The sequence below is a fragment of the Colias philodice genome, chromosome 22 (assembly GCF_061535455.1).
Source record: "Colias philodice isolate Cphi_HAF_F1 chromosome 22, ilColPhil1 Martin Lab GWU primary, whole genome shotgun sequence".
Classification (NCBI taxonomy): Eukaryota; Metazoa; Arthropoda; class Insecta; order Lepidoptera; family Pieridae; genus Colias; species Colias philodice.
In genome coordinates, this window is record NC_143107.1 from 6562439 (window position 1) to 6706617 (window position 144179).

The window sequence follows — 144179 nt, forward strand, 5'->3', positions numbered from 1 at the left end:
GTAAATTATGTATGTGTGCAGCTGCAACATTACACTTTAGTCGATAACAGCTTCTTAGAAGTTGGTAATTGTACGATAAAATCAATCAAATACATTTTGCATTAACTAGTAAATGTTTGCGACTTTGTACTGGTTATTTGATAATAATAGATATAACACTTAATATTATGATGGTAAGAACCCCTCTATCATATTATGAAAGTAGGATTTAAATAGGTTCAGCCCTTCAGGTTATAACGTTTTTTCAGCGAATTAAAATAGTTCAGAAAATATGGCAGAATGCAGAATATATATACGGAATACCGCTTAATGATAGTTTTTAAAGAAAATGCAATCACTACGCTTAATCTGAAAAACTTTCTTTATAAAAGAGTTTAAACTTTTAATTTTTTATGATAGTAACTAACTAACTTATTTAAATATTTCACAATTTTAAAAAGAAAGGAAAAGAAAAAGTGTAATCGAGGCTTATATCGAACATAACACACGTATTCAACAGAATTTATTGGAAACTTTAATGTATAAGAGCTTTTTAACGATACCTTTCTCAACGTAACGCTTTAAAGTTTTCTTACTACATATTTTATTTACATGTTAACATGTATAATTGTATAATACTAATAAAACTAAATTGCCTTTAAATAAAAAAAAATGAAAATCTTTACTATATTTTTAAGTTTTGTTAAAATTGTTAACATATTACATACTAACTTAATTTAAAGAAAACACGGTAAACCACGAATGTAAGAGTTACCTATCTTGGATGTACGCCAAACTTGCTGTTAAAATTTAAATTGATTTTATCGCGAAAGATAGTACAGTTTGATTAAACAATTTCTATTTATAAACAAATTTTTTTTTGCTCTTTTTGTCATTTCTTAGTACTTATAAATTTATAATGCTTCAAAAATAACATGTATACTAAGTTTTTATAACCGTACAAAAAATCTATTACCAAACGTTAATTTATTTTGAAACAATGTTGGTGTTATGGCTACATATCCGATAAGGGTCCTCAGCTCACACTGATTGAAATTTTCAATTAAACCAAACCTGTATTAAAACGGAATTATCTTTTAACTTACCGAATAACCGTATACAAAACTACGCCATTACGAAAATAACGGCCTCAAAGCAACATTAGGGTTGAACATTTCCCGAATTCAGTATTCCTGATGGTTTTCCTTCCGCTCACAAATTACGACGTCCACATCAGATTGCCCGAATACTGACACCCCTATTATGTTCATGCGATTATAATCCTTATTGTGTTGGCGCACACTCCAATCTGGATCGTGTTTCCTCTGATTCCATATTGGGAATGAAAATGTTTGGAAAGTCGACTGATATCTCGGGATATGGCTATGTAGGGAATTTCAAAATCAGTACGATTCGAGGTGTGGAACGAGGAGGTTGTGTTTGTCGCTCCACGAAGTTCGCGCGCGTTTTCGAAATTTGAATTCGGTTTGTGAAATGTTGTTTGTGGTCTTGTGGATTTTAAGAGGTGGGTTATTGATGGATTATTAATAATGATAGACCGTAGTGTTATTGTAGTAATTTATGAACTGGTTGTTTATAAAATATTATTTATTGAATGTTATCATTCATGTAAACTTGAATTTTATAAAATTATATGAAACTTCTTTGTACGGAACAAAAACGTTTAAGTTATATTTTTCCATACATAATATATCATAATTATTAATTATTATTCTTCGATTAAAAATTACATACATTATAATAGCTCTTTCTATTGTTGTGTGCGTTATAATTAAGCTTAGTTATAATTTTATTTCATTACATACACTATGTAAAATGTAAATCGTGTTGGAAAATTATTTAAATTTGGAATGTGTTTCTAGAACATACAACAATAAAGTCCATCTAGTTTTTATAATTAAATTTTATAAAAAAAATATTAATTTCACAAATCCGCTGCTTTTAAATAATTTCTTTGTACTTTTGCTTTTTTATCAATAATGTTTATAGAGACGATAATGTATGGATGTAACATGTATTGTAACATTTTTACGCTTCATAATATTATGCTTGAACTTATTTTAAATTTCGAATTCACTTATAAATTCTTATCTAGTTTAAAACCATTGTTAACCTTTATTTATATCCTACTAGCTCTCCGCCCGCGGCTTCGCCCGCGTTTTCAGAGAAAAACCCGTTCCCGTAGGATTTCCGGGATAAAACCTATCCTATGTCCTTTCTCGGGTATCAAAATATCTCTATACCAAATTTCATGCAAATTGGTTCAGTAGTTAAGGCGTGATTGAGTAACAGACAGACAGACAGAGTTACTTTCGCATTTATAATATTAGTATGGATTAGACTACTTTTATGTTGATTCCCATTAGTTAGATTTTACCGAACCTTTTAAAGGTAAATATGTTAATAGACCCACAGTCCTAGTTGAAAGCTCTATGTTATATCTATTGTAAAACACTATTTAAGTAAAGTTTTTTTTCTACTCTTGTCAATGATTACATTTTATTTTAATTAATTTTACTAAAAGTTTAAAACATCTGACGATAGCGATGATTACCTACACTCATCATTGAGGTAGACTTATTTATGAAGAGCTTTTGAATTGTCATAATATTAGAAACCAATATGCTAGCTGTGCCCCGCAGTTTTATTCACGAATAAAAACGCATCAGTCCATAATATTATGTTCTATATATGCCCAACATAAGCTGGTAACACTGTAAAATTTCATCAGTTTTTTTTCATTCTCTTTCAATTTCAGTGGATTTGGCGTGATCGTAAGCATCGATGCAAACATTCGAACTTTTGCATTTATCGTATAAAATTATAAATATAGATGAAATAACAAAACAAAGGTACCATCAGAAGCAGTTTCTTCATAAAATAGCTGGCGAGAACTAGTTTTTACCGATAAGTAAAAAATATTAAAATATTCTCCTATACAAATTTGCAGAATTATTCAACACAAGTAAAAAGTAATAAACATTCGTTAAAATAATTGTAGTGCTCATTAACACTCGAACACGTGATTAAAGCAAATTAATAGGATTACAGCTATTCATTATTTGCAATGCAATTTCGTTAATTGGCGCCAACTTGTCAAGTGGTTTGATTTTTTATTCCGATTTTATAACTTTTGTGATAAAAGTTTTATACACTTTTGAGGGGAAACTTTCTTTGGTGTGAATAATATGCTAAGGGAATTTGTTGATTGCAAATGTTTAGTAGAGGCAATCACGATAGTATAGGCCTAAATGTCTATAATCGGCCGTCATTGTATTTTTTTTTCATAATCGCCATAATGGCAAACATCGACGATCATTTGTTGGGCCAACGCTGCCCATGGTTGTGAAGGCCCATCAGACTAGACTAAAACGACAGCAAACGTATTTTTCTCGGCGAAGCTACATGGCTGATGGCTGCTTCACGCAGCAGCTGCTTCCTGAGGCTGCTAGCTCTGTGTGAACCTGGCAAAAATATAAATTCATTAATTGTAAATTCAACAAAGTTAAGCTCAAGAGAACAAACATAACTATCTATAAGAATTATAAGTCCTTGCTTATGGAAATAAGATAACGAAAATTTCTCCTTCTCGAACCCTTACAATCCTATCCCATACAAAAAATAAAACTACATTTTCTTTGACTGTTTAATTTCTCATTGAAAACTCTTAATGAGATGCAATTAATTAATTGAATATGGACAGTTGACTGTTGACATGTGAAGTGTTTGGTTTATCGATAATTATTAATTTGAATTTATTAATTAGTTATTTTACATAATAGACCAATATCTAGTTTATGTGGGAAATTAAAAAAATAGGGAAACTATGAGCATATTGAATCATGATTTTGCGCTTAAAATACATTTTTTTTAAACTGCATCATATTATTCGTTGTGTAGTTTTAAAGATTCAAACATACACAGGGACTTAGGGACAGAGAAAGTGACTATGTTTTATATTATTACTGAGGAAGGTTGAAGTATCTATATCATTTTTTAGGTTTCAGACTAAGCGAGCGAAGCTACGGGCGGATAGCTACTTTTGTATATCACTACATAATAATATTATACCTAAAAAATTAAAAAATGATAAAATGATGAAACGTAAAAAATGATATACTTCAACCTTCCTCTAAAAAAACATCAAGATCGATATTACTAGAAGTTTAACTATAGTTTCAAAGATAATATGTATATTCAATATTGTATAGGGACAGAGAAAGCGACTTTGTTTTATACTACCCAGACCCAAAACAGTAAAAACTTACGAGCCATTCAGCCCACTCTTTAAACCTCGTTTAATCCCAAAATTTCACGATATATATAAGCTTTACAGATATAAATTAAACCACCATCTGGAGTCTAATTAGCAGCATAACAAGCACGATGCGACATCTACCGTCGGCAGCAGATGGAATTTACAATTTAAATTAGGGACTTAAATAACGTAGACCGTCTGGTTGATATTTGATTTAAACAGGTTAATAGTACTAGTGGGCCTACTGCTCATTTGCTATTCTATACTATAGAATTAGATGGATTAGTGCGTTGCATCAGTTTGTGAGTTTTTGCTACGGTAAAATTGTTGTTTGAATAGAGATAAGTTTAGAAGCTTTTTAAACGACGATCTTAACGTTACATGAAAATAATATATTTATTCGTTCACTCTTTATTACAATATAGATTTAGTGAAACAATTTATCAATAAAATTTTATAAAAAGACGTAATAAACAAGACTGTTCGTTATTTTTTGGTACCCCTAGGAATTTCGTGAAATTTCTGATACCCTCACTTCCTTGCGACATTCGAATACATCTACGAAGTACATAAATACTAAGAAAATTGTTTGCTTACTTGTTCCGATAACTATGATTTATTGTTCTAGTTCTTATCTCGAAAAATCAACGAAGAAAATCAATCGGAATTGTATAATCTGTTTATTTTTCGACCAATATTCAACCAAGTTATGTCAACCGATTTAGACCACGTTACAGGCTAAAAAAATTACTTTTTCACAGTATAATGGGACGTTCATAATAACACAATATATGCAACCAGGTAACAAAGATGAAAATCATCATAAATGGTACATAAAGAGAGGAAATTAGACGTCCGTTTCACTGCGTATTATAAGGGCATAATACGCATTATTGTATGCATTATGCAGCGGCAGAATAGATTTCAGTATAATTTGTATGAAAAACTCGTATGTGAGGATAAAAATGTGCTTATTTTTTGGTTTAGAATACTCATGTTTGTATATTATCTGAACGGTTTGTTATAAATTAAATAATTATTTGTATAACATGTTTTTTACTGTCGTAATTTAAAAAACTGTAAAAAAGTTCAACGAAGGTAAATAATAAATATTAAACATTAATAAATAAGTTTCTGAAAAAAAAATTAAGTTCGACGTCTCAGATTGATATGGGTGATTATACAAAAATGGGGTAACTCGATGTCATCAGCCAATTTAAACAAAGTCTTATTATATTTTATTCAAATAACAATCTATTTTAAAACAATGAAGCGTCCTTTATTTGGTCACTCAATTTCACTTCTTTATTTAAAATACAAATGAATAAAAAAAATAAATTAATACCTCAAATGTCAGTACTTTGGCATGTCACAACTCCGAAAACAAACAATCAAGTGACTATCGTTTAAACATTATCATCGATTTAAGAAAACTTACAAAAACACTACAATCTTTGATGTACATAGTATTATATACTACAAATTTCATAACGCAATGTTTTCCATTTTATTTAAAAAATAAAATTAAACTTTGTCATCGTTTTCACTAGTCAGTCCGTTGTGTGTTTTTTAAATTCGAAATTCTCGCTAAATATCACCAAGTCGAGGTCAAATCCCTGTCTAAGTATTAATGTTGGTAATGAAGTTACTTGTGCACCGCATATTTTGACGGCCGTCATAACTGTACCAGCGCTAGGGTTGTGTTTGTCCTCTAAAATCTTGCTGCGCCAGTCAACATTTCAGTCCTATGGTGAGTCGTTATTTTATTGTTAATCCGATTTTTATTTTCATTTATAAATGGTTAACTATGATTTGTAAAAATATAGTTTGTTGATATTAGAAATTAGGCAAAAAAACATAATTTGTGATTATAACCTCATATTAAGTCCCTTTTCATCAATCCGCTGGCATCAGTCCTTTGTCAGATATCGTGCCAGAGGACTGACGCGACCCCATAGTACTGATGATTCTGTCGTTTTTGAGAACTTTTATCTTGATTGCTATTGGTATAAGCATTTCTATTTTATATTTCAGTTTAAAACATCATGCGCCACGCTAAAAGAACCTGAATTTGACTAGGGAAGAAACATTTAAGAAAGAGTAGCAAAGAAAAGAGCTATTGAAACAAACTACTAATAATTTTATTAAATAAGATCTTATTTTATTTTAATTATTGATTTTGATGCTTTCAGGGCATAGCTTTTTATATTTATCAGATAAATACGTATACGTATATTACTGTGAAGTAAAATTACCTCAAAATAACATAAAAGTTAATTAATATACTTAATAACATTATAAAAATGTCAAGGGGCTCTTATGAAAACTCAGATGAGACTTTCATTCGAGACTTTGGTTTTTAATTTTACTATAATTAGTACTTTTAACATAAATATTGGTAGATTTTTAGGGCTCCGAACCTCAAAAGGAAAAAACAGAACCCTTATAGGATCACTTTGTTGTCCGTTTGTCTGTTAAGACGTTTTTTTTGGAACGCGTGGAGGTATCAATCTGAAATTTATATTGGATACTCAAGATTAAGAACCCTTGGGGCTGTAAAAAAATCAAACTTATAACGCAACGCAATCAAAAGATACCTACATCCGTTAATACTGCAAATTTCCGCAAAATTAAATATTCGCAAGGGAATAAAAAACACACAGGATGCTTGCAGTGTATACAGTCTACTATAAACTGCTATATAGTTTACTTCTACTTGGTAAATAGCAACGTCTTTATAACACAGATAAGGAAAAATTGCTAAAAGTGTAAATTTTTAGTTACAAACATAATAAAAAATAGGTTTTTTAGGACTCCAACTCGCACTTGGCCGTTTTTTTGTTTCTATTGTTTGTGAATTACTTGAAATATCAAGTAAAACTAAGTCAAAGTAGAAAAAGTTAAGTAAGAGAGTAAGAATATTCACGTAGCGTTAAATGTCAGAAGGCTGTTTTGAAACTTGAGACATTGTTTTTTCCCAGTATCACATATTATTAATTATCATTTTTAAACGTAACTAAGTGATTTTAATACTTAAAAGACATGTGCCATTATTAAAACTGAGAGATTTGTAGTAATTTTCATTCAATTTCTTTAAGAATATTACAAAATTGTGTTTTTTATCAGTACCATGTTAGCCTCGTCAGTCCCCTGGAGGCCAATTTCAGAAAATTTAAAATATCTCACAATCTACTTAAAAAACTGGCTGGCCCGATTTGGAACAATATATTCATTAGATTAGCTATCATATACACCCTAATTTGTAACAATCTGATATAAAAAATATAGTAAACAAAATATCCTCAAAAGTTACCCCATTTTTGTATAATCACCCATATACCATTTTTTCTAGAAATACAACACATATTTGTATATGAATATTAGTTTACACTTGGTTCACACAAACTTTTTGTTCGAAAAGAACGGCAAAAATTGAACGCAAAAAATCAATATCTTTCTTACCAATACCAATACAAATAATATTCGCAGAATAAAATATATTCTCAAAGTCCAGTATGCAAAGTTAAACTATATCATGCAATGAAAGCTTTGCAAAGAAAAAAGTCTTTGCAAACAAACTTGGGGGAAATTCACAACTTTGCCAATGGAGTACTGTACAAAGTTTCCATCATTATCCTTTTATTTAATATCGAATAAAGAGTTATGAAGAAAACGTATTAACTGATCGTAGTTATAGTTATTTGGTTTGGGCTCATATTTTTTATTACCAGATGTGTTTGTCTTCTTTCAAATATAGTTTAATAGTATATTACTTATTTTGCAATAAACATATAACTAACACATATTATAAAGGACAAATACAAAGTATTCCGCCACGGTTGTTTGTGTGTCTTTTAATAACGAACTAAAAAATCACTGCTTTATTCTGTTTTCACCAAGGTTATCAAGGTTTTATTACGTAATTTGTTAAGACAAAGCAAACAAAGTCACGGGTAGTAATCTAGTTTTGCATTTTGCATATTCACATTCAAATTATATTCAACGTTTTATGAGAAGTGTATTCATTACACGCAATTTATGTAATCTCTGTATAAGTTCAGACTTCAATAAAATTGCGGTTTCAACTATTTAAAAAGGCTTAAATTCATATTCTCAAACTTTAAAGTTTTGTGAAACGTTTGAAGCAGTATTTTCCTCTTATTAATTCTTCGGAATAAGTTTACAGTTGACTCGATAATGAAATCGTTAAATATTTGTTTGTTGTTTGAAAACTTACCAAGACTAGACTATACTACAGTAATAATAATATATTATATGATACTCTTTCCAAGGACTATTAATATTATTATAACATCAACGAAAGTATTTTTTAAATTTTTGCTTACCTCAAAAACGATTTAATGTGTTGATTGTAATCAAGCCTTACGTATCTAATGCGTTAGATATAGGTACTATCTTAAAGCCCGTATAATTCTATCATCATCATCTTCAGCCCATATTTGTTCCCACTGCAGGGACACAGCAAAGAGAATACAATTACTACGTGGACACAGTTGATCCACCACGCTGTGTCGAATTGACAGATGACAATGACATTAATTGCGTCAATGTCATAAAATTTGTAGTTCTTGGTGCTATCAATTTCCTTACTGTGTGCTTACAATGTTCCTATAAAAAGCAGTACTAGTGATGTTGATAATTAACAGATAATTAAAAATCTATTTAATTATTGCACATTATTTTTGAAACCACTAACTTTAGTAGGTACACAAAAACTTTAACAATGTGTAAAATTGAATAGAAAGTATACTTTGCTGAAAACGCGATAATTATCCGTTTGCACTATAAATAAACACAAACTTTTAACACACACACACAAAAACTATGCAGCAATGACAAAACCCCATAGAGAACAAAATAAACAATCCCTTGAAAGTTAAAAACAGTAAGTTTGTAAAGACCCTTTGTTAAAAAACAAACTTTTGTATTATCCCCCGTATTTGCGATGAAGTTGCCTAATTAGGAAACTTTGTATCACAATATATTCCCTCTGAATATTTTACTTTATTAACCACGGATCGATATATACAGAGTACTAGCTTTCCGCCCACGGCTTCGCCCATGTTTTCAAAGAAAAACCCGAATGGTTCCCGATACCGTGGGATTTCCAGGATAGAACCTATCCTATGTGTTTATCCAAGTTACCCTCTATATGTGTGCTTAATTTCATTGTAATCAGTTGAGTAGTATTTGCGTGACAGAGTAACAAACATACACACCTACACATACACATACTCATACATCCACCCTCATAAACTTTCACATAATATTAGTAGGATAGGATAAAATGCGAGAAACTTTCTAGTTATAAAAAGGATTATGAAGTTAGACGTAGTGTTACAAACAGTCTTTTTTACAATGTGTCTTACTACTTCATTAGTTTAATCTAAGCAGATTTATATGATAAAGGGGATAATAGCTCGGAATTAATTTATTGTACAGGCAGAGAAGCGGCTTTTTACCCGCAGTCTGTACTCGGCTCGTGCTGGTCTTAGCGAGATGATAATATATATAGCCTCTGTTGATGATCTCTCTAACACCGAAAAAATTTTCAAATCGGACCAGTAGTTCCTAAGATTAGCGCGTTCAAACAAACAAACTCTTCAGCTTTATAATATTGGTATAGATTAAACAAACTGTCCAAGGATCTTGCCCTTTCGATTAACACCTTACATTCTTGACAAAACCAACAAAATTCCAGCGATGACTGAAGAAAATTTCACCATATTACTGACAGTAATTAATTCCGCTTCCTTACAAAGTCCTACTATTATATATTTACCGGTAAAAGATTCGCTAAAGCAAAGCTTTTTCAAAGGAAAATCAACGCTTTGTCTAAAATATTTCAGACACTTAAAAAACCTTCAAAGGGAATAAGTTCAACCGCTCAGATATTTTAAATTTTTCATAAAATTTCCACGTTTCTTTGTTAATTTATTATTTGAGCGTGAATTATGGAATTGTTTGTTTGCTTTTCTAGTTTAAACTTATTATACTACCACAGTATTACCATCCTACAGTAGTGCGACGAATGTACTTGTGCAGAGAAACGGAGGGGAACTGGCAGGGGTCGGGCGACGCGGGCCGCGTAAAGCAATCACGCTGAGATTGCTTTACCTATCGCGAAAGGACGACGCAGTCGTATTTTTTGTGTAATAATTTTATTATACAAAGGTACTTACATATTCTATTATGGCGCGCACAAACTGTTCCGTTTACGGATGTAAATCTACATTGAAATCCCAGAAGGAAACAATATTTCAGAAAGATTGTATTACCTAATTGTATCTGTTGAATTAAAATCAAAGCTATGTATATGTTGTCCTCATTATTTTCTAATCAGATTGTACATCCCAATGCGAATGCATTACTTAGTTAAATGTTATAAATTATAATATACAATTAAGAATATCCAAAAATAAAGTGTCCACGTAAATAATATTTAGCAGTGCAATATCTATAATTATATATTTATGAACAAATAATTACATCAGATTTAATAATCGCAATTATTTTGAATGTACATATGAATAAATGATTTCATCATAATATTAATAATCACAATTGTTTTATTTCCCATTTGTTGCAACCCTAGCGTATTTTCGTGTGGCAGCGTAAGTACCTACGCTGGCGGCGGCATCGCGCGACATCAAAGGCGATTCCTTACTGTAGGAAATAATATTGTAATACTGTGATACTACCATTGAAGTGGCCTAAAATTTTCGTGAGAATTTTTATGAAATCTAAGTAGATGCTTAAACCTAATTCAGATTGCAAATTATAATTTGAGTAATCAACTGTGAATAATTTGAAATAGGGTTAACTACTTGAATCGTTTTTACCTTTTAAATAAACTTCATAAAAGCAGGTTAATAAATAAATAGATGAAACAGTCAATGAAGGTGTACTACAGCTGTCTACTATACTGTACATTAACTCAATTCATACACAATATATTATTATATACCTACACTCTTGTTTGTATTTCTTGGTATTCATTGATCAAAATATACCTACCTATGTATACAAATGTATAATGTTGCGTAGTTTTATATGAACACTAACTCACCGCCCGTGACTTCGCTTACGTTATTACGTGGTAAACATAATATTTACAGATATATATTTTCAATATAGTTCTTTTTTTGACAAAAAAGTAGGTAATCCTTTCTATAAGTTTAAGTAATTATCTACCTCTGATCCAAATTTCATAAAAACCAGTTCAGTGGTTTAAGCGTAAAAGCGTGACAAACAGACATTACTTTCACATTCAAAAAGCATACACAAGAAAATACAATGATAGTGTTGTTTGTGATATTTAAAAAGAAACTTCAGCATCTCATAAAAAATGAACGTAGAAAATGTTATTTTTATTATCATATAAGTAAAAATTGTAACTGTATTTTGTAAAACCTTTTAAGAGTCTACGAAGGTTGAATCTATCGTATGAGTAGTTCTTGGAAATAAATATGTATATTTTATGATTCTTATGTAGGAAAAATGTTTCCAAGTTAAAAGGGTTTTCTCAACGTCTTCTTTTATAGTTTATTTTGAAAAATATATGGAATATGCATATGCATGTATATTGTACGTGGGCATATTATCTAAAGTTACGAATATTAAGCTATTGCATAGCTTCTATCGCGGGCCTTGAGCGCGGGGACCGAATCGAGAAATTCCGTAACGAAAAAACCTCACGCTCCCCACTCCGACGGACACGGAGGTGTGGCTTGAAGGCATGCTATGCAATAGCTTTACCGCGGCAGTCCCCGAGTGCCACACGTCTTTTTATGGTTAACTAGCTTCCGCCTGCGTGGTGTTTCGATAAAAGGTAGCCTATAATTAGGGATGTAACGATACATGATTTTGCCGATACGATACCGATACCGATATTTGTAGTAATGTATCGGCGATACCGATACCGATACCGATATTGATGGCTTGGTAGAAAAATAAATAGTGAATTATGCATAAAAAGTTACCAACATTTAACAGAGACAACTGTTAATCGTATTCTTTTAAATAAAAATGCCAAATCAAAAAACAACAAAACCATTTATTTTAGTACATATTATTATTTTACGAAGTCAGTTAAACTTTAAGTAATACACATACAATCAGTACCTAATAAAAGTTTACTATAATTGGTAGAGTTTTTTCAGAAAACAAAGTGCGCACGCGCGGGCGGCCTCCCGCATCGTTCATTGGGCGCGGATTTTTGAATTATTTGATATCAAAAAAATTGGTTGTTTGTAAAGTAGGTTTACGATCGAGATGTTTACGTGATAACATAATGCAGTGGCAGCGCTCGAGATGAAACGGGAGATCGGTCCGTCTCTCTCTCGTTATACCTGCGATCGCGCTCGTGAGGTTTTGGTGTGACACAAGTTTATGAACATGTCACCCGACTAAAACGATTTTAAAAACGTTATCACGTTAAAAATTAAAAAAATTCAAAATTATTTCTTTCTTTCCTTTACATAAACAAATTTGTGATTGGAACACTCCTAGTAAGCAAATAAAATGCTTGTGTCAGGAGGTTCCGCTCTTCCTTAACACTATTACAGAAACAGAAATAAAACAATATGAATGAATACAATGCAAAAACATAAAAGAAAAGAAAGAATTTAATAAAAAATATCGGTATCGGTTGATTTATTATCGGCGATACCGATATATCGGTATCGGTATCGGTATCGTTACATCCCTACCTATAATATTGTTCTTTGTCAGGGTCTAAAGATTGTTTGTGCCAAATTTCATCAAAATGACAGATAGACAGAGTTACTTTCGCATTTATAATATTAGTAGGGAAGTAGGGATTAGATGATTGTATCGTAAATTAACTTAAAACTCGCATAGTTACGTTGTAAGATATAATAATATCTATTACATAAATTTGGTAAACTAGCTCTACAGGCAAACCTTGTTTTTGAAGTTATAGTAAAGCCCACTTACCCAACTACGGGAAAGCAAAAGGAGGGTTATGATTTTGACAGGCTATGTATGTATGTTCATCTGTTCCCTCGTAACTTCTAAACTACTTATCAGAATTCGACAAATAACATATCATTAGAAGCGTCTTAATTGTCCGCTGGTTATAGGCTATATGGGGTTTCATAAAATCTAATGTGGCGCCCTCTAGCGGACAAAACATACAGAGTAAAAAAATAAATTTAAGATAAATATGCCGTGTTTGGTATCATTTCAAAGCGCTTTACTTGTACATTTTGTTTCAGACATAAAGAATATACACTAATAATTCATAATAATTGGTCAAGTTGAGTTTGATTACAAATACAACGAGATTTATAATTAATATCTTTTATATATATAAAATTCTCGTGTCACAATGTTAGTCTGCATACTCCTCCGAAACGGGTGGACCGATTCTCATGAAATTTTCTGTGCATATCGGGTAAGTCTGAGAATCGGCCAACATCTATTTTTCATATGTACCACGGGCGAAGCCGGGGCGGACCGCTAGTAATATGTATATTTCGATGTATTATTCTTCTGTTTTATACGGATTTTATTATATTTTATCTGTTCATTTTATTGTTTACTAATTCAACTATTTACATACACATACCTACACTGAAAAACTAGCTAGAAATCTTACAACACTATTAACGACGGTTGTTAAAAGCAAAACATAAGAAAACTTGACAGATTTGTTTCAAAAAGGGACGGAACATGAAAACCTCTGTAGAGACTTAGCGATGTAAGAGCCACTCTGAGGCTTAAGTCGTTTTTTATATGTTTGTTTACTTTAAGGCTTAAGACCCTCTAAAGCCCTTTGACGGATTACCGGCTATTTTAAGATGAATAAAGTTGAAAATCTCTTATTTCAATGGGTATCAGATTGTAAGAGGTTTCCATTTTTATTATTACACGCTTTATATTAGCTTCACCTGTATGTTTGTATGTTTGTAACCGACTTCTTTGGGCGCGATTTTGACCCACTTTAAACGGCCAGATTTCGTTCAAACTTTGTAGATTTATTGAGGACCGATGACAATACACTAATTTGATAAAATTTTCTATTTTTTAGTTCGGTTTTCTATAAAAAGCGTGTTTTTTAGTTTTTTTAAACTATTATTATTTATTTAAACGCGTTGTACGCGGTAGCGTAAATATTTTAGAAATTTGGTTTTAGGTTCGGTGCTCGATGGTAAATACTCGCTGGTCACTGTTCATGAATGAACACCCTGTATAACAGTGTATATTTCGTGGTCAAAGAAAGCGAAAAATCCTTTGCTTATTAGATACGCTTTTTGAAATTATGAGTGTGAATTTTTTTGTTAGGTAATGAAAGAAGCAATTTTTATTTTAAGGAATGAAAATTTGAATGTGACTTTTTAAAAAGGAAACACGCAGATACGTTACACCTTTACAAAATTTAAAAACAAACACATTATAAAAACTAGCTGTGCCCTGCGGTTTTATCCGCAGTGCTCCAGTCCCTTAGATCAGCGGTTCCCGAATTCTTTTGGCTTCGGAACCCTTTTTGTTTCACCATTTTTCGGCGGAACCCTAGCTTTTAGTAAGAAGTAAACTAAAGACGGAAATACACTTACATCTCGTGGCGTATGGTAGTGCGCCAGAAGCATATCGGTTTCATACATTTAATATGGTTAAAGACATACGTGTATGCCTTGTCGTGTCACGTCCTGTCAAATGTATGAAAACGTATGATCCTGGCGCGCCACGACATGCCACGCCACGTAAGTATATTTCCGCCTTAACAGCAACATTTTTTTTCGTGAAATCACACCATCTGAGGCTTTTTGGATTGGTGTCCGCAAAGTTTGATGTTAAGAGAAAGACTTTTTAAGATAAAAATATTTACTTAGTTAGAAGAAAAGGTAATTACAAAAATTTTAATGTGATGAATGAAATCTCTTCATAGTTTTCCTTAAAATTACATCGAAGTCAGGTTTTATGTCCGACAATTGGATGCGGAGGTCTGGTGCAGCATTCAACCTACTCCTAAACTTATTTTTCGTGTAGGCGTACGCTGAAAACCCAGCCTCGCATCTGTAAGTTGTCACAAATGGGAGTAATGCTATGATAGCTTTTTCAGCAATGCCCGGGTATTCGTTTTTCAGGCCAATCCAAAATTGACTCGGGCTCATGATAGCTTCAGATTCGAAAAGTTGTTGGAGTGTGGATGAATTTTTAATATCAATTAAATTTTCATATTCCAATACAGTCAGTGTTAAAGGTTTGGTACTAATCCTAAATGGATTTCGGACCCATTCGATTTCCCGTAACCGAAGCTTTTCTTCTGGAAAATATTCCTCCAAAGATGTTTTTAGGTTTGTCAAATGTTCACGTATACTTATCTCTACGTCTGTAGCGATTTGAAGATGATTAGGTATATTTTTTGAGAAATTGCTCAAGTAGTGGAAAACACTCATACCTTTTTTACGTCAATTTAATATTATCACAAGTGAAACGATTTACAATATGGAAATCTTGAATTTTCGCGGAACCCCTGAGGGTCTTTCACGGAACCTCAGGGTTCCGCGGAACACCTTTTGGGAACCGCTGCCTTAGATCATTAATGATCTAAGTCCACTCCTATTGGTCTTAGCGGGACGATAAAATAATATAGCTTATAGAACGCGCTAATCTCAGGAACTATTGATCCGATTTGAAACATTCTTTCGGCGTTAGATAGCTCATTTATCGAGGAAGGCGATATGTTATAATATCATCGCATTTATAATAACAGGAGTGGAGCACTGCGGGTAAAACCGCAGGGCACAGCTAGTGTTACTATATAGGGATAGATACGGAACTTTACTATACCTAAAAGAAAAATATCCAAAATAAATGTAAATAATTATATTATTTTGTTACAGAATAAGCATGGCGCTCGGGATTCTCCTTATACTGACTTCGCTATCAATATTAAATGCTGGTAAGTTGTTTCCAGTGTTTTAACATAAATACTCCATTTTGTATAAGTATTTTAGCTTTTGTTCTATGTATTGAATTATTATTGAGCACTTATCGAATGAAAGACGAAAATAGAAAGGTTAAATGAAATATAAATTAGATTTCATTCAATACGATTAGAGTGATAAATTATGGAAATTGGAATTATTGAATTATTTTTGAATTGGTGTGAATGATCAGTATGAATATTGAATAGACATAAAAGGTGGTACTAGGCGAGTTTCACAAGATATTTATTTATATACTTACAGTGCTATATCCTATCCTGCTTCCTTCCTCTAATATTGTAAATGCGAAAGTTTGTGAGGATGGATGTTTATGTGTGTTATCGTATGTATGTTGTTATGTAAAATGTTTACCGATTTTGGAAAAATTTTCACAGTAAACAGTTACGTTATTCCTGTGTAACATCTATACTAATATTATAAAGAGGAAAGGTTTGTAATTATGTAATTATGTATATGTATGGTTTTCACGCATAAACTACTGGACCGATTTCAAAAATTCTTTCACCATTAGAAAGCTGCATCTTCACTGAGCAACATAGGCTAGGTTTTATCCAGGAAATCCCACGGGAACGGGAACTATGCGGGTTTTTCTTTGAAAACGCGGGCGAAGCCGCAGGCGGAAAGCTAGTACGATATATTTTTATTAGGATAATAATAATTAAATGATTCGATATAATGCAAATGCTTTGAAACTTGACAACCACAAAAGTACAATGATTATCACCAGAAAGTTATACATAGAGGTAGGTTCATGTTAATTACATCACCCTTACATACAATTAAATACGGTACATTAAATTCTGGGACAGAAGTTTATAATTAAAGTAATAATATTATCGTTAACTTAGCCTTAATAAGGTTTCCTTATAGACCTTGAAACGTTATTAACAAATTGGTTTCAAATCGATTTATATAATGAAATTATTATGAAAGGAGCAATTGTGTCTTCTTTGGGAAATAAATGACAACATATTATATTTTTGTATAAAACCCAGTTGTTATTATCGAACTATATGTATAACATCTTCTTATATATAAAATTCTCGTGTCACAAGTCTGCATACTCCTCCGAAACGGGTGGACCGATTCTCATGAAATTTTCTGTGCATATCGGGTAAGTCTGAGAATCGGCCAACATCTATTTTTCATATGTACCACGGGCGAAGACGGGGCGGACCGCTAGTAATATTATAAATGCATCCGCCCTATAACTCGCAGGCTATTTTTATAAAAACAATATAAAACGCAAAAAGAGTAATGTCATAAGTTTGTGTCTGCATAATATATACGTACAATAACATAATAGCTACTAAAGGTTTTTTTTTTTTAACTTTAGTTACACACTTGGATATTATCACTATAATATTATAAAAATAAAATAAATAAATAAATATCCAGTAATTAATCAACATTTTCTATACTTACTACACTTAAACAAGCCATTCATGATCCCTACTGGTATTTTTGTAATTATTTTATCACTGTTATTATAATCTTTCTCAATATATCTGTAGGTACTATAAGATGATAGTTACAGGCACGAAATACTTCACTGCATATAAAATTCAAGTTCCACAACTTCTAATTAGATAAATCCAAAAAAACCCAGAGAAAACAGCCATATTCCAAACATAAACATGTATAATAAAACAGTTGGCACGTTATGACGTCACTGCACCGAAAGTTGTAATTACGCAACCAAATTAATTTGGGACTAAGTTTGAGCGCCAATTTGCTGAGTTTGCGTTTTGTTTTCAATATTTCGTTTTATTGTGAGTGTCAATTTATTTTAAGTGCCTCGCTAGTTAATCAGTGATGGCCTTAAATTTAAGGCGACATGAAATTTACAGTTAAATTGCAATTGTGGTAAAGTGATGGCAGTGGTGGCTCAGTGGTGAGACCTCGGACTTCGAATCGATAAGTCCGGGGTTCGAGACTAGACGAGCGCGCAGGAAATAAATTGATTTTTCAATTTACATGTTGTAACATCACCATTGCTCGAACGGTGAAGGAAAACATCGTGAGGAAACCGACATGTCGAACAATCAAAAGTTCTACGACATGTGTCATCCGCCAACCCGCACTTGGCCAACGTGGTGGATTATCGCCTGTAGGTACCCAGCAGTGGTCCCAGCAGTGGGAACGTATATGGGCTGATGATGATCATGATGAAAGTGATGGCAATAGACAACCAATATAATTCTGTCTTTTTGGAATTACCTACTGCTTAAAGACATCTGACGTTGACATGTTTGCCAAACAACACTTGGCCAGCGTGGTGGATGATGGCCTGTACCCTATATAAGGCTTTTTCCGTGCATTAGGAACATATATTTGAGCGGTTGAACTCACATTTGGCTCACATAATATATTAATTATGATATAGGTATTTCGTTTGAATAAAAACCTGCGCCATGTTGTGACGTCATTGCTGTCAAATAGACTATAGTATAGTCTATAGTCACTATACGGTATACTAGATATTAATATTATGTCTGTTTCATTAAAACTTGAAAAAAACTGTTAACAGTTCATTAAAAAACTAAGCAAATATTTATGTTTATCTATAGGTAGTTGATTTATTTTCCAATATTCTCCTGATTTTTCAAATTATTATAACTTCCTACAAGAGCTAGTAAAAATAATTACCTACATTTGGAAAATAGAAAAATTGCGTTTTTTCACTTAACCGCGAGTTCGTGGAAAATAATAAAAGTGAATATTGAAAAATAAAATTATAGAGCCTTTCTTCTTGGAAAATTCTTATTAAATTGGTTTTGATGTTCCTAGCAAAGCAAGTAAATATACTGATTTATATTTCTCAAGGAAGATTTCTAGGATTTATACGCGATTTAAAGCGATTTTGTTTAGTGTAGCAAATAATATAAAATTACCTTATTATTGTAGAATCGAAGATAACATGGATTTGTTTTTAATTTGATTTGAAATCACATAAAAACTACTGAATCGATTACGCTCGAATTTTGTAGATAGATAGGTAGGTATATAAGTCTATGACAAAGTATCAAATGTCAAAAAATATACAAAAAATGCCAATAAAACGAATATTCACAGGACATATCGATGAATAGATATAGAGTATAAAAAGTATATGTAGGTAATAATATTACTATGTTATTTCACACAAATGAATGCATGATAACAGCTATTATACAAATAAATACAATTGTTCAACTTGTTATCTGTGTTATGAGTTATCATTTAAGCAAAATATTTTATTACTTTACCAGGCAAGCACAGCAGTTGAAAATAGATCTAAACTTAAAATTAATAAAAGTGTACTTAACAAAGAAAACAATACTATAATATAATATTATTTGTACCATAATTATCTTTGTAGCGCTAAAAATATTTCAGCTTTGTTTAACGAAACTCGGAGACGCATCGGTCTGTATAAATTTTAATGAGTCCTCCGTTTTTTAGGGTTCCGTGGTTCATTATAAATATCCTTTTGACATAAAATAGTGATATGGAATACATTCTGCAGTAGCTAACGCAACATAAAATGACCTTTTTTTTCGCGAAGTTTTATTAATACCTAGCTAACTTAACAGACGTTGTCCTGTCTGTGAAGCCAACGATTTTCATTTTTTTTTTCTATTTTTAGCGTAAAATTCTTAAGTCTTCAAATTAAAGATTTGAACGGATTTTAAACGCGATTTATTCATTATATTATTATTATCCTGTCGTTTCGCACACTTTGCAGCGAGTGGTCACGGAGAGACTGAATCGCTAAATTTTTAAATCTCTTTTTATTAAAAGCATTACTTGACAAATTTATTAGCAAAATCAGAGCTGATCACGCGTTATGTTGCGATCAATTGCTATTTTTATACAGATATAATAATAAAGCCTTCAATCAAACCCACTCAACTGTCGGCATGGTTACTAATCGTTACATAACGCGGTTGCAAATAGCTTCTATTTATTTTATATATCTGTTAATAGAATATTGAAAAGCCAGATATTTACGTATAACAAAACATAGGTTTCAATTGTTTTAGATTACTTTTTACAACTTGGTGTATATAGTAATATAAATGTTTCATTTTGTGGTTCTAAACAAATATTAAGCAGAAAAAAGCTTAACTTTTTGTTTGTTACGATTACATAATTAACTTAAATACTACGAGACCGATTTTAAAAATTATTTGACCATTAAAATTTCAATTCTTATCAATGAAAATAAGCTATTTAGAAGATTATTTTCAATTGTTTGTAAATAATCTACTACGGAACCCACAACGCAATAAAACTCCTCGATCTTACCCATCTTTTTAATTTTATTTCAACTCTATCTCGAGTCAGTTATTCCAAAAGAAATATGTTTATTTTACTGTGTCGTAACAATTCTTATTTGATTGTTACTTTATATTTAATTATGTTTCATGCTGCTGTTGTAAAAATGTTGAATTATGCATTGTATCAGTAGGAATGTTTTGTATAAGACACTTGAAATGTTATAGTGAATTTTATAGTTACCTAAGATTGTTTGGTTTTTCAATATTTGATACGATTAAATGAAAGGCATAAATTCTTAACTGATGTTGATCACTTTCCATCAACTAGAAGCGTTAGCCCACACACGAAAAAATCCATTAATTAGTTTTAGAATGATTTTTTTTCACACATTTCGTATTTTTACCTCTCTTCCCGTGGTTACCTGGCAGAGATCAGAACATAGTGAAAAGGCCAAATTGCTTTTATTTTTATATCTTATTGTTACCTTAATGTACCTGCTTGTTTTCTCGTACAATTAACTGTGAGATACATAAATATACTTTTTAAACTCCATACTGTTTGTACCAATCATATTAAGAATGACTCTTACCATCTCAAACAAAAACATACCAACATCAACTAGAATCTCAAAATGTCAGATTCAGGTACACACACAGCTAGGGACAAAAATATGGCCGCATTTTCGTCTGTCCGGCTCATGCATTTTAATTAGCGCATCTAGTAACAGCCCACAGCTGAAATTCAGCTATTTTTTCACGAATACTATTATGCAATCGAGGTTTGAACAAACCAACGTTTCGTCATATACGATGACAGGTTTAGAAAATGTTTAGGTATAGGATTTTTATATTTAAATTTGTGATTTCCATTTATTAAAAATATTTGAGTAATATTAGACACTACTGTGCTCCGCGGTTTTGCCCGCAGTGCTTAGCTCCTATTGGTCTAAGCGAAATTATATATAGCCTATAGCCTTCCTCGATAAATGGGCTATATAACAGCGAAAGAATTTTTCAAATTGGTCCAGTAGTTCCCAAGATTAGCGCGTTCAAAGAAACAAACTCTTCAGCTTTATAATATTAGTATAGATTTCAACGCATTTTCGCACCGCACATTTTCCTTGCTCAGCTTTGGTGGAAACACCTACCCATTTTCACAGCACAGCCCCCCTAGACAAGTGGCTTTGTATTAGCGTAAAGTTCAATAGAATAGATTATGAATGTATGAGATTGACGTTTGATTACGACGACGACGACGATTGATTACGTCAATCTCATACATTAATAATCTATTCTATTGAACTTTACGCTAATAGAAAGCCACTTGTCTAGGGGGGCTGCTCTAGCTGTCTACATACTCGCACTTTAGTCGTGGAAAGGCACCCTTATAAATGCAAAGCTCAGCTTATGCCTCACGGACTGTATTATATTAGTAGATTCAATTAAAATTTTCATATTATAATTTGCAATATCCTAACCTTAACCTGATGCTGAGGCTTCGCTTCTCATCTAACTATGTTATAAGTAGGTCACCTGTTTGGTTTAGTGGTTCTTATAAATAGGTAATTTAATATACTAGCTTTTAGATGTGGTTTCCTCGTGAACAATGTTATTTCGCGGTAGTGCAGGTTCTCCATAATATTAAATTTAATATACATATAAACGTTTTTTTATCAACCGACTTAAACAAAATGAGACGGTACGACTGTAGGTACTTTTTTAATCTCAATTCGACTGTACATACATTTTTGGGTTTGTTACTTCAGAGCGTTCGACTGGATGATCCGATTTTGATGATTCTTTTTTGTTTGAAAGCTGCTGCCTTTCCCATTAGTCCCATTTATTTTTTTCTGATCATTTGAAGGCGGTAATTTTTTTTTTTAATAAATTTTTTGAATCTATGTTTCATAATGATGATACAAAATCTTTAATGTGCCAACTACCCACATTATTTTAATAAAATTGATACATTTACCCAGATTATCTACACTAATATTATAAAGAGGAAAACTTTGTTTGTTTGTTTGATTGTAATGAATAGGCTCATAAGCTACTGGACCGCTTTTAAAATTTCTTTCTCCATTCGAAAGCTACATTATCCACGAGTAATATAGGCTATCATCATGCTAAGACCAGCAGGAGCGAAGTAATGCGGGTGAAACCGCGCAGCACAGCTAGTATAGCATAAATAAAGTGATTTCAAATCCACGTTTCCATACAATTTGTTTATTCTTCCTCTATAAAATATTAACGTTATTTTTCATATTCGAACTAACATGCTATATTTCTTTTCAGATGCTCTAGCGAATTCGGATAGGATTGTTATGCATGAAAATGCGCCGAAAACGTAAGTTGAAATTTGAACTATAATTCCATAGATATAAGGTTTATTTTTGGTATTTTAGAATCGTATTTCACCTAGTTCTCTTTTATAAAAGGATTTAAATAAATAAATAGTAATGAAGATTTATATTAAAGGTGTAAGTTATACGAGGTTCGGATACGTTCGTACGTTTACATGTTTTTATCAAATCAATTCAAATTAAATATGTTTATTTGATTTTAAAGTCTAAAAAACTTCAAACATTATTGTAAAAAACAATCGAAAGGAAATATGAATGCACGTAATGGGATAAATTATACATATTATTATGAAACGGTAAAGGACATCAAATTACACACCTGTTCATTTTTAACCGACTTCAAAAAAGGAGGAGGTTATTAATTCGGCCGGTATGTTTTTTTTTTATGTATATACACCGATTACTCCGAGGTTTCTGAACCGATTTACGTGATTTACCGATTTTTGTTCGATGCGGGATGGTGTCGAATTGGTCCCATAAAAATTTTATTCGGATAAGCCCAGTAGTTTTTATTTTATGAGCATTTTTGTCTGTATTTGTAAATGTTGCTAGTGCAAGTTTGAAGTCGGTTGTTATTAACGCAGTTATCACTTGTTCGATTGAATAATAAATAATAATTATTATTGTTTATTACAATCTTTAAAATGTAAATTAACATCATATTTATATTTTATGTGTCAAGTTACAATAAAATGTTCCTTTTTTAATATCTCGTAGTTTTTAATGAATAGGTAATTACGTGTGAAATTCACACCTATAATAATTACTTTATTCAACTAAGCTTGTATATTATAAAAATAACACTCACGCGTACACTCGTTAACAAACATCCTACACATATAATATGACTCTAATAAAAACATTCAACTATACTCTCTATATTCATAGTTGTAAAGTCTATTATTGCTTGCACTATTTCCGCCGTTAATGAGGAACAAGAGATGCCATGTGAACTGGTGTTCATTATTATGATGGATTTTATAATGAAAATAGAGAGAATAGACTTATATCCCTCATTGCTGCTGTTATATTATTGTTTTAATATTAATTAAGTGTAGTTTTAATAACAGTTGTTTTTCTTTCAAAATTTTGGTTCAAGTGGAAAACATAGGTTAGAATATTCAGCTTTGATTCAATACACATATGAATTTAATACAAGTCTGTCAGTTCCACTTACATTGATAAATTGCTGAACTGATATTGAAATAATTTAGCATGGAGATTTTTTTTAATATTTGCAAAATTATTACGGAAAAGAGAAAGGTGGGGATTTGAATTACGCCTCACGGTCAATTATTTTTACATTTTTAAACATATTTAAAATAAAAATATATGTTATAATGTCGGAGAGATAAAAAACACGAAGAAATAAGCCCTCTACTATGTTATACGTCTAGAGAAAATCAAATTGAGTAATATAAACACAAGCTATTCTACTAATCGAAGTATTAAATAACTACCAATGTTATAATATTAATTCATTCTTTTATTTTTACAGATCCAAAAGTTGCTGTACAGAAGGTAAGATTAATTATTTTAACAAATAAATATTGTTAACAAAAAACACACACTTTTATTGTAACCGTAATTATACATACATTATTGTATTGTTATCGGTCCTTGATAAGTGTACAAAGTTTAATTAAATCAATCCGTTTAAAGTGGGTCAAAATCGAGCCTAAGGGCGTTACCCACAATCTGCAAACAGATAGATCAAAAGAATAAAAACGTTAAAAAAATGAACGAAAAGAAATTGAATTTAAAACGACAACTAAATTCAGAGATAGACAAACATAATTAATCTCAAAGTGAAATTATTAAAACATAAACACGGTATGATTTTAATGAAAAACGAAAAGAATTTCCACTAGATTTTGTGAATAATAAAAATTGAAAGGCAAATCTTTGATAACTTTGATTGCGTAAATTGAACCTTTCTCCCTCGTCTTATATTTAACGAATTTTTATTAAATTCCACAATGTTGAAGGTTCTCTAACTTGAGAATTGCGTTTTTAAAGGCTTGTTTGTTGAACGCCTTTTTTGCTTCTTTTAGACGGGATTTTCGAATTTGTAACATCTTAAGGATATTTTTCATCCTTATTTTGTGTATATTATTCTCTGGCATTGGATTCCTTGAGTAATCAGATACATTAAAACTCTTTATACGCCTTCATATGGAATTGAACTCAGAAATTTTGAGTAATACCTTAACCAGTGCCTGTGTTAATCATTGTGCCTAAGAACATATTAAACATTGTATAAACATACAATCTTTAAGATTTCTTTTTTCCATAGATATATTATATTAAAGATTTTTTATATTTAATTGAAGAAATGTTATATGAATGGAAGAAAATTATGAAAGGATAAGGTGTTAATCTAATTATGACTGAATTAAAATTAGTTTTCATTACAAAATTGTGCTTATAATATTGACAAGAGTGTTTATTAGGTGATATTCATTTTGATATTCTCGCCTATATCAAAATTATAACCAAAAAGAGCGTGTGTGCCGATCACACGTGTTAGAAGTGAAACTTCTTTGGAAATTCAAAGATATCAAAATCGTCGCCTTACTCCATGACGTGACAGTATTGCCATGACGGAACCTTGAAATTTTACACTCAACGCGCCTAATGAAGTTCACTACAAAAATATAGCTAATTACCACAGAAAAGTGACAAATAATTACCAAAATGAAATAGAGCACATAATCCCATACCAACAACGCGCACCATAACAAAGCCTTTCATAGAACCAATAATAATATTATCAATGGAATTTCGATCTTATTGTTCTAATGCATTCAGCGAATAAATCCGAGGCTGTGGCAAATGAGAGCGTAGAATCAACATGGCGATTGTTCGGGTTATCGTCATTTGCATATTAATTTGAGCTAAAATTAAACGTTGTTTTAATTTACTAGTAATTATTGTGTCTATAATAGAATTTAATAGGTATAATAATTGATAAGTTGCAGAGTTTGTTCGGTTGAATGCGCTAATCTCAGGAATAACTGGTTCGATTGAAAACAATTTCTGTATTGAATAGTCCATTAATCAAGGCTATATAAAATCACAACAAAAATATACAATGACAAAAAAAAAAGGTAACATTCAAAGTTAAAAAAAGTAACACGGATAGCGTATAAACTTCTATTTTTGTATGTTTATCACCGAGTAGGTACTCCAAATCAGCTGGAACTATTTCAATCAAATTTGTGCTGTGTATTTACAATTCGAATCCCGAGCGAATTCGTGTGCTATAAGTAGCGTGTAGGTCGAGAGCAACCGTGTGACGTGACCATCGTGCATTTCATACAAAACCATCAAACAAAACTAAAATCATAAGTCCAAACATATTTGGGTTTGAGGTTGATAAATAGAAACGGTACAGGGAACAGATACAGGCCAAAACGATAAATTTGGAGCTCAGACTGTCACAGCGTCAGCTTGTAAACTTAATCCCGGTTTAATGTCGTAGAATTTAATTATTTTAAGTGATAGTGGTTTTATAATTGTATAGAATTATGTTTTATTTTTGTTGGGCATTGTGTCCCGGCTTTGTCCGCTATTTTTAAAGCATGTAAACTTATATATTTTGTGTGCAAAAGTTAATATCCGTGACTATTATATTATGTACTAGCTTCCGCCCGCGACTCCGTCCGCGCGGATGTCGGTCTTCGCGTGGATGGTCTCCATTTTGATTAACTCTGAAAATGACATCTTATAAATATCTATTGGACCCAAATACGGATAGGCCTATAATAATACGCAACGTGTGTTCGCGGTTCTACAAAATAAAATAAATAAAAATCGTTTATTTGTTTCAAAACACAGTTTACAATCATTTTAGAATACACTAGTCCCCACACTAGGATCCCCTGTGTTGTGGGAAACTAGTCTCTTCCTATGTTACAGAAGTATTTTTTAGTTTCTAAAAATTAAAAGCTATACATTGCAGTGTAAGAAATATAACAAAAAACGAAAAACGAAAATAAGTTATTTAACAAACTCCAGTGTATGTGTGAGCGAGTGTGCGTGCATGTGAGTGTGTTTGTGTGTGTGCATGTTTATGTGTGTGTGTGTGAGTGTATGTGTGTGTGTATGTGTGTTTTATTTTTCACTGACAAGCAATGCTTCAGTTTCACTATAATTTAAGTTAAGTAAAAGAACAACGTCTATGGATAAAACTGAAAAATTAAGATTAATTTTTTTTTCTACGTATTTTTCCAGGATAAAAAGTATCCTATTTTACGCCCAGGATAATAAGGTATAATTATACCAAGTTTCATCGAAATCGAACCGTTAGTTTTCACGTGATGTCTTCACATACAGACAGACAGACAGACAGACAGACAGACAAAAAATTTTTTAATCACATATTTGGGTTTGGTATCGATCCAGTAACACCCCCTGCTAAGTATTTATTTTTTCAATATTTTCAATGTACAGAATTGACGCTTCTACAGATTTATTATATGTATAGAAGTGTACATGTTAATATCCTTTACCAGACTCACTTTTAAGTATTCACAACGCACTTTATACAACAATATTAGATAAACAATACGAATACATAAATAAATATTATATTGAAAATGATAGCACCTACTTTATAACTATAGTTTTTCTTACTGAATATGTAAGATCAATACTATATCAATACTACAACATTTCTATACGCTGAGAGCAATTTACACACGTCTACGGAAAATGGGTATGTTTGAGCACTCCCTGTCGTGTAGGTACCTATACTTTTTCATGTTCTATCAACTAAAATAGAAATTAAATGTAAACCAATTATAATTATCCTATAGTTAACATTAGAGATTATCATATTGAAATGTTATTATACTATAATATAAAGTTTGTTAAATACAGTTTATAAAAATTTATTAATTTGTCATATATCTACTACATACCGTAGTATAAATGTAAAAGATATGTTCCACAGCTTTTTCTCTATATTTTATATCTCTAAAATAAGCACAATTTCTGCCATTCAGAACAAGCTAGTAATAAATAGTTATGAAACTATGATTTCACTCCGCCATAGCTTTCAATACACGTATTGCTGAATCTTCATGTATGTAATTCATGGCATGTTAAAGTCAATTCAAATACAAAGTGGATGGGATAAGAGTGTGGTACAAGTTGTAAGCTGTTGCGATTAATTGCCTTAAAATGTATTGCTCAAAGATAGAAAACGCTTGTTGACCAAAAATATTGCTCAGAACGCATTGCACTTAGTCCGGGATACATCGCCCATTTTTGCAAGTGATTACTATCAAGCTAATTTTTCGTGAGTAGCTTTATTTTGATGAGATGCCCAATAATTTCATGTACAAAACTCTCGATTGTGGTAGCTACCAGAGGAAACAAGGATAAAATATTTTGATTTGATGGTTCTCAAATATTAATTACTAACTGAATGTTTTTTTTTTGTTCAATCTCAAGATAATTATCTAAATTATTCGAAAAAATATTTGTCCTACAAAATCTATGGTTTGATCAAAGAGTCCCCCTTTCCAATGTGTATCGATAACGAAGTCATCATAAATGATTACTAACCAGCTGATTTTTTTATTTTCACTTATTTAATACTTATATAATTCAACAGACATATTGTCCTACAAATTGCGTAATAAATATTTGAGAACCGTCAAATCAAAAATTTTTATCCTTGTTACCTCTGTAAGCTACCACAATCGAGAGTTTCGTACATGAAATTATTGGGCATCTCATCAAAATAAAGCTACTCACGAAAAATTAGCTTGATAGTAATCACTTGCAAAAATGGGCGATGTATCCCGGACTAACTATTTAAATAGCCACATAGCGAAAATTTTGCTCTGGATCTAATGAAAACTTTCTCAATGCGTTTTGGCAATGCGGATATGCCATGGCGTCTTCTGAATATTAACTGGTAAATTACTTAATGTACTGCAAAATGTAAATTATTTGATGATAATAAACAGCGTCATCAAAACAATTTTTGTGTCACAATGTTTGTAAACCAAACCATCAAACTCTGTGACACAAATGACTAACACATTTTTTTGAAACATTCTGTATATTTTTGAATTAATAGTTAATAGTTCGTAATCAATTTTCAGACTCCTAGCAGAATAATGATATCTAGATCTGCGTGTTGCTACAAAATATTATAACATGAAACGTTGTTACACTTGTAGCGCTACGAACGTAGAGCCGCTACACCAATAGCTACGTCGTAGATGCAAGCTCTACGATATCTCCGTAGTTACATATAATGCGCAATCTCCGTGGTAGCTAGAGATTATTTTTATCATGCGTAAAAAAAGCTTCAAAACAATTGCTAACATATAACATAACATAGTTTATAGCATCAAAATACAAAACTGCAAAAGCGTGAAATAAACAGCAATGAAGCTAATAAATTTTTATAAAACTCTTGTGTCTTGCACCACACAGTATACATAATTCATGTTCCACGATCTAATGTATTAGAGTCGCTAAATATTTATGATACACTCACAATCTACTAATGATTTCGTTTCTGAGTAATTGGGGTACAGACATACGTAATGTACTTGCTCGTAATTAGTGTTTGCTGTTTGTTTTATTGCTTATTTCGAAATTAGCTTCATAAAGTATGTAGGTGAGGTAGTTACTAATATTAGATGCTAAAATAACATCTATGAAGATAAATATTTAATGTTATTAAGAAAAATGTACATAATTTGCACATTAACAAAGTTATTAATTAGGTAACTTATTTTATTCTTAACACGTTTTTATTAGCTTCACCTGTATGTTTTTACAGTTACATTTAGTAACATTCAAATGCCGTAATCCCGTGGGTTATATTTTGCTTCAATTTATTGAATTATTTGTGTTTTAAATTTCAATGTATTTTACAATTGGTCAGGTACTTGTATGAACGTTTTTAAATTCAACCAGGCGAAATGTATTGCCAATAGGATGAATAACGAATAATTAACTAATTTCTCATTCTTTAAATATAATAAAAAAAAAATATTACAATATCTTCTTTGTCCTAATAATAATAATATAAGATGCACGTGGGTCGAGTTTTTTATGCCACACACTACCGAAGTGCCTTTTAGTCTAAATAAATTTAGTAAATGGGTTCTAGAAAGTCGTTTTTACAATCTTATAGAGGCTTTTGTATTTTCGATTGATTTTACGCGAATATACATTTAAAATTATAATAGTGAATAAATCGTATTTAAAATACGTAAAAGCTTTTTATTTAATTGTTTATATATATCTACATTTTATTCCAGATTTTACAACTGAATTGTATTGAATATGTCAAGATTATTGCTAAAATTTAAACTCTTTTTACACGCTTTATTATTACACGCTTTATATTAGCTTCACCTGTATGTTTGTAACCGACTTCTTTGGGCGCGATTTTGACCAACTTTAAACGGCCAGATTTCGTTCAAACTTTGTAGATTTATTGAGGACCGATGACAATACACTAATTTGATAAAAATTTTCTATTTTTTAGTTCGGTTTTCTATAGAAAGCGTATTTTTTAGTTTTTTTAAACTATTATTATTATTTTGGTTTTGATTAGCGTTTTATTAGATCACTAACTATTTATAACATTTATGAAATGTACTTCAAAATAACAAATCACAACTAAATATTTTAAATATAGATTTTAAATTTCAAATTATTTTTATTTCATTGATTAAATACTATTTAAATTAACAATAAACATCATAATGCAATATGGATATTACGTGTCTGAAATAAAGATTTACTTCAAAACATAAAAACATTCCCCAAATTACCTCTCTCCTCCAATAAAACCCTAACCAATCAGACCTAAAACGAAATACATGTCAAATCAATATAACTCTAATATTATAAGGTAACTATCCCAAATATTTCGCATGGTAATACAACTTTTTGCTCACGAGATGTATGAGACTTGTACGAAAAGTGACAGCTAGTTTGGAAAGGAATAAGAGGAAAGTTTTTGTGTAGGCTTTGGTATAATATAATTATATATATAAAATTCTCGTGTCACAATGTTAGTCTGCATACTCCTCCGAAACGGGTGGACCGATTCTCATGAAATTTTCTGTGCATATCGGGTAAGTCTGAGAATCGGCCAACATCTATTTTTCATATGTACCACGGGCGAAGCCGGGGCAGACCGCTAGTAATTATATATTATGAAGGTTATTGTGTCGTTGTCTGTCTTGCATATCATATCTTCTTATATATAAAAATGAATCGCAAAATGTGTTGGTAAGCGCATAACTCGAGAACGGCTGAACCGATTTCGATAATTCTTTTTTAGGGTTCCGTAGCCAAAATGGCAAAAACGGAACCCTTATAGTTTCGTCATGTCCGTCTGTCCGTCTGTCCGTCTGTCCGTCTGTCACAGCCGATTTACTCGGAAACTATAAGTACTACAGTGATGAAATTTGATGGGAATATGTGTTGTATGAACCGCTACAAAAATATGACACTAAATAGTAAAAAAAAGAATTGGGGGTGGGGCCCCCCATACATGTAACTGAGGGATGAAATTTTTTTTTTCGATGTACATACCCGTGTGGGGTATCAATGGAAAGGTCTTTTAAAATGATATAAAGTTTTCTAAAAAACATTTTTCTTAAAGTGAACGGTTTTTGAGATATCAGCTCTCAAAGTCGTAAAAAGTATGTCCCCCCCCCTCTATTTTTATAACTACGGGGTATAAAATTCTAAAAAAAATAGAGGTGATGCATGCTAATTAACTCTTTCAACGATTTTTGGTTTGATCAAAGTATCTCTTATAGTTTTTGAGATAGGTTGATTTAACTGTAATTTATTATATTTGCTGCTACGGAACCCTTTGTGCGCGAGCCCGACTCGCACTTGGCCGGTTTTTTATTTATTATATTCCTTGAAGTACGAGGATGGTTTTTATGTAGAGAAAACGTAAATATGTACCACGGGCGAAGCCGGGGCGGACCGCTAGTTTATAATATAAATAGATTTCCGCTCGCGGTTTAGCCCGCGTTTTCAAAGAAAAAACCAGCATAGTCCCCGTTCCCGTGGGATTTCTGGGATAAAACCTATCCTCTGTTATATTCAAGTAACCCTCTATATGTGAGCTAAATTTCATTGCAATCGGTTCAGTAGTATTTGAGTGAAAGAGTAATAAACATAAATACATAATTCCATCTTCACAAACTTTCGCATTTATAATATTAGTAGGAATGATAGGATATTCATATAATTAACAATTGAAAACACATCAAGATACATTAAAAAAATTCATTCATTTTAACGATTTTTCTACAGATTTGAATTAAAATTTGAATACGTCACAGGGATAAAAGCAATCTTTTCGTTTTATCCTTACATTAGCATATCAAAGAGTAACCGAATTTCACTCATTTTGAAACTCTGTATTGAATTTATGATTTAGAAACCGATGCAGACGTTTTCATTAGGATATTTTTGTTTTTAATGTATTAATAAATCTTTCTCAGTTTTTAAGTGTTAAAGTTTAGTTTAATTATTATTTGTAGAAACTGATTTCCGAACTGGTTTGGACAACTACCTACATAATATGTATTTGGTGATTCAAATAAAATAAATTTCTTGGAATGGATAAAAATATTAGATTTTATGATTGCTTTGTATTTTATATTGGGAGATCATATTAATAAGTTAAATGCAATATCTAAGTACCTACATATTAATCGATAATTATTCCAAAACCTTCGATTTTATATGTTGTCCAGTTGTCAATATTGTTATACTATTACCCTAAGCTTTTACTATTTTACAACAAAATATTAGATAAGCATAATATTATATCAATCTCAGTTATCAACATAATCTAGTGCAGTATTCGAAACTGGCTTTTGTAGGTACCACACACCTATACACTATATAGTACAAATCACGATATACAAAAACTAGGAAAAATAAAATATTTACGCGTATTTTTTCAGGACGTTTTTTTCCTTAAGGGCCGATTTTTCAATGCTTGGATAAAATTTATTCGTCTATTATTGTATAAAACTGCCATTTTAAAAACGTATTCTAATTGCCCGTATTTGACAGTTTACGTGACATTTTAATATTATCGTGAAATACTATATTGGACGGATAAGTTTTATCCAAGCATTGAAAAATCGGCCCTAAAACGTCCGTCATTATTATTTAATGTCACGTAGGTACTTACGTAATATTGCCATCAGAATAATATCAATTCATATCACGTTGAAGCATTAAATTTAAAAACATTTATTGATCGTTTTACTAGCTGATGTATGTACAATTTTAATAACATTTTTTACTTTATTATCAGTTCAATTACTATTACAACGATTGAACATAAATATAAATAGACTAACTTCTTTAACTACCTAACTGTAGAAAAAAATCTTACAAAGCCTTCTAGCTAACTATGACTTTAATATGCATAATTTGAAATTAAATAATGTTTTTGTTTTCAGATATCATTCAGAACGAAGTACCAACATTAAAACATCATAGTTCCCACAGGTAAGTTTAATTTTTATATTTATTAAACAAAAATACGCCTTGGCTTAGTAATATTAATTTTATAACTGTTTTTTAACATGAAGAAATAATATTACATCAACAATATGCCTTAATAGACCAACCTTAGACTTAGTAATATTTCTTCAATAACCTATGACGACCATAAATTGAATTTATCGAAGCAAATGCATCTACTACGTCACAGGCTAAGTGCAAGCAACTCAGTTACGGGGCTGATTTTACTGTAGCAAGTAATGATTAAATGTACTATTATAATTACAATGAATTATAAAGTTTTTTACTTAAATCTCGGTAAAATTGCGTTAAAGCTCTTAAAAAATAATAAAAAAAATTGGATGTCTGTAAAGTCGGTTTACTGACGATAGTTGAACGTGACAACGTCCGATTGTGCTTCTTTGTCGCTCGTTCCGCGCTCTCGCTTGCACTTCAAGCCTTACATGGAACGCCTCAGAGCGAGGTAACGCCGCATGAGTCATGTTTTTTCGTGCGTGCAGCCGGCTCTATCGAATTATAAGACGTTGTCACGTCAAAGAATAAATTTAAAATGTTTCTAATGGCATTGCTTGCTTTTAAACGTATGTTCGATAGCATGAAAGTAGTCTATAGTTATTTTACATTTGTACCTAAAATGTCAACCTACCAAAGCTCTTAAAACTCAGTATCTTTCTAGACAAAAGCTTTACAAAAACTACGAGGCGGTAAGGTTAATGTTCAATAACCCTGAGTGCTCTGCGGTTTATTGAAGCCCTCGTGCCGTGCGTGAAATTTTTTAGAAAGGTTTCACTGATGTAGGAAATGCTTTATGTAGGTGTATAAAATATTTTATAATACTGAATTATGTATGTTTATTAATACGCTTTTTTGGAGATATTTTTTATGCTTTTAAGCTATCAGACATTCATCTTATTAAAGCGGTTTGTTTCGAATTTCGTAAGAGTTTAAAAATGAGGTGTTGCTAGTTACATTGGAAATATAAAAAAACAATCAATAACTAAATATTTATATTTCAGCTCCTTTTTTATATTTAAAATAATGACTCTACTTCTTGACCTCTCACTCGTGATATCCACATTATTTTATCAGCAGTCGTGTTTTAAATTCCATACTTAATTATATTATTTCATCATTCACTTATTCAGAATCCTTATAAAATTAAATCCACATAAATAAGATAATTCAAAACGCTTTCATTACAAATAAACGAAAAGAAACAAGACTTGTATTCTTGAGTTAAAAGCTATTAATGTCCTTAACAAATAGTTTATCACATTCAAATCTAATTTCAATTAACACAAAATTAATCTAAAGACCTCTCTTATCTTGCTAATGAAAAATACTCTCATATTTCAAAAAATTGAGCACAAAAGTTCCTCTGAAATACGGTTTTCATACATATAATGGACACAGAGTTTCGTTTTTATAATGACATTCATTCGTTGCTCGTGTTTTTTAAATGTGCTCGCGTTTTAAAGGATGTTTTCATATTTGTATGTAACATGAAAGGAACATACTGTATATTGGTTGTCGCTATTCATGAATGAACACCCTATATAAGTGTATTTCGTGCTCAAAGAAAGCGAAGAATCCCTTGCTTATTAGATGTGCTTTTTGAAATTATGAGTGTGAATTTTTTTGGTAATGAACGAAGCAATTTTTATTTAAAGGAATGAAAATTTGAATGTGACTTTTTAAAAAGAAAACACACAGATACGTTACACCTTTACAAAATTTAAAAACAAACATATTATATACTAGCTTTGCCCTGCGGTTTTACCCGCATTGCTCCGCTCCTGTTGGTCTTAACGTGATGATATATAGCCTATAGCCTTTCTCGACAAATGGGCTTTCTAACACCGAAAGAATTTCTCAAATCGGCCCAGTAGTTCCTGAGATTAGCGCGTTCAAACAAACAAACAAACTCTTCAGCTTTATAATATTAGTATAGATTACCTGTGTATTTCTGAAAAATGACGAGGCTTTCTACAATTTCAACACAAGTTTGAGGATACTACAATATATATATAAACGTTTTATACAGACTGAAAAGGACAAATAAAACTACGGGATAAAAAGGTATAATATCAATAGAGCAGATCAAACGAAAATAAGTTTTAAAAGTTGAATATAAATGTGAAAAAGTTCAAGATACTTTAGAGTTGAAGCTGTTTTATCTTAGAAAAGGCAAGTTAAAATCTTATATAATATATCTCTTTAAAATATAGGTATATACCTACCTGTGTGAACTCATATTAATTCAATATTACTAAGGGAAATATTAAAATTTATGTACGTCTAACGAACTATGCAATGCGAGAATTGAGGAACTATGAAATAACCCTGTTTAATTTTAAAGCAAGCACAGCTACCACGAAACATTGATACGAATTGTTATTGTTTTCACGAATATATAAATACATAAATAAGCGATTTAAACACTAAATATATGCACGTTTCCATACAAAAAAAATAACAAAAATTAAATAACCTATTTTTATATAGCTATTCACAAAATTAATTACCTATTCTTGTACTTATTATTTGTTTTTATAATATAACGCCTATCCAACTAAACTTTGACCAGAGTAACCCTTCCATATAATAAAGTTAAAAAAATAATAAAACTTTATAATAACCTTCACTCCATTGATTTACTGCAAACTAAGAACTTCAGCTAGAAAACTTCAGCACTGTATCACATCGTGGAGACTCCATGAATACTTTTAAAAGTTCGAAAGCGCTTAGTCTATGTGACATCATTCACAATTTTTGAAGTGAAAACTTCTTTAGCGGCGTTGGGTATAAAATCTTAACCTCGCGTCAGGACACGTGGCCTGATCGAAAAAGCGTAAGACGGATTTTTTTTGAAGTGAAAACTTCTTTAGCGGCGTTGAGCACTTTTTCTGTAATGGGTATAAAATCTTAAACTCGCGTCTGACCTGATCGAAAAAGCGATGACGGATTTTTTTTAGCTCTTATATTCCATGCGTAAGATGGATACCATTCCAAAATATCAAACATGCTGAACGTTAATAATCAAGTTTTCACTTCTGCCGGCACTCCCGGAGTGCAACCCGTCTTTTTGAAGTGAAAACTTCTTTAGCGGCGTTGGGTATAAAATCTTAAACTCGCGTCAGGACACGTGGGCGTAAGACGGATGTTTTTTTTTGCCCTTATATTCCATGCGTAAGACGGATACCATTCCAAAATATCAAACATGCTGAACGTTAATAATCAAGTTTTCACTACTGCCGGCGCTCCCGGAGTGCAACCCGTCTTTTTTTTCTTTTAAAAGGCCTTCCTTGTTCAGTTTGATCTAAATCACTTATAAAATACTAGCTTTTCACCCGCGGCTTTGCTTGGTCTATAACTTAACAAATTATATACTAAAAGCTTCCTCTTGAATCTATCTATTAAAAACATCAAAATCTGTTGCGGAAGGTTGAAGGGGATGAAAGGGATGAAGGGGATGAAGAGGTTGAAGAGGATGAAGAGGTTGAAGGGGTTGAAGGGGATGAAGGGGATGAAGAGGTTGAAGGGGATGAAGAGGTTGAAGGGGATGAAGGGGATGAAGGGGTTGAAGGGGATGAAGAGGTTGAAGAGGTTGAAGGGGTTGAAGGGGATGAAGAGGTTGAAGGGGATGAAGAGGATGAAGGGGATGAAGAGGTTGAAGGGGATGAAGGGGATGAAGGGGATGAAGGGGATGAAGGGGATGAAGAGGATGAAGAGGTTGAAGGGGTTGAAGGGGATGAAGAGGTTGAAGGGGTTGAAGGGGATGAAGAGGTTGAAGGGGATGAAGGGGATGAAGAGGTTGAAGGGGATGAATTCAATGGTGATGATGGTCTCATATATATCACTACTAGATTTCCGCCCGCGGCTTCGCCCGCGTTTGCAAAGGAAAACCCGCATAGTTCCCGTTCCCGTGGGATTTCCGTGATAAAAACTATCCTATGTGTTAATCCAAGTTACCCTCTATATGTGTGCTAAATTTCATTGTAATCGGTTCAGTAGTTTTTACGTGAAAGAGTAACAAACATCCATACATCCATACATCCTTACAAACTTTCGCCTTTATAATATATATTAGAATATAGAATATTAGAATAGAATATTAGATATTAGATACAGCGGAAAGCGACTTTCTTTTAAGTATACTATTTCGTGATATTTGTGAATTCTTATACCATTTGCAATGAAAACTTTCTTTTTGATTAAGTCTGCTTTTATTTTACTAAATAACATCCTGCAAATAAGAATCGATTGATAAAAACTTACAAAAATCGTCTGATCTGTTTAGGAATATTATAGACAAAACACTTCAAACTTATTATTTAAAACGATATGAACATCAACGTCGATCTGTGGCTCGTTTGTGGTGACCCTAAGAATTATAAAAAAAGCCTTTCAATCAAACTTTACGGATGTCCAGATAACGTATATAGTACTAGGTTTCCGCCCGCGGCTTCGCCCGCGCAGTCAAAGAAAAACCCGCATAGTTTCCGTTCCCGTGGGATTTCCGGGATTGCGTCATTTTCCCGGGATAAAAAGTAGCCTATGTCCTTTCTCGGGTATCAAAATATCTCCATACCAAATTTCATGAAAATTGGTTCAGTAGTTTAGGCGTGATTGAGTAACAGACAGACAGACAGAGTTACTTTCGCATTTATAATATTAGTATGGATTTGAAATACTATGATATAGAACGTAAAAATCAACCATCGTCGCAGCATAATATAATTATCATACTACCACAGTTCCTTCACAAACTTGCGTGCCTTTTCAATTTGTTCGTCTATTCAACCATACTCCTAGCTTTGCACATCCTTGTGAATAATTAAAGCAGTCGTCTCTTACATCTATACTTATTATTATAAAAATGAAAAGTTTGTTTGAAAGCGATTATCTCAAGAACTGGTCGGATTTGAAAAATTATTTCGGTGTTAGATAGCCCATTTATCGAGGAAGGCTATAGGCTATAAATTATATATCATCACGCTAAGACCAACAGGAGCAGAGCACTGCGGGTAAAACCGCGGAGCGCAGCTAGTTGTAAATAAAACATGCTATGAGCAGGAATTTCCGCGAAGTAACTAATGACTTACAGAATACAGATATTCAGTGAGATGCTCTTACCAGATCAATTAAAATCATCAAATTATTCACAGTTTTTCCAGTACCTAGTATATAAAAATTTAGTACTTATATTGATTATGTTTTTCTTTCTATTTTGTTTAATTGTATAAGTGTTATTAATGTGAATGTTGTGTACACCTATAATTGAGTATTTGAATAAAAATTTTTTTTGTGCTAAATGGAAAGATTATATATTAGTTTCATAACAAAACTGTTTTTTTTTATTGTTTTTTGCAATAATTCAAAAGTTATTTCAAAATAAAAAATTAGTCTTTGAATCCAGTACCGAAAACACACCGACAACTCCCGAAGCGTCACCCGAACGCGTGTGACGTCATAATGTTAGTTTTCACTCATTGCAGTTGATAGAAAAACGTATACAACTATAACATTTTGACGTCACATCTATCGTGACCAGTCATGGCGCGTTTATAGTCACGTGACTTTAATTTAAATTTCATCAATTTTTAATTGCTTATAATTAATTGAAAAATAACTTTTTTGGAGATTTTTGCATTGAATATCAATATTATTAATAATAAAGTTTTAAAATACATAAAAAAAATCAATATTTTTTTATTATTCAAATACTCAATTGATAAATACATAAGATACAATTATGTAATTAGATAATGTCATCCTATATATAATGTAATGTGTATTTATTGTTGTGTGTTCCATAAATAAATAAATAAATAAATACTTTTTACTTATTTACGGAACATTGACGTTTCCTAATTGTATTGTTTCTGAAGTTAAATCGCTTGTGTAGTGTTTATATTGAATCTTTCTTGGTATTTATTTTATGCCATTCAATATTACTGTGTTACTTTACGATCAAAAAGCTTGTTTTTATTGTTGGAATAATACATGTTTTTAGATGAATTATACGTCTTATAATATTGATAATTAAGGTTATAATTATATCTCAGTAAGAAGCTTCATTTATAGCATTAACCTAATTATACGATTAAATTTTACTTACATACTATAGGTTTTCTGAATTATTTGCGAAAAATCCATCAGAAACAACACAGCACTTTGCGACAGCGCTGAGTCTTCTTTTGCTGACTTGTGGCCGCGTTTCTCGATAAAAACTTAATAAAAAGCTATTATGTTTTCATGTCAAGTTTTTTTTATTTATAAGAAGACTTTGTACAAAAATAGATATTACAAAGCAAATGAACAACATAAAAAGGCATCCTTTGTACAAGTGGCGACCTAATAACTGAACAGCAATCTCTACCAGTCAACCTAGTGAATGGAAATTTATGAAGTTCATGGAATAGTGCAAAATAAATGAAATTATGTACCTAATGCAATTATTCAAAAGCACTTAGCAAAATACGTTATTTTAATACTTTCAAAAGCACTATAAAAGATGAGTTTGACAATAAAATGAAAAATGTCAATAGCACAGCGTTGCGCTCAGATTTTAATTTCCTCCGTATTTCCGTACGTTGTTTTCCCTCTGTATATCGATATTTATCTACCATTCGATTATAGAAAATATTGAAATAAAATGACAGTAAGATGACGCTTTTCTTGTTGCACGCGTAATAGACTACAGGCCCATGTTGAAAAATTTATGGGTCATTTGAACAACCAGATGACCTATCTAGAACGATATAAGAGCATAAAATAATAAGATTCAGCACTATGCTGTCACTTGTAAGCTGTCCAACTGAGTGCAGATGAGAATTCGAAAGTACAGGTATTTTTTTCCCTTGTCTCCATGATTTTTGTACGGCGTTGCGGAATAATGGATTAAAAGCAGTATTGAAATAGTATGACAAAAATGCCGTACTGAATTACAAAAATGTCACCTGGTGGTTCAAATAACCCATAAATTTTTCAACATGGGCCTGTAGTCTATAAGGATTAATTCATACTTGGCTAGTGTTGTATCTTTGCAGTTTATGTAAAACAGACCAAGATTATACACATATACACTCTAACTATAAATGAAAATGAATTTGTAGGAAATGAAAATGAAAATGAAAATAAATTTTGTAGGAAATGAAAATGAAAATAAGTTTGGGTGCGGTTTAATAAATAATCCGTTAGCAATTTGAGAGGTGTTCCCCGAATGCCTACATGTTCTAATTTGTGAACTCTGCTGGAGATGATTCTGGTGCAAATGGTATTTATTTTACTGAGTGTTCAGCAGATAGAACTGTCTGGTTGTAATTGGTACAATTCCTCAGAGCATTCCCCATAGCTTACGAAACAAACAGTTACATATCTTCGTAACAAACGTCCTAATTCAAAAGCACATACTATTATCACTACATACCACATAGTATAAAACGATTTCGCTGCCTGTTCGCCCTATGTATGCTTAAATATTTAAAACTACACAACGAGTTTTGATGCGGTGTTTATTAGATAGACTGATTCAAGAGGAAGGTTAAAACCTTCCTCGTATATAATTTATTGGGTTTTAGACTAAGCGAAGCCGTGGGTGGAAAGCTAGTCATTAAATAAACTTATATTATTAAGTGCGACCCACCCAAAACGATCGCATAATTTTTTCGTTAAAATATACATTTTTAAAAAGTTTCCACGTCCAATCCCCTCCGATAACAGCTTTTGTAATTAAAACTGTTTTCGTCGCCATTTTGTGATGTGTCAATAGAATCGAGGTAATGAAAAGTTTCCTGTGATTTTTGGCGGGAATTAAATTGTTTACTTGCGTTTTAATATGTATGCGTTATTTGTGTGGTTTTGTGCGGCTTGATTAAAAGTAAATAAAAGGAGAGTACCTACATAATGTTATTTTAATGTTTAAGTAAATAATATTATGTGCTTATTAACATAATAATATGAGGTAGATACCTTCAAGCCTTTGGTATACAATGCATACTGAAATAAAAAGCAGTTTTTGCTAATATTATAAAGCAGAAAAGTTTCTTTGTTTGATTGAATGCGCTAATCTCAGGAACTTTTTGCTAATTGACTTGAAAAATAATATAGTCCTTACCTAAATACATAGAACTACGACGGTTAACGTTGACCAAGATGTTTAAAAATAAAAAGACTGACTTCCCAAAAAACTACTCCGCTTTTTTAAAAAATAGGTAGCACGCCATAATCCACAAAGATAAATATTTATGACCAGTGCTGAAGAAAATCATACATAAAACATAAAGTCACAGTGTCTTCTCTCATTTATATGTAGATTTCATGTTTTTAAGTCAAAAATGTGAATTGTCGTATGAGGCGAACAAACTATGAGAAAAATAAGAATAAATATAAGTTTCGTGGAAATTTCTTTTGTTGTTTTTTAAATTTGGAAAATATATGGAACTTATATGGGCTGGGTAATAACTGAAAAATTCTTTTTCAGTAAAACTATTTCGTAACTCATAAGATAAATATCTATACTTATTCTACACTTTATATTATAAAGAGGAAAAATTATGTATGTATGTATGTATGGTTTTCACGCATAAACTACTGGACCGATTTCAAAAATTCTTTCGCCATTAGAAAGCTGCATCTTCACTGAGCAACATAGGCTATATTGCATTTTCAAAAAAAATAGAGGTCCTTACCAAAAATGCAATAATGTAACCCAAGGTGTAAAAAATTCCTTAATTAAAATTCTGTCATCGCGTGCGCTGCGGAATCTATTCCTTGAAGTAGGTACGAGGATGGTTCTTATGAAGAAAAACGTGAACATGTAGGTACCACGGGTGAAGCCGGGGCGGACCGCTAGTAATTTATAATCAAAAAGGTGTTGAATATTCCCTCCAGAATAAAAGTTATTCCTTCTTACTTAAAATAATTCTGCAATTTCCTTTAAAAAACGTAACAATACCTGCAAATGAAAACTCTTATTTATTTCAATTTAAATAATAGACTACAGGCCCGTGTTGAAAAAATTATGGGTCATTTGACCCACCACCTGACCTATCTAGAATGATATAAGAGCATAAAATAATAAGATTCAGCACTATGACGTCACTCGTAAGCTGTCCACCTGAGTGCAGATGAGAATTCGAAGGTTCAGGTAGAGATTTTCTCCCCTTGTCTCCATGATTTTTATACGGCGTTGCGGAATAATTGATTAAAAGTAGTATAGAAATAGTATGACACAGATGCCGTACAAAATCAAATGACCAAATTTACCCCGGCAACTGTCGAAAAATAAAAATAAATTCCGACTTTGTGGACCACCATTTTTGTACGGCATCTGTGTCATACTATTTCTATACTGCTTTTAAGCCATTATTCCGCAACGCCGTACAAAAATCATGGAGACAAGGGGAGAAAATCTCTACCTGAACTTTCGAATTCTCACCTGCACTCAGGTGGACAGCTTACGAGTGACGTCATAGTGCTGAATCTTATTATTTTATGCTCTTATATCATTCTAGATAGGTCAGGTGGTGGGTCAAATGACCCATAATTTTTTCAACATGGGCCTGTAGTCTATAAGTAATTTAATGGAATTGTACCAAGATATCTTTGTAAGGCCAAGACACACGTACCTTATCTTATATATATACAATGTGTTCTAGCTCTTAAGTAATTGCCACTGTGAGTCTGTGACCTAAGAGATGTTGCCTTGATAGGACAGAACTAAGAAATAACTAAATATAGGAAATTATTGTTAAAGTATAGTGTAGTTTTATTAATTCTCTTTATTTGTATTTATGAATTTATGAATGCAATAAATATTAAAGGAAATTTGGTCAGTTACATTTTCACAGATAAACTCTTTTATTCCTATTGAAAAAATGTTATAAATTGAAATTGAATTCATTTATTAATTGCTTGAACACGCAGGGAAAAATTAATTAAGAGATACAACCTGATAGGTGGATAAGGGCTACTTATTTAAATTTGAAATAGATTTTACAATGGATGGATAATGCCATGTGAGTAAATCCGCGGATAAACAGCTAGTATATATTAATAATCAACATAAAATCTTTATAAAAGACTAGCCGCTCCGCGCGGTTTCACCCCCGTGGCTCCTCTCCTGTTGGTCGTAGCGTGATGGTATATAGCCTATAGCCTTCCTCGATAAATGAGCTATCTAACACCGAAAGAATTTTTCAAATTGGACTAGTAGTTCCCGAGATTAGCGCGTTCAAACAAACAAACAACCAAACAAACAAACAAACAAACTCTTCAGCTTTATAATATTAGTATAGATTTATCGGGATCAACATCGCAAGACAATGAAATATTATAACTCCAAATAAATATATTATTGTAATTATCCTGCCATTCATAATCCAAAGAAAATATGTTACACGTGTAATTATTTTCCTAGTTTATTTCGGTTATTCTGTACGTATTTCCTACTAAATAAAACCTACTAATCTAATTATTTTTATGTTCTTCCAAAGTAATATTGTAAATTATTAAGCATTGAATTCGATACATGATGCCTAATTGACTTATTAAAAAAAAAACGAATTGCCTCACAGTCTTCATGTAGATATCATATTCTTCTAGAATAGCTAAATAGGTTTTATCCCGGAAATCCCACGGGAACGGGAACTATGCGGGTTTTCCTTTGGAAAAAAACCAGTGAAGCCGCGGGCGGAAAGCTTTATTCTAAGTTTTCGACAATGCAAGTGAAGCCGGGACAAGTGTTAGCATATCAAAATGTGCTTCTAGATGATAACTCGTTACAATTTATAATGTACCGCCCCAGTTCCACAGAGCTGCATAGTTAATGAGATTTGTTACAGACAGACAGATCTAGGTCATATGCCGTGGAATAGTTACCATCTGGCATGCTGAGTCCGTTTTTTTGAATGCTAAATTCCAATCTCCATTCTATGATTGACTGGAGTTTCGAGAACTTTTGAATATAAACTTGTAAAATGTAACAGCAGAGACGATTAATGTATTAAAATGTATTATTATTTATTTTGAGACATAAAAAGCGATTAAATATAAGTAATATTCCTTTACGTTGAATTTTCAAGCAATTTTGAAAGAATGTGGGTAGTATAGTTTAGTAAATAATATTGTGTACAGTTAAATCGAGATTCAAAACCGTTCAATAGGTATTTTTATGAACTCAAGCAGACATAAAAGAAGAACAATTTTTACCTACTTGGTAAGTCACACTAATAATTATAATATAATATACAAAATTAAAAAAAAAAGAATCTTTTTTGTATTACATTCCTACGTCATATTTATCATAAACTAGCTGTGCCCTGCGGTTTTACCTGCATTGTAAATAGCCTAGCCTAACGTAATGTTAAATAGCCTAGCCTTCCTCGATAGATGGGCTATCTTACACCGAAAGAATTTTTCTAATCGGACCTGAGGCAGCGCATTCAAACAAACAAACATTATTCAGCTTAATAATATTAGTATAGATAGATTGATGCTAAAAAGCCAAAATTTTCATCGCGCATGATTTTTTCAATACTATTGAACGAGTTCATAATTATAATATTATCTAAAAAAAGCCATAAAAAGAGAAGTTTTAGCATTATTGAAGTAAAACTTCTTTAAGCGCGTTGAGAGTAAAATTTCAATGTCGCGTCATGGCAATACCGTCACGTCATGGAGTAAGGCGACGATTTTGGTATATTTTAATCTTGATAGAGAAGTTTCACTTCTGACACGTGTGCTCGGCACACACGCTCTTTTTTATTATTTATTAGAATATTCATACATTCCCCGAAGTATTGGATACACGTGTGAACCAAGGTTTATCCTCTTATACCTGTTACATAAATAACTAATCTTTTATTCATTTTGAACAGCAAAAGCTCTTTATTACGAATCTTTAGTAAGTTGCGAATTTTATTTAGTTAAGTATATACGTTATTCCTATTTCACAAAAGTGACATTTTTATCTATTACTTAAAGCCAGTTGCATTTCCAATACAAAATCAGAGCGTTTTTTGAAGTGAAACTTCTTTAGGTACGTTCAGAGTATAATTTCACGGTCGCGTCATGGCAATACCGTCACGTCACGGAGTAATGCGACGATTTTGGTATCTTTGAATCTTTCCAAGGAAGTTTCACTTCTGACACGTATGCTCGGCAAACACGCTCTATTTTTAACACATTAAATGCCTTCAAAAACTTATTTTTATACCGTTTCAAGAATGTAGTTTTAAACCTTTTTTAACTATTTGCTTTAAAAATATATTTTGACCCCTTACATAACAGAGACTCTTTCATACATTTTTGCTTGAAAAAGGTATTAAAACAAAAGCTGTCTGTTACAATTCATTCCGCCTGGCTCGAATGTGAGGGTTTGCAAAAATCATGTTGACGCGACCATCGGACCATTCTCGTTTCTGGAATAATATTTATATAGCGCTTTTTATTTTTACTACTTGCTAGCTGTGCCCCGCGGTTTCACCCGCGTGGCTCCGCTTCTGTAAGCTTTAGCGTGATGATTTAATATAGCCTCCTCGATAAATGGGCTAATTACACCGAAATAATTTTTCTAATCGGACCAGTAGTTCCTGAGATTAGCGCGTTTAAACAAACAAACTCTTCACTATATAATATTAGTGTAGATAATGTATTTTTAATGGAGTCTACAGTGTTATGGTGGGCGACATGACATTGTTTTTAGAAGAGAAATAAATTAAAGTCGGATTTTAAACGCAATTTATTCACCCGACTACGCACACTTTGCAGCGAGTGTGGTCACAGGGAGACTTAAAATCTGTTATAATCTTTTATTTATAAATGTATGATACACATAATATAAAAAAAAAATGTGTTCGTGTACTAGTGTACACACGTAAGAAGTGAAACTTCTTTATGACCTTATTTTTTAAAAAATAATTTACTATATGCAACTTTACAGAAATACGTCGAATCACGCGTGGTAGGGGAAAAAGATGGCGCGTAACGGAAAAATGTCACGCGTAACGAAAAAATTTTACACTACATTTTTTTCCAACCCCGATAAAGAAGTTTCACTTCAATATTAATAAATATAGATAAAATCAAACACAAAACAGACAACTAAACTCAACATACACCTCTTTAGGAGTTGTGGATAATCAAACACAAAAAATCTGGATATCACTTACTTTTGCGGATTTTATAAAGTCACTTAGGAAGAAAGGAATGGTACTTATTTAGAGGTAAATAATAATTAATTATTAATGTTTTAACTACCTATATTATTTAATTTCCATGATAAAGGAAGCTTTTACGTTTTAATTACAATCAGTTTTAATGATTTCTATAAATAAGTCATTACTTAGAATCGTCACGACGTAACTTAAATCGGGAAAGTTATATTGGACAAAGTTCTAATAAGTTTGTGTGTCGATGTTATCTTAACTTAGCTGATATATAGCTTTTAAGTTTGGGAGATGGGAATAATTATAGAACGACTGATAATTAGTATTAGATTTTTGAAATAAGGATCATTTCACTCAACTTCAACTAATTTAATCTACTTCTTATATATAAAATTCTCGTGTCACAATGTTAGTCTGCATACTCCTCCGAAACGGGTGGACCGATTCTCATGAAATTTTCTGTGCATATCGGGTAAGTCTGAGAATCGGCCAACATCTATTTTTCATATGTACCACGGGCGAAGCCGGGGCGGACCGCTAGTGTTTACAAAAATAACTGTTTTGAAGGTTTCCAGGAAGAGAGTTGAAGGTTCTGCGTTTTTCTAAGGGTAGGAACACAGGTAGGAAGGCAGGTAGGTAGGTTTTTTGCAAAAATAAAACTTATCATTGGCAAATAGGGTATGAAAATTTGTTTACTAAAAACGGGTGATGACTGAGAGCGAAACCTTGTAAAGCCTTTCCTTTATATAAAGTTTATTATTATTTATTATTTATTTATTGAAATTATTCTTACAAATTATTACAATAACTTAAGTCTAAGTCCCACAAAACTGCACATGCAGTTTGTCTGTAGGATCAAGCCTATAACTAAATATATTATATAAAATATCTATATATATCTATCTATAACTAAATATATTATATCATATTATTATCTGTTATAAAATATAATATTAAGTGAATAGGTATATCTATTTATGAGCTTGTGTTTTAGCATAACATGCTATATTTGATATTTTGGGTTATATGGCATTCAATTCAATTAATATATTAAACCTCTGCTTATAAAGGATCTGATTTTGTGCTATACAAAAAGTTATAGTATCCGTTATGTACTTACATATTTTATCGTGATACGTGAAGTGAAACACTGTGAGTAAGAAGATGGAATGGATGGATGTTTGTTACTTTATCACGCAAAATACTACTGAACCGATTAAAATAAAATTTGGTATGTAGGTAGCTGAAGACCGAGAATAACACATAGGCTACTTTTTATCCCGGAAATCCCACGCGAGTTTTTCTTCGAAAACGGGAGCGAAGCGAGCGGAAATCTAGAAGGTCATTTATTTTAATAAACACCTAGAATAGTACACATAAATACAAACATCATAATAAACACTACATATTTTTATATTTTCATATAAAATGTCCACAGAAATACCAGCATTTTTATCTCCAAGACTCCCATAAAATCTTAGAGTGGAACGCGAGAGTAAAACCGGGAAATTTTAATGAAAATAAATCTAAATCTCAGGTCACAGCTATCTGCTACAGTTTTCCGGTTCAGTGAGCTGTTAGCTGGATGTTTGTGAGTATGTATTTGTGATATGTGGGACTGATATTTATTTATTTATTTTACCATACTAATTGAGAGTATGGTAAAATAAATAACTTTATAAAATAAATTCTTGTTTATGCGAGTAATATACATTTGGTAGATAAAGACTATTTGAATTGCGATTTATTCATTTCAATATTTTACCCGACGATTCGAACACTTTACATCGAGCGTGGTCACGGGGAATCTCAGATGTTATACCTATGTCGTGATGGTCATAAAAATTAAAAATGTTATTTCTAGTACGTAAAAGAGGGAGTATACATTTATACGGTAGGAAGTGGTAAATATGAGCCTATATTATATGCTAGAGATGATTATATTGCACTTAGTGAAAACACCACCAAGACCAGCAATGCTACATTATGCTATCACTATTTAAAACAAACGCTTGTTGAGACTTATACATTACATAGTAGGTAAAACATCTTAATATTACACACTTGAAACAAATTCATAATACATCTAAAGTATTTAAATTATAAATGCATTATATACCTATAATTATAAAATACTAGGTTTCGCGGGCGGAGTCAAAGAAAAACCTGCATAGTTCCCGTTCCCGTGGGATTTCCGGGATTTCGTCATTTTCCCGGGATAAAAAGTAGCCTATGACCTTCCTCGGGTATCAAAATATCTCCATACCAAATTTCATGAAAATTGGTTCAGTAATTTAGGCGTGATTAAGTAACAGACAGACAGACAGAGTTACTTTCGCATTTATAATATTAATATGGATTGGTATAAAATCAATACAAAGGACATTATTATTTTCTACTTCTCCCAAAAATAGCAAAAACCATACTCAACCTACACTTAAGTGCGCTACCACGCAGTAGCATTCCCTAACTCATTTCTAGATATTTTATTTATAAAACACACATGATATTTCATCTGCAGACTGTGCATTTATTTTCCTTAAGATATTGTGAACAAATAACTTGTTTGTGTTTAAAAACGTGCATTGCGAATGACACTTCGGTTTAATAATAATGAATAGATATGGAATCAAAGGAATTTGTCAGTTATTTTTCGTACCTTTTTTAAAACTCTGCTTGTTATCTTTGTTGATTTAAAAAAGTGTAAAGTGTGTGTATGTTTTTTGATCTTTAAATATGTATACTGATGCAGTATTCAATATTGTAATGTAGAAAATTATGCACTTAATTATTTTCAAAAGATTTGTGAATGAAAATGATTTAATGCATAGATACGCCAAAGGTTTTGAATTTCGCTATTAGCATACACCAACAATTTTAAAACGGAAATAAAATTCCAAAAACGTTAAAATCGGTTTATTACCCAATGCTGACATATATGTTTTACACAACAAACACATCAACTTCACATAGTAATTAGTAACTTTAACATTTATCCTTTTTCTCATAAAAAAAACACCCACAAACTTATACCTGCATTTTTATTTTAGTGGAAACTTTGCTGATATGTGTATGGTTTGTTATCTCTTATTTATAAGATATATTGTATTGTTTGTTTCCCAAATATAAATAAATAAAATAAATAAAAAAAGACGTGTGGCACTCGGGGACTGCCGCGGTGAAGCTATTGCATAGCATGCCTTCAAGCCACACCTCCGAGCCCGTCGGAGTGGGGAGCGTGAGGTTTTTTCGTTACGGAATTTCTCGATTCGGTCCCCGCGCTCAAGGCCCGCGATAGAAGCTATGCAATAGCTTAAAAACACACACACAACCATATACCTGCATGTATATTCAACCCCCAAGAACATTTTAATTTAACCTATATTTTAGTTCCAAACAATTTCGCTTATTTATCGTTAGCCAACACATTAAATATATAAATCATAATGAACGTCAGAGCAACTCCTGTTTCGTCATCATAAAGTTTTGGCTCACAAACTTTGTAAATTTGAAACTCGGAGGGACTTGAACATACCACGCTAAGATTGAATTTAAAATTTTGAATATAAGTTTGAGTTATGATTGAATTTAAAAATTACCGGGAATATATTGAATAGATTTCTTAGATTTTGTTTCCTGATTCTAGATAACAATTTTAATGTATATTTTACAAAGTTTTTCCAAGAATCTTAATGAAAAATATAGCAAAAATGTTGTCAGAAAGGAATTCGATATAATTTATAAGAGATACGGGTGTTACTAAGAATTAAATGTATACTTTTCTAGATTTTATTTCCATATAAAGAAGAAGAATAATATTGTTATTAAGAAAGAGGAAGTAATACAAAAAAGATGATTTATTGAATTCTAAATCGGCCACAAAAAATATTACATTTTTCCTAGTAATATCACGTAATATAAATTTAAGAGTTACAAAAACACCAGAAACAATATGAAGACCATAAATACACGGGGTGTTACCATGATGTCTTATAGCAGTATTATTTCCAGTGTGGGAAAGTGATGGCGCTATACACCTATATAGCGCTGTCCTTTTTCCACACAAATAATACTTCTATAATACATCATGGTAATCTCTCGTGTATTTATATGTTTAAAATATCATGATAATTGAAGTCCCATAAAAGGGTAAGGGGCAGATGCATTATACATATGTTTCACTGATCGATTTTCTTTAGGGACAAGTTGGTGATCAGCCTTCTGTGTCCAACCAGACCGAGACATTTTTTTTTCTTCGTCTCCACCGGGAATCGTACCCAGGACCCAGTGTTACGCTTACGCGTCAACCACTGTACCAAGGAGGCGGTCAAAATATCATGGTACGGGGAAAAAAAAAATGGTTGCCTGTAAAGTCGGTTTTACGGGCGAAGATTTTACGTGACAACGTCTTTTCCTCGATCATAGTTGAGTGGGAGAGAGACGCAAGGCATTCGTCGGGCCTCTCTCTCGTTCGGTGACTCATCGTAACGTTACCGAGCGTTACACTTTTTCATAAGTGACTCCCAGTCGCAACCTAATTTAAGACGTTGTCACGTCAAAATGAAGAAAAAGTCATACAAAAAACAATCAGAAAAGCCATACATTATTACGTATTACATTTTCCTATATTATATTATAAACATTATGGCGACGTTAAAGTCCCTGCAGCTGACTTTGTACGTTGGAATTATGCAAATTCCGACTTACTGACTTTACCACGTGGCTCTAAAGGTGGATAATGAATAATTCAACGCGCTCCTTCAGTTTTTACTTGTATTAAAAATATTTCTATGATGGAAATCGTAATTCTTATTAAGATCTATTCAGAAGAGGCTAGAGATATTTATTGCTGTTTTATAAATGAATCGATTTTGTTGTAACTACGCAACTTTCCTTAACTACGCAGATGAAGCCGCGGAAATCTAGTAGATTATAATATTTATAAGTGACATAATATGAAATAGTCAGTACCTACTAATAAAAATATATTTTTAAATCTAAGATCTAATTAAAGTTGACCTATTTCTCTCAATATGATTATGGAAAATTTTAGAACTTAACGACTTCATAATTTTTACCTTTGATTCCAGTAGTATTCAATGACCTATTTTTGTTACAGGTCAACCGATGAAGCCCTTAAAAGTGCTCAATGGATGAAGTATCATAATGGTAAGGAAAATAATTAATAGTGTCACAATTATTTTTGCTAGATTCTAAATTAATGAGATTATTTTTCCGACCCAAATATCGACCAATAGAATTGCACCATTCGACGTCACGTGGTACAACCTACATGGTATTATACTGATAATTTTTTGAAAATTTTCTCTGGTCGTTGACGTCAAACTGACAGGTTGAATTCAATTGTGAAATTATTGGCGGCCGACATTTGGGACGGAAAAATAATCCCCTGAATACCACACGAGCTTCAAAATTATCTGGCATTTCCCTCAAGGTTCCCTGCAAACAAATAAAGTCGTCAAGTTTTTCAGGAAAACCTTGACTAAAAACTTGACTCCTTCATTTGTTTGCAACGAACCTATCGGAAAACACCCGATAATTTTGAAGCTCTTGTGGTATTATAAGTGACAATTATTTTGTTTTCTCTATTTTAATTTATACAATAGAATTTTTAATAGGAATTTTAAATTAATTTTTCAATGTGAATATTATTATCATTATGTTCTAATGCTATTTGTTACATTTACTGTACAAATACAATATTCAAATAAATAGAGATTTATTTTTTGTTATATAAAAATTCGTTGCATTTGCATTTTGGACTGAGTTTCTTTAAACACAATTTATACTGTGTGTATGTTGGTAAATATTCATGTGTATTTAGTGGCTTGTGGTTTTTTTACTTTATATTCATATCAAAAAATATCACTTCAAAAGCCGATTTTTCATATATTATTTGAAAGTTAAATACGATTATCGCGTAAACATTTTGTAGCCAATGTGCTACAAAATATCAGTTAAATGTAGCATATTTCTGCTATAGAGTTTCGTCAAAATAATATGTTCTGCACTTTTTGAGTTACAAAGGAGAAAATTGTAATTTTTTTTTTTAATTTTAGATATTGGAGTAATAAGTAATAACACATAGTATCTAAAATGTATGACACTAAAAAATCCAGCTTTAGAAGGCGGTAATTCTACAAAAATTTTCACAAAAAATTAGTAGTAGTAGTAGTGAAGTCCCATGTCCCCTAGTGGGGTAAGGGGCAGATGCATTATACATCTGTTTCACTGATCGCATTTCTTTTAGAGACAAATAGGTGATCAGCCTTCTGTGTCCTGCCAGACCGAGACATTTTTTTTTCTTCGTCTCCACCGGGAATCGAACCCAGGACCCCTCGGTTTTACGCTCACGCGTCAACCACTGAACCAAGGAGGCGGTCAACAAACAAATTAGGTTTTACTATCCATACTAATATTATAAATGCGAAAGTAACTCTGTCTGTCTGTCTGTTACTCAATCACGCCTAAACTACTGAACCAATTTGCATGAAATTTGGTATGGAGATATTTTGATACCCGAGAAAGGACATAGGCTACCTTTTATTGCGAAATATGTACCACGGGCGAAGCCGGGGCGGACCTCTAGTAATTAATAATTAAACTATACCACTTCATAAGATAACACTTAATTAAACTATATTCACAATACGTTACACACTCGATCTAAACAAGGAGCCGGCCATTGAGTTCTGCGGTCTAACTAAGGTCTAACAAGTACCATGTAACAAGCTGTTCTGTACTCCAAATAATTGTATTCCCTATTTATAGATAAAATGTATTGTGCAAGATATTTCATAATAAATAGTTTTCGAAGTATATCTATACTTAATATTATAAAGCTTAAGAGTTTGTTTGTTTGAACGCGCTGATCTCAGGAACTACTGGGCTGATTTGAAAAATTCTTTCGGCGTTAGATAGCCCATTTATCGAGGAAGGTCATAAGCTATATATCATCTCGCTTAGACCAACAGGAGCGGAGCACTGCGGGTAAAACCGCGGAGCACAGTAGTGTCTAATATTACTTCAAGATTTTTATTGAATTGAAATCACAAATTTAAACTCGTTAAATATTAAAATCCCTAAACCTAAACATTATCTATTATTTATTTAACCTAAACATTTTCTAAACCTGTCATCGTATATGACGTAACGTTGGTTTGTTCAAACCTCGATTGCATAATAGTATTCGTGAAAAAAGCTAGTAATGTATAGAGGTACTTGATATAAAAAGCTTCACTTCATAATATAAAAACAAAGTTTGCCGCCGCGTTTGTTTAATTACGTCGTGTTATTCTTTATTCTAAAAATTATATTAAATGTGAAAGCCTCTTTAAAGTGTTTCTTAAATATTATTCAACAAACTATTAGGTATTTTATCAATTGGTTATTGCAATTTGAATTTAAAGCAAATTTATTGCATTTCATTAATTCATTCATTTTTTAGGAGTTACGTTTTCCTTGGATGAAAATATGAATACGAGCATTATGAAACTCCGGTATTAAACTCAAAGATTTTCATTCCTTATTTCAAGATAATATTCTCAGTTGTTATTTTTCAATTACACTTAGTCGCTCGTCAAAATTTTCGTTCCAACACCTAACAACCAATCAGGGCTGTTGATTGCAATCAGGCTGCGAAATTACAACCTTCATAAATGGGTAGGGTGCCCATTTTGGGATAATTTTGTATTAATTTTAAGCAGGTATTTCTCTACTACAAGAATATTCTCATCATCACATCAGCCTATTCCCGTCCACTGCTGAACGTAGGCCTCTCCCAGATCTCGCCACTTCTCCCGTTCTTCTGCATATCGCATCCATGGCACGCAGGCATGGGATGTAAGGGGATATCGACAGACATCTAGATAGCCCAATTGCCAACCTTACCTGCTCGTGGTACATCCTGCTATACAACGGACAAGGCACTGGCGACCGACAAATGGCGGTATAACCATTTCTAAATCTGAGACTTACAAATCTAAATGATCGACAATGGGCAGCAGCATTGCCGATTAAAATAAGTCTCACTGCGGTCACCAACACGCCTGCCCAGCGCGGTGACTAGGGCATATCCTCCCAGATATCATAAGAAAAGAATATAGCTAGAGAGCTAGCGCAAAGCTACCTGTATGTATTTGACCAGACCTGGATTTTTGTGTGTTGATTCCCCTATACCTACTATACATGAGATGAGGAGTCACTAAGCCCAGAGTGGTGGACGAGCCGCGCGCTTAGGTAAGACAGGTGGAAATTTTTGGCGAACTTTGAAACCATTTGACCACGTCTGCCATTTTGATATTTGAAAATAGATTATTATTACTATCGGAAAATAACAATGGCAGACCATTATCACGCGGATAACATTCTGGCAGACACTTATGAAAGTGCTGAAAAAAATACAATTTTGAAAGTATTTGACCAGATCTGCCATTCATATATTTTATTTATTAGGGTCTTAAAAACTTATTTTCGAAACGGCAGACATTTTCATTGCGTACAGACTTCAGCAGACAACAAAACTTTACAGACTTCAGCAGTCAACAAGACTTAGCTTCTACATGGTCAGATGTATATATATGTATTACGTTCCCTGACCTTACATCAATGATTTACTTTATTAATGTTTTTATGGTCATTTACATTTAATTTTGAAAACTATGGAATAAAATTTATAAATTTGATGATACAAAACTAAATATACATTTGTAAAGAATCTCAAATATAAAGTTGTGTTGCAAATAACAAATCATCATTTAAATATTTAGTTTATTTCTTTATTTAAGAAACAATTAACAATTACAAAACAACATAAAAAAAACACGCATGCATTTATTGAAATGTTCATTCATCATCACTATCGTATGGCGTTGTGTGACTCGTCTTCATAATCCATTGAATCGGATTCTGTAAAAGTAAAACGTAAATTATATAATAAAAGAAATGAGTAAAGTCAAAAATAATTAGTTAATCATTATAAACTTACCTAGTAAGGCAATGCCACAGTATTACAATATTATTTCCTACAGTAAGGAATCGCCTTTGATGTCGCGCGATGCCGCCGCCAGCGTAGGTACTTACGCTGCCACACGAAAATACGCTAGGGTTGCAACAAATGGGAAATAAAACAATTTTGATTATTAATATAATGATGAAATCATTTATTCATATGTACATTCAAAATAATTGCGATTATTAAATCTGATGTAATTATTTGTTCATAAATATATAATTACAGATATTGCACTGCTAAATATTATTTACGTGGACACTTTATTTTTAGATGTTCTTAATTGTATATTATACCATTTAACTAAGCAATGCATTCGCATTGGGATGTACAATCTGATTAGAAAATAATGAGGACAACATATACATAGCTTTGATTTTAATTCAATAGATACAATTAATACAATCTTTCTGAAATATTGTTTCCTTCTGGGATTTCAATGTAGATTTACATCCGTAAACGGAACAGTTTTTGCGCGTCATAATAGAATATGTAAGTACCTATGTATAATAAAATAATTACACAAAAAATACGACTGCGTCATCCTTTCGCGATAGTTAATGCAAACTCAGCGTGATTGCATTAAGCGGCCCACGTCGCCCGACCCCCCGCCAGTTCCCCTCCGTTTCTCTGCACAAGTACATTCGTCGCCATACTGTAGGATGGTAATACTGTGGCAATGCTTTTGATGTCGCACGATGCCGCCGCGCCGCCAGTGTAGGTACTTCTGCTGCTACATGAAAATATGCTAGGGTTGCAACAAATGGGAAATAAAACAATTGTGATTATTACTATTATGATGTAATCATTTATTCATATGTACATTCAAAACAATTGCGATTATTAAATCTGATGTAATTATTTTTTCATAAATATATAATTATTATTAATTACATAATATATTGCACTGTGAAATATTTACGTATCACTTTATTTTTGATGTTCTTAATTGTCTTTTATAAAATTTAAGTGACGCATTCGCATTGGGATCAACAATCCGATAAGAAAAGAATGGAGACAACATATACATAGCTTTGATTTCAATTCTACAGATACAAAATATACAATCTATCTAAAATGATACAACGGATGTTTCCTGCGTTTTCTCGTCAAAATACCGAAACAACGTAATTATTGTATAGTAGTTGGGCGTGAAAGTAAAAAAACAAATGAAAAGTGTTTTCCATATGATTATTTATTAAATTTACGCGATTAAGAATAATTTCAACGATACAATTTAGTAACCGAGAATTCAGAGGATTAAAGAAAATACCTGCCTGATCATTTTATCAAACTCTAAAAGAATTATGGTTATTTCGCATCACTCGGTTTATTAGTTTGGTAATAATTATTAAAGGTAGTTACAACCCTAGCCATTGAGTCGAACGGTAGGCAACACAATATCGACTTTGTGCGGGTACATATGGTACATTTCTTTTTGCTGTGAAGCGTAATTATTATTATTAAGATTTTTTAGGCTATTTATAGCGTAGTAATTTTCACTTTTGCATGGAAGTGATGTATCTGCTAGTATCTAATCTGTACTGAAAACATCTGGCAATAACCGTTAGAGTGGGAACCGAAAAGAGCCCTCTCAGGTATAAAACCTAGACTATTTGAATGCTAGTAACTATATAAAATAAAAATACTATAGGCTAGAGGGAGAATAATATTGATATATATGGAAAAAAATAGCTACAGAGATAGTACTGTATGCATAGATCTGACCATGTAGTAGCTAGTTTTTGTTGTCTGCTGAAGTCTGTACGCAATGAAAATGTCTGCCGTTTCGAAAATAAGTTTTTAAGACCCTAATAAATAAAATATATGAATGGCAGATCTGGTCAAATATGTACTTTCAAGATTGTATTTTTTTCAGCACTTTCATAAGTGTCTGCCAGAATGTTATCCGCGTGATAATGGTCTGCCATGGTTATTTTCCGATAGTAATAATAATCTATTTTCAAATATCAAAATGGCAGACGTGGTCAAATGGTTTCAAAGTTCGCCAAAAATTTCCACCTGTCTTACCTAAGCGCGCGCCCCGTCCACCACTCTGGGCTTAGTGACTCCTCATCTCATGTATAGTAGGTATAGGGGAATCAACACACAAAAATCCAGGTCTGGTCAAATACATACAGGTAGCTTTGCGCTAGCTCTCTAGCTAATATGAAAGTTGCATCCAATAAACGGCCCCCAGTTCCCGGTCGCTCCGCTAAGAATATTCTATTACTATGTTATTATTAAGTGTGTTATAGTATTGAAATACATCTGGAGATTCGTAAAATCTTAATATATATAAGTAAATCTCGTGTCACAATGTTCGTCCTCAATGGACTCCTAAACCACTTAACCGATTATAATAAAATTCGCACACCATGTGCAGTTCGATCCAACTTGAGAGATAGGATAGTTTAAATCTCAAATCGTTTTAGAGAAAGCGGGCGAAGCCGCGGGCGGTAAGCTAGTACATTATATTTTTATCGATACTGAGCATAATTATTAATCTCTCTCGCCTAAAATTTCAAGTACCCAGGTAATATTAATTTACTTATTATAAAATCATTTTCAAATTTGTAACGAAAAAACTTACTCAGTTAATTATTAGTTAATTGTAAATTAAAGTGTAAATGAGTAATTAAAAAAATAAGAATTTAAAAGGCATTTTTTAAATTTGTTATCTACCTTTTTCATTGTCCGGTTAATCCCGGACTTCCTTTTTTTACCAGATTTCCAATGAATGGCTACAATTAAATGAATTTATAATATAGGTTTTATTTTCTACACTAGATAATATTATAAAGAGGAAAACTTTGTTTGTTTGTTTGTTTGTTTGTTTGTTTGATTGTAATGAATAGGCTCATAAACTACTGGACCGATTTTAAAAATTCTTTCACCATTCGAAAGCTACATTATCCACGAGTAACATAGGCTAGGTTTTATCCCGGAAATCCCACGGGAACGGGAACTATGCGGGTTTTTCTTTGAAAACGCGGGCGAAGCCGCAGGCGGAAAGCTAGTGTTATATAAAATGGTACGTTATTATAATATTCTTTGTCCATAAATATCCAAAATCATGCATTATTAAAATCATGGTCACACAGCACCCTAATGAGAATCAGCGGTCATTTAGTTAGCACCGACAGCTTGGCTGAATCACATTTGCTTTAAATTCGCTCATTTCCTGGATTTAAGAACTTTTAACTAACGATGGAATATATTATGAGAAGCTTTTATAATGTTATTTATGATAATTTACGACCAAAATAATGTGTCTAAATCTTAATTATTTATTAGCGGTCCGCCCCGGCTTCGCCCGTGGTACATGTTTACGTTATCTCTCCCTATGAACCATGCTCGTACTCACTTTACAGGAATATTATTAAAAAAAAATTAACGAAATCGGTTCAGCTGTTCTTGAGATTTAGGTGGCCGAGAGATCAGGCCCTGGAATGGCGAAAGACACGGGTTCAAATCCTGCCTCTTGATCGATTTTCTACCATTATATTTTAATACTAGTTTTCACACGCATTGCTCCTCTCCTGTAAGTCTTAGGGTGATGATATACAGCCTATTACCTTCCTCGATAAAAGGGCTATCTAACACTGATATAATTTTTCAATTCGGACCAGTAGTTCCTGAGATTAGCGCGTTCAATCAAACAAACTCTTCAGCTTTATAATATTAGTATAGATAAGAAATAGTCTTAGTGTATCATATTTCTCAAGTACTTTATATTTTACTTAAATACTTTAGCAAGTACAGTTGTACTTGAACCTAATATATTTGAATATTTAGGTACCTGCCTACGATATATCATGATAAGTAAAAGGTTAACACGACGTGCGAAAACTTTTACATACTTCATCAATTAGGGGATGTATTTCTTCCCTTACCAAAAGTTGTCAAAGTATATAATGTTATGTATCTTCATTTATGTTGTTTCGGTAATTAGAGCTAGGAATCTGATTTCTATGTGCAATGTTTTACTATCGTATACAGAATGTAGTTGTAAGAGAATTATTATATTTTTAGGAATGTACAGGGGCGCTGGGTTCAATATGAGTTTGAAAATGTAATAAATATGTACTGTGATTCTCCACAACTGCCTAATTGATGATAAACAACCTCTGAGCCCCTATAGGCACGATCCGTACGAATGCGCTACGATTAAAAGGAAAGCGACATTTTATAGTATTCGACACTATGACTAGTACATAAACAAACCGATAAAAATATAACCTGGGTTACTAGGTAAAATGTACCTTACAGATAAAGTAAAGTTATTTAAATCAGAGATCCTGATATAGCAATTAAATGGAAGTATACTTAATGTTTTATGGGTTTCAATTGATTTCACTTGTGTAATAATTTATTTATGTTGGTGATTGAATAGCATTTAAATATGCAAAAAACTTTTTTGACAATTTTTGACGTGACAACGTCTTATAATTCGATAGAGCCGGCTGCACGCACGAAAAAACATGACTCATGCGGCGTTACCTCGCTCTGAGGCGTTCCATGTAAGGCTTGAAGTGCAAGCGAGAGCGCGGAACGACACAGAAGCACAATCGGACGTTGCCACGTTCAACTATCGTCAGTAAACCGACTTTACAGACAACCAATTTTTTTTTACTTTTAGATACAAAGAGAGGAATCTTCAAACGAAGCCTGGCAGATGGCAGAGTGATGATGACGCAACACTTTACTGAAAGAACATTGACTCCAGGTGGTGATGTAAGTAAAACTTTTTAATTTAAAATAAATTCTCTGTGTTCATTTTTATGAAAAACAATGAAGGCTCGCTAAATTTTATCTTCCTTCATTTAAAATTTTCGTCTTTTCCTGATTTAATAACAACTAAGTAATTTAATAGTTAATTGTACTATTATAATGAACAGCATAAAAAATACCATCATTTGTGAAAATCTATTAAATTGTGCTGATTATAGATCAGCATGCAATGTGCAGCAACAGCAGACAGACCACCACAGTTCGTTTGGCAGCGGGATGGCCTCACTGTGTCTACTAGTACAGATCCAAGGTAATGTGGACCTTACACCTTTGTAATAAAGTTTAAAATGCATGAAATATCACAATTCAGTCCATATTCGAGCAGATTGTAATAATTTTGAAACAATACATTGCTATAGGTATCGTAATTAATAAGCAGTAAAGCTTTTTATTAAATACTATTACCAATTTTAGAAATGACTTGAAAATATTGAAAACCTTCAAAATATTGCAACAATGAGTACATTAAAATATTTTCAAAATATTTCGAGAATAGATAAAACTAAAATGATACTGAAATTTTATTGATCGATATATTGATTGAAATAATTAGGTAATCTAAATCTAAATAACAGATAAAATAATCTTCTACTATGTATACTAATGAACAAGTTAGTTATCAATTTTTTTCCATAGATATTCATTAGGACAAGTCATGAGAGCTGATGGTACTGTGCTCGCTCAACTAAATATAACAAGAGTGAGGGTGGAAGATGGTGGACTATACTCCTGTATAGCGAAGGAAGGTGATCATGTAGCTGTTCATGAGAATCGACTGGATATATATGGTAAGACTGAAAACGAAAACGATAAAAACGACTAAAGAGCGGCAAAGTATAAGGGTGTAGAAAAACGAAAGTAAATTACTATTAATGTTCCAAGTAGAATTAAATATTGTTATTATTAAAAAAAGAAAGAATGATGTAATAAATGTTTGTTCAACACATATAGCAATAAAAACAAATAATAAAAATATTCATAAATTTATAAAGGAAATTAAAGAAGATATAAATAAAATATTCTAGTCAGAACGGCATGAAACCATGGAAACTACTGAACGTAATGTTTTCTTCAATTTGAGATAAAAAATATATTAAACTTCTTCTATGCTTCTGCCATAATGTTTCCAAGATTTTGAAATCAATCTGCTATTAATATAATGTTCCTTAGTTATAGACGTTTTTCTTATTACTAAAATATGCCCCGCAATTAATATAGATTTTACAGTAAGATCGTAATTAACTTTCTCTGAATTTTCAATTCTCGTCCTATAAGATTCTCTTCTTTTCCTCCGATCCTCCACTTTCAGATTCAAGGATAATAATTGTACAAAAATTACTTCGTACTTCTGAAAACAATATTGCAAATTGATTGCGATTATCACATTGCGATTATCCGCCAACACGCACTTGGCCAGCGTGGTGGATTATGGCCTGTACCCTCATAGGAGGCCCGTGTCCCAGCAGTGGGAACGTATATGGGCTGATGATGATGATGATCACATTGTAGGCGTTTCAAACAAAAACAACAATTAATTAGGTGCTATTTGAAAAATACTTTATTGTACACCTTATAGAATACATTTTACAAACTTAAAAATATAATATAGCAATGTACAGTAGGCGGCCTTATCGCTGGCAGCGATCTCTACCAGGCAACCCAGAAAAGACGAGGAAAATAGATGAGTCAATAACATGGTGGTGCAAAATAAATAAAAGTGCCAGAATAATATTTTATTATATATATACTATACTATACCTACATATATGCATCTTACATTATCATATACATACACAAATAATAATATTATATATATACACATATTAGATAATATATAAGAATACATACTTAAATATATACAAGCATACACACATACATACATATTATATACATACATACATATTTTATAAGCACATATTATAAATAAATCGTCAGAGTTAATACCTAGCCTGTGACAGAGTTAAATAATAGTTTTTAACTTTATTATTTGCTATTTAATTATCCACGAAAAACAACGAGCATATTTCTTTGAATAGGTCCATTATTAGCTTATAATGAGATTGCTTTCTTTATATTTTCTTTTATAAACAAAAGCAGATTTATTTACTGGGGGTTCACCTGATGATAATTCATGAGCATTTAAATATTCACATTGTTAAAACCATTAAGTGTTGCCTTTAAAAGGGTCGGGATATAGAAGAATTTACAAGAAAAATCAATCATTGAAATGGTGTTGCCTCTACAATAGTCATAGTATAAAACATTATTATATCCCGAAGTAGCAATTACATGTAAATATTTTACCACGATTTTCTGTGGCTTTTGATACTCTCTAGTGCGGTTTTGGCTCATTGCTCAAGTATGTTCTACTAATAATGTTAATTGGTTTTAGGTCCGCCATACATAAGAGCGCTGCCTTCAATTAAGGTACAGAGCGGGGAAACGGTAAATCTAAGATGTCCGTATTATGGATATCCTATAAGGTAAAGATATTATTGATGCTTAATCCATATAACTAAATATAAAGTTATGAAATAATATTATAGTAAAATGCTAAAATATGTGAACTCTAACAGTCGTTAAATATTTGCTGTGCTTTTGACTTTATTTTGTTGAATATTCGCGTGCTCTTAAGTTTTCTTATTTCTGTAATTTTGGACACTTTCTTATGTTTCTCTTTCATAAATCTTTTTCCTGTACACAGTATAAAGATTAGTTACATCAGTCCACACATGCCGTGACCAAGAGAAATAGGGTTTCATTTTCGTATAGAGATTATTTCCTTTTGTCACGTTTTCATTATACCGAGTTTCGTTTCCACGATGGTTCAATGAATTCAGCAATACATTTGCACTCCACTCACACTTTGCTAGGCCGCAGAAAATTGAATTTATGCGTGACAAAATGCCTATGTATATTTGCGTTAAACAAAGGAGAATGGGCATTTTACTATGGAAGTTGGGCCTGAACACTTGAGTTGGACCAATACACATGAGATATTGATTTTATAATAGATCATAACACATACATAACGGGAAAAATATATATAAAAAAATAATCAACCGGGTTTTTGTACAGTCACATCAAGTTTTATTACTTTGTGTATATTATTTTTTGCAATTAATAACTGTTGCAAGACAATGACAATATCTTTATGTTACTCCTATTCACTTTCACTTACAAAGACGTACTAATCTGAAGCCTTCTACTAACCAAAATACACTAATATTATGTTTTGTAACAGGTACCTATACCGTGTTTATTATATTTCAACGTAGTTAGACGTTTTTTATGGTTAAACTCAGTCACTCCAATGACATTTAGGTTTATATTTACTTCACTCGAATTAAATACACCGTTATTGTGCGCAAAATAAATAAAACTTTTTGCCTTGACTGTACAAGAACCCGGTCGATTTATTTTTTTATTTTATTTTTTTCATTAGGTATGTGTAATGATCTATCACAAAAACAATATTTCGTGTGTATTGGTCTTAGCCCAAGTTTCAGGCCCAATTTGCCCATTCTCCTTTGGGAAGTATTTTAAAATTCATGTCGCTTTATTTTAAATTATAATGGTATTGCCCTATCTATTTAACGTTAGTTTTATTGAAAAGGATTTACCATTAATTTTTAATACCTACCTTAATTGTGTTAGCTATTTTTCGTCCCTTTAAAACAAATTAAAACGTTGAGTAATTTTGTTTAATATGTTCACCAATACTCTAATTTTTGTGAAACATTTAAATATTTTACAGTAAAATAGACTGGGAATTCAAAGGCAAGACAATAAGTTCGGACAATCTTTTCCAAAACCGTTACAAGCGCAGCCAACATAAGAAAAAGAAAACGCGCCGCAGTGTTACCAACATACACGGGATTTTGAACATTCCAGAAGTGAATAAAGAAGAAAATGAAGCTTCATACACATGTATAGTAACTAGTCCTTCAGGTGAAATGGCAAGACGTACATTTGATATACAGGTTATAGAAGCTCCTGTATTAGAGGACCTTTTATTTGGGAATAATCTTCAAGAAGGACAAATTGTAAATATCTATTGCAATGTGAGAAGCGGTGACTTGCCTATACATTTTGAATGGCTTAAAGATGGGAAACGAATTCCTAGTAGTTTAAAGGTAAGCAATAATTATTAAAGTAGATAATATTCATTTTAATACAGAAAATTTTGGTGCGTTAACGTATATTACGTAGAATGCAAGAATATTAGTATTAAAAATAATTCAGTATCAATAAACGATATAATAATTTTCTGGAATCTTTAGTACCTTATACTCGTAATAAACAGCTATAAGCATTTTATATTCTACGATAGTTTGAGACTGTTGAAGGCAAAGTTTATTATGCCGCATTTTTCTTCTAATTGCTATACAATAAGTTTGTTTAATTGAAATATTTTGTGGCTTTTTTGCTTTGTTTGGGAAATTGAATAGTGTTTTTCCGGTGTTTTTCCCTAAAACATAAAAAAATACCTTATTTTTATGGTACCTAATTAGGTTGTACTTGAGCAGAATTCGGCCTTTCCAGTCTGTCAACTATACTTGCTTCCTTCTTTTTACATATCGTAATGAAACTTACATAATTCTTTTCTGTAATGTGAACACAACAGTATAGTATGTGTAGCATTATGAGCATATATTTATACGAAAAGATGACCTACTGCGTAGTAATAAAGATAATTTTTCAACAGGTGGTTGAACGCAGTTCTGAACTCTTCAGTGCTCTAGTGATAAAACGGGTGTCTTTAGAACATTGTGGTACTTATACATGTGTTGCCACTAATCATGTTGCTACTGTTAATAAAACTACGGAATTGTATATAAAAGGTAAGGCAAATATTATTAATTAGATATATGAATTCAAAAATACAGACAGATAAAGGACAGATAAGAACAATTCTAAAGAACCAAATTTTTCTACTTTTCATAGATTTTAATCTCTATTCTTGTTTAAAGTGAGATAATAATTTACAAAATGCATGCGTTTTCCTGTATTCATTAGTTTAACTTGGTTGAACTATTATCCGATTGATGATATTGATATGGCGAAGGACTTCGTGTCAAATTCCACATTATGATCGATTTTTTTTCTACTCTTTAAAGTTTTCAAATATTTATCAATCCAGTACATTATTTTTTTCATACAGTGGCACCAAAATGGTTAGAAGAGCCGTCCAATTCCTCATTACTTCTGGGCAGACGAGGAACTGTCTCTTGCAGCGCGAGTGGATACCCTAAGCCTCAAGTTCATTGGATGAAAAAAGATGGTAAGGGTACTATTTGTCCTTTAAGTTGACCTGTGGCATGTGTGTGGCATATTGTGTTAGTAAAATTAAAAGTAAAATCGGAATAATACACTTTCGTAGAATATAAAGGTCATTTAGTAATTGCATAGAAAAAAACACGTTTTAATCACAATAAATCTTTACTTCACAATTTGATCAGGAAACAGGAATTTGGTCTTAACAAATTTAGTAACAAAGCCGTTAATATTTTTGTAAAATTATATTTATCTTTATTTATAAACTAAACTAGAATAATAACATAGGAATATGTAATCAGGTACGTTTTTCTGAAGTTTGATTTTGTGTTTCTAGCTATTCTGGGAACATGGCAGCCAGTACTAGAATTGGCTGGTGGTGGGATACTAAGTCTAGCAAATGGGACACTTGTTATAGATGAAGTGTCGCTTTCAGACGAAGGGTTATATTCTTGTAACATTGAAAATGGCGTCGGCACACCGCTCAGCAAGACCATTTGGATCTCTGTGAATAGTTGGTATTAATCTTCTTAAATTTTAATAATCATTGTTTATTAAATAACACAACTTTTAAACAAAAAGAAAATTAAAAGTGTGGAAAAGAATGAATATTGGAATTAAGTCACCAGAGTAAATATAAACATTAGAAAATATAACATATGAGTATTGAAAGAACAGTCAGAGGATTTGCCTCCTGAAGTTTAACTTTAAGTTATCGAAAAGTTTTAGAAAGGGAAACTTGTCGAATATTTTACCTGTTAATACTTCTAAATAAAATTGTTTCATTAAAAATCGTTCTAGTGCATTGAACTTCATTATTAATTCTACTTGTTTTAACAGTTCGCTTAAATATGGAAGTTATCATTAATTCCCTTCTAACCCTTTAGTGTTATTTCTAGTTAAATTCTACTGTTATCATTAACTATATTAAGTACTTCTTAAACTCAATCCTGTAGTGTCATAATATTCACACTTGCACTTTTAAATAGTTTTCTACGTATGAATTTTCTATTGAAGAATTCCATCTTGAATTTATATTTTTGGTTTTATGGCATTCAAATGCTTTATAAATATAAATTTATAAAGAATAGAAAAAATTCGATCACGAGGCGGGACTCGAACCCGCATCCTTTCGCGCCATTCCGGGGCGGATGCCTGACCAACTCAGCCACTCGTGACCCGCCAGAGCAATCGAATTTATTCTATTCTTTCAGTTTTATGTGTCTGAAGGGACACACCGCGCCATCCTCCTCCAAATAATCTTCTTCCCTTATAGAACCTGTTCATTTTGCTGCCCCATCATCCAATATCACCTCTCGTTTGGGGCAGTCAGCAAGCATCGAATGTAACGCTCTGGGTGATCATCCTGTAACAATTCAATGGATTAGACATGGCCATACAATGGATCTACATTCTCTTAGGTAAGGTTTTACCAGTAAATGTGGCAGTTCAGAAATTGATAGCAGTATCCAGATATTAATAAAGAGGAAAATAATATTAATGGAACTAATAAAAAAAATGTGATATAAAATGATGTTTTAAAAACTTTGGCCAAGTTTCGGCGAAGAATGCGTTTATCCTGTCTTGTAAAACTGACAATTAAAATTATTGTACAAGATATTGTTCTTATTTCTGAAGATAAATTTATTTTAAATTTATAATGATAATTAATTAATGTACTGTACTAACATAGTAATTAATAAATTAATAACAAGTGGATAAATGAATTTGAAAAGCTTTAACACAGGAATAATTTGTAACTATCCTATAGGTGGAAGCTATCAGAAATAAAAACAAACTCTGGATTGTCGAGCACAATCAATATTCAATATGCTGAAGCCAGCGATGGGGGCTTATACCAGTGCAGAGCGAGTAATCCCTTTGGCGCAGGCACTTATAACGTATACCTCACTACTTTGGGTAAGACCCTTGAATAATTATAGAATAGTCCTATTTCATATAGAAAACTGGAAAAATTTTCGTACACTTCGTATCTTTGAATTATAGGCACGTGGTAATAGAAGTTTTAACTCATATTTGTTTTTAAATTTTATGTTGTAATAATATTAATTGTAAGAGTTTGTTTGTTTGTTTGAACGCGCTAATCTCAGGAACTACTAGTCCGTCCGATTTGAAAAATTCTTTCGGTATTAGATAGCCCATTAATTGAGGAAGGCTATATCTCATCTATATCATCACGTTAAGACCAACAGGAGCGAAGCAATGCGGGTGAAACCGCGAAGCACAGCTAGTCTGTTCTAAAATTCAAAACCTTCCAGAACCTCCCACCCCTCCATCAGAACTACGGGTGGATTCCGTCCAGTCCCGGACCGCCATGATATCATGGAGACCGAACGACCGAATCGCCGCACACCAGTATACAATACAGTATGCGCTTGCGCATACTGCTGATGTTAGATGGGAACTTGGTAGCACGTTTAATATTTCTAGGTAAGTATTTTTTTTTTAATCTATCAGGCATAACCACAAAAACATAAAAGGTTAGATACATTTTAAAAGCTTATCTTTTTATAAATCGATTTTCATGATGTGCAGTTCAGTATGATAAGCTTTCTATGCCATAATTCGCTTTATGTTTTATATTAAACTGCAACAAAAAAAGGATTGAAATGCTGTAATACTCTAAGTTCACGTTTTAGCTATTGTAACACACTGTCAACAAATCTTGAAGTCCTTACGTGGATAAAAGTGTAATACTGTCTTTATTTTGTAAGTACATACTTAGTAATATTCTATTTATATTTTTGTAGAATTTTTGAGAAATCTGTTCTTAAAATAAAATATACGTATAACTTGATCCCTGAATGGGCGTTGAGATTAATAAAATTAATTAAGACGTTGCCTAAAAACCAAAGATTAACCCCGTTTCTATGCCTACGCCTTCTTCGAATCTATTTTCAAACTTTTTTGGTATCTTACTAATTTCGTTATCTATTTCTTCAACGTTCATTTGTTATTATAGGTAGATAAGCGTTCTATTATTAGCATTACCTAGTATAGTATTATATTATCTGTGGCATTACTGAAATAAATTTGCAAATAACGTTTCTTAATTTATCAGATAATTATCTAGTCACTCGCCCTGTCTTCATTTGAAAAATGTATCTAAAACTTATGTATCCATAAAAACTGAATAGGAAATTAACAGTTGATCAAAATCAGTTCATGTTCGTGTTCAGACAAAATCAGTAAAGTTCTCTTCATCAACTATTCCTTTCATTTTTTTTCTGGCATTACCTAGGTATATATTATTTATTTACCTAACTAGATATCCTTAACAAAACGTTCACTTAATATAGCAAGGAAAACGAGCTTCGCCAGTCTTTCGACCTACAAAATCTCCGACCAGCAAGTGGGTACGCAGTTAGAGTGGCCACCGTCAACCAGGTTGCTGTCAGCAGGTTCACTGAACCAGTGCATTTGACTACACAGGAAGAACGTAAGATAATTGATATTGAGATTTGTCTTTTTTATTTAGCGCTACTTAAAACTTAAGTACAATTTCAATCACATGAAAATATCAGTCCGAGAACTGCTTAAATTTATAATTTCTCTAACAATATTTAACCATGTTCCTAAATGCATACGAAACCAAACATTGAATGTGTTTAAAAATAAGTTAAAGAAATGGCTGATCATTAATTGTTTTTATAGCCAAAAATAATTTTTTGACCTTAAATGATAATTGTTACATCGTATATAATATAATATGCATGTGTAGTTTAAAAGTTTAAAAACGAATAGAATATAGAAAATAGAATGATATTTCAATTTATTGTATTGGGATTTAGATTTACGCATATATTTGCATGCTTTATACAAAGCGAAATATGTTGAACAATTATCTCTTCACACCTCTCTGTACCATGTTTTTGGCAAAGAAATGTTATTTTATTTTATTTTAACAGAGACCTTTAAATTTTTCAGGTTTCATTACACATTTTCATTTTATTAAAACCTTTGTTATTGTGAAACAAAAACACAATTCTATATAATATCAAAAGTAACTATCCAGAATTATCTGGTTTTGTGATAGTTTACTCTATTTTTTGTTTAACAATATGTACCTACTTGTTAATTGTGAGGAAATGTAATGAATTATTACCAAACAGCACCATCAGCACCACCACAACACATCCGAGTCACACAGACAGACGAGCCAGGCGGTCTGCACGTGCTGTGGGCGGCACCAGACATTCTGTCACATAACGGTCACATCACTGGGTATCATGTTAAGGCAGTGCCGCAGAATCTGGGACCAAGTAGGTTTAACTTCTATCTAGATGAGATAATAATGATGATCTGCGTAAAAAAACTTATAGGTAATCGAATGAATTTATTGTAACGTAACTTAGATGTCAATCCTTTGCAAACTAACTTTCTGATCGTACATTATGTATCAAATATAATAATTATTTTGCTTTTCCAAATTATTCAAAATATATTTATATAAATATGATAACAGTGGCAGTACACAGTACACTAACTGAATTATTTATTATAGTTATTGAAGAAACAGACACTAGAGTAATAAAGGTTTCCCATCAAAATGGGAGACAAGAAACTACAATAAGCGGATTATTGAAAAATACAAGGTAAGCCCAATGTATTTTAACTAAGCTTTACAAAATAACCATTCAATATTTTAATCGGACTTAATCCAGTATGTAGTTACAATCTGTATTAATTTAACTTTAATTGAGTTAATTTAAACTCGGTACGTTTATACTTGAACATATTCAATATATACTACATAACAAAACTAGTAAGGAAATAAACCAAAATTACTCCTGATTCTGATATTAATTTTTCCCTATATCAATGTACTTACAAAATTTTCCTTACCCTGTTTTGTTTCTACGATTCATTAAGTTCTTAGTTAACTGAATAATTTCAGATACGCTGTTTCAATATCAGCATTCAACAGCGCTGGAGCAGGACCATTCTCTTCACCTGTCTTCCAAGAAACTAGAGAAGGAGGTCAGTTATTATATTAATTAAATATTTCCTGGAAAATCGTACCTCATTTATTCGGAGATTGCTAATATTATCCTTGTCCAAAAGACCAATAAAAAGAATCCTTGGCATAAATGTTTTGTTCAGAGAAAGCGACTTTGTTTTATACTATGTAGTGATTTGACACTAACTACTAGTTTCAATTACAAGCCTTATCATAATTTTGCATATCTCCTTCATTTCATTCTATTGTTCCAACATCAATAGTATTTCTTATTCTTTTATTAGCTCCCGAAAGTGCACCATCATCAGTAGAATGTACTGCAGTATCTTCAACATCATTACGAGTTGGTTGGCAGCCAATCAGTACACCACGACACGGGACTGACATCGCTGGTTACACCATTCTTTATGGTACTGAAGGTACGTGGCGTGGCTTTTTTTACTCTCAATAAGAAGTTGTATTTTTAAGCTATTGCATAGCTTCTATCGCGGGCCTTGAGCGCGGGGACCGAATCCAGAAATTCCGTAACGAAAAAACCTCACGCTCCCCACTCCGACGGGCACGGAGGTGTGGCTTGAAGGCATAGCATGCAATAGCTTTACCGCGGCAGTCCCCGAGTGCCACACGTCTTTTTTTTGCTGTGTTTGATTTTACGGGAGAAATAAGCGATTAGAAATAAAAACCCTTTTACGACTTTGCTAGCTGCAAAGTTTTCGAAACGTTATGATTAATTTATATTAATAAAAATACTGTAGTTTCTAAGTGGGATAATTGTTAAATTAAATACTTCAATAATGCTTTAAAAAATATGTGTAAAGAAAAATTGTGGTTTACAACTAAGGGGAATGTGAAAATTGAGATTTTTCTTGCATTTTGAAAATCAAGACGGAAAAATATTTATATTCATTAGGTAAAATGAGATCATTGTTTCAGATACCGATTGGCAGAATCAAACTTCTTTACATACGGAGCAATATATTCAGAATCTGTTAAAATATACAAACTATACAATCAAAGTTGCAGGATTTTCTAGTTATGGTGTTGGACCGTTTTCATATCCTATTGTATGCACTACTTTACAAGATGGTAATTATTTAGATCTTACGACGTTTGTTTCCGTAAACAATAATTTGATACCTATTATGATGATGATTTTTGCTTTCAAACTCTTATATTAAAATTAATCAAATTTGATTGTTATATTTTATTCAAAATACCTATTCATCTTGGTGATATGTAAATAAGTTACGCAAAGTTTTTAAAACTTAATTCACTTTGGTATTCTACAAGGATCAGTATTTGGTCCACTATTATTGTCTATACAGTTTATATTCATTAAAGATCTTTCTTATTATATACAGTACCAAGTCCACCAGCAGATATAAAGGTTCTTGTGCTTTCACCAACATCGCTGCTAATAAGTTGGAAACCACCAGATCGACCAAATGGAGAAATTATATACTACACTGTTTATGTGAAGCCCGTAGGGTAAGTTATAAGTATTAATTTAAAAAATACCTATTGTGCGAGCATTGATCGAGTTATAATTTTTATTGTTGTATTTAGGGGTTCTGGTGAAGCAGTAATGACACAGAAAGTAGAAGCAAATCGCAACACAGCTGAAGTCAAAGACTTAAGTACTGGTCGTACTTATGAAGCCTGGGTGTGTGCCTCCACACATGTTGGTGAAGGGAGGGCTAGTAAACGACTCACACAAACACCAACGCATAGAGGTAAGATTAGAAACAAAATAAATTGAGTAACTACATGCAATATGGGAAAATATGAATCTTTAAAAAATCATTCCTAGATCTTTACATCTTTATTCACATACTACAACGTTAAAGAAATAAGATAAAGATTTCTACATTTTTTTATATCTCGTTCCTTACCTGTCAATTTATCTGAAGCATTGAAGTGGTCTAATAATTTTCATAAAATTAAGCATTCAGAAGCAGCGGGGTACATAAAAAGATAATTAATTTTTTGCAAACTTGTGTTGAATTTTAATGAAAATAAAGTATTTCATTTGCTAGTTCTAAAGCCACTATTATCAATACAGTTGTCGCGGGAGTGTCATCACTAGGAGGCACAGTATCAGTGGGCGCTGGTTCATCCCTCCTCTTACGCTGCGCGTGTGTGGGCTCGCCCGCCGCGCGCACCGTGTGGTACCACAACCACAACATCATCACGCACCATCCCAGATTCACCAGGAACCATGATGATACACTACTTATAAACAGTAAGTTTGTAGGTGTCTTTATTTTGTATCGATTATTGTCTTTTTGTTATATTTATTCTTTCTTCAATCAATTCATCGTTATCAGGTATTTGATGTTTAATAGTTGAATAATTAACTTCTCTGTCTTTATAATCATCATTAAATGTTGATGAAATGATTAACTACTTACTTACTAACTACTTGTTAGCCTGTTTCACAAGTATCGCTTTTTTTAATTCTTTCAATAAAAAAAGATACCTTCTCTTCCTTATTAGCATATAAAATCTTATCAAACATTATAAAATACAAGAACTAAATTTTGAAACTATACAAACTTATTGATATCATTCTTGCAGATATTGACGAATCTCTAAGTGGTAATTATACATGTCTAGCAAAGAATTTGTACGGCTCAGATTCAGTTAAATACACAGTTGTAGTTCAACCATTACCAGACTCTCCTATACTTAGAGCTACACCATACAAAGATTCTATTTTAGTTGAATGGGAACAACCGCACTATCCGACAATGAATAGGACTTCGATACAGAAAATATGTGAGTAAATCTGATATTACGTTTTCATTTCATTTTGTTGTAGTCCGATAAACTTTAACGCCCACTCTTTTATCAAATGGCTCGTGAAATGGTATACTATTAATATTATACAATATCCAGTCAGTTCCCATTATAAACAATTAAAAATATTTATATTTCTAATTATTATCCTACAAACGACTAATATTTGCTACTTAATAAGTATCAATTTTATGATGTTTTATTTGTAGCCTATAGTCTAACATGGAAGGAAGCGAACGGTCCATGGCAAGAAGCCTGGGCTCATAATGAGTTACCAAACTTATCTAATACACAAAAGCACACATTATCCGGTCTTAAATGTGGAACCAAATATTCTGTAAGAATAACTGCGACAAATAAAGTTGGCACATCACAACCTGCCTATATGGATGTAAACACTTTGGGTAGTGGTATGTACTTAATGAAATGTTGATTGTTGATTTAAACCAACGTACTTATTTAAGTGGTTTTTAAGTTCTGAATTTGATTTCATAGTCTCCAATAGTATGGAATCGAAACAATGAGTCTTTGTTTTTTTTTCTTATAATTATTCGAATCAGAAAGCAAAATGGATTTGACCCGCGTTACACGTTTATCCGTGACGACATTTTGGTCCTTAAGTCGCTTACGAACCCACGTCATTTGGAATTTATTCTAATCTGCTCACAGTTCTAACTCGGATTTAGGTCTTACCACAATGATAATTATATTACTACGGACAAATTCCAAGTTTTAGGAACTTTTTTTCTTATTATCACTAGCTTTTCACCCACATAGTTCCCATTTCTGCGGGATAAAACCTATCCTTTTTCAATTCTTAAACTATCATTAGACCAAATTTCATCTAGATCAATTCAGTGGTTTAGGCGTTAAGAAAAGGCAGACAGAAAAAAATACTTTCACAGTTACAATATTAAGTAGGGATTAAATCATCACACGTTTTACAGTACCTATACCACCATCCTCAAATGAATGGTTATGGAGTAACAGTTCCCATATTTACATTCAATTGGCTGGTTGGGAGGACGGTGGATGTGACATGCGCGCTTGGGACGTTGAATATCGTACCCTTGGGTCGCGGTTGTGGAGCAGAGCGAGGAATACACTGGTAACTGTACAATGATAACTTGTATATGTGTTGAGAAATTATGAGTTTTTTATGTCGAGTTATTCTGGCTACTATTAGATCAAATTCTTTTGACAAAATATTGTTAGTTATCTTAGATGACAATATTCTTTTGGTTTTGAACTTTTCTCTTCATGTACAAATATTTAACATGTCTAGTAATATACTTTTATTTCTGAAATTAATAAAGTAAACATAAACATATAAAACGACTGTATTGTTATTTTGGAAATAGATTTTATTTAAATTACTGCAACTCGACTTAACACGTCCAGAATAGGATACCTGAATTCACATTTTCACCCAAAATTGAAAATTTGATAGGTCTTAAGGATTTACGACTCCACCGTCTCAATTCAAAGTAATCTTATTTCGACAGACGTACGCAGATACAAGTTGGAATCTGCCCCTGTACCAAGCTCCTAGCTATCGGTCTAGTTCGTTTGCGATATCGGATCTGTTGCCTGGAACGTGGTACCAGGTCCGTATTATTGCTTCGAATGAAGCTGGCAGTGTTAGCAGTATTTATAATTATGCTACCAAAAACTTGGATGGCAGTAAGTATGGTGTATTTTTTTATATCTATAATCAATTTTCTAGCTTTCCCATTTTGTCAATGAATTTAATAACAAGGTCAATTTCATTTTTATTTTTTTTTAATTTGATTTGACTAGATATTAATATAAGATTTATCTTCAGTGATCTCTTAAATTCTTCGTACTCTTTGTCTTATAGATTTGTTTTTAGGAATTATATTGTTAAATGGAGTTAAATCTATTTTAGGTGAAGTAGGACCACCATCAGAGATGTTTGACTTGAATATGTTTGTAATAATATTCAGTTCTGTGCTGCTATTGGTATGCCTTGTTTGCTGTGTGTATATTATATTGAAGAGACAGAGGTATGAAAATATTTAAATAATTATGATTTAAGATATAGTATGTTCTTTACATAATAAGATGTTGAATGTTGCTATAAAGTCTTTCTGTGTCACAATTGAGCCAGTGACTGATGAAAATGTGCCTTCCTTTATTTTTCTCTTTATTTCCTATTTCAATATGGGTTCCATTTATTTTTCTCAGTATTCATATATTAAATTCATTCATTCATATATTAAATCTAAAAAAAATACCGGCCGAATTGATTACCTCCTCCTTTTTTTAAGTCGGTTAAAAACCTTAAAATATTGATTCATACCAACAATTTATTTCACAGGAACGGCAATTTCACTCAATACAGAGATTCAATAACAATTGACAATAAATCTGAAAGTAACATTACCACCAATAATTCTCATGGCAATTTAGCTGCTAAAGAAAATGCTCTGAACGCACAAAATAGGATCTACAGCACACCAATACCAGTTAGAAATAATAGTAAACATGGTAAGTTTTTTGCTTTTCTAACATTTATTTTCAACCTCAATGTAATCATCATCCTCAATTTCATCGGTAATTTCATCCCCATCGTTGTCATCATCATCATCCCCTTCACCTTCAACCTTAACCACAGTATCACTCCCTTCATCAGCTTTATGGAAATCATCATCAATTCTTATTATTGTGTTGTATTAACATCGTGAATATCATTATTATTTTACATTCATTTATTAACGAGTTTTAACGAGAATTATGTTTTTCTTAATTAATGCTAGTATCTTATTAAATACTTCTTTTTAAAAATGTTGGTTTTTTTTAATACAGAACTATACGAAATAAGTCCATACGCCCAGTTCGCGGTTGGCTTCAGAACATTCGGCCATGTAGACAACCAGGACCCACCGAACAGTCATAAACACAAATACTGTGATACAGGTATAAAAGGCTTAACTAACATGCTCTTATTAGTTTCACTTGTATGTTTGTATGTAACATCATCATCATCATTTACATTTCATTTATTGACTGCTCGAGCAGTCGAGACCGCTTCAAGCCGTGAACTGACGACGCGGTTGGCGCAGTGGTAAAGTAACTGCCTACTGAGCCGACGGTCCCGGGTTCGATCCCCGGTAAGGGCAAATATTTGTGTGATGAACTCAATTATTTGTTCTTGGGTCTGGGTGTTATTATCTATATATGTATTTAATAAATATTATATTTATCGTCGCCTAGTACCCACAACACAAGCCTTAATTGAGCTTACTGTGGGACTAGGTCGATTTGTGTAATAATGTCCTATAATATTTATGTATATTTATTTATATTTATAACTACACGGTTGGTAGTAACAGCTCGAGCAGTCAACGACCGACCGCTCGAGCAGTCCGTGAACGCTCAGCCGTTAACTGCTCGAGCTGCAGGTGTACAACCGCTGTATAGTTCACCGCGCGATCGTGGCTAGCAAGCTGCTTCAAGCAGTCAGTCTTAACTGCTTGAAGCAGTCCGTGCCGCCCTGACTCGATTTTGATCCACTTTATGGGCAGATTTATTTCAAACTTTATACACTTATCAAGGATCTGTGATAATACAATAATTGCATGAAGCGTTAGATTTTTTACTACATTAAGTATTAACTTCGAGAAACGTAGTTTTACGGTATTTGCTTTGTTTAAAGAACTTTTGTTTGAATCAAAGTAGAATTTCTTTCCGGAAAGTTTGATATTTTATGATCTTTGTGCAGATGGTGAGACTATTTGATTTGACTTAAATGTATATTTGTTCTGTGTCTTTGTCTGTTATTTTATTTAAAATCTGAATATTTTTAAAGTTCTTGATATCTAATAACTATAACTAATAACTATTTAGATTTAAGTAATACATGTTTTTTACAGAAACGAGTTTTCAAATGTGTTCTGAGTGCGAAGATAGTGATACCATATCAAAATATAGCGGAAGTAAATGTTCCAGAGGTAAAGGATAAATAAATTTTGTTAAAATAGTATCTCTATATATTTTTATAAGATACATGTGTAAATTTGACAGTTAATTGGAAACATTAATGTTGAATATCCATACTAATATTATAAATGCGAAAGTAACTCTGTCTGTCTGTCTGTTACTCAATCACGCCTAAACTACTGAACCAATTTGCGTGAAATTTGGTATGGAAATATTTTGATACCCGAGAAAGGACATAGGCTACCTTTTATTGCGAAATTTGTACCACGCGCGAAGCCGGGGCGGACCACTAGTATAGCATGAACTTAAAATTTCATTTTATGAATTAATATATAAAGTTATCTCTGATTTCCACCATACATTATATAAAAGAAGAGAGTTTTTCCAGTTTATTTAAAACTTTTACCCTTTTGATTTGATTTTCAAATTACATATTAGATATTAACTATATTATATTCTTTATATTTTTCTTTTGAAAAATTAATCTTTTTATTTACAGAGACATGTAGAACCCCACATCATAGGTAGCTAACCGAGAAAACACCAAAAATTATGAATAGGAGGAAAAACTAAATATATACCTACTTATCCTGTAAATCAAGGTAATATAAAATTAGCAACTTTTTACAATTTTTTCAATAGCCATTTTCGTTTAATGTAATCAATATTTATTTGTACGAATTTTTTAAATAATTTAAAATAAATGAATGCTAACAAAATCTGCACCAGTAGAAAAGAAATCATAAAAAACCCATATTAAAAAAAATTGTTTCGAATAAAGCCAAAATCAAGCGTTTTTTAATCTGCAGGAAATCTCTTTTGCATTTTATTCGTAAAAAGTTCTTCATCATTACTAATGTTATTAATATTTGATTTTATTACAGGTTTCACTGCGGGCATAATAAATAGATTGATCAAATACGTATTCATCTAAATTACGAAATTTCATGTGGAAATAATCTGTATGATGAAATAATTTGCTCATTACTGTTATAAGCGGTTTGAAATAATGCTCATAGATGCTCAGGAAGTATTAAAAATGTGTTTTAATCCATCTCAATAATTTTTACTTCATTTCTATACTGTAAATAGTGTTGTTATATTTTAATTAAGTGGAACTTAATTTAAAACGTGTTTTGATTATATTCGTAACTAGCGGTCCGCCCCGGCTTCGCCCGTGGTACATGTTAACGTTTTCTCTACATAAGAACCATCCTCGTACTTCAAGGAATATAATAAAAAAAGAATTATCGAAATCGGTTCAGCCGTTCTCGAGTTATGCGCTTACCAACACATTTTGCGATTCATTTTTATATATAAGATTAAATAGTTGTATGTTTAATAATCTCAAACTTTTCTAAAAACTGAGGTAAACTTTCATGAACTTTTATTACGACCAACCAGAATTTCGTAGTTCTTTACTATTGAGTTAGTTATCAGAAGTAAGTAATTATGTTGTCTATTATCTGGTTAATATCAATAAGTGATAAAAAAATGGAAATTGAGTAGAAAAAAATTGCACATAAAAGTGTTCAAATATTCTAAAGTCAGTTTAATAAAATTAGCTTAGCATTTGGATATAAAGCGAGGCCTCGATAAACTGAATATTCAAAAAAGAATATCTAGAAAAAAAGACACATTGTGAAAATGTACTATGTAGAATGAGTGTACAGATTCAGGCTATAAAATACGTACATTATTAGGGTAAAGGGTTTCAGATTATCGATGCCTTGTTACAGTCATTTGTAAATAACAAAGTCTTTAGAAATTCATATATAAATAAATATCCAAATTAAAAAGGTAAATTGTAAATGCCAAAATGCATGGCCGAGTTTAAAAAATTTTGCTCTGATATAATTATTGATTTTTAAAGAATTCATTTGTTAAAATAAATTCCTTTGTTCAAGCTAATTTTTTATTGAAAATTTCAATCAGTCAAGGACTCTATCATCAAGAAGACCATCATTACTATAATAATAATGTTACTTAGTGAAAATTTACTGTTCAAGTGTTCTTTGTTGTTATTATTAACTGTTAAATAATTTTAGAACAATTTTGTTAAATTATTTTACCTTTATAGCGTATAACGTATGTTATGTATGTGTTTGTAATTTGTATATTACTTTAATTATGATTACCATGCATCGATCGTTTTATAGCTATGTATAAACAAACATACAGATTAATAACTTTTACGGTATTTATGTTTTTGTATTAATTCTAAGTAGTAATTATCAAATAATCATTGTAAATACTATGAATTGATCTCATTAGTTATATTAATATTGTGCCAATTGTTTATTAATTTATTAGAATGTATAGACTTGTTAAAATAGTTAACATTTAAGATACGTTTTAAAATATTATTATAAAATTTTATCTTACAAAAGACTGATGTATTAGTTTTTATTGTAATCGTTTATCGATAATAAATTTAAGATAATAATCAATAATTGTGTTTCATTACCTACTACCTTACATAAATAATAATACTTGCTTTATTGTACTGGTTATCAATTTTTTATTTGTACTATACTTGTGACTAAGTAAATAAATAGTAGGTAGTACTTTAAAAACCAGTTTCACTAACTTGCTGATTTTAGTCTTAATTGTTTATCTGACACATTACACATTCCCCTTATTTCTATACGTTGTCATATTAATTGGCAGATATACTAAACAGAACAAATCCAGAATCTATTTCACAGTGTGGAATATCTATACTAATATTATAAAGCTGAAGAGTTTGTTTGTTTGTTTGAATGCGTTAATCTCAGGAACTACTGGTCCGATTTGAAAAATTCTTTCAGTGTTAGATAGCCCATTTATCGAGGAAGGTTATAGGCTATATATCATCTTGCTAAGACTAACAGGAGCGGAGCACTGCGGGTGAAACCGCGGGGCACGGCTAGTATCAAATAAACTGAAAATAAAAATATATTTTAAATTCTAATGATGATCTGTACCAAAATGTTCTCAATGAAATAAATGGTTAAACATATCTATACTAATAATATTATAAAGCTGAAGAGTTTGTTTGTTTGTTTGTTTGAACGCGCTAATCTCGGGAACTACTGGCCCGATTTGAAAAATTCTTTCGGTGTTAGATAGCTCATTTATCGAGGAAGGCTATAGGCTATATACGATCACGCTACGACCAACAGGAGAGGAGCCACGGGGGTGAAACCGCGCGGAGCGTCTAGTACATTATACAAATCAAAACAACCACAATCATCCATACGTAAACGGAAACATCCGAATGCCAACAAAACAATTAAACTACACCCTCTAGAGCAATTATTAGTTCGCAACTTCGATATGCAAAGATCGGCTTGACTGGTTTGTTTTGCTAACGAAAGGTCACATTATCAGGACTATACCTATGGATATATGACCTTTTAGTTCCAAAGGTAAGGTTGGTACAAGTCCTGGATTTCTTAAGTTACCCGCCTACATCATGTCCCTTTTTATTATTGTCATACAGTAAGCGGACTTTGCTAAGGTCTATTTGTGACGAAAATCGATCAGTAAAATATATGAAATGTATTTGCCCCATACCTCTAGGGGATTAGACGATTTTCTGCACATCACGCCTAAGATCACATCGAGTAATCTATATATATAAAACTCAAAGGTGACTGATATAGTGATCTATCAACGCACAGCCCAAACCACTGGACGTATCGGGCTGAAATTTGGCATGCAGGTAGATGTCATAACGTAGGCGTCCCCTAAGAAAGGATTTTAGAAAATTCATCCCCCAAGGGGATCAAATAGGGGATGGAAGTTTGTACCATGAAAATTTATCTTTTCCACGCAGGCGAAGCTGCGGGCAACAGCTAGTGTGAATATATTATATAGCTTTGACATTTATTACAAAAAAATATGTGAATCTAGTATAACCTCGCATTTTGATCATAAATGGGTTTAATTGCACGTATTATTATTGTTGATTGAATGAATTTTAACCATATATTTCTAATGAATTTCATTTCACTACACATACATATTATAATATCAATAAAATATTACACATAGGTACATGAGTAGAGAGTATACATAGGTACAGAATTGTAACTCTACATGAAAAATACTAGTACAAAACACTCCAAAATACGTACAAAAAGACTGTTATAGACATAAATAAAGACCTACTGTAGAAATAAATTTAAAATATCCCAAACATAAATCAATACTATAACAGTGCAAACGACATAAGCGTCTATTAATGTTAAAGACACTCCACACTCCCTGTGTCAGGAGCAGATTGTTTATTGACGTTATTTACGTGGGTGTCCGCTCGGCTCGTGTGAAGTGTCTCAGTCCACAGCTATATATTTTAGTACTATAGTCTAGTATGGTAATGATTAAATGGCTTGGAAAATAGCAATATTTGTGCGAAGAAATTTAAGACATGTTGGATAGAATTTAGATTAAGAATTGGATCCATCTATAATAATATGAAAAGTTTGTTTATTTGTTTGAACGCGCTAATCTCAGGAACTACTGCACGGTGTTTCCTTAGATAAAAAAAATTCTATGTTGTTTATCGATCAAGGGATGCATATTTTAAAATGCAGGAAGTAGGGAGTAGAACTAAGAACACCCACGTGTCAATTTCAAATACTTTTACTTTATTAAATAATAAACTTTATTTAGCATATTATGTAAACATATACACAAAACATTAACATAATGATTAAAATTCAAATTTGAATCCCAACCCATCCCATTTTAAGCATGTATGGTCAGGAACAAAGAAAAACAAATGAACCTTTTTCCGTATTTATATACGTCGAGCAATCATTATCTTAACCACACAGATACCACAGTTAATGAAATAAGCACAGTAGCGAAACTCCCCACAAACCGTTCGAAACAGCTTTATCACATAAACATGCTCATCGACGAGACACTCGACAAAGGGATTATCTGCAATTATACTGAAGTGAATAGTAGTTGATTAGGAATATTTCATCATGCTACTTTCAGAGCGTTAACAGCCTATCTAAACGTTTTTACTTATAATATTATTAGTCATATGCTTAGAAGTCCCGTCGAAATAATTATATGCATAATAAAGTTTGTGTAAGTAAGCTGTTTCGAACGTTTTATATGGAGTTTTGCTACTGTTCGCATCTGTTTACTGTGCACATACGACTCGAACCTAATTTACGGAGTTAGCGAAATCCAATATAACTTTTCTGATTAAAGTTATATGTCGTTAATAAGTACGTGGAACTTTGTGATTGCTAAATAGCTTCAAATGACATCCATTTCATGAGAACGGTCGAGCTAATTGTTGTTTTTAATCTTACATTAATTAAGAAAAACAAAATAGAACATTGTTATCGCTACGAACTAGTTCTTTGAAAATATACCTAAATAGTATTGATATTATAAGCGATAGAATGGAATGATTATGATGTAGACTTGATGTAGATGTCTTTACACAGAGATGAACTGATAGCATCTGTCTGTTGAAAAATAAATTAACTATATTCTGGTTTAGTAAATGCTTTTTCTCTATATTACACGAGAAAAACTATAGGTAGTATAAAATAAAAACTAAATCTCAATTTAGTGCGGCGTTAAACGTACTGTACCGAAAACAACGATGTGACAGGACATCGCGTCCGTACTTTATAAATTCTTATGTTTTTACCGCTTACTGTTTTTACAGTTTTCTGTATATTTAATTTCGATGGATTTGTTTATGGAGAGGAATTTATTAGTATTATCAGCTTATACCTACCTCATCTATCACTGCACGCTAGATATAAGAAAAATATTATAATTTTAACTATTATTATAGTCAAGTAGTTACAGTATTATAACTCTTAATTTAACTTTTTTAATCTTGTCAAAAATCATTACAAAATGTACAGGTAAAATAGATATATTAACAGCTAATCCAACATAAATAGTAGATACAGTAAACGAATTTCGTTAAATTTTTGAATGTTTGCAGTCAAATACACAATAATTATAGTGCCACGCGTGTGAAGCTGTAGGTTATCACTAGTTAATAATTGTACATGTACATGTATTATGTAGACAATATTCGAAAGTACAAGAGCATAAGTTGCCCCAATTCTGTCTGTCTGTAAATCTTGTGAAGCTTTGTGACGTAAATTTAGGCCAGCCGTAATGTACGAATGTGGCTTCTGCTGGTCTGAGCTTTGGTACATTATGGTAAAAGGAATAGTTTTATTTATGTAGTATGTATTTTTTTAATGTTGTTCAGTACCAGTAATAGTATTATTCACCTTATTACGACATACCTAGTATAAAACAAAGTCGCTTTTTCTGTCCCTATTCTATACTATTTTTATGCATGCTTAAATCTTTAAAATTTCGCAACGGATTTAGATGCGATTTTTTAAAGTGAAACTTTTATTACATCGTCTCAAACTTTTTGGTCTGTGTAGCGCATGTCGCGTGTATCGCGGCTGCCGAGTAGGTATACCTAAACTCGGCAGCCGACCGACACGCGACATGCGCTACACAAAGCAGTGTTCGGAACCGTTCGAACAGTTTCACTTTTACCGTGGTTTCATAAAACCACACAACATTTTTTTTAATTGATAGAGTACCTAATTCTCGAGGAAGGTTTGAGTATATAATTTATTATGTTTTAGACAAAACGGGTGAATTCTCGAGCGAAAAGCTTGTAATTTATATTATATACAACAGCACCAAACACAGTTTATATATTATAACCATAAAACCATCCCTAAACTGTTGTTTTGTTTTACCAATTACCTACAAACCTTACGTCAAGACATTTATCACGGTACAAATGTACGAAAAGCACTTACGGCTATGAATTTTTCAAAGCCTACTTCCGAGAACTTTGCACCTGCCTTGGAAAGTTAAAGAGGTACATTTATTATGATAAATATTAAAAAAAACTTCTAGAAAGTGCTTTTACTTTCGCGTTCGATACATTTTTCAAGCGATCACGAGAAATAACTAATTTTGTATATAAATTTTGGTTATTGAAGTGAAACTTCTTTATCGGGGTTGGAAATAAATTTAGTGTAACATTTTTTTCGTTACGCGTGACATTTTTCCGTTACGCGCCATCTTTTTTTATGTGGTAGGGCCACGCGTGATTATTTCACACGTATTTCTGTAAAGTTGCATATAGTAAATTATTTTTTGAAAAATAAGGTCATAAAGAAGTTTCACTTCTTACGTGTGTTCACTAGTACACGCACACATTTTTTTTTTCAGGACTAATACCTATCTATATAATAAAATATTTGTTTTAAAAAACTATTAGTTTTGTATGATGATGTTGTTCTAATGATGTTTTTTTGTTTAATTTCTCTTTTAAATACATTTTTAACGAACACCTCATTTCCTATAATAATATAGGTATTATATTACTTTAAATACTAAAATCAGATAATATCTCCCTACATCACATAAATAACCATCTGTTCAAATTACTTTTCTACAAGGTAAAGTCGCTCAGTATTAGGCTATCATTTCAAGAGGTCCACAGAGACTAAACAAAGGGACTGAATTGAGTCTGTGAGAAAAACACCGTGTTTGCGTTACCCTTGCTGCTAACGAGACATGTACACTGCCTGTCGTAAAAATTGGAACAAACACACGTACAATATTTTATGCTAGTTCATATCCATATGAAATTTATTTAATTACGTTATCATTTATCAGAAATATATGTTTTCAAATATTTTTATTATAATTTTAGATATGCAGTGGCGTCCTACAATTAATCTCCGGAATAATTTGCGACCCGCGATGTATCCGAACAATTACAACATTGAGACTTCAAGAAAAGACCCTCCATGGCCGGTGAACTTGCTTACTACTTAACTAATAACTGACATTCTTGAAAGAGTGATAACTTAAAATACAATCTGTGTTTTATTTCTTTTTTAAAATAAACATGTATAAAATAATATTCTGTTGTTTTATTTCAACCTATCATATTCATATTTATTTAATTGATAGTAAGTAGTAATGAAAGTTGGATAAAGATGAGAAAAATGAAAACTATAGACATGTAAGTTAATGTCAGTAAAAATATATTACTTATTGTACCAAATTATAAGCACGTCACTGTACTGTGACAATTTCAGTTCTCGTTTGTGTGTCTAGTGACAATTTGAGTTGAAGATAAAGGATTGTTAGAGATATAGGGAGATGCGAATATCTAAACACAAAATTTATTATTTATAGCTTAGCTTGTTCGTACTTTGACTGTAAATATTAAATTAGGTTTTTTGACGATTCAAAGAGATTAAAAGAATTCGTTGAATGTATAATTTTGGATGATTCTAAGGCAGTTCTAAAAGTCTAGTTATGAATAAATGTTTGAGTCTGAATTTGACTGCTTACGGTGAATTTACATCAAACGAACATAGAGCTACAGCTGGAGCAATAGCATTCTTTCGCGCTGTTTTAGTGTAAATTAAAATCGTATTCAGAATTGTTCAGTATTAGAAAATAGCATAATATAATATTTTAGAATGCACTAAGATCAACGAAAGAATGCTCTACACCTTAAACACTCAAAGAATTTGACATCTAAGTGGGTTTAGAATGAGCATTCGCTCGTTTGATGTTAATGCACTGTTATATGATAACGTAGTTAAAATTTGACTTCTAATATCGATTATTATAACAACAAAAATAGGCTATTATAAACCGATCACCTACTTGCTAATGCTCATCAAACTTATACATTTAATGCATATTCCCCATACCCAAGGGAACTGGGGAGTTGAATGAATGAATGAATGAATAAATGAAAATTCTTTATTGCTTATAAATAAATACAAATGCAAAAGCACACAACACATAATATAAAACAAGACTGGGACTTCACTTTTCCTACAAGACATTTACGACACACCACTACATTAAACTCGTAACAATGTAACTTAAGTATTTGTACAACAATCCCATTAATACTGCTATTCGCTAGAAACTACAAGAGCTTCCGAGTATAAGAATTATCCATAAAACACTACTTATACGTTTTGTTATCTAAAGTTTTTACAAGTTTGTACTATACAATAAGGAAAGAAAGTCAAATCTTTTATTAAAGTTCCAACCTTTCAGATATAAAGATTTTGTCTGCTTGTCTGTCTGTAAAAGAGTATAGTTATAATATTGTAGTATATTTAACACATGAAAACACACTTTATTTTAAACTAATACAACAGTGTTCGTATTGAAATCATTATAACCTTCTTATAATTATTGTTCTCATTATAGGGTCAAAGGTCTAATCTAAAATCCACCTCGTGCGAAGCCATGTGAGCTTTGGTAGGTGTTACAATATGATCTCAAACTTACTCTACTTACTCTCCATGTAAATTTAACTATATTTCCTTGATTGGAGCAGTGGTAAGGAAAACAATTTTTTATAAGATATTCGAGTGTTTTACTGTTACTGTTGTACTGATAAGTTAATATATTTTTGTTTAGAGTATTTATCAATAGTAGCTCGTATAATATTATGTCGTGATGTATTGTGTTCGTCCGCTTTTCGTGCAATAACCGCCGTACAGTCAACTTGAGTACATTACCTGCATAAGATCATCACAGATATAAATAATAAATAAAGAAATAAATAAATATTATAGGACATTATTACACAAATCGACCTAGTCCCACAGAAAGCTCAATTAAGGCTTGTGTTGTGGGTACTAGGCGATGATAAATATAATCTTCTTATATATAAAAATGAATCGCAAAATGTGTTGGTAAGCGCATAACTCGAGAACGGCTGAACCGATTTCGATAATTCTTTTTTTATTATATTCCTTGAAGTACGAGGATGGTTTTTATGTAGAGAAAACGTAAATATGTACCACGGGCGAAGCCGGGGCGGACCGCTAGTATTTAATAAATACATATATAGATAACACCCAGACCCAAGAACAAATAATTGAGTTCATCACACAAATATTTGCCCTGACCGGGGATCGAACCCGGGACCGTCGGCTCAGTAGGCAGTTACTTTACCACTGCGCCAACCGCGTCGTCAGTATATTTATTAATAGTACATATATTTATATAATGTTTCTGACCCCTGACTTTATTGAAACCCTACCACTGAGCTCTTTCTAATACATTATTATTAAACCACTTATCATTTTCGACATAAATATTAGATTTGTGGACGCAAAACTTACGCCAACTTTGGCAATTATCACGGAGTTCCCTGCGTTAATTGTTAATCACTTCCTGGCTGTGACTTCTATTATTTATGGATTAACTTTATAGAATTGAGTTAAAAATGGATTTGTGATTTTTTCTGGGACGGGATTTTCAATTTTCTACCTTTATATATTAGTATAAGAGTGCTTTTTGGAATGAATTAAAATGTTTATATTATACTAACATTGCTTTGACATTGTAATAATTAAGAAATTTGGCTATTATTGACTACTTTTAGATATCATGTGAACAGTTTTTACTACAAATGAATAAATATTTCAGGGCAATTATCACATCGAACACCGAACACCGAACAACGAACAACGAACAACGAACAACGAACACCGAACACCGAAAAACGAACAACGAACAACGAACAACGAACAACGAACAACGAACAACGAACAACGAACAACGAACAACGAACAACGAACAACGAACAACGAACAACGAACACCGAACACCGAACACCGAACAACGAACAACGAACAACGAACAACGAACAACGAACAACGAACAACGAACAACGAACAACGAACAACGAACATCGAACAACGAACAACGAACAACGAACACCGAACACCGAACACCGAACAACGAACAACGAACAACGAACAACGAACAACGAACACCGAACAACGAATACCGAACACCGAACAACGAACAACGAACAACGAACAACGAACAACGAACAACGAACAACGAACAACGAACAACGAACAACGAACAACGAACAACGAACACCGAACACCGAACAACTAACAACGAACATCGAACAACGAACAACGAACACCGAACACCGAACAACGAACAACGAACAACGAACAACGAACAACGAACAACGAACAACGAACAACGAACAACGAACACCGAACACCAAACTGTATAATTTTTTGGCAATAAATGTTTTTCTATTCTATTCTATTCTATTCTATTCAAACACCAAACACCGAACACCGAACGCTACAACTAGGGCATGAACCCGGGTTTACCCGGTTCCGAAAAACCCGGGTTTACCCGGGTTTGATGATCTTGAGAACCGGGTCTGAATAGTATGAAACCCGGTTCTCCCGGTTCCGACCAAAATATTAAAATATAAAGTATTATTTATATTTTGCTGCATTATTTTAACAAATTTATTTTATCTGGCGACGTCAGACTCACGTGCATTGCGAATTTTCGTGCCACGCCTCAAGCGTAGCTCTGATTGGTTGTGTTTAACCTTAGATGCTATAAGTTTCCTACGGGTGTATTACCAAAAAAAAAAATTAGGCTTCGAAAATGACAAAAATTAGGCTACTGAAATATTTTTATTAGATTTGTTGTGAATTTGAAAAGCTGTTGATTTTACTGTTTCATATAATGATCCAGTCATGTTTTTATTTTTGGTATCAAGCTGAAATTTATATCGAATACTCAAGTCAAGGCATAAGGTGATTGGGTATGCTGATGACCTCGCATTGTTAGGTGAAACCCGCGATGAAGTGAGCGAAGTCGCAAGTATCTTGAAGGAAGAAGCGGAAATGGTTGGACTAAAAATCAATGCCAACAAAACGGAATATCTCCACATGAAACGGTATAGAGATACACGAGCTCAACGCCAAGACGGCTGGAGATACGACGTACAAAAGAGTTGCTAGTTTTAGATATCTGGGTTGCACTATAACTGACTCACATTCCAGGAAGGAAGAAATTAATATCCGTATCTAAAATACCCTGAAATGTGGTGCCTTGCATAAGGTGCTCGCGTGCAGACTTCTGAGCAAAAACACCAAATCGCGTATATACAAAACGGTCATAAGACCAATACTTATACGTATGGGTGTGAAGCCTGGACACTGACCCAGAATGAAGAACGCAAGCTTTTAGTCACCGAAAGAAGGCTTCTTCGCAAGATCTTTGGTCCCACCAGACGAGAGGATGGAAGCTGGAGAGTCCGAACAAATGCCGAACTAGAAAAACTAATGGCCGAGCCAAATATACTTAGAGAAATAAAAGCACAACGGCTCCGTTGGCTCGGGAGAATGAATGGGTGAGGAACGAGTACTGAAGAGGGCATACTTGGGGCGACCCCTAGGCCGACCGCCGGTTGGACGACCTAAGTATCGCTGGCGCGATCGATTAGAGGTGGACCTGCGCGTGCTAGCCAATAATAATTGGCAAGAGACCGCTCAGGACCGGGGAAGATGGAGAGTTCTCGTCTCAGAGGCCAAGACCCACTTTGGGGTTTCAGCGCCAGAGGAGTAAGTAAGTAAGTCTTCGGTCCCTTGATGCTGTGAAAAAGTCAAACTCACAAGCCAACGCATCAAAAGATACAGCCGTAAATGCTGAAAAATTTTCGCAAATTTCGACATTCGCAAGGGACTCAAAACCTACAGGGTACTTCTCATGAACACAGAGCCTGTAAATTTGGTAAAAGTAACGTCTTATAATACAGATAAAGGAAAAATTGCTAGAAATATAAATTTTAAAGTTACAACATTATAAAAGATAGGTTTGTTCGGAGCCCTCGGAGCGCGAGTCCGACTCGCACTTGGCCGGTTTTTTGCTTTACAGTTTGCAGTTAATAAATGAGGTTTAAGGATATATATGTGATATTATGATAACAAGTTACAAGGTACTTTTATAAGACTGATAAATAAAGAGAAGTATTGAAATTTTGTTTCTTTATTAATTTAATAAAATAAGACACAAACCGCGTAAAATAAAAGGCCCATCAGGTACTTTTACAGTTACTTTTGTTTAATTTCGTATTTTTTTCCGAGGTATTATAAAAGAACCGGGTAACCCGGTTCTACCCGGTTCTGAGCTCGATTTGGAACCGGGTTTCAAAAACTTGGAACCGGACTCGGTTCTGCATGCCCTAGCTACAACGAACAACGAACAACGAACAACGAACAACGAACAACGAACAACGAACAACGAACAACGAACAACGAACAACGAACACCGAACACCGAACACCGAACACCGAACAACGAACAACGAACAACGAACAACGAACAACGAACACCGAACAACGAATACCGAACACCGAACAACGAACAACGAACAACGAACAACGAAGAACGAACAACGAACAACGAACAACGAACAACGAACAACGAACACCGAACACCGAACAACGAACAACTAACAACGAACAACGAACAACGAACAACGAACAACGAACAACGAACAACGAACAACGAACAACGAACAACGAACAACGAACAACGAACAACGAACAACGACCAACGAACAACGAACAACGAACAACGAACAACGAACAACGAACAACGAACAACGAACAACGAACACGGAACACGGAACAACGAACAACGACCAACGAACAACGAACAACGAACAACGAACAACGAACAACGAACAACGAACAACGAACAACGAACAACGAACACGGAACAACGAACAACGAACAACGAACAACGAACAACGAACAACGAACAACAAACAACGAACAAAGAACAACGAATAACGAACAACAAACAACGAACACCGAACACCAAACTGTATCATTTTTTGGGAATAAATGTTTTTCTATTCTATTCTATTCTATTCAAACACCAAACACCGAACACCGAACGCAACAACGAACAACGAACAACGAACAACGAACAACGAACAACGAACACCGAACACTGAACACCGAACACCGAACACCGAACACCGAACACCGAACACCGAACACCGAACACCGAACACCGAACACCGAACACCGAACACCGAACACCGAACACCGAACACCGAACACCGAACACCGAACACCGAACACCGAACACCGAACACCGAACACCGAACACCGAACACCGAACAACGAACAACGAACAACGAACAACGAACAACGAACAACGAACAACGAACACCGAACACCGAACACCGAACAACGAACAACGAACAACGAACAACGAACAACGAACAACGAACAACGAACAACGAACAACGAACAACGAACAACGAACAACGAACAACGAACAACGAACAACGAACAACGAACACCGAACAACGAACATCGAACAACGAACAACGAACAACGAACAACGAACAACGAACAACGAACAACGAACAACGAACAACGAACATCGAACAACGAACAACGAACAACGAACAACGAACAACGAACAACTAACACCGAACACCGAACAACGAACAACGAACAACGAACAACGAACAACGAACAAAGAACAACGAACAACGAACAACAAACAACGAACACCGAACACCAAACTGTATAATTTTTTGGCAATAAATGTTTTTCTATTCTATTCTATTCTATTCTATTCAAACACCAAACACCGAACACCGAACGCTACAACGAACAACGAACAACGAACAACGAACAACGAACAACGAACAACGAACAACGAACAACGAACAACGAACAACGAACAACGAACAACGAACAACGAACAACGAACAACGAACAACGAACAACGAACAACGAACAACGAACAACGAACAACGAACAACGAACAACGAACACCGAACACCGAACAACGAACATCGAACATCGAACAACGAACAACGAACAACGAACAACGAACAACGAACAACGAACAACGAACAACGAACAACGAACACCGAACACCGAACAACGAACAACGAACAACGAACAACGAACAACGAACAAAGAACAACGAACAACGAACAACAAACAACGAACACCGAACACCAAACTGTATAATTTTTTGGCAATAAATGTTTTGCTATTCTATTCTATTCTATTCTATTCAAACACCAAACACCGAACACCGAACGCAACAACGAACAACGAACAACCAACAACGAATAACGAACAACGAACAACGAACAACGAACACCGAACACCGAACACCGAACAACGAACAACGAACAACGAACAACGAACAACGAACAACGAAAAACGAAAAACGAAAAAACGAACAACGAATAACGAACAACGAACAACGAACAACGAACAACGAACAACGAACAACGAACAACGAACAAAGAACAACGAACAACGAACAACGAACAACGAACAACGAACAACGAACAACGAACAACGAACAACGAACAACGAACAACGAACAACGAACAACGAACAACGAACAACGAACAACGAACAACGAACAACGAACACCGAACACCGAACAACGAACAACGAACAACGAACAACGAACAACGAACAACGAACAACGAACAACGAACAACGAACAACGAACAACGAACAACGAACAAAGAACAACGAACAACGAACAACGAACAACGAACAACGAACAACGAACAACGAACAACGAACAACGAACAACGAACAACGAACAACGAACAACGAACACGGAACACCGAACAACGAACAACGAACAACGAACAACGAACACCGAACACCGAACAACGAACAACGAACAACGAACAACGAACACCGAACAACGAATACCGAACACCGAACAACGAACAACGAACATCGAACAACGAACAACGAACAACGAACAACGAACAACGAACAACGAACAACGAACAACGAACAACGAACACCGAACACCGAACAACGAACAACGAACAACGAACAACGAACAACGAACAAAGAACAACGAACAACGAACAACAAACAACGAACACCGAACACCAAACTGTATAATTTTTTGGCAATAAATGTTTTGCTATTCTATTCTATTCTATTCTATTCAAACACCAAACACCGAACACCGAACGCAACAACGAACAACGAACAACCAACAACGAATAACGAACAACGAACAACGAACAACGAACACCGAACACCGAACACCGAACAACGAACAACGAACAACGAACAACGAACAACGAACAACGAAAAACGAAAAACGAAAAAACGAACAACGAATAACGAACAACGAACAACGAACAACGAACAACGAACAACGAACAACGAACAACGAACAACGAACAAAGAACAACGAACAACGAACAACGAACAACGAACAACGAACAACGAACAACGAACAACGAACAACGACCAACGACCAACGAACAACGAACAACGAACAACGAACAACGAACAACGAACAACGAACAACGAACAACGAACACCGAACAACGAACAACGAACAACGAACAACGAACAACGAACAACGAACAACGAACACGGAACACCGAACAACGAACAACGAACAACGAACAACGAACACCGAACACCGAACAACGAACAACGAACAACGAACAACGAACACCGAACAACGAATACCGAACACCGAACAACGAACAACGAACAACGAACAACGAACAACGAACAACGAACAAAGAACAACGAACAACGAACAACAAACAACGAACACCGAACACCAAACTGTATAATTTTTTGGCAATAAATGTTTTTCTATTCTATTCTATTCTATTCTATTCTATTCAAACACCAAACACCGAACACCGAACGCAACAACGAACAACGAACAACCAACAACGAACAACGAACAACGAACAACGAACAACGAACAACGAACAACGAACAACGAACAACGAACAACGAACAACGAACAACGAACAACGAACAACGAACAACGAACAACGAACAACGAACAACGAACAACGAACACGGAACACGGAACAACGAACAACGAACAACGAACACCGAACACCGAACAACGAACATCGAACAACGATCAACGAACAACGAACAACGAACAACGAACAACGAACACCGAACACCGAACAACGAACAACGAACAACGAACAACGAACAACGATCAACGAACAACGAACACCGAACACCGAACAACGAACAACGAACAACGAACAACGAACAACGAACAACGAACAACGAACACCAAACTGTATCATTAAGCTGACGTGGACGATTTTCTAGCAAACCGGTTTCAAAATTAACTCTACTTCCGGTTCCTATTTTGTCGCTGGCTCTGTACACTGTGCCAGTGAACGATGTGAGGAGCAACAAATTTTTTTTTATGTTTCACTACCAAAAATCGACAGTTAAGCTGGCGTGGACGATTTTCTAGCAAACTGGTTTCAAAATTAACTCTACTTCCGGTTTCTATTTTGTTGCTGGCTCTGTACACTGTGCCAGTGAACGATGTGAGGAGCAAAAAATTTTTTTTTATGTTTCACTACCGAAAATCGACAGTTAAGTTGACGTGGCCTGTGTTATTTTTGGCGCCAATGAAAAAAATTCAAAATTTTCACTGTTTTTATGCAGCAACAAATTCACCTGCATTTTGCAAGGATCCATCCCTTTTTCCGATTTCTTCACGCTACCTTAACGTTAAGCTAGAACTGTTGCTGATTTTCAGCGAACGGGTTGAGCAACAAAATCGTCATTATAGTAACTAATTAGCAACAAATAAGCAACCAATTCTGGTGTTGTTTTTTTTTTTTAATTTCGCTAATTTTTCATCGCCAGCTTTACGTACCTTCAACTTGGCACATTGACACCTCTTAACCCTTATTTTCGTAATTTAATTCGAACGCTTCAAAAATGTTTCATAATTATGTTAGCCAAAAAGACCTCGTAATCGATTATTTTCTATTCTAATAAAATAAAATTCTAATGTTAAACCTACGAATCTCCACGGTCACTACAACCACGATATGTATTAGATACCAGAAAAGCAGAGCTTACGTTAAAACCGCGCTGACCAAATTTCATATAAAATACCAACGTATTTTGAGATTTCGTTAATGTTATTACTTAAAATATTTACCAGTTGTTTTAATGAGATGTTTTCTGACACAATTTTGAGCGGATGTTATTAGAGTATTTAAATTGAAATCCTATTCTACTAATATTATAAATGCGAAAGTTTGTGAGGCTGTGTGTATGTGTATGTAAGTTTGTTACTCTCAAATAGTAATGAACCGATTACAATGAAATTTAGCACACATAGAGCGGATCGGATACACAGGATAGGAGGATAGGATTTATACCGGAAATCCCAAGGGAACGGGAACTATGCGGGTTTTTCTTTGAAAAACGCGGGCGAAGCCGCGGGCGGAAAGCTAGTTTTCAAATAATCTGTAACGTACCCATTTATTTGATTTTGGGGCTTTCAAATCTAATATCTAATATATATTATAAAGGCGAAAGTTTGTAAGGATGTATGGATGTATGGACTATGGATGTATGGATGTATGGATGTATGGATGTATGGATGTTTGTTACTCTTTCACGTAAAAATTATTGAACCGATTACAATGAAATTTAGCACACCTATAGAGGGTAACTTGGATTAACACATAGGATAGTTTTTATCCCGGAAATCCCACGGGAACGGGAACTATGCGGGTTTTCCTTTGCAAACGCGGGCGAAGCCGCGGGCGGAAATCTAGTCTATCATAAAACTCTAATGAAATAATTATCCAAATGGAAAAAATTACTTTCACATTCCCTACACGAGTCGAATCAAATAAAACACCCCACTTTATTTGGCAAAAACTCCACACATAATACAACCTTGATCCCATATCTATAACAAAGGGAATTCCATCGAAAATTAATAGCTGAAGTAATGTTTCTTTGGAACGTTCAATTTACTTGACGTATTGAAACATCTTCGTTGAGACGACAATAAAATGTGAATGAGCGTTTTTGTGAAAAGAATTCTTTGTCAGTTCGAGTTAAAATATTATGGTAACGCAGCTATCTATTCCTGGATAAGTACTACGAAAGTATTTACAGGATAAGTACCTACCATATACGTACTTATTCATGTCATAATAAGAGTATATCTGTGGTATCCAACGCTGTTTTTAACTGAGCGGTCGCATCTCTGTATTACAGATAAATAATTACTATATTATAGGCTGGTATTATTATTTATTCACAAGCAATTTGTTGTCTTATTCAGTTTATCGGAGAATATATTATGGAACTGTAGGTAATCCTATCAATATTACTACTTACTTACGCAAAAAACTGTTGAACGGATAAATTTAGCGCACACATAGGGTAGGTACCCTATATATACGCTAGTTTTTATCCTGAAGACCCCACTACGTGGGCGAAGCTGTGGGCGAAAAGCTAGTTCATGTATTAATAGAATATAGGTACTTTTATATTTTAAGATACCTACTCAAAACTTTTAAAATATCACCACACTTATTTGATATCTTAGTTCAACCCATAAGCAATTTGAACTACTCAAACACAATTAAAATTCCTTCAAAACTTCGCTACTAGTAAATCCATCCAGAACTTTCGAGAGCAAAAAGTAATAACATTAAAACAACATTATTTGTTACCAATGTTGAACCCCAGTGGCGAATAAATCCCAGAGCAATATGTTCTGATGTAATTTCGATCTTCAATGAACAATGTTATTTTGTATTGTAATACATTAAAACAGACTTACATCTATGTATTACGTATATTTTCGAAGAACTCGATTATGTATAAGACTATAGGTACATAATCGAATTCGTCCATAGTACATTTACTATCCTATAGCACTTATAGGAACGCGTTTGTAATACCTAGGTCATGGTGGTCATGAGTTTATCGCGATCAAGGAGCACACGTGTCAGAAGTGAAACTTCTTTGGCAATATTCAAAGATACCAAAATCGTCACCTTACTCACGCCTTAATGAAATTTTACTCCCAACGCGGCTAAAGAAGCTTCACTTAATAAAAATCTAACTATAGATTAGCTTTTTCCAGCGACTTCTTTACGGCCTAGCTTCGTAACACCTTGGTTTTTTTCTTCATTAAAATTTCTAATATATAATATACTAGGTTTCCGCCCGCGGCTTCGCCCGCGCAGTCAAACAAAAACCCGCATAGTTCCCGTTCCCGTGGATTTCCGGGATTGCGTCATTTTCCCGGGATAAAAAGTAGCTTATGTCCTTTCTCGGGTAAGGTAAGCAATATATCTCCATACCAAATTTCATGAAAATTGGTTCAGTAGTTTAGGCGTGATTGAGTAACAGACAGACAGACAGAGTAACTTTCGCATTTATAATATTACCTCTAGTATGGATAATATCGGTTAATATAGGTAGATACGTCTATGTAATATCTATATATTAGGTAAAAGAAAGTGGTATTAGTTACACAAGAACGGCTGAATGGATTTTAATGAATTTTAGTTCGGTAGATTTTTCTCCTCTTATCATTTTCTCTTCATAATATTATGTAATTTTTAATAGATGAAATTGTATACAAATTTACTATTTGCCAAATTTTATTAAGATTAAACTGTAATTTAGAATGAATGATCGATTTGTTGCCATCAATTATTCGAAACAGGGAAAAGTTTTGTTAACTTAATTGTTTGACGTTTGAATAATAATTAGAGTTAAAATTGATAATGCTCTTAATGGGATTGTTGTAAAGTTTCTATTTGTTTGACAAATTAATATTGGAAAGCGTATTGATATTAAAATAAGACTAGTTAGGGAAATAGCAAGTTTATCAACATAATACTCTTAAAAAAAATTGTTGTTTACCTAATACACAACTACTTAATACTCCTCAATATCGAAAAACATAAATGAAGCAATATTATCTCAACTAATATTATAAATGCGAAAGTAATTCTATCTGTCTCTTATTCACGCCTTATCCACTGAACCGATTTGGATGATATTTGATACAGAGATAGCTTGAGAACTGTCAACTCTTTAACTATGCAGGCCAAACCGCGGGCGGAATGCTAGTAAATAAATAATCTACAATCTTTCGCGCCAACTAAAATTTTTCGGTTTTTTTTCATTAAGTTCGTAACAAGCCGACCAGACTGGCATTTCCAAAACCGTTCCCTTAAAAATGTCGACATGTCTAAAAATTTATACGAAATTATTTCACAAATTGTGTACAAAGCTTTGTCAAAAGCTCTTGTGAAAGCATTCGTCTATGTACAGTTTAATGATGCCGTATCTGCACTTTTTTCAGTACAATTATTTCGAAGATATTTTTTGTAATTTTCAAAAAGGATACAAGGATTCAAGGGTAAAGTTTGTACTAGACTTGATGTTTATTATCTGCCTAGATTTTTAAGCTATTGCATAGCTTCTATCGCGGGCCTTGAGCGCGGGGACCGAATCCAGAAATTCCGTAACGAAAAAACCTCACGCTCCCCACGGGGACGGGCGCGGAGGTGTGGCTTGAAGGCATAGCATGCAATAGCTTTACCGCGGCAGTCCCCGGGTGCCACACGTCTTTTTTATTTTATTTTAGGCTAGTTTTTAATAATATTTAAATGTGTTTTGTATAAGCAAACTATGTGTATAGGTAATGTATATTATATTGTGAATTTATATTACGCTATCCTTACATTTACGTAACTAACAGGTTGTCTGAAAGAAATTACTGTTGAGCAATAAGGCTGCTCTTCTGCACAAAAGATAACTTTGTGAATGTTAATTGTCATTTTGTTTAAACAATTATTAAAATCAATAAATTGTTAGCCTTCCAATTCTAAAAATCGAGTTCAAATTCAAGACAAACATAAACAACAACCAAAAACAAAAACCTAAATATAAACCAACAAACAAAAACCTAAATATAAAGAATATTTGCTACAAAGGTATTAAATTTTGCCTCCTTACATAGAACTCAAGCATCGGATTATAACGACATCTCTAATGATATGTAACTCATTTTACGAATTATGTTAATTAATTTAGACGTTATTTTATAAGTATACAAATTACCATCAAATTACAGACTAAAAATAATAGTGTATATTATTTGTCTAGCGTCTAGACCATTAAATTAGGAGAAAAATCATAAACTTAGGAGCATATTATTAGATATTGTTTACAAAGATCGTTGTAAGTAAAATAAACAACAATAACAACTGTTAATATTGTTAATTACTTAAACACTTGTAATTATTATTATCTTTTTTTGTAAAACAAAGCAATAGAAATCGTAATTTTAAGACAGAAAACGCAAAAGAATAAACCTCACCATTTAAACAAACAAAAAACTGATTATTTTATAGAAAAAAATATAAATGTAAATCACGATATGAAAATTCACTTTACTTCACCGAGAGCGGTCATATAAAAAGTCCTAAAATATAAAAAGGCCGTAAATACCAACTTACTTTTATAACCCTTCTTAGCATTATATTATAGTCCTGTTCATGTTACTCATACTCATAATATTGAATGAATGAATGAATGAAAAATACTTTATTGCATTGAAAATACATAAATACATAAAACAAAGACAAGACTACAGAAACAGCAAAGTCTTATCGCTAGGTAGCGATCTCTACCAGGAAACCCAACAATCAGAGGAAATATAACAATATGATGTGGGTGAGCAAAAATAAGGCAATACTAACACATTGATAAAATGTACAAAATAAACATAGTTACTTACTAGTAGTAAAATATTATGTAGATTATTTTTCCGACCCAAATATCGACCAATAGAATTGCACCATTCGACGTCACGTGGTACAACCTACATGGTATTATACTGATAATTTTTTGAAAATTTTCTCTGGTCGTTGACGTCAAACTGACAGGTTCAATTCAATTGTGAAATTATTGGCCGACATTTGGGACGGAAAAATAATCTCCCGAATACCACACGAGCTTCAAAATTATCTGGCATTTCCCTCAAGGTTCCCTGCAAACAAATAAAGTCGTCAAGTTTTTCAGGAAAAATCACTCGCGCTTCGCGCTCGTCATTTTTTAACCTTGACTAAAAACTTGACTCCTTCATTTGTTTGCAACGAACCTATCGGAAAATACCCGATAATTTTGAAGCTCTTGTGGTATAAGTGAATAATATACTATTGAACTAATAAACTATTATAAATGAACATACTGTTTTAAGATTTTCATAACAATGATCTAAAAATATTTATGGTTTCTACTTTAGTAGAATTCTAGAATACAAATCGATGTGTGTTTTAACAGGTTTTTACTTATCTTGATTAGCGATCGTTGTAATCTATCCGTTTCGCGTTGTCACCGCATCACGTGTGAACGGCTGAACCGATTTCGATAATTATTTTTTCATTATATTCCTTGAAGTACGAGGGTGGTTCTTATGTAGAGAAAACGTGTACCGGGTGCGAAGCCGGGGCGGACCGCTAGTGTAAAATAAATACCAATATATTATGTAGATTCCTACTGAATCTAAACGTATTACAAATATGGGTATTGTTAAAAAAATCTACATTTCTGTTTTATTAAGTAACTAATAAAAGACAATTCCTTCTCATATTCCTTTTTCTAATAACCTTTAAAATAACCTATGAAGAACTCAAATCACCAAATCCACTTAACTCTATATTCTTATAAAAAATCCGATCTCAACCGCAAAGCCATTCGATCAAATACATATTATATCACAATATGGTTGTGTGGGAATGTGTTTGTTTGTGGACAGCTGAGCAAGATTAATTGTCGAGTCATCAATATACCCACGTCAGGGTTTGATTTACCCACTGCGATGGTGATATCGAAGGTATCGTTACGAGCGTGTGTGCCGAGCGCACGTGTCAGAAGTGAAACTGCTTTGGCAAGATTAAAAGATACCGAAATCGTCGCCTTACTCTATGACGGTATTGCCATGATGTGACCCTGAAACTTTACTCTCAACTCTCTAAAATACTTCTAACTGTATAGATGTAATGAGAATTTGAATAGAATGAGATAACTGGGTAAGGACATTATAAAAAATTTATGGATAGATATCTGGATGGATATCCATAGATGGATGGATATCTTCATGTCCATTACCTGCATGGACAAAAGTAATTAAGAAGAAAGATACAAGCACAGGTAATAGCACAGGTAAATTGTGCTCTTTACCTGTGCTTTTACCTGTGCTTGTATCTTTTGTGCCTGCAGACTGCAGGCACAAAAGATATTATACTATTTGAATACAACTATATATATTTGAATACTATTTGAATACGCGAAAAAAATCACATCGGTTTGTTCCGTAACGCTATGTACAGCTAATTTCTAATTACTAATGGTACATTTTTTATAGATATATAGTAGTAAGATCTGTGTATACCGCTTCGTTTCGTACCTATCCTATCCTACTAATATTATAAATACGAAAGTTTGTGAGGATGTATGTGTATGTTTGTTTGTTACTCTTTCACACAAATACTACTGAACCGATTACAATGAAATTTAGCACACATATAGAGGGTTTCTTGGATTAACACATAGGATAGGTTTTATCCCGGAAATCCCACGGGAACGGGAACTATGCGGCTTTTTCTTTGGAAACGCGGGCGAAAGCTTGTCTTAGATACTTAACTATTACACACACACGTGAACAATCTATCTATCACCTAAACTACTACACACACATTACTATCTAATACTTTATCGCTCGCACAGTGGGTAAAGCTAATAGTAATTAGCGGTGTCAGGTCACCACGTGACGTTTATCTTTGATCGGATATCGCTCTAATGATAGTATCGGAAACAGTTAGTACCATGTGGGTGAGATTGAGCTCTTAAATAGGTTAGAAATATTACTGTGCCCCGTAGTTTCACCCACGTTACTAGAGCCTTACCTTAATAAATGGACTATTCAATACAAAAATATTTTTTCAATTCGAACCAGTTGTTGCTGAGATAAGCGTGTTCAAACAAACAAACTTTTCAGATAAAGCTGTATATATAATATAAATATTATATTTTAAGCATATAATAGTAGCTGACCTGGGTAAATAATCTGTCAGAAAGTAAATATATACCATTATCCTTAACCATTATCACTTTAGGGATATGAAAAGAAATCGGTCAATCTGTTCCGTAGGAGTTTAGTTATACTATGATGCGACAATTTTATATTCTTATCTGTATATAGATTATCTTTCTATGCTGAAAAACAAATATCATCTTAAATAAATAGTTTCAAAATATATCAACGCTATCTTAAAGAGATTCCAAAGAAAAACCTGCGTATCTCCCGTTCCCGTGGGATTTCCGGGATAAAACCTAGCCTATGTGTTAATCCAAGTTACCCTCTATATGTGTGCTAAATTTCATTGAAATCGGTCCAGTAGTTTATGCGTGAAAATCATACATACATAATTACAAACCTTTCCTCTTTATAATATTAGTATAGATTCATTTAATATAATATAAGCAACATTATTTATTATATTCACTTCTTAAATCAGGCAATTTAGCACTTTATTCAATTTTAAACATAAAAATACCACCTTTATTTCATTTTTGACGCAAAAAAGGTTTTCTTTAACAGATTTTAATCCGCTTTTTTCCACTAGGTTCGTCTTAAGTAGACTGCGGAAAGAAGTTGCATTACGGTTGACAGTTTTTAAATTCATAAACACTGTCAAGGAAGAAAAATACTTAAGAAAAACTAGATTACTTGGTAGTTGAAAATTGACTTTCTTATTTTAGCGACTCTTGCCCGTTTTCCACTACCTACATGTATGATAAAATCTACATTTAAAAACCCTGCATTGTTTACTTGTAAATTGTTAAAACACTGAGAAAATGCATAACTACAAGGTTCCTTACAACTACATATAAATAATAGATGTATAAACAAAAATTAAGAATCGTAAACTATGTATTTAATCATGATCAACAATATGTTATGCATGAGCACAGGAAATATTCTGTGTTGGCGCTACCGTGTACAGACAAACCCTGGATGAACACTTAGTAGGTTATTAATTATATAAATATTGTTTCCTTTTTTACTACACTTTATTGGTCATGGAATAACATGACCATATTGTGTCAAAAGAACTAAGAAATAGTTCAGTACCTACAATAAAAGCACATTCTACGAATACAACTGAAAGGTAAATAATAACTATAATTGATATCTCTAACTAAAACAATATTAACAAACTATTAAGAATAAAGAAGTAGTAAGATCAATCTTCTCCAAATGATTATACTTTTGTTACTTTTGTTTTTCTTTTAACGACCCTTTGATTAGTTTCCCTATTCCCGAAGTTTTTACTGATTTGTCCAGTTGTTAACACGAACTTAACTCGAACTGAAACTCAAATATTTATAACTAGCTTACCGCCCGCGGCTTTGCCCGCTTTGTCTAAAACCTAATAAATTATATACTAAAACCTTCCTCTTGAATCACTCTATCTATTAAAAAAAAACGGCATCAAAATCCGTTACGTAGTTTTAAAGATTTAAGCATACAAAGGGACATAGGGGCAGAGAAAGCGACTTTGTTTTATTCTATGAAGCTATGTAGTGATTAAAGTAGGATTCTTTGAATAATCTTTTTGAAAATTAAAGAGCAATTGGGTCACTTCAAAAATATGTTTTGGAGAGAAGAGCGGATCAGAATATCTATAGTTGTATAGGTACGCAGCAAAATCATCAAGATATGAATATTCATTTTCGGATAATGCAAAATATGTATGATCAAAAGGACTCCGCTACTACTCAATAGGTATTTTATTTAAGTTAAAGCAAAAAGATGTATAAATAAATATCATTTCATTTATAAATATTTGTTATTGGACTCTTCCTACAAATGCTTAAATATCACAAAAGTATTGCGTAATCTTAAGATTTACGAACTCTACAAACAAAAACTTAGTTATAAAGTTAAATTTCAACGCCTCACCTCAAACATTTAATACGAAAAGCAAAATAAATAATAGTCTGAAAACTGGAGCTAAGGAAAACAGACAAACGAGGATGGAAAATGCAAAACCCGAAATAAATCTAACGCCAAGACGCTGGATCGCCTTCTGTTGATTTAATCGTATAGGAGCTACCAACGTTGACAAGTGAGAATTTTAGTATAGTTGGTTTTTTGATATATTGTTCCTCTAGCTATTTCGGTTAGAGTCCGCGCAGTCTGGCTGGCCGGAGTGGTTGCGTTCAGTAGTGCGCATCTTATCTGCACAGGAAATTATCCTTAATTTAAAGTCATTTTTTAACGCGTAATTTTTAAACTTTTGCCTTTAGATAGATCCATCAATCATAATTTTTTTATTGCAAGACGTTTTTTTCGTTGTTAAATAGGTGCCAGACGCAATTTTTAATTTCGTTTTTATAAAAAATTCAAATTATTTTAGAATGTCTGTAAATTTCATATTATGTTCTTCAAACATAATATAATCTAAAATTAATTAGCCAGACGCTAATTCGATTGTTAAGTATTAAATATGTACAAATAAAAACGTAGTGAAAGTAGGTAAGTATAACAATTTGATATTGTGTATATGGAGAGATAGTTTAAAGTGCAAGACAGATAGAAAGGGTCGGCCGCGAAAATTAAATAACAATAAACAATAACTTTTTTTTTTCGAAAATATAAGATGCATAGAAATTGAATTGTTCCTACTCTAGGATTCCCTGTGTTGTGGGAATAAGTACCTTCCATTGGTACATTTTATTCCTTAGGTTAAAAATAAACTATTAGGGTACATCAACAATCTTCTATACAAAACAATTTTTTTTATTACTCAACTAGCGACCCGCCCTGGCTTCGCACAGATGCGATGCTGATACTAAAATATATATATATATAAATCTCGTGTCACAATGTTTGTCCTCAATGGACTCCTAAACCATTTAACCGATTATAATAAAATTCGCACACCATGTGCAGTTCGATCCAACTTGAGAGATAGGATAGTTTAAACATGTAGGTACCACGGGTGAAGCCGGGGCGGACCGCTAGTATACTAGCTATATAAATTCATGCTAACTAGGGGAGACCGAGGGGAGTTGAAACAATTTTCACGTTTTGTTGAATATAACTTATACTATTATCAGAAATCTTATGGTACTGGTATCAATCGATAGGTTATTCTATACACTTGCGAATGGTTAGCATAAATAAACGGTAAGCATTGAAAATGGTGGTGAAAAATTGACTTAATCGTAACAAGTCAACTTGTTTCAATTCCCCTCATACCGAGGTAAGATGAAACAGAGGTCGAGGAGAGTTGAAACATAATGATTCTGGGGAGTAATAGGAGCTGCAAAATAAAAATGATGATTGAATTCAAAGGTTTTAATTAAAACTTATAATTTCAAGTAATTAACGACCTTTATAAGTAATATTTTAATAACATATCAGTCAAGAAGGTCTAATACAAATAATAAACACCTAAACTACTAAAAATTAACATGCGTAACATCAATAATTATAATCAGTCGAATCAACAAAATGTTTTACATTTTTATAAAACTAAATCTTTTACATAAAATAGTTAATAATCTGTCGTTTTTATAGTATAACAATCAGTACCTACTATAAACTATATAAGGAACAATAATTTAAAAAATGTCAAAGACAAAGTAGACGATTCGGCTTAGACGATAACATAAATAATTCTGACAGTGAGAGGGAAGATGATGATGATGATGATTATGAAGATGGCTTTTTAAATTTAACAATGTAATTGTTTAACGTTCATTGATATAGTTTTTATTCCATTCTTTTTAATGTATGGTAACTTTAATTTATTTTTCACTTTTATGTTTTTTTTTTTCATTTTAACTTTTTAATTTATAAGAACAAGTGTAAATAATATTGTATTCTTGCAATTATTTCCTGTCGCATAATTAAAATACACTAGCTGATGAGCTGCATGCTTCATTACTTTTTTTTATTTATACTCATTTTTTAATACTTAACAATCGAATTAGCGTCTGGCTAATTAATTTTAGATTATATTATGTTTGAAGAACATAATATGAAATTTACAGACATTCTAAAATAATTTGAATTTTTTATAAAAACGAAATTAAAAATTGCGTCTGGCACCTATTTAACAACGAAAAAAACGTCTTGCAATAAAAAAATTATGATTGATGGATCTATCTAAAGGCAAAAGTTTAAAAATTACGCGTTAAAAAATGACTTTAAATTAAGGATAATTTCCTGTGCAGATAAGATGCGCACTACTGAACGCAACCACTCCGGCCAGCCAGACTGCGCGGACTCTAACCGAAATAGCTAGAGGAACAATATATCAAAAAACCAGCTATACTAAAATGACTTCTTTTTCAACGTTAATAGCTCCCGTACCATAAAATTCCACCACGATTCTTACCTTATCTCGGATACTACCATTGGTAGTTTTCTCGAAGAGTTTTATTTATTAATATCATTATTTTCATACTTCAACTCAAATTCAATCAAAATCTCAACGAAACTTCCTTCAAGTAACATAATAACAAAGATACATAATAACAAACATATAGAATAGAAAAAAATCGATCACGAGGCGGGACTCGAACCTGCATTCTTTCACGCCAATCCGGGGCGGACGCCTGACCAACTCAGCCTCAAAACAATGTATGTATAAAGCATTTGAATGTCATAGAACCATAAATATCAAATTCAATCTTAAAATTATTAATATTTTGTTTTTTCGTGTGGAACCAAGTGGAACAGATGCGCGATAAAATATGAATGAATTACCTTAATAATATTATGACCATAGAAGAGCGGAGAGTAAAAATGTTAATCTGGCAAACGATATCTTTTAAAACCATTCATTTTACCTTATCGCATATTCATTTAATTACCACATCATGTATACAACAGACACCTTTAGATAGACAAGCCTTTTGCATCCTACTAAATCGAGATATTCTTAGTCTAGTCGATTCGAGATCGACTTTATGTCGAGTCGAGTATCCTTAGTAGGGGCATTTGAATCACTTGAAATCCAACTGCAATTTGAATTGTAAATTTTACAGCGTTTAATCTGAATCGAGCCTGGATATTGTCGGACTGTGCCGTTATCCTCCTAATTAACGGCTTATAGATGCAGATGGTGAAATAATTCGAATATTTAATGAATATTGATGGTTTTGGATTTGAGTTTGTTTCGATAGTTATGTGGATCTCCACAAAAAAAAGAGAAAAAGAGTAACAAACATTCAAACACTCTTACAAGCATCTGCTTGTAAAGAGCTATATTATAGGTAAGGGATTACTTTGGAGCTTATAACAATAACATATTTTGTGTATATATGTATGTTAAATGTATGTGGATTTGATAAAGTTTGTGAAATCTATGTATCTTGACATAATACCTATTACAAAAAAGGTTTTTAAAAAACCTTATATTAAAATTAATCTAACTATTTTTAAAGTGCAAAGCTGTATGATAAAATAATCGCCGTTATGATTATGAGCCGGGAATCGAACCCAGTCCCCTCAGTTCTTCGTTCAATCCTCAACCACTGTACCAAGGAGTCTTCAAATAAATTACATGTAAATAATATCACTTCTCAAGTGCCCTTGAATTAATAGCCTATCGAACTTCTATCGGGTTCGAATCTTGTCAAGATGTTTGTATTAGTGATTGGAATGGTGATGATGTCTTGAAAATCTTATTTAAATCAGTATTGAAGAGGAGCTTAAATATTTATATATATATAGTAGTAATGATACAGGAGTATATTTATAGATACGTATCAATAATTGTTTAATTTATAGAAATAAAGAACAAAAGAAAGAAAGAAAAAACATTTATTTCGATTAATATAATATGACGATGCGTATATTATGTATGATGATTGAATTAATAATTTAATAAATATTAAAAGTATACAAAATAATTCTTCAGTGCAATATTAAAGGTTTTTTATACAATATTTTATTAACGAAAGCAGCTTTACAGTATAGTTACTTGTTAATATGTATCGAAACAGTAATTTAATTATAATAATGTATTTATTTAAACTACGAATATATAATAAAATAATAAGAGAAAACAGTAATGTAAACTACTTTATTTTTAAAGCAAACAATCCATACTAATATTATAAATGCGAAAGTAACTCTGTCTGTCTGTCTGTTACTCAATCACGCCTAAACTACTGAACCAATTTGCATGAAATTTGGTATGGAGATATTTTGATACCCAAGAAAGGACATACTACCTTTTATTGCGAAATATGTACCACGGGCGAAGCCGGGGCGGACCTCTAGTTAGTAATAAAACAATTAATTTAGAGGTACTTGTTATCTGTTGAATGAAAACAAAAGCTTTTATTGCGAGAAAAACCATTTGTTGAACAACTTTCAAATTACAAACATAGTTTTACTAAACGCGTATTGAATCAAAGTATACACTATATCTAACTACGCCTATACTGGCTTTAGCCCGCAGTTTCGCCTGCGTGGTATTGGGCTAAAAAGTAGACAAGGTATGTACTAAACCATGAGTATAATCTCGGTACCAAATTTCATACAGATCCGTTCAGCTAATTTTGCGTGAAAGAGTAACAAACATTGAAACATTCTTATGAACTTTCCTATAATATAATATTTAGTTGGTGTATGCTTAAACTATTCTCAGCTATTTCATTAAGGGCCGATTTTTCAATGCTTGGATAAAACTTATCCGTCCAATAAAGTACACGATAATATTAATGTCACGTAAACTGCGAAATACGGGCAATTAGAATACGTTTTTAAAATGGTAGTTTTATAGGTACATTATTCGACGAATAAGTTTTAACCAAGAATTGAAAAATCAGCCCTAAATCGCCAATACCTCTACACCCGTCAAATCACTCAAATGAATTGTCTAAATGTAAATGAAGATCACAATAAGATGCTATCAGCTAGCAATGATTAAAATTCAATAGAGCGGAACGGCTACTACCTATCTGTTGCGATATTTCGGCCGATATTACGAATGGTAGGTGCGTTTAGATTAGCTACTTTACTGGCATATAGAAAAACTAATGCTTGATAGAGTGGTCGAGTAGTAGAGACTATAGTTTGAAATAATAGTAACAAACTGATGTAGGTAGGTATTTAAGCAGGAATAAATGTGATTATTTAAAGGTATTTAGGCTTGATATTTTATTAGGATTAATCTGCTCGATGAGTCATCCGTAGAAGAACTATAAAGTGTGAGTATATAACTTCATTCTAAGATTAAATGATTTGATAAAAGAAAGGTATGTGACATGGTATGTAACAATAGTTTGCGTTTAATAAAAATCACTTAAATATTGGCACATTACATTGTATGAAGCAATGTTTTCTAATTTCTTACATTCATTTAAATTGTGAACTTGGACAAGTATTGGTGCTTTTAAAACGCATATAATAAGCTTCTACTATTAATACATTACTTATAATTTCTATTCCTATAAAACCTTATCAAAAAATATATAAATAAGAAAATTAATAAATAGAAGCCAGTAACTAAACAATGTGTAAAGAGAGCACAACAAAGGATAGGTTATCCGAACCATTCAAGCGTGCTACGAGGCGAGTACGATTGCAAACAAGCTTTTATTCAAATCCTTATCTAAATGCGGGCGATAATAGTTTTTATTTATGGCGGAAAAGGAGATATATTTCCCTGATGTGGAATAGTTTGTTTTGGGAGGTAGCGACTAGCGTCATCTATATAAAATAAATGTTTTGGTAACAATAAAGATTTTTGTTACCAAAACATTTATTTTATATATTTAGAATTTATTTATTTATTTATACTTTATTGCACTGAAAATACATAAATACATATTACAAAGACAAGACTACAGAAACAGCATAGGGCGGCCTTATCGCTAGGTAGCGATCTCTACCAGGCAACCCAACAATCAGAGGAAATGTAACAATATGATAAATGGTTTATAAAAATCTAAGAGTCTATCTTTCTATTTTTTGTTGTATTATTTTGCGAAGAATTTACTTGACTGATTTGGATATTTTTTTAACATAATTGTTATTAATATTTGAAATTGTAAACAAACACGCTTTACAACAATTTTTATATTATAACTAGCCGTCCGCCCCGGCTTCGCCCGTGGTACATATTTACGTTTTCTCTACATAAGAACCATCCTCGTACTTCAAGGAATGTAATAAAAAAAGAATTATCGAAATCGGTTCAGCCGTTCTCAAGTTATGCGCTTACCAACACATTTAGGGATTCATTTTTATATTATAGGACATCGATCCTTTACAAATTTGCGAAACAATACAGTTTCATTCTAATCACACGTTTTGTAGTCGATGAAAATTACTTTCATAGATTTTTATTAATAAAAAACCGACCTATTTTAACCTGCAATAACAATTACCTATCCCATTTTGTATTTTAGTATCATAGGCTTTTAACTAATCTAAAGCACAACAGTATAAAATCCGCAAATAAATATTTAAACTATACGAACATGTTTCAGTAATTAAAACATTTGTTATTCATTGGAAGCCATGTTTGTCATGCGCATATTCCTATATGTTTTATACAAGCTGTATTTTGTTCGAATTTTATTTTCGTTTTCCCGACAAGAAAAAAGAATAGTTATTTTTTAAGTGAAACTTCTTTAGGCGCATTGAGGGTATAATTTCAAGATCACGCCATGGTAATAACGTTACGTCATGGAGTAAGGCGACGATTATTGTATTTTTGAATCTTGCCAAAGAAGTTTCACTTCTGACACGTGTGCTCGGTTCCCTGGAATAATTTCGAAACGAAAACAATTGAATTGTTTTCGTTTCGATTCCAAGCTTTTTAAAAACTGGCATGCTAGAGACACAAAAAGAAAAAAATAAATATATTTTTAAAGTAACCGCAATCGAACCCATAAAAACGTAAGCCTCGCTATATCGAATATTTTAAATATCAAAGCGAGATATGAATATTCAAGCGTATCTCCTCTGAAACTAACAAAATATCCGATAAAATTGACTTTAAAACTTTACAATACGGGATCTCGATGTCAAAGGGTTGACGCACACATACACACATTATTAATGCACTTACTAGTGAAAGAATTCGTCTCTCTTTGATACTTGATTTCGAAACATTTGGAGAGCTTTTAAAATTGATTGCGCCTTGCATAAGGAAATTATATGAGTGTGTAAATTTGTGTTCTGTTTTTAGGTATTGTCTCGGGGAAATGTATAGGTTTTTCTTTGTGTCAATTAATAAACTGTACATAATATTCCTGATATTTTTATGAGTGGAGAATGTATTATTAAATAAATAAGTAAGTACCTACAATACAAATGGTGTAAATTATTGTAATAAAACTTTGTTTTAAATATGTCATATAAATATAATGTACTTTACATATACTTATATTACTATCGTTAAAAATTATGGTAATAGACGTATTTTAAATTGATTACTTTAACTGTATATAACAGGTTTCTGGTACAAACAGACTTTTTCAAGAGATTTTGAATTCAGAATGTGAGTACACCAGAAGAGAGAGATAAAATTTTTTACTAGTTCAGGAACACAAAGATCTACATTATAACAATATACGTCTTATTAAGCTATTGCATAGCTTCTATCGCGGGCCTTGAGCGCGGGGACCGAATCGAGAAATTCCGTAACGAAAAAACCTCACGCTCCCCACTCCGACGGACTCGGAGGTGTGGCTTGAAGGCATGCTATGCATAATGCAATAGCTTTACCGCGGCAGTCCCCGAGTGCCACACGTCTTTTTTTTATTGTTTCAATAAATACTACTTTGTTTACTAAATAATACCAACAATCGGTCACAGGTGATCGTATATTTAAAGGCAATTTCTAGAAAAATCCACACAAAAACCAAGAAACCTCTGTAAGTCATTCCGACTGACATTTACATATTGGTATAAATTATTGCAGTCGACTGTCGAATATAGATTAGGTATTAGCATAGAGCTGTGATATAGCAGAGAAAACAATTTTTCTTTTGTAACAATTTTTCACTTATAAAGCTTGGAATTGATAGAATCTTATCAGTAGGTATGTTTAAAAGGATATATTGAAACTAGAAACATTTTTTTTCCTCAATGGAATTTTACTTGTTATGGTACCTATATTATATTATTTTTGAAGATTCAGCACAAGCTTCTGAAAAATTTTCAGTTTTTAAGCTATTGCATAGCTTCTATCGCGGGCCTTGAGCGCGGGGACCGAATCGAGAAATTCCGTAACGAAAAAAACCTCACGCTCCCCACTCCGACGGGCTCGGAGGTGTGGCTTGAAGGTATGCTATGCAATAGCTTTACCGCGGCAGTCCCCGAGTGCCACACTTTTTTTTTGTTTTTTAATTTAGTGGGTAATGAAGTTCTTTTCTATTCTTAAAAAATTTAAGTTCCTTCATTTTTTCTAACAAAACCACGCGCTAAGGCTAGTGTTTCATGATAAACTGTTTAAAACCTTGTATTCGTACTTAATTGACATGTTGGCGGAAAATTTTGATACCAGCGCCATTTGGCATGAAGCCAAAAATTTGGCGCGAATTGCGGCGAAATTATAAAGTGCTTTAGCGCTTTAAAATTTCTTTTCTTTTACATTGTATTTCGAAAGGGTCAGTGTGATTGCTTGAAGATATTTTATTTCAGCGATTTATTGTGGATTTTGTGAATATAATATCTGGAATTCATGAATTAACGTATAATAATTTTTACATTCAAGTAATACTTGCATGTTTTATATCTATTAATAATTGGGACAAACAAAAATATTGGCTCGCATAACTAAATAAATCGTCTTTTTCGTATACGTATTTTTGAGTCATTGATGAACAATGGTCCAATGAAAGGACGGTTTGGTCACAGACAACTTACCTACGGTTACATCGTAATAACTTTCTAAAAATACAGATACAAAATCTACAACGAAAACATTAACAAAACGCGCCAAAATGTCAAAACATGACAAATTTAACTAAATGAATCCCAAAAAATTAACATAAAAACTCCGTTTTAAAATAGATACTTTAAAGTTCCCAGCTCGACCTAGAATCAGGACAAATCTTGAAATTCAAAATTAAAATAACATTTTGTGTAAAATTTCCTTCGCCTTAGGTTGCCTGGAAGAAATGGGGGATAAAAATACGTGAAATGTTTTGCTTTTCGTTTTTCAACTGATTTCTCAATTTGACAGTTTTTGTTTGTTTGTTACCTCATAACGTTTAACTGGGTGAAACGATTTTGATTGTTATTTTAAATTGAAAACTAATTAATTAACCTTCGGTCTGATTATAATTTGAAGGCGGTTTAGTATTACTTATATAAAAATATTATCATAATTATGTTTGTAATAATGATATGCACGTAATATGCTCTTTTTAAATAAAATAAATAGGTTATATTTATAAGATATCGAAGCATTTACAATTGGTTTGTGGCAACCAATTTTGGAGCCAAAACTGGGCATCGGAAATGCAACGCTCGGACGACCTGCGTAGATAACATTTCGGTTATATCGTGCTTCGTTTGTGTTTACTGGCTTTAAAATTGTTTTAATTTATTTTAATGAATCTAATACATTAGCACGGGAAAGTAGTAGAAGTAAGACATTCAAAACTCAACTCACAACTTGTTTTTAACACAATTACATAATTAATTAATATTATTAAAATCTGTGAGTTTGAGGTTACCACTTACAATGATTGTATGAAAAGAATCGATAGTCCAACTAGCTTAGAATTAATCAATCTCCAAACTTTATTAATTACTAGATACTCATCCCAGCCGGGTTGATTGATTTTCTTATTTTTAACAGTTTCAGTTCCGTTTCCTAACGCACGTTTTTGAGATATAATAACATTATATGTATATAAACGTTAAGTAGATACAGGTAAAGATTAGCCACTATCTCATTCCAGTTCACTAGCTTGTCTAGTTGATTTTGATGTTTATTATTTTCCTGTAGTTTGACGATTCCAAAGCGCTTCTAAATGAAGTCTAGTTTTCTAAATAAATATTCGAGTTTAATATGGATACAGATAAAGATTAGCTAATATCCCATGCTAGTCCACTAGCTCAACAAACGCTCCTACACACAGATACGGTTCGAAATATCAGACCAAAGCCCGCATGCAGTTCCGATATCGTTTCAGTACGCTGTACTAATTGGCACGGGGCGCAGCTGTCAAACCACACTGGGGACTTATGGACAAATGTTAGTATAATATGCTATAATCACGTATAATGGTATCCGTTTGAGATGTTATCTTTTAGTAATAGGGGCCAGCTTATTATCGCCTGATGATTAATGAAAATTTTAAAGTGGCAACAATATATTGATTTAGCAATCCATTTTCTGAGAAGCTATCGAAGGATTATTTTTGTGTTGGCAATTGGCAATACAGATTAAAGATCTAACTCAAAATCACTACATAGTATAAAACAAAGTCGCTTTCTCTGTCCCTATGTCCCTTTGTATGCTTAAATCTTTAAAACTACGCAACGGATTTGGATGTGGTTTTTATTATAGATAAAGTGATTCAAGAGGAAGGTTTTAGTATATAATTTAGTAGGTTTTAGACAAAGCGGGCGAAGCCGCGGGCGGTAAGCTAGTGTAGGTACTATAATCGAAAATTTATGCTAATATGTAAGCTCAAGAAGCAAGCGCTTTCCTCTGTACAACAAAAAAAATTTGTTATTAATTTCAGCCGTAAGTAACATCTTGTAAAGTTATGAGAAAAATATGTTATCATTGAATAAGGCCTATGTATCCATGTAGGTATTGTACAGTTGGTCGCGGAAGAATTCTAACAAATACCCGCGGCCCCATCATTAAAGCGGCTCGACGGAACACAGTGGGGTTTTAGTCGGTAAGAATCCGACATAACCCACGGCTCCTTCCCCGGGGGCCGTGGGTATCTTTAGAAGATTTCCCCACTATAAAAAAAAAAGGTATTGTACAGTTATGAAAATCTTAGCATTTTCTGAGCTATTAAATAGAAATACATATTGAAACACCACTGAACAAACACTAATACATGCACAAACAAAAGACAGACTACAACAATAATGTTATACCTATAATAAATGTTGTGTCTTTACATAGGTATTTCACTTTTTTCATAAGTGGTTTTTGGAACAGCGCCATCTCTTTGAAGTTTGTTGTATTAGGTACATTTCCACCCCTAAGGTTTACTTTAGTAGACGCGAGAACGAGGGATGGTGAAGTACTTTTTACTATAAAAATATTGTTATGAAGGTCATTAAAATATTATTAAAAAATAAATGCCTATAAAATAATGTTGCTACCTATTTAAAAAAAAAGACATTATTAATATACTAAAGCGTCTAAAGCTAGTATATTATTATTAGTCTGTGCTAAAGCTATCGCATTTTTGTTAAAGCGACATCTTTAGTTTGTATTGCAAATTAAATTTACGTGCAGGTTGTATACGTAGTATAGGTATTATTATTAGTCTGTGGTGCAGGTATTAAATCTAGATGGCTTTATAGACGACGTTTTATGCATGAAAAAGGTTTATTCCTCTCATCTTCATTATTAATTGTCATCTATCTACAAAAATATTATAAAGAAAAAGAGAAAGATGATATTTTTGTCTGTTTGTAGCGATGAATTCTAAAACTGCTTCACCATGTTTGAATTTTTTACAAGCATCAGACTTAGTTACTCCGGCGTGAAGTAAGTAGGTAGGTAGTATAAATTTAATTATATGAATGGCAATGAAATCAATTTTATAATTAGTACATACTTAACATTCCATATTTGGTATAAACCAAAGGACTAAGTGAATAGATATTCTAATTCATAAAATACATCTAGGTATGTACATTGTACTGTACAATAATGGTTCTGTTTATATTTTATTGTTAATTATGTTAAACTTAAAGCTATTAAAATATATAAGTTACGTTACCTGAAATTCATGGTATTACCTACCTATTGAAAAGAAATGCAGTGTTGTGTTAAATTTGGAACCAATCCATTAGCTGAGTATTAAAATATGATTTGTTATCACTACTTTAGGTACATATGTATTATTTTCTTAATATCAATACATAATATGTAAACTATATAAAATTGATATATACACATTTCTTTTTTACATAATATTTTGAAACATACCTTTATCCACTCGTAAATAGAGGTACATACCAATATAAGTAGGATTCACCCAACCACTTCTATCAACACACATCCCCATACAATCTATTCCCATTCAATCCCATACATTTAAATGGATATCAAAGTTTTCAAAGAGCCTATATTGATCTACCTTTAGTAAAGTACAGTGTAATTACTATTAAAGGGAATTTATTGAATTAAAGATATCTCTGGATGTTAATTGAAAACATTCCAAGTCTATCTGAATTTATTAAATAAATAATATAAATTTTTATATTAATAAGTACTTATTAAACGTAGTATTATTAACTTCAAATTTCGCTTTTACTTAAAATATCGCATAGAGTCTAAGATTGCTCCTTCTAGGAAAAGTACCATTGATATCTGTTCAGCCATTCAGAAGATTACCCGTGAACGAAAATAAAAATCTTGCATAGTTTATTTAAAATCACAGATAGACACTTCAATTTTATTCATACTAGCTTTCTACCCGCGGCTTCGCCCGCTTTGTCTAAAACCCGCAGCTTTGCTTCTTCTCATTTCTATTTATTAATAAGAAAAAGCCTGTGTGCCAAGCACACGTGTCATGAAACTTATTTAGCAAGATTCAAAGAGTGACCAAAATCGTCGCCTTACTCGATGACGTGACGGTATAGCAATAACGCGACCTTGAAATTTACTTTTATTTTAAATACTAAATACGTGATATCATTAAGGCTGCAGTCTAGCAAAATTGCGTTTTCAACAAGTTATTTGACAATTTTTTCCCGGCTAATGAAATGATAAACTGAATTTTTTTTTCTTGTTTATCAATTAGTGTTATATACGCAATGCGCGTGAATTTTTTCACATTTATAAAGTTACTTTATGTTACCTTAATCAGGCCTTCAAGATAAGTCTCTTTCCCCCAAAGACATTTCGAGCTAAGTTTGTGCACTCACTACGTTGCAACCGATTACAATTTACACAATCTGATCAGCGCATTATTATCCTTATATAGTCGTTATTAAAAACTGCTGAATACAATTGCCGAAAAACTTATGATTTTCTTAATTAGGACGTTATAAATTCATTAAATTTCCCATTTTTTGCCTTACAAAATCGATTGATAAATACTGCTAAAAGTTATTTTTTCCATTAATTTATTCGAGTTGGTTGAAGACCAATGAGTATTAATCCTTTAAAAAAATTTTTTTTTTAATTTTGATAATTCTTTAAATATTAAAAAAATATTTAAAATAATAAGTAAAAATCCTAGCGAATTTCTTTAGTCGCGCTCCTTGGGCCGGAGCGTTCTGACGTGTGCTCTACGCTCGATTTTCCTTCATACCGAAGTGAAAGTTGCTCCACTTCATTAAATTTAATATTTTTGTTAATTGATTATTTTTATCTTAGTTTTGTGCAAATATTCGTATTTTTAAACATTTGATTTCGATATGGAAAATAAACGAAAAAAATACGCGTGTAACTACTAGAAAAAAAATTATCTTCGAACATAAAGTTAATGAAACCAAATAGATTGCAAAGGTGATTGGCAACAATTTCTTTATTTTACGGGGTGTCAGTAAAGGGATGTATATTTCTTTAAAACTAAAGTAAGCTCATAAATTTTCTTATAATATAATTTTTTTGAAGTTCCAAAAATGTTTATTTTTCGTTTGAGAAATACGAAATATAATATTAACTTGTATTGAGAACTTGAACTTCCCAAGTTCATCCGGGGAAATCCCCATACGGGGAAAATGATTTGTTTACTCCAAAATTGATCCGAGGTGTTTTAATTTTTTCTTCTAGTCATTTTCAGCGTAGCGGCATTTTGTTTGATTATTAATTTTGTAACTTAAATACAGGATGTTGGTTTTATATTCTGATCTTACAGACGCGCTGACAAATTTAGTCCGCCATTTCTAGTTTAGTCTACCAACTCTAAGTACCAATATTAAAACGAATGGATTATCATCACATCATCAAAACTCAGATGTAATGCAAGATCACAATAACATAGAAAATTCAGTGGGTGTTGAGAACTAAACAAACAGAAGTAACAGAGACGCGAAGAATAAAAAAAGAGGACGAAAACGATAATTCGTTGATGCTTTCCCTTTTCGACGTATTGTTAGGGTACCTACATCACCAATCTGCAAAAAACAAAACTGATGATTCCCAATTGCTGATTAAAAATGAAAAACAAATAATCGACAACAGTGGTGAAAATTTGCTGATCACAATGAAACATCCTTCAGTGGTAGCAGATTTACTCATTTAAAATGTATCGGTGAACAGCGTAAAGGAGAGGAGGACAGGAAAACATTATGAATGTGGATGGTGGATTGTATACAGGGTGTAATCGATAAGTATGTGCAGGCGATTATGACGTTATTATTGCAGGTATCAAAAAACTTAAAACTGATATCGAAATTACTTTACCTAATGAGCAAAATGACAATAATAACTTTTTAAAAGTATAACGAGAAATATCTAAAAAATTTACTTTATACACTCCCATATCAAAAAGGGAAAATGGGACTAGTAGAAGTTAAATGTCTAATTCCGGCAAAAGATATGAATGCGGAAGATGCGGTTAAAAAAAATTTAATATTTGAAATACAATGCAAAAAATAACACTTTTGTCATAGATAAGAATCATGACTATTTTTTCAAATTCAGGGACAACTAAACGTTGCAGAAGCAGAAGTCTGCTTATTTGCTGTTTGGACTGGAGTGAATCATTCGTTAAAAATAGAATATATAAAAAAGTATGTAACGTTTAGGCAAAATAAAATGATGGACCATTATCAAGATTTTACATAAATTGCCTACTGTCAGAATTGATTGATTCGAGACTTCATCATTCGATGCCCATCAAGGACCCATCCTATATCATTCAAGCGATTGAAAAAAAAGAGATTAATCCAGTGCAACCGATAAAGCATCAGAATGCTAGCAAAAGATTTATTAGGTTTATCAATATTAATCTATAGGTATATTATACATAATATAATAAATCTGTAGAAGACGCGAAGACTGACATCCGCGCGGACGGAGTCGCGGGCGGAAGCTAGTCAGTAATAAATATCTTTTGTTTTCATTTGCGTATTTTTCTATTTTATAATTTTTTAACACAAACATTACATTTTTTTTATTAAATACAAAATTTGTTTATCCGTTTTATTAGTTAAACTGAATAACTTTCACTAAGAAACTTAGATCGAAAAAAATGTATAGAGTTATGCATTTTGTATGGAAAGCTTATTTTTTTTATATTTCGTCCAAATTTCTTTGTAAAAGTTGATCAGTTATATAAACATGAAGTTGAAGATATCAATAGAAAGTATTCGCAAATTTTGTGTACTGATAAAAAAAAAATTGTTTCAAATTGTCATTTTTGGTACTTATTACGAATATTAAATTATACGAATGATTTAATTTTTAAAAATTAAGTGGAGCAACTTTCCCTTAGTACATTTGTATTATTTACATATAGGATGACAGGATGCATTTGTTTGCACTACTAGACCAAGCCCTTAAATATTTTGAACTTTCAGCTTGATTTTTTATTCCCGTACGTCGTCGTATAAAAGAAAATTTCGTATTCCAGAACAGTGTTCTAAGAAATTTACTCACAACTTCACATTAAGGTGACGGAAGTATTCTGTAGTCTGAAAAATTCACGCTCATAAGTGCTTATAAGCATTTGGATCGCTTGAAAATATATTGTTATATAGAAAGGCTGCTGGAATCTTGTAAGCTGGATGTTTTTACACGATTCTAGATAAAAGGTAATGTATTAGAGCTTATCTCGTGCGCTATATTTGTTTTTGCTGAAAACACTAATTATAAATTTTAAAATATCACACTTGTTTTTTAAACCTATACAAAATATAGGTATAGGTAGTTACTTATAATAATTGTATTTTTGTCTGCAAGGTAAGTGGTAATACAGTGTACCTATCGTTTTAAAAATCAGTTAAAATATGTGAATACACAAAGTTTGAAACACTTAAATTGAGGCTACACATTAGGATAGATACACCAGCTTGTGTAGGTACATTTACTATTTTCAAAATAAATACAGTCACATCTACCTGTACACCTTTTTTGTCTGCTTTACCAATTATTTTCTAGACTTTAGAGACAATAATTAATAATACCACTACTTTCTTCTTATTTCTTAGCATCACATATAACTTAACTTAAAATTTATCTGTCGCTATATAAGGTACTAGGATTCTATGAAAATCAAGGTTTTATTTTATCGCATTTTATCCCATTTACACACCGCTTTATGCCGCTTTTAGCGCCGTATACAAATTTTCAGATTCAACGAACCGCGTGATATGATATTTTGCGAAATGACAAATTCAATGTTATGAAAATAATATGGTTGCTCTGTTTTTATCAGAAAACAATGAATATTGTGGACATTAATATTGTTTAGGATAGGACTCTTATAATATTATGATCATGTTTTTGATTAGATATTTTTTATTAGAGGAATATGTAAAATTAGCACGATCTACATTTACATACATTGTTATCTTTGCAACGAAAATACTATGATATTTATGAAGACTAGCTAGAGCCCACGGCTTTTCTCGCTTGCTATAAGGAGAAAAGTAACAGGCTGGTCCAGAATGTAATCTTTATTTTTACCAAATTTTTTATGATATTATTTCAGTGAAAGATTAATAAATACTCATCCATACACCCTCATAAATCTATCACGCTTATACCTAACTAGGATAGGTTAGGACACGATTTTAAGTGTATTATTATGGCCATAGATCCAACACGCAAAGTAAGGGCCCTTTAGATAATTTGAAGCCCTCTAAATAATTTTAATTCGCTTAACATAGCGCCATCTGCACTATCCTACAACTAATATTATTATGAACGTGAAAGTTTGTGAGAGTGTATGTAGGTATGTTTAATGTTGTTACTCTTACATAAAAAAATTTCGTAAACTTCATCAGAATAACAAAGACGCGGGTTTACCTTTTTTTAAAAACATTACCAAAAAAAAAATAATATGACCTGGGTATACCAATATTGACTCTGTTAAAACTGAACACATAACAAACTATAATATTACGACAAAATGAAATATTATGGAACAAAATTAACAAGTTTTGAGCGTAAATCTCTAGCGAAATATGTAAATTTCGACATCGCCGACTTAACCGTGGCTGGCGTGTACGTGAAAATGTTTTAATGAATAATTTATGATACGCTCCTGTACTATAATGTACTGTTGCTTTTCACGCGTCGGAAGCTCGATTTATGGGCAACATATTGATATTTTATTGGATTGAAATAATATACAGAAGAACAGAAGGTTCCAACTTCTATTTTGAAGCAGATTAAAGATATTATTATTGTCCTACTAATCTATACTAATATGATAAAGCTGAAGAGTTTGTTTGTTTGTTTGACGCGCTAATGTCATGGAACCACTAGTCCGATTTGAAAATTCTTTCGGTTTTAGATAGCCCATTTATCGAGGAAAGCTATAGGCTATATATCATCACGCTAAGACTAACAGGAGCGGAGCAATGCGGGTGAAACCGCGGGTTACAGCTAGTATAGTACATGAGAAAATTGTGAGGATGGATGTATGTGTATGTGTATATGTATGTTTGTTACTCTTTTACGCAAATACTACTCAACCGATTACAATGAAATTTAAGCACACATATAGAGGGTGACTTGGATTAACACATAGGATAGATTTTATCCCGGAAATCACACGTGAATTTATTTTTATATTAATTTATAATTTACTAGCGGTCCGCCCCGGCTTCGCCCGTGGTACATATTTCGCAATAAAAGGTAGCCTATGTTCTTTCTCAGGGTCTAAAGATTGTCTGTGCCAAATTTCATCAAAATCGGCCCAGTAGTTTATGCGTGAAAACCATACATACATACATACATACAAACCTTTCCTCTTTATAATAGGTATTAGTATAGATTGCGGGATTTTGTTAAAAAACGCGGGTGAATGCTAGTGTTACTATATTAATCTATTAAGAAAGATAATACCACAGTCAACAATAGAAAAAAAATCTGAAAACAACAAAAATAAAAAAAAATACACCTAAACTAAATAAAACTAAAAATAACATGAAAAATATAAACGGGTTTACGTGGACTCTCTGGCCTTTGAATAATCTAGTTGGTTTTGTTTTGTCAAAATTTTTACCATCACAGAAATGTTTTAAATAAACATGGGTAGGCTTTTTATTTACATTTCAACAATGAAAATAATATCAGTATTAAAAATAAGTGTAGTGTATGTTATTGTAAAGGGGGAAATTGAAATATCTCTAAATCAGTTAATTATTTACTAAACTTTATTTAAATCGCAATCTGGTTATTTTTTACTCCTATTAAAGTGCAGAGGAAATTCAAAGTTTCTATTTCAACATAATATTTAACAGAATTTGAATAGAAGAACGTTATCATATTATATAGTAACACTAGCTTCCGCCCACGACTTTGTACGTGCATCCCCGTTTTTCCCCGTTCCCGCAAGAATTTCCCGGAAAAACCTTTCTTAGCGGATGCCTACGTCCTAACATCTACCTGCATGCCAAATTTCAGCTCGATACGTCCAGTGGTTTGGGCTGTGCGTTGATAGATCACTATATCAGTCACCTTTGAGTTTTATATAAAAAGAAGATATTTTTTTCTATTCTAAATTATTGTATTCAACAATATTTTCATTGTAACTTTTTAGAATTCCATAAAATTCATCGAGATTGTTCCAACACTTCAAATTCATTAATTTGTCAGTAAATAACTCTAATGATGTTACAATTCAGTTTCTCAGCATGTTCAGCCCTCATAAACAGCATGCAAATTTATTACATCTATACACAAAAAAAATGTGTGTGTTTAGTAGTGTACACACGTAAGAAGTGAAACTTTATGACTTTATTTTTCAAAAAATAATTTACTATATGCAACTTTACAGAAATACGTCGAATCACGCGTGGTAGGGATAAAAAAAGATGGCGCGTAACGGAAAAATGTCACGCGTAACGAAAAAATGTTACACTAAATTTTTTTCCAACCCCGATAAGAAGTTTCACTTCAAAAAAAATATTCTTAAATTTACAGGTGCATCATGTTCCTGCAACGAAACCTGGTGTAACTACATGATGAGTATGCGAGATGCTGCTAAACGAAGAAGAATATCGAGACAGAAAAGTCTTGGTAGACGACCTAAGTGTTTGAGAATTCGACGTAAACTACCGGTAAGAGATCTGTAAATGAGATAATAGGATTATGTTGATCAGCAATTAGTAGGGAAGGATTACACCTTTGAGAGAATCCATTTTGGGAATACGTGGGTAACTTATTTCTAGGACTAAACAAATCACACAGTTTATTACTTATTTGAAATTATATCTGAAGACTATGATATGCTTAACCATGTATTTTTTGGTTGACCAATCTAGCCCTTATTAATAGTCACACTATGCTATGCTTTAGGATCTACAACATTAGGTACTGAAGTGGGCACTACGGTGTTACTAAACTTTTAACTTTTTCCACAAAATCTGTTCAAGTCAATTATTTGAGATTTTTCGTTTATCATACCATTTTTTCATCCAAAAGCTAGAATATTAAATAATTTCTTTAATCTATTAAAAATATCCCAATTATTTCCAGGAATGCAAATGCCAACCAACACGCGAAAAACCGAGCTGCCCTGAACTTAACAATGACAACTATGAATGCAATACCAAGCCTTGTGCAAAACACGTGACTTTCACTTGTCCAGATAAAGATACTAAAACTGAGTGTGTTTGTTCATCTGTCAGTTCTTACAGACACCGTTCTATCCAATGTCCAGATAATTGCTTGTCAGATATACGTTTGGAGCCAGCTTGTAACTGTGTCGTTAGAAACAACGTTTGTAGATTCACTGTTGATGCTTATTTTAATTAAAGTATTTGGTGAAATGTGATTTTTATTTCAACCAGTCTTCTGCTCTTAATAAGTTTTTTAGCATTTAATATTATAATGTACTGTACCTTGTTGATAAATATTTAAATAAATGTTGAAAATTGTGCCTTTAAAGTATAATATTGATTCAAATTTAATTGTTTTCCATCTAATTATTTTTTCAGAAAGTGTTCTACTAGCAGATACTATTCACTTCTCTAATATCATACCTTTGTCTCACAATTTACACTTTAGGCTAGTTATAATCCTTCATGTATATAATTTTCTTTCCTTTTGAATCACATAAGAACCTACATACTCCAAAGCAAGTCAAAAGCAGTCTAAATGAGAAATGTTACTCTACAAACCTAGAGCCTGTTTTTATTCCTAATTATAAGCGTAAATAATTACTATAGCACAACAAATCACCCTTGCCCATTATGAGGGCCAACTAAACAAAACAGGACGGAACTTTTGGTTAACGACGCCATTTTAGTAATCACCATCAACCCGCTATTATGTACCGTAATTAAGTATAATTTCAGTAACTTTCCTTTGGCTACAGACTGCACACGTCTCTGATCGTGTGTATGGAATTATTATTTTGTTCTGCCAGTTTATTACTTACTAGCTGTGCCACGCGGTTTTACCCGCATTGCTCTGCTCCTGTTGGTCTTAGCGTGATGATATATGGGCTATCTAACACCGAAAGAATTTTTCAAATCGAACCAGTAGTTCTCGAGATTAGCGCGTTTAAACAAACAAACAAACTCTTCAGCTTTATAATATTAGTATAGATTAGTTTGACGTAATTTTGTTGTATGGATCCACCGTCAAACTGTCATTAGGCAGGTCTTCATAGAGCGAGTAGCCTCGCGAGTCGCGAGTCATTTTATGGGTAAAGCAGCTTTGTTCGCGTAGCAGGAAAATGACGTCACACGCACTTTTCTCTGCCGATCTACTTCCACACTTACCAAGCTGCTTCTCTCTATTCGCTCTATTTTGTTTCTTTAAGTTTAATAGGATCAATTGATTAGGTTTTTATTTAAGTTGATTTCTCCTATATCGGCTATAAGAAAAATCAACTGGAATAAATGACAAAATTCAAGATCGATTTTAGGAAACGTAGATAATGTCATAAATGTAGAACTACAGAAAAGCAACAAAATATCTATTGAAAAATGCATCAATATCGAAAATAAAACTATCTAGATAAATGCATCTAAGAACAACAATCCAAAACCTTCCTTCCTAACAAAACTGTCTTAATGTTCTTCTAAAAATGCCTTTAAAATCACGCTTACATCAGAGTCTTAAAATTCAATGGAAACCAATATAATAGACGTCCAATCGACACCCCGTATGCTAATTCCTCCCTTTTATATTGAACCCAAGCCCCCAGTGAGCTGGTGAAATAACGGAATTTCCAATGATTTCCCTGTTGCATAACGCTCCTTGTAAAAAGTCAACTTTAAATTGTGGGATATTATTTTAATGAATTGTAACGTTTGGAAGTCTTCAGATAAAAATTTAAGGTAGTGGGAAAAATGTATGAAACAGTTTGCGTTTAATCCTACTAATATAATCGTATGGATGCATTGTTTGAATCACAGTTTGAATGGCTGGATGAATGAAAAGGGTGAATGTTTATTTCGATTTCACACAATAAACGCTGATCTAATTTGGATGAAGTTTCGAACGCAGATTGATTAGTGAATAGGATTAATCAGTAATTGGTTAATAGTAAATAGGCCTTTTTCTAGCCTTATGGGAGTAAATCCGCGGGTTACAGCTAGTAGATCATAACATTAAAGCAACCATAAAGTTTTTATTATGCCCATTACCGTGTTAAACTTTTAATCCTATCTTAATGTCATAAACACGAGCTTTTCCCGCCAACCCACCCTGGACAAATAGTAAATAATATGTACATAATATATATATATTTATTTGAGATAATTTTAGTTTTTAAAGCCAAACAAAGTTTATATTATTATCAAATGTATGAATTTCCAAATATAAAGTGTTTTAACGGATTTTAAATACAATATTAATTAATTATTTACGAATTTTGTATATAAATTTTTGGTTAATTGTTACTTTTATATAGATAGATAGATGTTATGAGGTTGGAAATCTGTTACATGAACATTGGTTTCGATACCTATTCATGTAAATACATTGAAGAAATATTGTTTTATACTAATCATATGTTTAAATATTACGTATTATATGTCATCATAGCATTATATTATTATCTGTGATCATATTGGATAAATAAGAAATAAGTAACTCATATTAAAATTGAATGAGAATTAAATATCTCTAGCTGGAACAATGTACTGGAAAATATATTTTCAACAATCGAATAATAACCTAATTAGATATCAATTAAAAGACAGTCAAATCAAATACATGTTTCCATAATTATCGTCACATTATGCATTCGAGCGTCACGTTTGATTGACGTTAACAAACATCATCAATTACTGTACTAAAGATACATTGTGTTCATTTAATTTAGTAATTAACTAGCTTGTATAATATACTAGCTTTCCGCCCGCGGCTTCGCCCGCTTTGTCTAAAACATAATAAATTATATACTAAAACCTTCCTCTTGAATCACTCTATCTATAAAAAAAACCGCATCAAAATCTGTTGCGTAGTTTTAAAGATTTAAGCATACATAGGGACATAGGGATAGAGAAAGCGACTTTGTTTTATACTATGTAGTGACTAGTTTACCGGCCCAGGCCTCACCCGCTATAAAAAAAACCGCATCCATATCCGTTGCGTAGATATAAAGATTTAATCATACAAAGGGACATAGGGACAGAGAAAGCGACTTTGTTGTATACGTAGTGACTAGCTGTCAGCTCACGGCTTCACCTGCGTATTCAAAGGAAATTAACATGGAAATAAGAGCTACTTTTTAGCCTACGTCACTCTCTAACTTCCTAACGAATCCTAGCTATCCAAACATAAAAATTATATCATTAACCAATCTGTAGTGACGTAAAAGAAAAACAAACAAACAGACGCATTTATATACTAAGAATTTCACTTGATTAAAAAGGGATACAATTGATAAAATCACGTACATAGACGTTTTCATACATACATGAATCATGTAAATAAAACCAGATTCAAGAGAGTTCCAGAAAGCTTAACAGAAGCTATTTCATACAATTATTACAAAAGTAATAAAAAATATATTAAACGATTTTGACGACCCTAAACTTTCAACAACACAAAAATGAAATTGATAAACCTCCATCTCTTGTTGTTTTTTATATCAATTCATGAAGTAAGGCGAATTTTTGTATAAACGTTTGATTAATTTAAGAGCCATTTGAACAATTTTCCGCCTTGATTATGTTAATTTTATTAATTATTATTAAGGCTTAATAGGCTATTATAGTGTTACAACGTGTTTATTTTTATATTTTTATGAGATATGTTTGTTTTTCTTAGTTTATAATAGAACTCTGTCGAATTAGGTTAACCTGTAATGATAGTAAATTCTATTTGTAAATAAATAAATAAATATTTTATCTACACAAAAAAGTATTGATCGTAAATAAATTTATTTAAATTTTGATCACAAAAACACGACATGTCAAAGTTTTTTTCCTCTTTTTGTAATATATCCGCAATTCTCGCGAAGCTTTGGCAGCTGGCCAAACGGTTTTAAAACTTGTCTGTATTGACTGTTGAATAAAACGCAGTTTTATCCCGGACTATTAAACGTTCGATAAATTTAATAAATATTTCACTTACAGTTATTGCGGTAAGAATTTTGTTATATTTCTTCTAAATTGTAACGCATTGTAATCTTTTTCACGCTTATAATATTAGCTTCACCTGCAATGACTCTATTATACTAGTAGACGCGGCATACGCCAACATCATTGCACTAAAAAACAGCGTAATTAATACATACCTACTTACTAACGCATTATCACCAATACAGTTGTTCTCTCTTTCACTCTCACGCACGAGACATAATACATGTCTCACTCATGTACTTCGTAATAACAACTGCCGATTGAAATATAAAAAGAACGTCCAGCCACGACGCTGAATGGTGCGTGACTAAGTGAAACTCGGGCACTTAGCTGAGTTTTTTCTTGCCAAAATAGAGAGCGGGTAACGTATCTAGCTTTTTTATATATCATAGGCTTCACCTGTATGTTTGTATGTAACCGACTCCTTTAGGCTGCTTTTCCACAAATAATGTACGAGGATATGTAGCGAGGAATGTGTTTCTAAATAACCAATAGTATCGCTTCAAACTTCAAACTAAATGAAGCGATATGATTGGTTCTTTACAAACACATTTCTTTCAATAAAAGTATCAATTAAATAAACATACGGATAAAAAAATGTGTGCGTGTACTAGTGTACACACGTAAGAAGTGAAACTTCTTTATGACCTTATTTTTAAAATAATAATTTACTATATGCAACTTTACAGAAATACGTCGAATCACGCGTGGTAGGGATAAGAAAAAGATGGCGCGTAACGGAAAAATGTCACGCATAACGAAAAAATGTTACACTAAATTTTTTTCCAACCCCGATATTACGAAGAAGAATATTAAGAAGTTTCACTTCAAAAAAGTTTCTTCTTATTTTCTTTCAAAAAAAGTATTAATTAAATAAACAATATGGATAATAAAATATATGATAACCAAATTAAGATTTAGTGATAATACAATGAACATGTATGTTCACAACCACTTGCCGATAATTTCTTGTTTCACGATATTCCACTCGGCTGAATAGCTTAGATAACATGTTCAGACTATGCCTCGTTTACTGTGATTGTATTATTTATTAGATTAGTAGAGTACTGGATTAGTAGGGTAGGAAAGGAATATTTATCTCAATATTGCATGTTTTCTCATTGCTGTTTCTTCTGTTGCCTTCCTCGATAAATGGTCTATCGAACACAACAATTTTATTTTAATAATTCAAACCTTAGCTCATAGTCATAGCTAGTCATCGAAACAAACAAACTCTTCAGCTATATAATATATTAGTGTTCGGAATACGCAATACTGCTGCTGATTACTTATCTAAAGATATACGAGTAGCTAATATAAATATATTTTATATATCTTAGCGACAGTGTCACGAATATAATATTTCGTAAAACGATAGGAGATATATTTTATCCAAATCTGAAAGTAGACTATGTGTAAATCAAGATCAATAATTAATCATGTAATTTAATTAGTACTATATACCACTTACTACAAGCTACTTTGTATTGAAAACTATGCGAGTAAAGCCGCGGGCACTAGCTAGAACTTTAAGCCAGTGCACTGGACAGTGTAAACACACTATGTGCTAGTAACCAACAGAGTCCGATATACAGGACCTATTTAACTGGCAATAATTATGACATAGATATTATGTTGGATTATAATGTTCATTGTATTGAAATAGAATGTCTATGGATTTATGTGATATGAATACGTACTTGGAAATGACTTGGAATTATAGTTTTCGTAGATAGGTATTATAATAAAAATATGACGAACAGAGAATTATACATAGAAGATATTATTATAACCTTTTTTGTTTGTAGTTGGGTTATGGCGCAAATAATATTTTATATAATTATATTGTACTAGCTTACCGCCCGCGGCTTCGCCCGCTTTGTCTAAAACCTAATAATAATCTAATAAAAAAAACCGCATCAAAATCCGTTGCGTATTTTTAAACATTTAAGCATACATAGTGACATAGGGACATAGGGACAGAAAAAGCGACTTTGTTTTAAACTATGTAGTGATATTGTATACAACTCTTAACAAATCTTAAAATAAAAATAGTTAATAATAAAGTTCTCATTAAAGAGTCAACTTAAATAGCTACACACTAAACTTATTTAATTCTTGTTCTATTATGAAAAGACATTTTACTATAAAGTCACACAAAACCTTAGTCCAGCTGTAAGAAATTAACAAAATGTTCTGGATTCATTCCCAAAATCTCTGTGTTTTCGACATTCAAAACATTAAACGCCCAATGCTAATTAAATATAAAGCAACATAATTAAAAAGCTGTTTAAAACCTACTCAAACATTGTGTCCATAGAAACTTACTTGAAGTGAAACATAAAACCCTGCCAAAATATTATATTAAAATAAGAAAGCTGCTGGCATGAAAGGGCCGTAAATTTCAAAGAAAAGGGTAAAATATCCAAGGAATTTGAAACGGGAATCTTTCAATAAGCGTATTTACGAGTCTCTTTAATAATAACGCAAATAATATGACATAATTTATTCGTATGGCAACAATTTTATACTTTTTTTTTTATTTGAACACTGGCTGGCTATTTCATTTATAAAAACTATAGTCGCCAAAGAGAAAACAAAATGTTCCAAATTCAAATTTCGCTCCTTTTCGCGTTCCATTTGAATATTCTAATGAAAGAATCTTCGACTGCTATTAAAATATTTTAGTCAGTTTCAACTTTTGATTTCGAGTTATTTTAATTTGTTTTTGCTCAAGACAAGTTTTGTGAGGATTTAACAGAAATTGGGTATGTATTATAGACTTAAGAGATTTTGTATGGAACGCCTTATTAATTAATCGTTGATCAAATTAAATAGAAAGTGCAAGACATTTTTACTTATACAGTCAACTTATAAAGAGCATTAATTATTGTTATTGAATATTGACTGTATTTTTGTTTTTGGTATTAAATGTAAAAATAATTCAAATAATATGATAGAATGCTACGTCATGAATAATTTAGTTGTTATGGTTTCTTCTTGTGTTTGATTTTACTTGTGTTTTTTTTGTCTAAATGTTATAGTTTCTTTATTTTGTGTCGGATTAGTTTAATTATATACTACTTTATTAGATAGATAGAATATTAATACATAATAAAGTATTGACATTGCATATTTCTTGCACAATATTATATTTTAATAATTGCGCGGTGATTTAAATTACATTACTTAAATTATTGACTAAAATGAATGAATATAAATGAATTTTAGCCATTTTATGTATTTTCATAGATCTTTCAATGAAGCAAATAATTATTACTATAACCATGTTTTTAAGATTATAATTTAAATTGACGTTTTTCATACATTTCATATTATATATAAAGATAATATTAAATGTTTTAAATTAAGCTTTTAAAAGAAATTCGTTGACTTTCCCGCCAAACTATTTCTTATTCCATTAACTCTTATTGTTCCAAGATGCAACAAATAGAACTAGAGACCTTATTCGCAATGTATTCCGACCACATATGTTAGGCTCTGAATGCAAATTACCTGCAGCTGCCAGCTGCATCATTTAATCAATGGCCACTTGGAATAGGTAAATTAGAAATGGTATAGCAAAATAGCGTAGGAAAATAGTATAATAATGCATATTTAGAAACTTAAATATTTAGTAGATACGAAATCTTTTGGAAGTAAAGTAATTTTGATCCATTGTTCAAAATATATTCAAGCCAATTTGTTATAATTAACCTAAATTATCTGTAAGTAAAAGTTTTGGCAACTAGTGGATTCGGAGATTAGCTGCAGATGGACATACAGACAAAATATTAAATATTTTTCAGTATTATGTATCAAATAATTTTTTATTCATAGTTTGGAACTTTGGAAATATGTATTGAGATTTAAATAGAAAGCTTTTATAGAATTACTAACTACCTATAAAAATAATAAATCAAATGAAACTAGATTAACAAAGTTATCATAAGTTTTATTAGCAAAAGCTAGATGAATCTAAAAATCAAAATGAGAACGTATATTAAGGAAAAAGGCGCGAAAATGGCGCCATAACATTTTTATTGTCGTCCGGAAACGTGTCACGTCCTTCTGTGAAAAATAAATTTGAAATCGCAAAAAATATTGCCCCAATCCGTGTACGATTAGTTGCAGTTTATTATAGTGTATACCTATTATATTATATATCTTTATCCTGTATTGAAACTATGAAATAGAAAGAGCTATTTTCTATTTATAGTATATTTTCTAGGTAGGTAAGTGATTTAATTATTTAGATCACAATTACTAATAAACTATTTAAACTACTAATAAACTATAATATATACTTATGTAACTAAATAAAATAAAGTATGTTGAATAAATAGTAAGTAGAGTCCATAACCCATTTTATTGAAATTATAATCTAATTTAAAAAATATTTATAAAGACAATTATTTAAACAAAAATATATATATAGCTTTATATTATAGTCCATTGAATAAAAAGTCCTAGAGTGCGTGAGTTAGTAACGTAAGATGTTTCTTCGGAAACATGTCAAGAGTCCCTAGGTAATAAACATACTAAAACCCCGGGCCACTAGGAGGAGCCCCGGAGTGGGGGGAGGGGGGAAATGGGTCCATTTTTTCATTTTTCGCTTAAATCTCAAAAACGGTACATGTAAGAGAAAAACTTTCAAGGAAAAGTTGAAAGGCCATAAAATTATCTACAAGTTGTACCTTAATCATTTTTTCCTATATCCTACCGTTTCTGAGTTATACGCAGTAAAACATGATTTTGGCTCAAACAATTTCCACATCAATCGATCAAAAAATATTTCTTTCTTCCAAAAAACTAAAATGTGCAACTTGTGATCGGTACTGATAGATTGCTCTTAATTAGGTCTATAATTGGTAAAATAAACACATTCCTCCATGGAAGCCTTTAGGAGGAATCGATTGTCAAAATATTATATTATGGTAGTTTGAGTTACTGAACTTGATCTTTTTATTTTTTTCTTCCAAAAAACTCAAAAGTGCAACTTGTGACCGATACAGATAGATTGCTCATAATTGGGTCTATCATTGATAAAAATACCAGATTCCACCACGGAGGCGTTTACGGGGAATTGAATTTTATTAGGGTAGTTACGATACTTGAACTTTTTATTTTTTTTCTCCAAAAAAACTCAAAAGTGCAACTTGTGACCGATACTGATAGATTGCTCTTAATTAGGTCTATAATTGGTAAAATAAACACATTCCTCCATGGAAGCCTTTAGGAGGAATCGATTGTCAAAATACTATATTAGGGTAGTTTGAGTTACTGAACTTTATCTTTTTATTTTTTTCTTCCAAAAAACTCAAATGTGCAACTTGTGACCAGTACTGATAGATTGCTCTTAATTAGTTCTATAATTGGTAAAATAAACACATTCCTCCATGGAAGCCTTTAGGAGGAATCGATTGTCAAAATATTATATTAGGGCAGTTTGAGTTACTGAACTTGATCTTTTTATTTTTTTCTTCCAAAAGACTCAAAAGTGCAACTTGTGACCGGTACAGATAGATTGCTCATAATTATGTCTATCATTGATAAAAATACTAGATTCCACCACGGAGGCGTTTACGGGGAATTGAATTTTATTAGGGTAGATACGATACTTGAACTTTTTATTTTTTTTCTTCCAAAAAACTCAAAAGTGCAACTTGTGACCGGTACCGATAGATTGCTCATAATTAGGTCTATCATTGATAAAAAAATCAGATTCCACCATGGAGGCGTTTAGGAGGTATTGAATTTTATTAGGGTAGTTGCGATACATGAACTTTTTAACTAACTACCCTAATAAAATTCAATTCCCCGTAAACGCCTCCATGGTGGAATCTGGTATTTTTATCAATGATAGACCTTATTATGAGTAATCTATCTGTATCGGTCACAAGTTGCACTTTTGAGTTTTTTGGAAGAAAAAAAATAAAAAGTTCATGTATCGTAACTACCCTGATAAAATTCAATTCCCCGTAAACGCCTCCGTGGTGGAATCTGGTATTTTTAGCAATGATAGACCTAATTATGAGTAATCTATCTGTACCGGTCACAAGTTGCACTTTTGAGTCTTTTGGAAGAAAAAAATAAAAAAATCAAGTTCAGTAACTCAAACTGCCCTAATATAATATTTTGACAATCGATTCCTCCTAAAGGCTTCAATGGAGGAATGTGTTTGTTTTACCAATTATAGAACTAATTAAGAGCAATCTATCAGTACTGGTCACAAGTTGCACATTTGAGTTTTTTGGAAGGAAGAAATATTTTTTGATCGATTGATGTGGAAATTGTTTGAGCCAAAATCATGTTTTACTGCGTATAACTCAGAAACGGTAGGATATAGGAAAAAATGATTCAGGTACAACTTGTAGATAATTTTATGGCCTTTCAACTTTTCCTTGAAAGTTTTTCTCTAACATGTACCGTTTTTGAGATTTAAGCGAAAAATGAAAAAATGGACCCATTTCCCCCCTCCCCCCACTCCGGGGCTCCTCCTAGTGGCCCGGGGTTTTAGTATGTTTATTACCTAGGGACTCTTGACATGTTTCCGAAGAAACATCTTACGTTACTAACTCACGCACTCTAGACCCCCCTTGGAGGGACTCATTCAGTGGACTATTACCCCAACCGTTCCAATTATTTTTAAAAATAACATAATATAGCACTATCACAATATAATATGTCTCTTTATATTTGTGTTATCTAGGTACTAACACTTTTATACGAGTTACCTAAAACTGCACGTAAACTCGCAAATTATTTCGTAAATACAAAACAACACGAAAATCTAACCTGAAAACCAATTCCTAGGGTTGAACAATCCGCCTACCCTAATGATAGTTTCTGGACACAAATTACTTGGTCCACATGCGGCCGCTACCAAAACAATATTGTGACAACCTTGTTTTAAAACTCGTTAAAGTAGATTACTCCTTATTGTTCGGGAATAGGGTTCAAATTCAATTACCAGAGTGAGATATATACGGATTACCGTGGCGTAATCTCTTCAGTGTGATTTTAGATGTCGTGAGGGGTGGTCGTTTGCCGCCCTGCGAACTTTATGCGATATATCGCGCGAATTACGTATCCTTTGTTTGAAGTTGTAGAATGTGATGTGTTTTATTAATTTTGTTTGAAGAGGTAAGTTCAAGGTTTTTTTATCATACATTGTAATCTATGATTTAAAATAATAATATGTCCTTGCTCTACAATAATATTTCTACCTTAAAACTTTAGCGTAGTAAGTTTGCTGGCAAATTTAAAAAATGAAATGTATGTCTTATTTTATTTTAAAACTAATATACTGGAAGTATATGCCTAGTATATAAATAACATTCATATATATATTTTTTTTATTTTAATCCTTACGACGTTTTCTATTAGCTTTAAAATTTGAACATTATATTTATAAAAATATTATTTCACGTAATAATTGGTTCTTGTGTAATTTTATTTTCATTCAAGAAGACATTTCTATTTCACCGTCTTAATTTTTTTTTTTAATATAACATGTCATCTAACATACATATACTGAAAATTTGTATGACGGTGCACTCAAAACAATTTTGCGACTAATGGCAAAACTTTTTATGACCATTGTTACTCTAAAGCGCAATACACACTGAGCCCGCCGGGCCGCCGACAAAGCCCGGCGACACAACCCGGCGGCCTGTATGAAAAGAATCATGTCGGCAACATGCGCCCGCGCGTGTTGCCCGCCGACATGTTGGCGGCTTGGGTACGCCTGCGCTCAGTTACCCGACGACGCTCGACCTGTAGTTGACTGTCAAATAAATTTCTCATCTCAAGCCGCCGACATGCCACCGACCAAATTTTCCGGCTTGTAATAAGTGAAGCCGCCAACTAGACCGCCGACAAAAAGTTGCCGACATATGTCGGCGGCCCGGCGGGCTCAATGTGTATTGCGCTTAATATGGATGTCCCATAGGCCATAGGGTAGGGGTTTTCATTGTTTCAAGTATAATATTTCACGCCGTTAACTCCTTGGTACAGTGGTTAATGCGTGAGCGTAGAACCGAGGGTCAGGGTTCGATTTGGAGACTAAGAAACAAGAAATGATTAAGATTTTCAAGGCATAGAAAACTAATAGCCAACTTGTCCGTAAAGAAAATCTATCAGTGAACAGATAAAGCATCTATATCCCACTAGGGGACACGGGACTTCAAACATATTAATATAACAATAATTAATAAATAATTAATAACAATATACAACAATTATTATTATGTACAGATATAATTAATAATAATTATTATGTTTATGGTAATACATTAATACATTCACATTTAGGTAGGTACTTTCTTTTGTTCTCTACCTATATTTTTTATGATTCTCTACAAAATATTTAATTTAGGATACTCTGGCGCATACGGCGCATACTTAGGCGCATATCATAGGATTACTAAAGTTATTTTTGAGTTGATACATTTAATGTAATTTACATTTAAATAATATCCATGTAAACATTAAAATAAAACGAATTGTTAAACTCTACATCTTATATAATTTGTGCAAAATGCGAGATATTTTTATAACATTTATACAGTTGTTTTTTTAAATAAATAACCAATAACGTCCAAACCCTATTTATCTCAGAAATATGTCATCTAACAAAGGAAAAACATATTCGCGGACCAACAGTAAAAATCTCATATCAAATACGAATGTTGATCTTCTTAGGCAGAGTAAAGTGAAGATTCGTGTTTCAGAAGTAAGACGATTTACCACTATAATGAAACTATAGAATACTAGCTTTCCGCCCACGGCTTCGCCCGCGTTTTCAAAGAAAAACCCGCATAGTTCCCGTTCCCATGGCATTTCCGGGAAAACCTATACTATTTGTTAATCCAAGTTACCATCTATATGTGTGCTAAATTTCATTGTAATTGGTTCAGTAGTATTTGCGTAAAAGAGTAACAAACATACACACACACATCCATCCTCACAAACATTCGCATTTATAATATTAGAAGGATAGGAGAGGATAGGATGTGATAGAAAGAAAATAGAAAGTATGTTATAGCTCTCTACCCTAAATATTTAGCCTGGCTTTACGTGCCTTGGAGCGGATCTAAAAGACTAAAATATATAAGCATTATTGAAGACCGAGCTCTGTGGCGTGCCTTAGGAGAGGCCTATGTCCAACAGTGGACGGAAAAAGGCTGAAGAGAGAGAGAGAGAGAGAGATAAATAAATATTAATTTAATTTATTGCAACATAATATCAGTAGGATTAGTTGAATACAACGTTTTATTTTTGAAAAACTGAAGGTACTTTTATATGAAGCAGGTATTCTTTGATTAAAAAGTTTAGAAGTGGCTTAAGGAAGCTTGTATCTTTGCAGTGGAACCGAAAAGTGTATTATAATCATCCAATTATGAGTTAAAAGGAAATACTATACGTATATTATCTTGGAGACTATAGAAAACTCTTCAAGCATCTTAAGGTGATCACTATGGTCAAAACCGAAAAACACCTTATACATATTGAATTTTGTTGAGGAAACTGTTGGTACGATTGTCTTAAAAAAAATATATGTGATACTCAAGGATATAATTAACAAAGTGTATTGTTTACTTTTCAGTTTAGAGCGGCCTAAACATAAAAAAAAATACATACAAATCAACCCCTTTTTGAACATAAAACGCATTTTGTTAGGAAAACGGCTACATATTTATACATGAAATTTATACCAAAAAATATGTTATGATATTTGTAACAATTTGTATTGATTGTTTTTTCAATTTTCATTATTATCGTTAAATTATCAAGAAAAAACTCGAATTTATAATAAAACCCACATAAAACCTCACCTCTATTGCATATTTTCGACGAAATTTGACGGTGTCAGTTCGACTCGGACGGGGGACTGTACGTGCGGTTTTTTTTGCAAAATAACGCTAAAATTCACCGAATTGAATGTTTTGTTAAATTAAACCAGATTGTAATAGGTATTTACATGAGCAGTTCATGAAATTAAAGTTAAAAATAGGTATGTAAAGATATAAAAATCTGTTTGTAAATTAGTTTTGTTTTTGAAAGGCGTCATTGAATAATATCCAGTGTTGATAATTTTTGACAGTAAAATATTATCAGAAAACACATACCTATAAAACAGTAACCAGACTTTCCCTGTGCCTTGAATATTTTACCAATCACATGCATTTTTTCCAAAGCCACAACAAAATAAATTATCCAAGTTTGCACCCTTATAAAACCAATTCCAAGTTGCCCAATTTCTTCCTTGCCCGCGCCAACATAATATGTAAGACTGTTTAACTAGAGCGTTGAACATTGTAATAGACCATAGATACCGACACAACTAACACTGTATTCTTTGAACGGAAGGTATGACCCATATCAGTCATAGTCATAGGCTCTAGTAACTTCAGTCGCAGGAAAATCACTCATTTTGTAATGTGTTCAAAGATAAACATTAGAAAAAAATAAACTCAGTTTAAAATTATGACGTTATAATATTTTTGATTTTAAGCTGCTATATAGTCGATAAATAGGCACCAAACTCTTAAAGGGGTATAATATTTTAATGTTTAAAAATCGAAACACATTCTTTTTCTCGTCATCATTTCGAAGACGTAAGGGATTTAAAAAATTAACCCCGAACTAACTACAAAATACATAACAAGTCGAAAAAAACGTGATTTCTTGTCCGTTCCCCTATTTTTTTCGGTGTGTGTAGGTTGCATGCATATATTCCTACTAGGTATGAAGAGATATGTACAGAGAACGCTAAATACATTGCCTGGTCACCATTACCATTCGATACACCATGACATGGTAGAGGCCGTTCTATAGCATTACGTCAAATAATGTACTCCATCTTTTATATCTCTGTAGGTGAGATGTTCTCCACCCTAGCCATCATCAGGTCTCCAGAATATAGTAGAGTCCGTGTTGAATAAAATTAATTTCTAAATCGGTGTTTTCTTAACTGTTCCCCACTCTAGAACTTATAATTACTTGCTTAGTCATCTTAAGGTCTCCAGAATGGGTCATGTAGTAGAGACTTTGCTTATAACGGTTAATGTTGAAAGATGAGTCTTCCTACATTACATTTACAACATACATAGTACACACTACACAATATTTACTCTTCATAAATGTAATATGTTACTGCCTCTCAGAGAAAACATAAATTAGGTAGAAACCACTAACACATTACGATACAATACGATACAGTATACAATTCCATAATCTTTGGTAACTTTTACTTCAACAACGATGTATATTTATAGAGGGCGGTTAAAAAAACAAATTCAAATGTAGTGACAGAATCATTAAGGTCGTTGAACCGTGTAATTGCCTTAACTAACGTCTTAATTATTACTTTTGTATTATATAGATATTAGATACTATTGATTTTATAATTTTTTTTCAGATAAATATGAAAAATTATTCTGCAACTGTTTCTTAGTGCTCCAAATATGTTATTTTTATGAAATTCTTCATTTTGTAGGTCATGTCAAGTGCTATGTGACACATGAAGACGAAAAGTTTAGAAATCTTAATTAAGAACTTGATTTTTGGGTCAGTGTACTTGTGAAGATTAAGTTCTTTTATGTGAAGCTACGCCGCATATGAAATGATGTTTAATTGCTAAGTAACGGTTTCATTGCTGGAGCAGTGTGTAGCTTTTTTACTCCGAAAATCATATTTGTATAGAAGAATTTGTTACTAGGTCGCATAATCGTTTATCATGACTGTAATGTATCGTATAATAGTCCTATTCAATGGATATTTGTTCTAATTTTTAGACGTTAGATAACTCTTACTAAATAGAGATTTGGAACAACATTTATGTTTTATATAATACTAGCTTCCCGCCCACGGCTTATCCCGCTTTGTCTAAAACCTAATAAATATACTCAAACCTTCCTCGAACATCACTGTGTATTAAAAAAACCGCATCAAATCCGTTGCGTTATTCTAACGATTTAAGCATACAGACACAGTCGGCGGAAAGTGAATTTATATTATTCTATGTACCTAGTGATACCGAGTGCATGAAATTTATCGAAAGATGTAAAAAATCAGGGCCATGAAATACTGACCATTTGTTCACTTCTCTTTCCAGTAGAATAAATGTCTACAGTCAAAGATATTTTAGTCTAAGTCCTAAGAAGCTCTTAAAGACCATTTTGACGTCACATTTTTAGTGATTCATGAAACTGCACTGAGAAATTGTACTGCCCTTTTTCTTGAGATAAATCAGCTCTTTCCAAATTCTGGATGGTTGAATGAATTTATATGCGACAATACAGAGGAAAAGAACCTAGACAAAAAGTACAAAAAGGTAGCCTTATCGATAAAAGAGCGATATCTTCCAGGCAACCTTAGGTCGAGGATAGATCGAGAATTATGTTTTATGAACGTTAAACTTTTGATACTGTACTAGACGACCAATATTAGATACCACCTACTACAGAAGACTATATATTCATCAGCTTAATTAGCTGGCTGGCGGCACATGATCCAACATGCCCAGATTTAGATTAAAGCCGTATTTACAATTCAAATTCTGGTCGGAATTCAAAACAGAGAGTACCGTTTGTTCTAGATCGGATCGAGATTACGGAGATTACGGAATTTATTCTAATTGTCAAACTATGAAGTTTAAACCACGGTATACCGTTAAAGTGGAATCTTAATTGACAAGAGAACAGCTCCCAACTTCTGCGAAGTATCTACAAGCAGCATTAACATTTTTATTAATAATAACTCAAGTTGAAAGTATTCTGCTGTAATGTCTGTGTTTTAAAGTTTCAATTTACGATTCTCTTGAGTGTAATTAGATATTACTAGCTGTTCCGAAAAAAGTTGTTCTGTCGTAGTCTTGTCATTTAGGGGTATGAAACAAAGATGTTAGCTGATTTGCTGCTCTGCCCAATGGGCAAACAAAATTTCATGAGAATCGGTCCAGTCGTTCTAACATTGTGACACGATAATTTTATACATATAGAGACAAAGACGTCTAAATTCAAACTCAAACATTTATTTATTCAATTAGACTTCTTTGAGAAGCATTTTTGTATCGTCATAACATATTTTTAACATTTTTAGATATAAATAATAAATAAATCCAGTTGGTAATCATGTCTTTAATTTCAAGTTGTCAAATTATTTACTTTATAATACAGATGGTACCTGTATTTATATCTCTTCAAAGTAAATTCGTAATGTGTACCATATGTAATCCTGCCTCTAGTTTTGCTGGATAATTTATGGTACACTGGAAGTAAATCGCACAACATTATAAATAGGTTTCAAGTCTGGATGTGAATTAATGTTGGCTTTAACTTCATATGAATATATAGATTATGGCTCGCAATATCATAGCACTTTTATCCAGGTACTATTGATAAAAGATGTGGATTTTTAAAGAGATATATTATATTATACTAGCGGTCCGCCCCGGCTTCGCCCGTGGTACATATGAAAAATAGATGTTGGCCGATTCTCAGACTTACCCGATATGCACAGAAAATTTCATGAGAATCGGTCCACCCGTTTCGGAGGAGTATGCAGACTAACATTGTGACACGAGAATTTTATATATAAGAAGATATATTTAAGTTATACAAGAATTATGAATAGAATTTTGGAAATGTGGTGTGTTGATTACTGGTTATTTCTGAACCTTCTTCTCAACGTTATATTGGTAAAGGAGTTGTCTTTCTTGCTTGATCTTAAACAGCGTGTAAAGAAATTCTTAACCTAGTTTAAAGGGTTGATAGCCATACATCATTATCAAAGTGTTAGTTCAAAGTATATTACCTGGAAAAGATAAGAAAGTCTGACAAGACGTGCGTTTTCTAAGTAATTTTGCCCGATGAATATGATAGCTTCCAATTTGTGCTGAACGCCGATGCCGATACGATGTAGCGCCTACTTCAACTTGAAAGTGAACTATTTGTTGAAGAACCTAATGATCTGATATCAGCTATTCTGCAAGTAAATCAATCGAGTGAACACAGCAAGTATTCGCAACCAGGCATAATGAATGCCGTGCAAATAACAGAACATCCAGCAAATTGGGATTAAGGGTCATATTTACAATTAAAATTCACACAGGAATACAAATAGGGTCTTACCATTTGTTAACGACAGTTTCATTCGCTTCAGTTTTGGATGTAGTGATTTATTCGTCTCCCGGGGACCTTGTTATCCTGTATTGTCCTACTAATATTATAAATGCGAAAGTTTGTGAGGATGGATGTATGTGTAGGTATGTATGTTTGTAACTCGTTCACGCAAATACTACTGAACCGATTACAATGAAATTTAGCACATTTATAGAGGGTAACTTGGATTAACACATAGGATAGATTTTATCCCGGAAATGCCACGAGAACGGGAACTACGCGAGTTTTTCTTCTAAAACGCGGGTGAAACCGCGAGCAGATAGATAGATTTTGAATATATGTTTCTTTATATTATTTACTTTAAAGGTACAATATTCTCATTTACACTTCCATTGTGTTAAATTATTATGCCTTCAAATATAACATTACATAGAGATGAAAAGAGCTTAATGAGGTCTTCTTTTATAAAATAAGAATATATATTAGACCCGATTCTTATTACATTTAACGATGTTGATATAATAGCGGCATAAGTAATTCAGCAAAGAACAGAAATGAAGGCTTCATTTAGAATTTGATAAATTGTAAGATCATTTCTATCATAATTACCTATATGATTTCTTTCACGGTTTTCTTATTCATTTTTAACGTATGATCCACTATAAGTGTACTTTGATTCGAATTTATAATCATGTTTTTTTCTAAAATTTTATTTTCAACATAATATTATTAACGATAGTGATTAATTATGGTTATTATCTAGAATCCAATTGAAGACTGAGTAGCACTCTCTCTATTAAACAGTAAACTACTCATTATTCTAGTGTACGCATCATTTTCTATCTGTATTTTATTAATTTTATCCATAGCTCGATATAGCTTGATTCAATTATGAAACTCTGTTATATAGGAGATAACTAAGTCGACGGGCTGTTAGCTATTAAATCTAAGGTAGCAACAATTTGTAGTCACGCGCAAGACGTCACAAATAGCGTATTGTTATCCATTAACGCGTCTCTTTGTTTAACTTTCCATGAAAAGAACAATGTTAATTCAAGTTTTATCAAAGTGCCGTACGAATAAAATAACTCGAACAATAGTCGACAAAACAAGCTCCAAAAATTATTTCATCCGAGCATTTAGTCCAGTCTGTGGGGAAATGTAAAAGCCTCTGCTCTACAAAAGGTGGCGTAGAAAATGTTTTGAAACAATATTGTTTAGGTATGAAAGGTTAATAAAAATCCAAGTTTTCGACCTTGACGGACCCAGGCGCTAGCCGCCATCTTGAATTAAAGGTGCTAAAATTAGGTATATTTTAAATAACTTCTCAATTGTTTACTAAATCACAAAAGTGTCTATGAGGGGTTCAAAGAAGACAAAATTACCTACATTTTTTGCATACATGATTATTCTGTAAGTCTTAAAGGTAAAAAGTTACAAGCGACGGAAATAATAATATTTACAGAAATCATATAATTTTAATTTTGTTTAAAAATTGTGCAGCAATCTTTTTTCATTCTTTTTGATGGTCCGGGCTGGTTAATGGTGGCTTCTTCATTATCGTCGCTGAAATTTTCTGTTTCATTGTCTGTATTTTTAGTTTCCAACCATGAAATTTCGTCGATTAAATTTACTTTTTATTGATAACTTTATGAATCGTTCATATCGGATATCTTCTAAGGATTCCTTATCCATGTCCCCTCCGCAAAAAGTTACTAGAAAGCGTGCTCCAGCGTCTTCGATTTCTTCTGGTCATGATGACGAAATTTCATGGTTGGAAACTAAAAATACAGACAATGAAACAGAAAATTTCAGCGACGATAATGAAGAAGCCACCATTAGCCAGCCCGGGCCATCAAAGAGAATTAAAAAATGATAGCTGTACAATTTTTAAACAAAATTAAAATTATATGATTTCTGTAAATATTATTATTTCCGTCGCTTGTAAC

General features: G+C 32.5%; 1 protein-coding gene across 1 annotated transcript; it reads left to right on the top strand.

Annotated features, from left to right (window-relative positions):
* Positions 1 to 1401: 1401 nt before the first annotated feature.
* On the top strand, positions 1402 to 78401 carry LOC149478495 (cell adhesion molecule Dscam2-like). The gene is made up of 36 exons (XM_089709264.1): positions 1402 to 1504; positions 16150 to 16208; positions 22812 to 22863; positions 24378 to 24400; positions 33364 to 33412; positions 51719 to 51768; positions 60273 to 60367; positions 60583 to 60674; positions 61061 to 61212; positions 62817 to 62907; positions 64182 to 64560; positions 65133 to 65268; positions 65589 to 65708; positions 66039 to 66215; positions 66978 to 67122; positions 67473 to 67621; positions 67981 to 68152; positions 69022 to 69161; positions 69835 to 69984; positions 70227 to 70317; positions 70620 to 70702; positions 70967 to 71101; positions 71616 to 71768; positions 72044 to 72170; positions 72249 to 72415; positions 72745 to 72924; positions 73260 to 73460; positions 73691 to 73891; positions 74429 to 74589; positions 74987 to 75164; positions 75391 to 75508; positions 75823 to 75992; positions 76311 to 76421; positions 77378 to 77455; positions 77944 to 78046; positions 78329 to 78401. The coding sequence occupies exons 2-35, from the start codon at positions 16157 to 16159 to the stop codon at positions 77970 to 77972; spliced, it is 4407 nt and encodes a 1468-aa protein (XP_089565390.1). The 5' UTR covers positions 1402 to 1504; positions 16150 to 16156; the 3' UTR covers positions 77973 to 78046; positions 78329 to 78401.
* Positions 78402 to 144179: the final 65778 nt, after the last annotated feature.

Bases quoted from the DNA above. Each gene is read 5' to 3' on its own strand.
- LOC149478495 (XM_089709264.1), top strand. From the start codon at position 16,157: ATGGCGCTCGGGATTCTCCTTATACTGACTTCGCTATCAATATTAAAT. The intron at 69,162-69,834 runs GTAAGATAATTG...ATTACCAAACAG, and splicing joins TTTGACTACACAGGAAGAAC to CACCATCAGCACCACCACAA. The intron at 72,925-73,259 runs GTAAGTTTGTAG...TCATTCTTGCAG, and splicing joins TGATACACTACTTATAAACA to ATATTGACGAATCTCTAAGT.